At 41.7% G+C, this 144,179-nt stretch overlaps 1 pseudogene; it reads right to left on the minus strand.

Annotated features, from left to right (window-relative positions):
• Positions 1-6,011: 6,011 nt before the first annotated feature.
• Positions 6,012-113,011, minus strand: LOC144790752 (uncharacterized; annotated as a pseudogene).
• Between the last annotated feature and the right edge of the window lie 31,168 nt (positions 113,012-144,179).

A 144,179-nucleotide genomic window follows, 5' to 3' on the forward strand; every position in this document is an offset into this window, starting at 1 on the left:
GGTCCTGGACCCAGTCCAAACCAGTTCTGGGTGCACTCTGCCAGTGCACAACTTCTTCCTTTGTCAGTGTGGGCCAGTGTCATCAGTCGCACCACAGGAGGTAGAGCCAGCATTGAAGAAGGCAGGCAAAGCCCTATTCATGCTGAGGTCCTACTCCTCCCACCACTACAAATGCAGGTAGGTCTATTCACCCTAGTGCTGACCCACCCAGACTCATGGAGCCACCCCAGCCCCTGTCACTCTCAAACCAGATAGTCAAATCACAAACAGGCAGAGACAACAGAAAGGTTGAACAAGAAAAAGGCCACTTTCTAAAAGTGCTATTTTCGAACACTGAATTTAAAAACCATCCTTCATAAAAGCTGTGTTATTAAATTCTGAAATCAGGGGTAAAAGATTTAAATTGTCCATCTTACTTCTATGGGAAGATATGCAGGTAAACAAGATAGCCTTTCAATAGAGAAAAACGAAATTGGCATTATTTCACTATTAGAACATGTTACCCACGATGATACATGTCCTACCTTTCACATACACTGCACCCTGCCCAGGGGGGTACCTTGGGCCTACCATAGGGTTGTCCAATGTGTAAGAAAAGGGAAGGGTTAGGCCCGGCAAGTGTGTACACTGACCAGGACAACATGGCAGTTAGCAAACTGCACCCAGGCACTGCGGTGGCAGGCCTGAGACATCTCTTTGAGGCTACTCATGTGAGTGGCACAATCAGTGCTGCAGGCCCACTAGTAGCATTTGAATTACCAGCCCTGCACACGCAGTGCACATTACTAGGGACCTACTGGTAAAACAAACTATACCAATCATGGATAACCAATTACAATAATAATGTATACAGGGAGCACTTGCACTTTGGCACTGATCAGCAGTGGCAAAGTGCCCAAAGCATCTAAACCAGCAAAAACGAAATCCAGCACAGTGTCAACAAAACTCCTTTGGGATGCAGTAAAATTAATACGGTCCAAGAATTCTCCCACTAATCCCCCTCTCCAAAATAATATCTTGTGCGGATTGAGTTACTCACTTTGCCTATATTTACCACACTGTGGAATATCCAATCCAGACCACTCTTCTTCACATCGCATTGCAGATTTCGTCCCCACTTTTGCTAACTTTGGAGGAAGTTGAGTCGACCATCCTGCACAGTAAGGGGTAAAACCCCAGGCCCAGACAGGGTACCAATAGACCTGATGAAATCCATGCCCAAATTGTGGGGCCTACTCATTACGAATACGTTTAACACTTCCCTATCTCTTTCTATCCCTCCTTAGTGGTCTTTTGTGACAATAGTCCCCATATTCAAAAAGGTAGACCGATCGTCGCCCAAGTGTTACCGACCAATTTCGCTCATTGATAGCATGATTAAAATCATTGGCCGAGCCATCTACGACAGTCTGGTGGATTGGGCAGCTGATATACTTTCCCAATTTCAATTTGGGTTTCAACCTAAATTTGGTATGAACGAACAATGGCTGAATCTGGATTTGACAATCTCCAAATATACTAAGGCCAAGTGCACCCCCATATATCTAGCTGTTATGATGTATCCACTGCCTTTGATTTAGTGGACTGAACCAAACTTTGGTTAATGTTGCTGGATGAAGGTGTAGATCCACCCCATGTGAACTTTTTATATTGTCTGCACTTGGACCTTACTGCACGGATCCATTTAACTTTGCTTGGGGAACTTTCTCCTGACTATAGCTTACAGAGTGGGGTGAGACAGGGTTGCATATTGGCACCTATTTTATTCATTGTATATATTAATGGTTTACCAGCTCTAGCCTCTACCCACAGAGACATACCTAGAATTGCAGACTCCCCAGCTCCTGCTCTGTTATACGCGGACAATGCAGTATTGTTGGCCCTAACCCCAAAAGCCCTGAGACATCAGGTGGATTGTTTTGTTTCCTTTATGCATAAACCGAATGTTAATACTAATTATTCTAAGTCGCACATCATGTCCTGCAGCCCAAATGAATCAGTATTAACGGGCATGTTCTGACGTCAGTTGAACATTTTGTTCACCTGGGATTCAATTATAATTCCTCAGGGTCATGGAATCCCAATTGTATTCAGTTTTGTACTAAGTTAAGCAAAATTGCAGGCACAGTAATCTACTTCATCACACCACAAATAAGGGGCACACTGTCTCCACCTTTGAAAGTCTTTAACTCCCAATGTATTAGTGTGGCTACTTACGGAGCGGGAGTTTGGGATTTTAGCAAGTGCGGCTCCATTCAGGCAGAGGAAAACTGCTTTCTCTGAAGGCTTTTAAGCGCACCACTATCCACCTCCACCCTCATCATGCACTTCGAGCTAAACCAGGGTTTTATTGAGGATACAATTCAGATGGTGCCGCTTTTATTATGGGTTGGCATCTGTAATAATGTAAGGACAATATATTCGACTGCAAGACATTGTACAAGGCTTCCTCTATACCATGGCAGAGCTATTTACAAGACACTTTCGGCTCCTTCAGCCTACCCTGGTGGTACTCTGTACCCAGCCACATTCCCAATAATGCCAATTCCGAGGTGAAATCAATATTTAAGGCTCACTGAGCAAATATTAGGTTAATATCTGAGCTTTCTAAACCCTTGGTGTTGCAATACTGCAATCTCCTTTATAATGACGACTCCAGCTGTATTTGGCCCTGAATTGACCAGATGGGAGCGGTTCTTACGTTTTCGCTTCCGAGCTGGTACAATCTACTGGTATCTCTTTTTTAAACATTCTTTTGATTCTGTAGGGAATATGGTCTCCTGTTGTCCCTGCAATAATCTCACTGTACACTATTTGTTGCACTTTATTTTTTTCTGCACTTTGCACAGTATAGCACTACTGCACTTTTTGATTCCCCTATTATGGAGGCTAGTCCTTCGCCGCTGCAGTCCGGCTCTCCTTCACTTACAATCCTTGTGCTCCCCTGAATTTGTTTTCTCCGTTTGTGCCTTCCTGAAAGCAGCGATTAGGACTAGACACACTGTCGATTCCGATCCGGTAAAATGCGCTTCGAATGGTCGTACGGAGAGTTTTTTCCCCGTACGAATCGTATCTGTAGACGTCCCGTACGTACGATGAAGTACGATCCGTACTAGGTGCCGAACTCCGTACGAGTCGTACAGGACTCCGTACGACTCAAATCTCCGTACGAATCTCACTCGGAACCCGCAGTACGCGACATCGCGGCACGTTTTTACGACCCAGCAAGTACGATCCGTGTCGGGTACGCGCCGTACGACCCTTTTCCTACGGGAGCCGAAAACAGTCGTAAACGCAGAGTTCGCGCCGAAACAGGTACGGAAGGACCCCCCCCGGGTATGGCACGTACCCCCCATGATCGCAGGGGTACGCGCCGTACCCCTGTGGTCATGCGGGGTACGTGCCGTACACCCAGCATACATGGGGTATGCACCGTACCCCATGTACAGTGGGTGTACGGCACGTACCCCATGTACGCTGGGTGTACGGCACGTACCCCGCATGACCACAGGGGTACGGCGCGTACCCCTGCGATCATGGGGGGTACGCGCCGTACGGTGTGTAGGTGATCGTGCACTTTTCCGTACGAATCGACGTGTACCGTACGAATCGCGTCCGGGTCGGCCGATCGGGATCGGAATCGTCCGGTCGTACGGCATCTGTACGAGTCGTACGGAAACGGCTCCGGATACGATTCGTACGGACGGGGATTTTACCGGATCGGAATCGACCCACATGTTGGGATAGCCCGACAGAACTTTAGGCGCAGTGCGGTTCAGTGTACTAAACTTGGTAGAAGCATAGGGCTTATTTAACGGGGGATAGGAGGAGCATATGGCGGACCCTATCTTAGGTCTTTGCCCTCTCTTTATCCCCCGTCTTGGTGCTTAAATTGCAGCTTCTATCCTCTATTTTGTATTAGTGTTCTGCAATTTATTTCTGTTTTCGCATCCTAGGTTCCCTTTTTAGATTTCCGATGTCTGATGAATTTTCTGATATATCACTTTTGAAATTCTGAATGCCCCCTGTGCATCTTGCCAAACACCTTCCTAACTTTTTGCTTATTTTAATTCTGATTGTGTGTTCATAGCTGCATGCAATATTCCTTCGTAATTTTAGGGTCATGCTGCTCGGCTTGCTTGGATATCTGATGTATTAACTGATGGGTTTGTCTTGTAATTTAACAGTTTTTAACACTTTTAAAATATTCTTCATTGTACAATGATTTTAATCTTCTATGTGTGTTTATAGTTATGTGCAATATTTTTTATGCACCTTTATGGTCTACTGTTCTTTATACCGAATAAATGATTGAGTGATTGATAAAAGTATCTATAGCTATAAAGGCATGTGAGGTCTGCCAACATTAACAATTAACAACAACCACTAATTATCTATCCAAACTGTCCCTTTCCTGATCAAAATGTAAACCTCTAGTGTGCAAGTTATCTAGAAGGAAATATCTAATAACAACGTGATGACATCTGGTAATTTGAAAGCAAGGAAGCGCAGGGAGGAAAAGAGAAAAAGATGAAAAGAAGTATGCATAAAAGGAATTAGTTACTGCACCCTTTACACTTGCCCCACTGTGCTTTAACTCCAAGGTCACCTAGCTTTAGAGATTCAATCTAAGCATAATGGTTCGGCCCAGTATGACTTGACATGTTTAATCATCTGTTTGGTGACTTTCCAAGTGTCTCGTCTAATATGTAGCTTCAGAAGGGATGGCACTGTTTTGACAGTGGGGTAAGCTCCCTCTTTTCACCCAAGAGGTCTTGACCCCATCTCCGATTCCTCAGGATTGTAGTGGAGAGTCACGGGTACTGTAATTTTCCTGTGCTGATCACTCCACTCAAGGTTTTGTGAGGAAGCAACAGAGTTTAACCTCAATAGGTCATATCCAATGCCAGTCTTAGTCAGTCTCATCACTTAAGTATCTTATTGTTATCTCCTGTCATCTGTCACCTCTGTAACTCACTCCATTTTTACTTGATGCTGCATATTCCTAAGAACTATCTAGAAAGAAGCCTAGCACTGAGGGAAACTTTGATTCAAGATTCACCAGACACTTTGAAGTGTGTGGGCCCATGCTTGCATTTTCAAAACAGGTCATATGCCCATTAGGCATTCTAGTAATTATTTCAGGGGAAAATAGCGGTGTTTTTGTGTGTTAAGACATACATTTCTTGGAATACTGAAATACTCTTCAAACATAGCCCCAAATCCCCTTTCCCTTATTCCAAGTCCTAACCTCATTCCATCCCTTCCACTATTGGTGCGTGGGCATAGCCCTTTGGTGAAGAGCACTGAACTAACCTGCAATAAAAATATATGAAATGACCGTGTCCAGATTTTTTTTACTCTTCCAATGTATTCTATGTGGAGTCACTGAAGTGTGTCCAGGGAGGGTCTAACACTGAAAAAGCTAATTTTGACACATTGATTATTTTATGGTTTAATTGATTGTTGTATGGGTGACAGCTTAAATGACGTCTTGCTTACTTAATTACTTATGCCTACTACCCCTCCTGGGATGTAGATCATCAACCAGGACTCTCCAGCCATCTTTGCCCTGGGGCTTTTCTTTTTATCTAACTGCTAGTGTAACCCATCTTCTTGCAGCCAGCCTCGAGGCCTCAGCACCAGGTATTTCTTGGCCTTCCTTTTTTCCTTTCACCTTGAGGGATAAGAGTTAGGGCATGCCTGTTGGTGTTTGATGCAGGCTTGCAGAGGGTGTGACCCATTCAGCTCCAGCATCTTCTTCCTGATTTCTTCATGAGCAGGGAGTTGGAAAGTCTGCTGCCATAGTTGCTGCTGACGATGACTGGCCAAGGGAGTTGGAGGACTTTCTTCAGACAGGTGTTGATAAAGGTCTGGAACTTGTTGATGGTGGTCACTGTTGTCCCCCAAATTTCTACTTCATATAAAAGGACTGAATTCCTTATCTTTGTTTGTAGCGTTAGGTCCTTGGAGCTCCAGATCTTCTTCAGCTGAATGAAGGCAGCCCTTGCTTAGCTGATTCTTGCCTTGACATTGGCATATGTGCCTCCTTGCTTGTCTATGACACTGCCCAGGTAGATGAATGCTTTAACCTCTTCCAGTGCATCACCTGCAAAATTGACTGCTGTTGTGCTGGTCTTGTTAGCCTTACAAATCTTGGTTTTTCCCTGTGGATGTTGAGGCTGAGTTGTGCTGATGTGGCTGCCACATTGTCAGTCTTCCCATGCATCTGCAGATGGGTGTGAGAGGTTAGGGTCAGGTTTGTCTGCAAAGCCCAGACCGTCAAGCTGCACCCAAAGTGTCCACTGGATCCCAGTTTTGCTCCTTGCTGTGGATGTCTTCATGATCCAGTCAATGGCAAGCAGGAAGGGAAAAGACAAAAGCAAACAATCCTGGTGGACTCCCATCCTCACTTGCAAGGTTTCCATGAGTTGTACTCCATGGACTATCTTGTGGGACATTCCCACATAAGAGTTCCTGAAGATTCTTATGAGTTTGTCTGGCACACCGTAGTGGCAGAGAAGTTTCCAAAAGGTCTCTATGTCCACACTGTTGAATGCCTTCTCATAGTTGATGAAGTTGATATAGAGAGGTGAGTTCCATTCCATCGACTGCTCAAAGATGATGCACAGTGTTGCAATCTGGTCTGTTTAGGACCTAACTTTGCAGAAGTCAGCTTGCTGGACTCACAACTGAGCGTCAACATATTCTTTTATACTATTAGGGATGACTCTGTTGAACACTTTACTTGGGGTTGAAAAAAGAGTTATCGCCCTGTAGTTTGCACAGCTTCTTAGGTCATCTTTCTAGGGTACCTTGAAGAGATATCTCTTCTTCCTATCTGATGGCGCCAATTCCAGATCCTTCCAAACATGGAGTAGAGCATTTTTACTGATGTTTATGCCTGGATTGTTTGTGCAAGGCCAGAGTCATTGAGCCCATTGAGGCCCTCAGAATGGCTTAGCACTATTGTACTTGCCAAGAAGGCTAAGGGCAATATATGAATGTATGTCTACTTGAGGGACTTGAACAATTGCATATGGGTAGATTGTCACCCCCTTCCCCTCATCAGCGAGATGATAATGAGTGTAAGAGGGGCAAAATGTTACTCCACGTTAGATTTGTCCAGCACATACCACCAGATACATCTGCATGCCAAGTCCAAGCACCTAACATCATTTATTACACCTGAAGGAACGTGTCAATTCATACGCATGCCCTTTTGATTGCCATCTGCTTCTACAGTGTTTCAGACGGCCATGCAGGGTGTGCTGAGTGGATTTTCAAACATCTTATGCTTTCAAGATGACATTTTTTGAGGGGAAGTGACAAGAGAGAACGTGTTGCCAAATTGGAGGAGGTATTGTTGAAGTTGGAGCAAGCATGACTAACAATTGCTTTGGAAAAATGCAAATTTGAGGCAAGCGTAGTAGAGAACCTAGGACATACACTATCTTGTGATGATATTTAACCGAAAGAGAAATTAGTTAAGGCAATGGAAATGGCGCCTGCCCCACAAGACAAGGGGCACTTGAGGTCCTTTTTAGGATTATCAAAATGTTATTCCAAGTTTGTTAGAAACTTTGCTGAAAAGGTACATGTTCTGCAAGCAGGTTGTTAAGAAATCTATTAGTGAAGCACTGATGTTAAAACCTTTCAACCATAACAACAAAACCATAGTAGTCACTGATGCCAGTGTGTACGGGTTGGATGATGTGTCAATGCAGGAGGGTAAGGGGTGTGAAAGAGCGATGACATTTGCATCCCATATGTTAAAAGGAGCTGAGTCCACTTACTCCACAATTGAGAAACAACTCTCGGCATGTTGGTGGGGTGTACAATACTTTTGGACATATGTTTGGGGAAACCAGTTTGAATCACGAGCTGACCAGAAACCATAAATTGGCTTGTTAATCACAAAGGGTGCTGGCAAGGTGACACCTTGTGTAGCCTAGTGGTTGTATAGACTGCAAGAATTCACATTCACAATATGCTATGTATGAGGTAGCAAAAACATCAGTGCAGATTGTTTGTCAAGGCTACCATGGACGAGAGTTTTGAAAATTAGGTATGGGTGGTGGTGGAAGTAAGTGAAACAAGCAAGGGAGATATATGGGAGGATGAATGGAAACAAAAGTTGTTGGAAGACCAGCCTGTGAAATTGATTCTGAAATGACAGAGAGGTTTAGGATTAGGTAACGATGAAAGAGAAAATCTGAGTGAATACTTACCTGTATGGGGTGAGCTTTCAGTATTGAATGCGATTGTTAGGAGGAGAGAAAACACAAGGAGATGATGGATGGAGCACTAAAACGTTTCATCAGACACTCACCCCCAGTCACAGATCTGGGTTGAATCCATCATTGTTCTTTAGCTCACTTTGCCACTGGATTCAAGCTATCCTGGCTGATGAGGGATGTTACACTGAAACCGGTCCCAGGGTGCCTGGTTCCGGTCCTGGGAAGACCTGGCTTAGCAGTTCGGGCTGGATTGTTCACATGAGGAACAGGGTCAAGACTGATTTGCATATGGCTGGGTCTAAAGTGGGGTGGTGAAGTGAGCTAAAGAACAATGATGGATTCAAACCAGATTCCTTACTGAGGGTGAGTGTCTGAAAATTTCAGCGCTCCATCCATCATCTCCTTTTGTTTGCTTTGTTAGGAGGAGAGACAGACTACTGTTTCCAGAAGGATTGCATCGCCGATTGTTTAAATTATTGCACGAAGGTCATGAGGGAATTTCTGCCATGAAACCATGGAACCATGAAACACAGGGCACGTATCGATTTTGGTGACCGGGAAAGAATGGAAATGTCGATAGATTTGTGATGGATTGTATAAATGTACCTGCAGTGAAAAGTCACATATTGTCGCAAAAACTCACATTGCCACTACTGCTTTTACCAAGCAAGCCTGGGAAAAGTTAGCCATTGATATTTGTGGGCAGTTTGATAGCTTAGGATAAGAAAATAGATATGCTATGGTATTAATAGATTCATTTTCTAAGTGGCCGAAGGTGGCATTCATGGGAGAGATCAATGAAAATCCTGTAATTTCTTTCTGTGAAGAGATTTTCAGGAGAGATGATTTTCCTGAAATTTTGGTATTGGACTATAGCGCACAATTTATGTCAACGGAATTCACTAATTTTCTAAAGATGGAAGGTATCAAACATTATCGCACCGCTGTGTATCACCCTGGGGAAAATGGTCTAGTGAAAAGGTTCAAGCGAGCATTGAGTGAATGTGTACCATTGGCTTTGTGTACAAGGTTGGAATGCAAAAAATAATTAAAAAATATGTCATGTACTTATAGAACCAAGCCACCATCACCGGTGAAACTTAATTTTTCCTATTGAAATGAAGAGTAGCATGTACTACTGATGTCCCTCTGTGGATGGAAAGTACAGTTAAGGATAAAGTGGATCTGGAGTCATTGGTAAAGAAGGTCAGTGACTACCAGGATACCTATGTACAAATACATAATTCAATGGGGACAAAGTCATGGGGATAGAACACGTAGAGAAAGTCAAGGGAAGGGTTATTCCAGGTGGTCTTGTTCCAAAAAAGATCAGTGATGTGGGGAGGGGATAAAGTATTATTGGAGGGAAAATGGTGGAATGCAAGGAAGTTGGTCAAGTGCCATGTGGTTGAACCTGAGATGCGGAATGGGGACAGTCTAAATAAGGGTGACATGAGGAGTGATGATAGTCAAATTAAGAGTGGAAGTAGATTGATTCCCAATTCTAATGACAGTTGAACTAAGAGTAGAACTCATTTGATTCCCAGTCAGGGCGTGACCAAGAGTTTTTCTCCACAACTCAGAATATCTGGAAGATTTTGTATGTACCTAATATTGTTTTTTAAAAACAGTGCCGCAGCGGCCCCTCACTTGCACTTAAAATTACAACCATACTCGCCGCTATTTTGCGGATCCGATTTAGGGTAGGTGTGGGAGCGCCATATTGGGATAGCTCTTTGAAGCCAGACGCCGCCATCTTGGTGCAGGTCTCGGCGCTTGGACCTACAGGCAGCGCCGGCCTACTTAAGGCGGAACCAGAAGCGGGGGCAGCCTGGAAAAGGTGTCCTCAGGCAGAGTGGCTGCATAGCGCTGCTGCTGCAGGATAGTCGCGCGTTCTGCGAGCGCTTCTGCTCTATTTTAAAATCTCATGTTCTGTATTTATTTTGCATCCTTAGTTGGTTTTACCCTGTTTTTTTAAAAACAGTGCCGCAGCGGCCCCTCACTTGCACTTAAAATACAACCATACTCGCCGCTATTTTGCGGATCCGATTTAGGGTAGGTGTGGGAGCGCCATATTGGGACAGCTCTTTGGAGCCAGACGCCGCCATCTTGGTGCGGGTCTCGGCGCTTGGACCTACAGGCAGTGCCGGCCTACTTAAGGCGGAACCAGAAGCGGGGGCAGCCTGGAAAAGGTGTCCTCAGGCAGAGTGGCTGCATAGCGCTGCTGCTGCAGGATAGTCGCGCGTTCTGCGAGCGCTTCTGCTCTATTTTAAAATCTCCTGTTCTGTATTTATTTTGCATCCTTAGTTGGTTTTACCCTGTTTTTTAAAAACAGTGTCGCAGCGGCCCCTCACTTGCACTTAAAATTACAACCATACTCGCCGCTATTTTGCGGATCCGATTTAGGGTAGGTGTGGGAGCGCCATATTGGGACAGCTCTTTGAAGCCAGACGCCGCCATCTTGGTGCGGGTCTCGGCGCTTGGACCTACAGGCAGCGCCGGCCTACTTAAAGCTCCACTTTCTTCAACGCGCAGCGGTGACGTGCAGGGGATGCGCCTTACCTGCGCCTGAGTCGCGCCAGAGTCCTACCCGTCTGCGCTCGCCAGCGTCTCGGTGGCGGACGGGGCAGGACGGCTGACTTCTTATTTTTGTCTGTCGCACTTTTGGGCTGTTCTGTAAGTATGATTACTTATACTTCGGCAGATCTTCTTACCCTACGCCTCCCCCAAGGCCTTTGCCATCATATTTTTCCTGGCGGCCGGGCTCTTAGAAAAGGCTGCTCGGAGTGTGGTTGGCGTTTTCCGGACCCCAATGGACCCCTGCAGGCTAATATATCTGCTCACTTTCAGTGTCTTCTTCTTAATACCAGGTCTCTGAACTGTCATTCCCTTAATATCTGGAACCTGCTGCAGAATTCTAATATATCATGCTTATTCCTTACAGAGACCTGGCTGGGCGACTGCTCTGCCCCTGACCTGGCTAATGCCATCCTTCCGGATTATAACATCTTCAGGAGGGATAGAGTATCGGGCAGAGGAGGAGGAGTAGCACTTATTGTGAACAAAAACATTCCCTGCTCGACCTTTCCGGTAGAGAATATTCAGGGATGTGAAGCCCTTGGTTTTACCCTTCACCTCTCTCCCCTTCAGGCTTGTACCGGGATTCTTTTGTATAGAACGCCGGGACCCACTGGGCCTTTTTTTGACGAACTACAAGTAGCACTCTCAGTTCCATGCCTTAGATCAGAACACTGTATCCTACTTGGGGATCTTAATGTCCATATGGATAACAAACTTGACACTGATGCCATGAAACTCGGTGATATTACGGCTCCGCTAGGGTTGGTACCGTTTATACAAGGACCAACCCACAACAAGGGACATACCCTGGATCAGGTTTTTTCAATGAAACCTATCAGCGTATTTCCCTCACAGCCTGTACTATGGTCTGACCATTTTTTAATTACCTTTTCTTTACTCATCACCGCCCTTACACGGGTGAGACCTTCAACAGATGCCACGCGGACTTCGTGGCCTTTTCATTTGCTCTCGGTGGATATGCTATCTGAGGCTCTCATTAGTTTTCCATGTCCTCTTCTGGGCCACTTGGAGGAGAACCTTGTTCTCTTCCAAAAATGGCTTATGGCCAGATTTGAGACCTAAATCCCCGAGAAGAAGGTTAAATCAGGTGAGAGAAGAGCGTCGGCCCCGTGGTTTACTCCCCAGTTGAGGATGCTACGTCAGGACTGTAAGAAGGCTGAGAGAGCTTGGAGGCGGGTCTATGACCCATCAGAAAGACTGAAATTTAGAGCAGTAACCAGAGCTTACCATAAGTCGATCTGGGAAGCAAAAAAGACCTATCTAGAGCGACGAATTGATGAGGCTGAGAATACCTGCAAAGAGATTTTTAAAGTGGTCCAGGATTTTACATCTTCTGCCATGTGTACCCCTATTCATACACATTCAGAACCCTGGATAAAACAACTAGCCACCTTCTTTGTTAATAAAATTACAACCATTCAGGCCTCCCTTTCTTATTCTTGTCCACAGTTGGATCTGAGCCTTCCATCCTCTTTATCCTCTCCGGTGGGGCAGGGCCCTTTTCTTTTTGAATTTCCCCCTATGTGCCTCAATACATCTTTGGATCTTCTGTCAGGCTTGAAATCTGGCTCACCATTAGACCTGTGCCCGGCTAAATATCTGGGAAAAGTGGCACCAGCCTTAAATGCTCTGCTGAACCCTCTTCTGAATTCCTCCCTGTCTACAGGTGTGGTTCCGCAGGCATGGAAGCGCGCCAGGGTCATACCACTGCTCACAAAACCTGCCCTAGATCCCCTCCTTCATGCTAACTACAGGCCAATCTCCCTCCTCCCTGCATTGGCGAAAGTGACCGAGAGATATGTGCATAGGTCGATTTCCAGTTTCTTCGAAGGAAACGAACTTTTGCACGCATCACAATCTGGTTTCCGTGCTAATTTTAGCACGGAGACGGCCTTACTCGAGGTCACTGATGCCATCAGGGAGGTGCTCGACTCTGGGGGAAAGGCCATGTTAGTTATGCTTGATTTGTCGGCGGCTTTCGACACCGTTCCTCACAAGGGCCTCCTTTTAAGACTCTGGGAATGTGGCCTTCGTGGAACGGTGTGGAACTGGTTCAAATCCTTTCTGGCCGGCCGCCGGCAAATGATCTGGGCGCCCCCTTTCTCCGCTGACATGACACCGCTAGAGGTAGGGGTCCCACAGGGGTCCATTCTTAGCCCCATGCTTTTTAACATCTTTATGGCCCCTCTGGCGGTGGTAGCGGAGTCCTTTGGCGCCCAGATCATATCCTACGCCGATGATACCCAGCTCCTGTTCACATGCGACAGGGGCGGGATGTTTGATGGCATACAGATTAGGGAATGCCTAGGAGCGGTTTTTGAGTGGTTTAGGTGTCATGGCTTGAAGTGCAACTCCGACAAGTCTGAGCTGCTCTTCTTTGGATGCGCCCCCGAGCCAAATTGGAAATCCTGGTGGCCACAGGATATGTTTCCTCTTGACAGTGTGTCCTTCAAGGCCAAGAACCTTGGAGTGATAGTGGACAGCGATCTGTCTTTTGGGCCACATATCTCGTGCCTTTCAGGGAAGTGTTTCGGCATTCTGCGGATGCTGAGAAAGTTCCTTCCTTTGGTGTCACTTCACCATAGGAAAATAATTGTTCAGGCACTGATTGGATCACGATTAGACTACGCAAACGTCCTTTTTTTAGGTCTACCGAAGTATCTTTTGACCCGTTTGCAAGTAGTACAGAACTCGGCAGCCCGAGCCATCTATGGACTCCCGAGAAGAGCAGGTGCCACTGTATTACTTAACACCTTGCACTGGCTACCTACTTCAAAGAGGATCCTTTTCAAAAGCCTGACACTGGCTTTCAAAGCTCTACATGGCGTAGGTCCCAAGTATATTGGGAAACGCCTTTTCTTTTACCAACCCAGCAGGACCCTGAGGTCAACTTGTCTGTCCAAAATGACGGTCCCTGCCATTAGGCGTGCAAGAATGGGAGGCCGGTCTTTTCGCTACCTGGTCCCGCGGGCCTGGAACGAACTACCACTGCCCTTGAGACAGGCTACCAGCCTTCTTGCTTTTAGGAAGGGCTTGAAAACGTGGCTTTTTACTAAATAATCTTTATCTTTTCTTTTCTTAGCCTGCGTTTTAGTTGTTATGTTGCCTTCTACCTGCTGATATTCTTCGCCAAAGCGCCGGGATGCTCCTTGGAGTAGCCGAGCGCTATAGAAGAAAAAATTAACATAACATAACATTACAGTGTGAACCTTGTGTTATTTGCGTGTGTAAATATCAAGCGTAAAGTCGGTTGTATACTTCCAATTTCTCATTGTCTGTTATGTCCAGAAGGCAGTTTGCCAGTGCAGCACCGAGTGGCAGCACCAGCACATACTGGTTTGTGGCACCGTCCAGGAGAATGAGGCACTGGTCTTCAGGCACACTCGCAACTATCCAGAAGTATTTTGGACCTGCATTATCAGTAGGCTTGGCCAGCATCTCAGTCTGCCACTAGATCAGCAGTAAGTCTGCAGGCTGGATTCAACTAAATTCAGACCCAGTCGCTCGTTGACCATATGCCAACTGCAGGGAGGATAAATATCAGTTAATTTCTCCCCTCAAAGGGCTATATAAATAGAAACACTCTAGTGTGCTGTCATCTCAAACTCCCTACAGGATTTAAATTAGTGAGACCCAATTACCAAGAGATATAGAGACACTGCTCTTCATCTCTAATACATCCTTTCCCATTACAATCTCATTTTGAATTTAAGGTGCACATAACTGCTGCATGCTTACTGCTGGTGCTCTAAGCCCTATTCTTCAAAATTGAGAAACATACTTTAATTCCCTAATAATGATTTTTAATATATATTCCAAATAGTTCAACACCACTTTTCTTCCATATAAAGCCAAAACATCTCTTTCATTATTCCAAGAAATACTGGATGTAGTAGGAGGCATTGGTTGAATGTCCACTGAAGCTGTTGATCCAACTCCCCTCTGTTCCCAATTTCCATATTAAAACCTATTGGGTTATGGCCCCAAGATATCTTCGAATAAATTAATTTCTATATTTGCAGGAGTCAATATTTCTAAGGAGCTAAAAAGCACGTAGAACCCAGAGATTTGTGTGTGTGGGTCAATAAAAAATGTCCTGTTGCCGTCTAACAGAATGGCTGGTGATATCTTTTTGTGGAACCACCTGCTTCATTTTGCCATGTATTTGTTTGCAAATGCTCTATGGTGGCCCACATCCCCACCATGCTAATTCTAGCCACTCTTTCATTACTGTACAAAAGGGATCTATAGTAGAAGGAAAGTCTCCAAAAGTATTTAAGGCCCAATCCAGCACCAGATTTTTAACAGCAATTCCTGAACCATTCTAATTGGGTGAATATATATCAAGCTTCCATTAGCCCTTAGACTAACTGTACTGTCACCCAGTGCCCTTGCTCATCAACCTGAATGGGAACCAGTGCTTCAGCAATACTGTTAAATAATGAAGTCAACGACCCAGCCCCGGAAAGATATTGAAACTCACAATGAAGTGGACACTCTGAATGAGTGAATTTCATTATTGTCCAAAATATTGAAACTCCCAATGAAGTCAACACTATGAATGAGTGAATTAAGTTATTGTATGATTAATTAAAACTGTTCTAAACCTAGACATCACACACAAAAACCATAACAAGTATAGTAATAGAAATATTAAAATAGTTGCATTTTAAAACATTATTTATTCAATGAATAAAAGTAGGAGATACAAAAATAATACATGCATTTAAATTATGTGGGCACCCACCTGAACTTATTAAATGGAAACTGTGTTTTGTGCTCTCAACAGATGAGTTGCATGTTCACTATACTGAACAGACCTTGTCATCAATTTTAAGAGGGAGATTAGTCGAGCAATTAACAATGGCTGAGCTAAGAGAGGGGATTTTGGCAAGAAGGAGATTTGTTATTAACAAGTGTCTTTCACTGAGGTGACAAGAACATAAACACAACATATGTGTAAGGTTTCTTTTCAGTTTTCACAGAGCCAACTTTCACCAGTCACCCATTTATAGGATTGCCATCCAAGGTAGACTCCAGAAATGGTATTAACATTAAATCTCAGTGTAAGAAGTCTGTGCATTTGTGTTTGACTGAAGATGTAATTATATCTTCCTGTGGTATGTCGGCAACATAACTATCAAAACTTTATCATGTGAAAGAGGACTAGTATAAAAAGACTACACCTGTAAGATGTAAGTTTCAACTGAGATTATGTTTAGAACTGTGAGCCTCATTAGGATGGCAGGCGGACTCAAGTCTGCCCGCCACCCTATCGGACAACAGGACCAGCCAACATTCACTCGGCGGTCCTGTCAACCAAATCACAATGCGACCACCTCCAAGGCGGTCGAACTGTCCATCTATTGTATTGCGGCTGGTGCTGCGTGCCGCAGCACCCACCGCAGTACAAAAAATGGGCAGAAAACATATCCCTGCACTCGGTGGCAGGCACCATGCGGTGCCTGCTACATGGTGCAGGGATAAGTTGGGGGGCTCCATAGGTGACACCCAACACCCAAAGTCCAGGGGAAAGGGCGCCGACTACGGGCCCTCAAAGTCCCTTTCTGCCAGCATATTCATGGCAGGTTAACCGCCATGAAAAGGCCAGTGGAAAGGGCATTGCAATCCCTACGGCGCTGCCTGGCTGGCACCGCCAACATGGTCAGGACTACAAGCCCCTCCGCCGCACCGGCATATTCAAGGAGCCCGTCGGAGTCCGACTGCCATCAACCTGCCCACCATGATAATATGGTGGGCGGGAAACATTTCTCCCTGCCAACATAAGTGGCCCCTATGTGTTTAAATGTGGTGTAGTTCAGGTTACCTCTGTGTTATACCTCAATAGATGGAGAAGTTGTCTAAATTCAAGTGAAATATGTCTCTTGTAAGCAAACCACTTCTGATTTAATATTATATTACTGTAACTGTATAGCAATCTTTATTTCGGCATTGCGCCATAAAATACAGAAAGCAAGTAAAAACATTACAAGTACAAAATATATATCCGAAAACCGCCAATAAATTAATATTATCCTCCTTCTTCATGTTCATTAAAACAGTAAAATATTAAAAGCCTTTCAAAATTAAAAATTAGATTAAAACATCTTCACATAATTATTGTGCATAATTGTGTTTGGTAACGTGTGGGCATTTACTCTACAATAGGCAGTTTAAAATAACATATCCCTGTGCATATCCTGGACAAACCATATAAATTATGTTTATTATATTACATAATAATTCTCAAATCAGCTTCCACTTGTGCACAGTATTTAGCTTTTTTAGTATTTAGACATTAAATTCTTCAAATGCTTTCTAACCCTTTTGATATTATATCCCCTATTCCCCTCAACTCAGCCTGCCACTACCCTTTGAGCTTCACTTCTGTCTGTGCATTCCTGCATCCCCAAAATCATAGTTTATTGTGATAGTTTATTATGGGACTGTTGTTAATATCTTCTAACTTTCATTAGATATCAAGAAACCTCTCTTTGGTAGCTAGTTAGGCAGTCATATGTGCTATAATTGCTTCACGGCAGAAATCCACTTTTCAAGTACTTTCATTCAGATCAGTTGCCCATTTCCCTTTCTAGTTAATGCAATGGGACGTATGCGTTAAGATTTCAGGTCTTAATAGCGTAATATTTGTTCTGTTGTATTCCTCAGGCACTACACACAAATAAAAAATGTACACCAAAGGTGATTTACACAACAACAGAGTAAACAGTAGCACTTATGCCACAGGGTCTTGGCATGCAAGGACATCTTGAACATCCGTTCAAGTCAAGAACAGCTGATGTCTCAATAATCCGACCACAGAGTGAACTCAGCTTCACTTACTAAGTCAAGGGCATTAACAGTAATGCTTTCGTGGGTAACTATCACTCCTTCTTCCTTAGACATTTATTTAACCATCAGTTAGGCCCTCATTTTTAGGGATTTGGCATAGGGCAGCACAGCAAGTCACCTAGCTTCGCTGCCATACACCAAAGTGGAAGGACGGGAATGTACCCTAATCAAGGAAATACAGTGCATTGCTGTCATTTCCCCCCTGTGCTGGTGTCATTGAGGTAGCCTAGTGCCAATACAGGCACCCTTGCACCATGCTGGAAAGGTGCTTGCTTTGTCGGCAGGATTGTTTTTGTGCAGAAGGGGACAAAAAGCTATTCCAAGAGGCGTTTTCATCTTTCTATGTGTGCTTAAGAATACAGCACACATCGAAAGAGGAAAACACTATGAGAAATAAAGATATTTCCCCTCGTTACGCCTCACCTCAGGAGGTACAAGGATTTGGCACTTCCCCAGGTTAACATGATCTTGTAAATCTGAGACAGTGTCAAAATCCATGGGTGTTGCTTGGGAAAACCCACCGTAACGCCCATGGAACGCCTACCGAGCACAGAGTAAGGCAACGTAACAATTTACAATCCCTTGCCTTACTCCACATCTATGAAGCCATTCAAAGCCATGCATAGTGGCTTTGCATGGCCTCATAGATATGATTTTGTAATCCGTGGTGCTTGTCCCGCTGTGAAATAGAGACAGTCACAGATCTCATCAGAAACTGACAAGCCTGCAACAAGCAAGATTACACACACTGCATTCGAGCAGTAGATTAGTATTCTTAAAAGGTACTCATCCGTTTGGGAAAGAACTGACAAGTCATCTTTGCTAATTGGCACATATATTCCGGACTCATGTCCTTTCTCCTTCTAGTTTGCAACAAGAGCACTCTGTAAAGAGGTTTCCATATATTTAATGACAGTTATTAGAAGGTAATATAAATAATACAGATGTTTTCTACTTGCATGTATCTGGGTATCATAAATTCATCTTCCTAGAAAAGCCTATTTATTTATTTAGACACTGCAATATTTATAAACCGCAGGCTTCAGAACAAGGTTAGAGGAACACTTCACATAGAAATATTTGAACACAGAATCATGACATTAAAGTACTCAATTGCCTTAGAGCAGTCATTTCCTTTGCAAATCTAGCCAGATACAAGTACAATTTTCAGTTTTTGCAGCTGAAGTGTGAAATGGGGAATAACTCGGAAACAGAACTAATTTTGTAAGAGGTATAACTGTATTTTTCAAATGTCCACCCTGTTGGTTACCAGGAGCTAAAGACTGGTTGTAACTGTGGGTGAAATACCCACCCTCTTCCTACCAGAAGGTTTTAAAGTGAAAGGTGAGGCAAGAGCTGCGCAGTTGAACTTAACCGGTCAGTACATTGCAGTACTTTCCTTAAGTATGTAGGATTACACGTAACATAAATCTTAAAACGTCATGTATATAAGGATTCCGGATATCTTGTTAAATGTATGTGCAGCACATGTGGTAGTTGTTGGGTTCTTGCCTATTTTAGAGCATTAAAATATCCAACATTTTATTTGACAATACCAAGTTCTTTCTAACTATGGTGGTTTTGTTTTGTTCAAACGCAAGACGTTATAGTCCTAGGAAGGAAGACAGTTTTTTTTTTAGATAAGCTATGCAAATGTTTGCTTTTCAGGGTTGCACAATTCATACATAATGCATATTTCTGCAAATTGTATGACTCTTCACCATTGCCTCCAAAATATCACCTGTACAAAAGGGGGTGGTGATGGACGGAGTATCAGAACCAATCAAACACTCACACCCAGTCAAACGATCTGGGTTTGATCCATCACCGTTCTTTAGCCCACTCTGCCACCCCAGTTCAGACATGGCTATATGCAAATCAGTCTGACCCTGTGCCTCATGGGAACAGTCCAGCCCGAACTGCCAAGCCATGCCTTCCCTGGACCGGAAACAAGCTTCCGAGGACCGGTTTCTGGCATTCCAGCCGTCTTCAGCCCGGCTTGCTTGAATCCAGTGGAAAAGTGAGCAAAGGACTCACGTCTGAGCATACCCTGCCACACCTATGGCGGCAAAAGCGGTACAAAAGGGGGTGGTGATGGACGGAGCATCAGAACCAATCAAACACTCACACCCAGTCAAAAGATCTGGACGGAGCATCTGGCACAGGGTCAGACTGATTTGCATCTAAACAGGGGTGGCAGAGTGGCTGGAATGCCAGAAACCGGTCCTCGGAAGCTTGTTTCCGGTATATTAATTATTGTTGTGTATTATCTTAGATTGACAATGCTTATATGCTGTTTTATTATTTTCCTGTTCATAATTTTACAATTATTTATTTATTTTGTTTTTTGTTTTTTGGGTAGTGGGGTTTGCTAAAGTTTATTTTTATTATTTGGGTGTTGTGAATCTGACCACTCCAACATAAACACTTTTCACTCAATGTTATAAAGCAGAGTTAAAAAAGTAAATAGGACCTCTTCCCAATCCATGCGTTTTCTTCAAATTAAAATTTATATTAGAATATATAATCTACCCCTTTGGCTTCCAATGTATGCACTTCTTCCAATGTTTGATAGACTGAAGCAAGAATAGTAAATATTTTCCCCTCCCCTATAGTAAATCGTATCACTATGTAAACACTTGCCTTAATATTTGTTGGATTGGAGTTAGAATAGCATATCTTACTCCCCGCAGCATGTAACCCATTTTTTCAATGTTTATTAGATTGTAGGTAAACAAGCAAATGCGTGTACACCATTCAAACATATCCAAAGGTTAATTATTGTTTATTTTATTTTTTAAGTTTTTTTTTCACATATCTTTTTAACATTTTTCTACAGCAATACACTGCCATCCACCTACTGGTTCAGATGAATGCCTACTATCGGTTTCACTGTCAAAAACAGTTGAAAGGAGCGTAATGGTACAATCAATCTCTTAGGATATCATTCCCACAGTACCCACCCTGCAGAAGCGAGTCGCTGCTGTTGTAAGAGGTCAGTGCAATATCATTGCATCCCAGAAACAAGAGAAAAACATAATCCAAGTATTTCAATCTCAAAACCAACTCGAATCTTTGTGCATGCATCTCCAATCCCCACATCTATTCATACTATAGGATGTGACCACCACTAGCACTGAATCTCCCATCTGTCCACTCAGTCGATCTCTGATGCTCTCCACAGCCATTAACATCTCACCACTCTAGGGTCTCCCACGTTAACCCCGTTCCCCAGCACTCACTGTGAGGTCCATGTTGAGCATATCACACCCTGTTCATGGGGGACATTTATCAGTCTTGGTGTCTAGTTTGTCTAAATAATGATCCCAGAGCCCCACATAATCTATGCCCCAATCCCAGAACGTAAAGTAAACAGTCAGTTTTGCCCTACCCCACTTTAGCAAATTGGTGCGCCAGTGCCTCAGAGGTGGTGCCTCCTCAGAATTCCAATGCATGGCTATACAACATTTTCTTAGTATCAAAGCCAAGCTTTGGAACCACATGAGTCCTCTTGTTCTCTAAAGAACGGACCGCATATCCAACAAGCATTGAAGAGGGTCCAGAGGGAGGACACGCAAGGTTGCATCTAAATGACCTCAACACCTGTGACCAAAACTGAGATATTGTCAGGCAGGATGACATCCTATGCATAAAGTCTCTGGTGTTTGCTTTCCAGTGGGGTCATGAGGTCCGTGACTCCAGGTACCTTTTCATTACTCTCCCCAGGGTCAGATAAGCATGATGGATAAAATTAAATTGAACAAATCAAAACCTTGCATTCGTCGAAAACTGTTTAACAGATTGAAAACACTGGTCTCACTCCTTGAAAATATACCACAAAAGGTAGAAAAACTCAGTTACTGCACCACCCAGTATAGTCACAAAACAGTTCCACAACACCAATATTGCCCTCCTCAGATAACCAGCAGTCAGATGGTCATGAAACAAACATTATGTATATGCCATGAAAGGCAAAACATGAATATGAAAAGTTAGTTTGGCATCGAGTCATATGTGAACAATCTCATTGAAAGATAATTTTAAAGTCCATTATTTGTTAAGAAATTCTTTCCTTGAATTTCTTTTTTTCAATGTCGACAGTGTTACATGTAGATTGTGTTTTGCCCCAGACAAGGGCTTCTTCAGGGCCGTAAGTTCAATTAAAAAACAAACATACATACATTGACTTAGACAGATTCCATAAAAAACAGAACTACAAACATCAATAAACATAAAGTGCCAAATTGCATATATATACCATACAAGAGATTTTACCAACAAAGCATACAAACATTGTTTCCAAATAGAACCCAAACAGTGAACACTAATCACCAAAGATATAGTACATTGCTTTAGAACTTCATAGCAGTAACCCATGATAACTGATGTGTTAAGAAAATGTGAGAAAAAAAAGGTGTATTAATATTGTCTCATATACAGAATAAAGGATTACAGTGTACACCATAGCTGTGCTCCCCTCTACTTCATACTCAAAGAGTATCTGGGATCTCTTACCAGGTAAGGTCAAAGTTATGATTGTGGATTGGATTCACAACTCTACAGACATACATGATTTAATCACCAACCCCAGCTGTTGACAGCAACCTCTCAGTAGGCACACATGGCACACATGATGAGTAAATGTGTCCATACTGGTCAGTTTCACAACATTTATGAGTGTAAATCCGAACATACAATCAATATAAATGAATGATGGTGCAAATCTGAACATGCATATGGGTTACTGAGTGATAAGGTAAATGTAAATATATGCGAATCATTTCTGACAAAATATCGAAACCACAAACATTGAGGGACATAAATATTGTGTCAAAAATATTGAACACAAACACATTGTTGTTATACACTTATAATGTAAAGAACAAAAATATTGCAAACAAAAATATCGATATAGACTAATATTGAATCTAAACATAGTAAACATTAAATATAGTAACAAATCACAGTACTATAATGTAAATTAAATGTATTCAAATAAATTAAAATTATATATAAATGTTATACTATCATTAAAATAATAAGTATAATTTATATTACAATGCACTTTTTTAGTAAACTTAAAACAAATAACAAATATATATATATATATTTTATATATGTATATATACATACACAATTAATTACAAACTGTTACAAATAAATTGCAAAAAAATCTAAAAAACATACCAAGTTAATTACACACATAAAAGTAACCAAAATAAAAAATTACATTTTACTAAAAATATATTACATATTACAAACATTAATGAATTAAAATAATGTCATGCTAAATACTGTGAAACATTATAATAATATACATTGAAACAATGCAAACAAAACTATAAAACTGTAGGAATAATACATATACAATTCCACTGAAATCTCTGCAACAGTAGGGAAATCGTTGGACTCAGGAGGGGTCAAATTTACAATTCCCACTCCAGTCTGTGCAACAGAAGAGTAAGTGTTTGGATTTGGAAGGTGTACAATACACTATTCCCACTCCAGTCAGTGCAACAGTTGGGAAAGAGTTAGACTCAAGAGGGGTAAAAGTTACACAATTAATTATCAATTAAACAATTAATATCAATGAATAAACAATAAATTAATTATATTTAATAAATTCCCATCCTATCTCTACGAACAGAGCAATTTGCACCTGATACATAACTTAAAAAACATACTTAATTACACAATTTACATAATTAAGTATCAATTAAATATGTATTAACTAATTAATCATTTTCATAAATATTTTCCTTCACACCTTTACCCTTACAAAAACCACAGCTGACACAAAAAAACGTATAAAAAGAAATAATTACACCATTTACATAATTAATCATCAATTACATATGTAATATTAATTAGAAATGCATTATTAATTACAATTATTTTACTTCCAATGCTATACCCCTATAAACCCCACAACCTGCTATGGCACTAAAAGTACAAATACACTATTAAATTAACTGAAAAAACAACTGAACAAACTTTATTAAAAAACATTAACAATAATTATACAACCAATGTATAACATATCCAATTAAAATATTTACTAAAAGATATCAAAATAATTTAAAACAATATTAATAACACAAATTTTGTAAACGGTATTAAGACACTTTACAAAAGATAACTGTTCACTTTTCAATTACTGATTACTGTATTCATGTGGTAAATTGAAGCTAATGGGTTGAAAGATGTGTCCAGACAATATTAATGTGTGCTTGCATGCCAAAATTGCAAATGTATATTGCCACAGAAATAGGCACAGGTAGAAGGCATACTTTGTTTTCTCTTGCAGTATAATTTCGTACTCAGCTGCTGAATAATTCCAGAGGCCCTATGTATAAAATATCAAAGTGGTGCGAACTTAATAGCATGAGATCTTATGAACATGTCACTAGAAATATTTAGTTTTACCTTTTCTCAATGGGAGCCATTTGCTGTTAAGCCTGCGCTCATCAGAAAGAGATTTCCACAACATTGAGGCATGAGTAGCAGAGATTGATCCCTGCCCTTCACCACCCTGCTCCCTATTTTTGAAGAGAGTAGATGACCATTATAATCTCTGAAAAAATAAATTGTATAATGACATTTAATTCAGAACTATAATCTGTAATATAATGAGCCAGCAATGCAGGCTTGGTGAAAGAGCAGATTGTTGGTGGAAGGTTGATTACCCTCTTGACTGGTAGGGCTTCCCCCCTGTGGTGCTTAGCCCTTTTAAGATGTTATGGATACCTCACGTTTAAACCTTGATAACATTTTTCCATAGAAGAGATCTTTGCCAAATTTGTGTTTTATTTTCCCAACACCCTGGAGATTAAGGTTTTGTAGATTCCCCATGGAGGGAACTGAGAAACTAGCCACAATATACCGACATTTTTTTGTGGTGAAAAAAGGGAAAAAATTGCTGTGTAAGAAAGCATATTCAGTACCCAGGTATAAATCATGTAAAGTTGGAGGAAGGAAACATCAAGCAAGTGTTATAAATATTATTGATTAAGAACCACGACAGTGCTCTATTAGTAATGCTGTGTTATGATATAAGTGAAAAACATAGTACCAGCATTGATTAATATGTGCTAGATCATGTGCATGGGACACCACTTGATGAATGCATCCAGCATCAAAGTTAATGCAATGAAACATGGATAATGGCTGAGAGGAACATCTAATGTCAATGTATTTAGTCTGATTGAAACCAAATACACCAAGGGGAGTCCATGATGGGGTATGTCCACGTTGTGTTTTGGGCCGTTTCCTGTCACAGGCACTAGACTTTTGGGAATGCGGGATGGGTGGAGTTTTGTGGATCCACACAGATTCCAGAACTTTCTACTACAGAAATGTGAGGAAAAATATGTTTTTTTTAACAAAGATTGAGGTTTGCAAGGGACTCTGGGTAACAGAACCTGGTGAGAGACAGACAAGTCACCCCATCCTGGATTACCCTGGGTGACTAGTTTTCAAAAAGTATAGGTTTGCTAGGTGCCGGCAGAACTAGGATTCAAAACCTACAGCTAGGCACTTTGCAAAAAAAGGGTCAGTTTTCACTTTGAAAATGTGGTGTGCCCACGTTGCGTTTTGGGCCGTTTCCTGTCGCGGGCACTAGGCCTACCAACACAACTGAGGTACCATTTTTCTCAGAAGACTTTGAGGAATGCAGGGTAGGTGGAATTTTGTTGATCCATGCAGATTCCAGAACTTTCCTCCACAGAAATATGAGGAAAATATATTTTATGTTTTACATACTTTGAAGTTTGCAAGGGATTCTGGGTAACAGAACCTGGTGAGAGCCAGACACGTCATCCCATCCTGGATTCCCCTGGTTGTCCAGTTTTCAAAAATGTATAGGTTTGCTAGGTTTGCCTAGGTGCCAGCAGAGCTAGGGTTCAAAATCTACGGATAGGCACTTTGCAAAAAAAGGGTCAGTTTTTACTGTGAAAATGTGGTGTGTCCACGTTGCCTTTTAGGCTGTTTACTGTCGCAGGCACTAGGCCTACCCCCACAAGTTAAGTACCATTTTTCTAGGAAGACTTTGGGAAACGCGGGGTGGGTGGAATTTTGTGGAGCCACACAGACTCCAGAACTTTCCACCACAGATATGCGACGGAAATGTGTTTTGTTTTGGACAAAGTTTGAGGTTTGCAAGGGATTCTGGGTAGCAAGACCTGGCGAGAGCCAGACAAATCACCCTATCCTGGTTTCCCCTGGTTGTCTAGTTTTTAAAAATGTATAGGTTTGCTAGGTTTCCCTTGGAACCGGCAGAGCTAGGGTTCAAAATCTACTGCTAGGCACTTTGCAACAAAGTGTCTGCTTTCACTGTAAAAATGAAGTGTGTCCACGTTGCATTGTAGCCGTTTCCTGTAGTGGGCACCCACATAAGTAAGGTACCATTTTTATCGGGACACTCAGGGTATTACAGAATTGTGCAGCAACTGTTATTACCTTTTCACTTTCGATGCATTTCTGCCTTCTAAATGAAAGACAATTTGTAAAAAAAAAATCCCTTTGAAAAATGTCTTATAATTCTCATGCTAGTATGAGTACTCACAATTTGGGAAATGTGTAAATAGCTACTGTTTCTAAAATCTACAATTTCAGAAAAACATAGGTGTCTTTCATCCCGATTTTTCACTGCATATATTTCCCCAAATAATTGCTATATACCTAGTACATAAAAAACCATTGCAAGATGCTGCTCAGTTATTGGCTCTGGGATCATCAGGTTCTTGGTGAACCTACAAATCCTATATATTCCCACAACCATGTAGGTCCAGGGGATGTAACTGTATATTGATTTCAAACATCTGTCATAATTAGAAGAAGTTACAGGTGAAAACTTTGGCATAAATGGCTGTTTTTTTCAACTCATTGTCAATTTTTCCAATTTTCAACTGTTAGTTTCTATAAAGAAACCTTGAAGGATCTACACAAATGACCCATTGATGAGTTCACAATTTTGTCTACTTTTATAAAATGTATAACTCTCCAGGATCCATTATTGCTTTCATACCCATTTCTAGCATTAACTAAAAGTAGGTTAAAAGCACAAAAAAAGCAAAAATAGTCTATGTCCCAGTAAAATGCCGAACCTGTGTAGTGTAAAAAATGTTGGTTTTTCTGACAAAAGTCTGTCAGTCCCTGAAAACTGGGAAAATGTGATTTCAGCCCCACAAACCCTTTGTTGATACCATTTGCAGGGAAATTACCGGATGCTTTCATTTGCAGCATTTTTCCCCATTTAAAAAAATAAAATAAAAGTTTTAGCTGTATGTTGGCTAATTTCTGGGTCCCCTCAAGGGGAATCCACAAACCCTTGGTACCTTTAGAATTCCGATAATGTTGGAAGAAAAGGACGCAAATTTGGGATGGGAATCTTATGTAGTTAAAATGTACAGGGGCCTAAGCGCGAACTACCCCAAATAGCCAAAAAAAACGCTTAGCACGGGGGGGGGGAGGCCTTGCAGCAAAGGGGTTAATGTCAGAGTGTGCAATGTGAGTGTGATGAAAATAAAAAACAGGTCAAGTCTGTGCATTATGGAATGCCATTAGTGGAGCGCAACAGAATGTAAAATGTGAAGAACCCCAATGTGTGTGAACCAGGTACGGGGGGTTGTTGAGATAATAATTACATGTAAATGAGATCAGCGTGATTATGCTGGTTGTGATGAATACTACCATGATACATGAGGTTGTTTAAGTCTTCATAGGAAACATGCCATCTCTAGTTTGTCGTGAGGCTGAAGAGTGTCCAAGTATTTAATCCAAAAAGTCTCCCTTTGTGAGAGAACTCGCAGAACGTTGATCTCAGGATTCCATGTGATGCTCTCTAAAATGGTGAAACACAGTTGAGCTATATTGTGTTGATGGTGCAAATAATGTCCCACAAGACTAGAATTCCTGTTTTGATTTCTGAGTAAAACATTTAGGTTCAGTCATCCCAACCTTCACCTTTCTCTCAGACTTGCCCATGTATATGGCTCCACGCAGGCATTTAATGGCATATATCACTTTCCAACTTGCCATTTGAGGAAGATGTAATTTAACAGACTTTCCTGTTTTAGGATGTGTAATTGTATTCCCAGTAATGACTTTGCTGCAATAAATGTAGTTTTTAAATTTTTGCATGACTTTGTGGTTCATAGGATGAAGGTGTGAGCTGGAAGAGAGAATCTCTTTCAGATTTCTTGAACGCAAATATGCAAAAATCAGTTTATGCTTGAAAAGACCTCTGAAATGTGGTTCCATCTGTAATACATCCCAACAGTTGTTAATAATCCGCTTGATAGCCAATGACTTAGTAGAACATTTTATAACAAAAGCTTCACATTGGGGTTTATCAACATGAGTATGCTGTAGTAATGATTTACAGTCCATGGTAGTTGCGTGTTGCAATACAGTGTTATTAATGTGATCAGAGACGACAGGTCTAAACAGAGGGTCCTTTGTATTCTTGGGAATTAAAGGTGTAAATACTCTTTCAGCAGGAAACACCTCGTGTTTTCGTTAATCCACCCATAATCTAGAGCTTTTTTAAGATCAAAGTGAGAGTTATCATGATTTCTACAGAGGGATCGTTATCCAGAAGGATGTAAGTGTCTTGGACGATGACATGAGCAGCAACTTTGTTTTCATGATATGATCGATTCATGATGACCAAACAACCTCTGCTGGTTGGAACATGAGATTCTGGTCCTGAGCTAATTTCAACAGGATACTTTGTTCTTTATGTGTGATGTTGCAGTTGGTGGTGGATTGGAAATTCAGGAGCTGAAGATCTTTCTAGACTACGGTTTCAAAAGTATACAAAGTTTTGCATGATGTAGGAGCAAGAAACAAACTTTTGGGTTGAAACTCCATTTAGTCTGGTACTTTAGTTGTGTGGTCACTTGGCGGTAAGCTGTGAAGGATATAACATAAGCAAAGTTTCTGCATGAACTTAAACAAGGCTATTTCACATTCTAGAAGAATGGTTTAGTTGGGAGAGACAAAAGAGGTTACTTTATTAAGCAATGCCCACTGAGTGGATGACAAATTGTTAACTGACAACTTCATTTTCACCAACTAGGTTGCTCATGTGGTTCCTCTGCATGTTTCCATGGGTATCGGCATTCCGCAGTAGCATGTTTTAGATATCATTCCAGTTGCTCTAGCTCATGCAAAGGTATGTCCTTATGAGTATTTATCAGTTACTAACTCAGTCATGATTTTAGTCTAAACACAGTTATATATTCATTATGTGTTTTGCTGTCAGAGTCACACTGTTCAACTTACCCCTGCTATCCATTTCTAATCACATCTTGTTTGGTTGTTGCAGTTGCATATTCAGTGAGTATGACAGTTTTTGGCGAATCTCTTGCTGCATGCTGAGTCTCCTAGTTATACACATAGTGTATTATTGTTCATGTGTGGGGATCTTTGAGGGTTGAGCTTGATTATAACCTCATGTATATAACACAAATGATTGGTGTAATCTTCTATTTGCCTTCAACCTGCCTAAGTATACTGACTTTGGATGATCCTTTTAGCAATGATCTACATATTATTATTGCATAACATTGACTTTTGATGCATTCATCATGTGGTGGCCCCCACGAGCATGATCTGATACATAGTATTCAACGCTGGTACTATTGTTTTAACTTCAGTCCTTACACACCATTACTAACTGGCCACTGTTGTGGTTCTTGTTCAATATTATTTAAAACACTGGCTTGATGTTCCCGTCTGACAACGTTACTGGCTTACTCCTGAGTACTGGATCTCCTTTCTTACTAAATATTTATTTTGTCTCTCCTTTAATTTCATGATGATATGCTGTACTTGTACAATTCACATTGAGAACTATATGATGTTGTTTTATTTATCCACAGTTACCCCTGATGAAGGTCAACCGAAACATATTGGGTTCTACAAACAAGAGTGTGCTTATCTACATATTGTTGCATTTTGTTCATTTGAATATGAAGCAACATTTGAATGTCACTTCAATTATAGCAGCATGGTTTAACATTTTGTTTCATGTCATTAATAAACAGTGCATGTTAGCACTTACTTAAGTTGGATCACCTTTGGCTTCACATTTTATTATAATCTTAAAGTATAATGTAATTATATTTGCATAATTTCATGTAACATTTTAGCTTACAGGCTTGTTGTTGGGCTCTTTGGCTCTAGTTAACCTCAAGTTTTCTAGTTATGTACAAAAGGTTTATTTTGACAAGTCAAAATGGCAGTTTAAAACTGCACACACAGGCTCTGCAACAACAGGCCTGAACTATGTAATCAGTGGTGCAGGCCTACTACTAGCATTTAATTTACAGGACAAGGGCATGGTTAGTGCACCGTACTAGGGATTTATAAGTAATAAATATATCAATAGGGTATGAGCCAATATTACTATGTTTAGAGGAGAGAGCACATGCACTTTAGCACTGGTTAGCAGTGGTAAAGTGCTCAGAGTCCTATGGCCAGCAAACATGAGGTCTGAAAAACAGACAAGGAAGGCAAAATGTTGAGAAGAAGACCACCCTAAGGTTGACAGGTCTATCAGATTTCCTGCCCTTGGGACTTGAACATGACCTCTACATCCGAAGTGCGTAATTGAGAGTGCTAGAGATGTGAAGGTCAGGTCCATAACAACCAAGACGTTAACATGTCAGTGGGCAGGTTGAATAATGTGTATAAATTGATATCACACTATAGAAACATTTGGGACTGATGTGGGTAAATTTGTGACTCTGAGGTACACATACCTTTTCTAATTGTACATTTTATCAACTACCCCACTGCACACTGCTACACCCCAAGCTATTTGTTTTATGTCTGTGTGAAACAATAAATAAAGGTTTTTGGACTCATGTAATAAAGTAATTCTTTACCACATTGTTTGCACCAAAGACACATGCACCCAGTCCAAAACAGGCTTACATTTGTTGAAATGTGCCAAGTCAATCATGGCATTTCAATACAAGAACGTTAGTGGTAGCTTCTTTAGTAATAAACGTACATTATGTTATACACTTTATTTTGGATTAAGAATCTTTAAAAACACCCAATAACACAATATAAACACAGGTTAAAACATACAATACAAAACATTTAGCCAACTTTGGCCCACATGTATCAAAGCAAAAACCAGTTGCAAACGGGCAGATTCTCAGAATCTGCCCCTTTGCGACTGGTATTTTTGCATTTGGGATGCATCATCCCAAATGCAAAAATTGCAATTTACGAAATCTCTAAATTGCGATTACTTAAATTGTGATTACATTTAAGGAATCCCAAATTGAGATTCCTTAAATTCAATGCATTAAAGTAAAAAAAAATAGTGATTTTGCTATTAGGGGATGCAAATTACCATGAAGTTGAACTTCATGGTAATTTGCAAAAAAAGTTTCATGTTGCGCACACACATGCCCTTATGGCATGTTTGTGTGCAACATATGTGCACAGATCAATTTCAGGGGTGCAACAGGGTGTCATTTGGACCCCCTTGCACCCTTGAAATTGCATGAGCAATTTGCGAGTACCTACTGGTACTTGCAAATTGCTCATGCAATCTTAAATGTATTCCTATGGGCCTGGAGGCCCATCGGAATGAATGGGATGGCATTCCTTAATTGCCACTCGTAATTTGCGAGTCGCAATTAAGGAATGTGTAGGAATCGCTATTTTTATAGCGATTCCTACATGCATAGACTTCCTTAATTGCGATTCCTTAATAATCGCAATTAAGGAATCGCAAAAGCCTACGTTGATGCATGTGCCCGTTAGTATTCTTAATTTAAGAGTTCATCAAAAACTGAAAACCGTCTATAGCTGAAGCTTTAAAATGATGGGTGCTCATAAAATTCATCCCAACTTGCATCATAATTTTCAAGCAAAAGTGCAATGTGCCAGTATATTACAGCTATGATAAAAGACATACATGATGTTGATGGGCATCCAATCTTGATTAGATTTTTTTTTAAAGTTACATTCCACAATGATGTGATGATGGCATTTGTCCATTCATCCAGTCAGATAAGGTTGTTCCACTGGATTCCACAAAAGAATTCTCTTCCCTTCAATAGTTTTTTGCTAACACACTTTATTGGATTGTAAAATTGACATCAGGCATGAGCATACATTTTCATTATGCAGAAATATGTTATCAATATAAAATAGAACAATGAACACAATTATGAACTCCCCTCATCTCCCCCCACCCTAACTCAATTAGCTTATCTGTGCACATCATGTGCACTGTATTTGTTATCCATATAGCAACCCTGTATTAAGATCATAGTAGTACCACACTTGTTTCTCTTGGCTTTTGCTCTGCTAACTTATCCTATTAGTGTTTGTTTCCTAGACAAATATTATTTGTGCCGTTAATTCACGAGGACACATTACCTTTGGGTTAACTCCCTCCATTTGGTAAAGGTTGCCATATTCGCAGAAAGGTATCTTTGCACCCAAACACTCCACTGCCGTTGATTCCCATATTCACCAGCACCATGTATGGCAAATCGGGCTAGTTCTTTGTTTCCATTGTCTGGTTATCATCTGTCTCACTATAAGTAGTAATTGATATGCTCATTTTCAGTTCCCTTCCCAATCTGGAGGCTGCAATCCTAATATTGTAATATCTGGGCTCTCTGGCATGGTGACTCCCACTATCTCCTTAATAGCCATTATAACATCTTTCCAATATACACCTGTTATGGGGCAAGCCTACCATATTTGAAGGGGGCGTGCCCACCTCTCTGTACCCTCTACAACATCCATCTGTAGTTTGGGGAAACCTTTTATGGGGTTTGTCCAGTGTTAGATGTCATCCGGTCTGTAGTTTTAATGCTGACTTCTCCATGCTGCACAGAAAGACTATTTCTCTCCGTTATACCTCCTACATCTTACTGAGTATCTCTCTGCCTTTTCTGACTGAAGTTTTGAGTCTTTTGGCTAAAATATGATGGAACTGTCTTGAATACTTTTTTTTGCATGGCAGAAGGGCTTTTTTCTTTGTTGATTTGCAGAGCTCGCAGTTGATCCCATATTGTAGTGAGGGACTCTAGGTCTGCCTTAGTGTCTGATCATTTGTGTTTTTCTTCAGCTACTTTCAGATCATTTTCAAGTTGAGTTTGTATTAGTCCGCAGTCATTTTCCGTTGTCTTGATGGAAGAGACCTCCCTTGTGGTTCTCATCACTGCCCCCACAGTGTTACCCACACACATCCATTGTGTTGCCTTTGATTAGCAGCTTATGTCATTCCTCTGCCGTGTCAACACGGTGGGTTCTGCTGCTAGACTGGAATGTCACCCCAGAAGGCCATGCCTATCAAATTAGTGTCCTTTCCCTTTTGGCCACCAATGCCATGACTATCAGCTTAATTCTAATTACTACTTTAAAGGCAACCCAAAATACATTTTAAGAGGTATCTGTTAACTTGTTTTTGTTCACATAGTAATTTTGTTGTGGAGTTTTCTGCTCTATTAGCGGTGTAATAAATTGGATATTCCCCTAATCTCCATGTCCAGTTCACACATTCTTGTATGTAAGAGTCAAGCTCCACTCATATGTGTGTGTCATCATAGACTACAATGATGCCTACATCAGGATCTGCTGCTGAGTGCATCACAGACCTACATGTTATAATCCGAGCTCTACTGGAGTAGGAGTGATGAACGGGTACATAAAAAGTATAATCCCTGTCCTGTGGGTGTGTCACTCGTTATGCTTGAACCAACCTCATTTACTGTATTTGTTCCTGACCTGTTTGGACATTTCTTTGTTCAGCAGACCAATAGGAGCTGACCTGTCACCTGTTCTTTGTAGAACTGTGTTGAAGTTTTTCATTACCATTAGCAGCCTCTCTATCAATCCCAGAAGTTCCATAACTCCATCTCTAGGAAGCAGTCTTGACCTTGAATAAGTGAATATAGGGTAGCTATTGTTTTCATTTCCCTCTTAAATGTAATGGTTATCATCATGTGCATCCATTTATATCACCAAGTGGCTCACGTGCTACCACATCAACAACAGGATAATGACTCCTACTGTTTTGGTGGTGCTTTTAAGTGATTTGTTTTGGAGTGGAAACAACACTGCAGTTACCATTCTTAAACTGCATCTTCTGGTTTTTCTGTAGCTAAGAAAGTGTGAATTTTCTAGCTTTTGGAAGTGGTAATAAGCCCCATCAGATTCAGTGAGAAGACCAGGATACACCTGATAGTGTCACCAGTTGTGTCTGATTCCCCAATCTCCCACAGCCCTTCCCTTTTCCCCTTGTTTAATCAAATTGAAGAAATATGTATATCCCATACTATTTCAACTAGAAAAATAATTTATATTTGCCTGTGGAACATTATATGCAGAGACTCTATTTTCTCTCCTGGTGGACTTCAGTACCTCTTTTTATAGAGATGAGCATCGCTGCAGGTTCCATTTCCCTTTATCCTGTCTTTGAGGGTCCCCAGTCGTTTTCTGTTGCATCAGTGAGGGAGACCCCTTTGTGGTTCTCTCCACTCCCCCGACAGTGTTACCCAAGCACATCCATCTTGTTGCCTTTACTCTGCAGCTTAAGCCATTCCTCTGTCATGTTAACATGGTGGGTGCTGTCACTATACTGGAAAGCCATCCCACAAGAAAAAATCTGCCAAATCATGTTCTCTCTTCATTTAGGGCATTGGTTAGAGGTTTCAATGTTCTCTGTTTCTCCAGAATCTACTGGGAACTGTCGAGTGATCGCATGAGCTTGTTGCCACTGAAGAGAAGTGGTGAGGACTTCATTGTTTCTTTTAGTATGCCTGAAATGAGAACAACTTCACTACTCTGCTTCTGGGCCTGGTGTTGATATCAACACTCAATGCATTCTTTCAATACTTTTCCCTCTTTCATTTGCAATAGGTGGCTGGCCAATGAATGCACATAGGCAGCTATACCAAGGTCTTCCAGACCTTGAATTCTAATCTCTCTATATACCTTATTCTCTGGGCCCTCACATTTAAGATCTAGAGTGTTCACTTGCAATTCCATCAACTTGAGTTTGTGTTTTTTAAGAGGAGTTAATTTGCATACATGGGTTCGGTCAAAGTGGGATCCACCATATCGCTGAACTGGAAGCTACAAACCGTGGGAATTAAAAAGGAAACAGATTAGAAGGCCGAAAAACATTCCATATGAGTCCTCTTGCATACAGGTTTCACATTTCAACTACTCATGTGCTGATTTGATCAATGTCTCCACTCAGTGTTCTAATTGTGTCATTGATACTCTTTTTGGTCACCTACAGCTCCAGTTTCATGTCTGCTTTCCATTCCTCCCTGAGTTCCTGCAGTCCAGTCTTTAAGTCATCTTTTACATCAGCAGGCTTGTCTTTGCTGGCAGCCATGTTGAGCCTTCTCAGCAAAACCCTTCCTAAAATATCCCCAAGTCCCCGGCTTTTAGTGCGTATTCCCCTGCATGCTGGTTTTCATTGTTTCTGAACCATCCAAATATTCACCTCTATTATTCACTGTAGGAATATGTCTATACTGTTTCCACAGCGGGGCCTATAGAGATTCCATACTTCCTGTCGCACTCATATTGCCATGTGTTATTAATGGTGTGAACTTTTGGAATTTTCCACTTCAATTTTGAGTTTGCATTTACAGAGTTGTCTGATGCTGGGTTGTCACCACCCTCAGGTGCATGTCCTGGTTGTACCTGCCCTCACTGGGCTTCAGCACATCATCCATCACTTGACCCCACCTATGTTTTCAGCCTTTTGGTCACATTACCCCAAGGGATTCCTTCATCTTCAATGGGGGCAGATTCCTCTTTCAGTACTATGTCTGTGGCTTGTGGCCTATTATGCACCCAGAAAGTCACTGAAACCCCCACTAAGCAGGGACGCTCAACATCCTGTAATTGTGGGCAAATCACGGAATCTCCCCATGCTTAACAAAAGTGAATGTGTCCATCAGTATTGCAACTGGTGCTCATGTGGAGCGCTCTGATACATTTGGGTCTGGTTTGCCCTACATAAAACTCCCCCACCAAAAAAGTTTGCCACCTTCTAGATTTTTTTTAATGATATATCATGGCCACAGTTATGGTTGGCTACCCTCTCCCTACTTTAATTATTAATGTTGTCTGCATCAGCACAACAATATTAATTTTGTCTGCATCACCACAACGTAGAAACGTTTGGGTTAATTGCTGTATTTGGCTTGTATTGGCATGCCCCTTTCAAACATTGTCTTGCTGGCTTATCCTTCACTTTTTGAACCTACTAGAGCAGATGTATACGTTGTCTTCCATTGGTGAGGGAGTCAGACAGTAGTGTCTCGCAATCTTAGCTGCAAATCTCTTAGAAAGAAAATCTTCAACTGCTATAAAAGTGACACTCGGATGGCGGAAGAACTGCCTGCAGGCTTTCATTGTTTTTAGTTTGTATAAGTGCATGTAGATTCTTAGTAGTTTACCATCCAACTTGTGTGCCATATACCCCTATGTGGCAGACTCACTTATATTAATAGTGCATCCCCACAGTGTTAGTATGCACCCCTCCATGAGCACCTCAGTGCCTGGAGTTTCATCTGCCATCTTCTAGAAAATGAAGGTCACCACTCTACAACATTTTAAATAAATTAGCATTGGCAAAGTGGGCTGAGTGGCCCCAAATGAGTAGGTTTGCAGGGAAGAGTAGAGATTGCATGAATTTTGAGCATTAAGTGAATAGGATCTGTCACTCATATTTAATAGTACATTTTTATGCAGGTTCTGTTCTTCCATCCTGAGGAAAGGCTTGTTATCCTCAGCCTTTCAGTGCCCCAACTTAAGTGCTGCAATGTCCTAAAATAAAATGCATTATTCTTAAGGGTAGGTCTCATTTGGAGAGGGTTGGATGCCAGGTGCCTTCTGAACAGGTGGTAGTTTGTGTGATATCAGACTTCAACTTCAGGCCCAACACTCTAAGTTAATTGAAGACAGGCCCAGGTGAGTTCTGGAGGGATGATCATGGGTGCATGGTGAGATAGACAGTGAAAGCATTAGTATGCAGATGCAAATTTGTGCATGCATGAGGGTGTTAGATGTGCTGGTGCGAGTATTGTTTGTCGAGTGAATGAGTGCAGGAATTAGCATCATGCTTGATTAAGTGTGAGCATGCGCATGTTGAAATAGTGAGTGGACGAAAGACTGCATTTGTGTGAGTGAGTGACTGACTGCATGCATAAATAGGTGTCAAACGTGTGCTGGTGTTAGCGAGAGCTTGATGGGACAATAAACACGTGCATGAGTTTGTTGATGTGAGTCATTGCATGTCTGTTTTTCTGTGAGTAAGTGATAGGTGTGATAATAGAGTGCAACTGGGTGTTCACTGAATCAACGATTGAGCTCAATGGAGTGAGTCCATGAGTTACTGGGCATCCAGGAAATTCTCCCTGCTCAGATCATTCATACCTTCTACTCTTCGCCCACACAGCGCTTTACCAGCTGCTGCTGCTTCCACTTTGCGGTCCTTCTTGTTTCCTGCTGCTCCCTTACTATCTCCTTCCCACATCCAGCTGTACCAATTTTTTTGGCCCTTCAACTTTCAGGCTGCTGCCATGCTCATCTTATTCTTCTTTAATGCTAGAAGCCTGGCAGGTCATATTCATTTCCACTTTTCATGTGACCTGAGTAGGTTAGTGTGATTGAGAGCATAAATGACAGCCTTGAATGGGCTGCAGCAAGTGGGACCTTGTTGAGACTGTGAGTGAGCATATGAGCCTGTTTTAGTATATGTATGAGTGAGCGTGTTTGAGTAAGAGTGTGTGCATCAAAATCGAACTAAAAAAAGCACAAGATGTATTTGTCCAATTTATTATCTAGAAGTTAGCTTATCCATAATTTAGGTTTTTAGCGTTGTTTAATTCATGGATTTTAGTGAGCTAAATAATGCTTTGCAGCACAGTTGCTTTCTAAGATGTGAAAAGGAATAGTATGTCAGTTTCATTAGGTAATGAACAATTTTCTTAATTAGCTTTATTCATTTGATCATGAATACATCAGGAACAGTTTTCAAACATTCTCTGTATTATTCACTTGTTTATACCATGTATTTCATGTTTGCGGCAGGTGATTTTTCAAGGACTTGGAAAGTTCATGATACAGCTTTTTCAGTGTGATGAGTTGTACCTTCTTGAGGACAAAATGTCAGTCAAGGGGTTTTGATGCAGCATTATAGACTATGACAGCCTAGATAGCGTCTCTACACCATGTTGTTGAGCTGATCCATGGCCAGTGATGTCAAACATGTGACCTTGACAGAGGTCAGAGGCAGAACAGCCTGTGGAATCATGCGCATGTTGAAGCAGTGTGTGAATTTAAGAATCCATTGCTGTCTGTGAGTCCATGATTGAGTCTCAATAGTGAGATGGTATGAATGGGTGCTTGAAGAAACAATTAAACAATATGAGCCGGTGGGGCATGAGAGCTTGTGTGATTAGGTATACAATGAATTAATGCATTTGTGTTTATGTAAGTTGGTGAAAACTGGAGGGTTGTTATACCTGTCAGCTTTAGGGTGGTCTTCCCACCAACTGTTTGCCTTCCTCCTCCATTTTTTCTGATCTTGCTTTTGCTCGCATTAGGACTCTGCACACTTTAACACTGCTGTCCAGGGCTAAAGTGCATGTGCTCACTCCTTAAAACACAATAATATTGGCTAATCCCTAATTGGCATGTTTATTTTACTTTTAAGCCCTTTATAATCTGATAGTACATGTACCAGGGCCTGTAAATTAAATGCTACAAATGGGCCTGTAGCCATGATTGTGCCACTCACTTAAGTAGCTTTTTAAACATGCCTCAGTCCTGCCATTGCAGAGCCTGTGTGTGAAGTTTTGAACTGCTATTTCAACCTGGAAAAATAAACCTTTTGCCAGATCCGAACCTTCCTTTTTAATATGTATATGTCACCTCAGGGTAGGCCATAGACAGCCAAGAGGGCAGGGGCAATGTATTTAAAAGTTGGACATATACTTTTGAGTTTTACATATCCTAGTAGGGAAAAACTCTTCATTTTGATTTTCACTATTGCAAGGCCTATCTCGCCCACAGGGTACCATCACAATTGCCTTATTGAATATTATAAGTGCAATTTCCAAATGGGAGGAGTTAATGGGTTCATGTTTGGTGCCAAATTTAACGTCTCAACCTATGGTGAAGTTGGATTTTAAATTACAATTTTGAAAATGCTACTTTAAGAAATTTGGCATTTTCTTGCCGTAGCCATTTGGAGCCTGCAGCCTGTCCCTGGTGACATGACTGGGTGTAGATGGCAGTTGGGGTTTCTGTATTTCACCTAGACAGCCACACACAATAGAGTTAAGGTAGGTCTGAATGGACCATCACTGGCAGAATAGAGGGAGGAGCTGGCCCACCCTCATATCTGGACAGACTATGTCCTGTCTCCACACAAAAGGGTTTAACAACCCTGCACTGTCACTCCAGCCAGCTTGGAGACAGTACAGGAAAGGCAGGGAATTCCTTGCACTTCAAAGGCACTGTCTAGAACCTCCTTGCACCTTCCAGAACCAGGGCACCAATAGACCCCAGACACCACTCCTTCAGCACACTTTTGGACCTGTGGATACTCTGCAAGGAAGAAGGACTGCTGTGCTGCTTCAAGGACTGCCACTCTGTTGGACTGCTGCGCTGTAGGAAATGCTGCCCTTCAGTGCCGACCTGCTGACTTCTTGCCTGGGGAAGAATGACTTGACCTACAACTCCAACTTGAACCCAGGACCCCAGTGTGACTCAAAGGGCTAGTTTTCTGGCATCCTGATCTAAGCCTCAGGTTCATTACTGGCTCCCCACAGCTCCTGGAGCTGTCTTCAGTGAGTTCCTGACCCCCAACAGGTACCTCTCATGCCCTGGACACTTGATGTGGCTCTTGAGCTCTTTAATTCAAGCTTTTGGGTTCTGATGGAGCGAGATAGAAAACAGAATTCTGTTTAAACTCGCAAAGTCACATTTCCCATAACATGAATAATAAAATTAATGATTTGTGATGTGTCGTGCTAATACAACCTAGATTAAACTTTACACATGGGGGGACTAACATGTGTGCTCAAAAACGTGCATAAGTGTTGCATCTTTTTGTTCGTGCAAAATAATAAAATAATTTGCTGTTTTCGTTTTTGTCATTACTAACTGCAGCAAACCTAAAAGAGGCATGTGCTTAATTTGCTTTTCCTTGTCTATGTGGTGTCATTTCTACTATTCTAGGTGCACATAAGTTTCATGGATTCATGAAGACTGGTAGATATAAATGCTGCTTTATTTGTTTACATTTGCTAGGTAACATTAGACTAATCGGGAGGGTTAATTAATTAGTAAACCTAGGGTGGATACAGAATCAACATTATTTCTTACATTAATACTTTTCTTGTGTTTGTTTATTACTAGAAAGCATAAGTTGCCTGCTTTTGGGCCTAGTTTGCTCGAGTTTGCTAAAGCTGAATTTTACTTCTGCAAAAGTCACGAGATGCCCATTCTGAAAAAGTGTTCGTCAAAGCTGCATTCACTAAGCAAATCTGACATGCTGTCATCATTCTGTCGGACGTGGCCAAGGTCGGAAACCGGCGATAAAGGACAATTTTGTAAGCTCTAACTTGGCACACGTGGAAATGAAATGAACGCTGCGAGAACATTAATTTACAATTGTTGCAATCCAAGGAAGCTCCAAGTCACGTTTGGAAAAGACAATGGTCTTTAAGAAATGTGACCTAATGGAAGTTTTGAAATGTGGGTGACATGTCACTTGTCACTCTCAACCAATGGGACATCGTGGATTTATGAAAACTTTCCTTCGCTTAGATTAGCTAGCATAGAAAGGTATAAAAAGTCATGCCCTTAGGGATGGGCTGGCTGCTGTTTTCTGACTTTCCGATGAGGATGAAGTGCTGCTGGACTTTGCGTGGAGCACGTAAGAATCCTCAAAGAACTTTACTTTATTTTCCAATTATTTAGCTTAGCTAGGGACTTAGACTTTAGAAATGCTAAATTATAAAAACCTTACTTAAACTTTGAATTTCTTACTTAAACTGTATTTTTCTCATGAAGCTTTTCAATTATGCTTACTTTAATGCTAATAAAATTACATTTATAAAATTACATTTTGAAATACCATAACTTAGTAAATAAAATTCTTACTTTTGACAAACAAGCTGGTCTTGATTATTCAGAAGTGCAGGTTACTATTAGCTAGATCACATCTCCAATGGTGGTCGTTTAAATAGTTAGGAATTATTATAATGACAATATTCCTTCCGCAGATGTATAAAATTGTATATAGTTTGTAAATAAGGTGTATATAGATTTAATCTGACCACCTGATTCAGTAGGCCCAAATATGTCATGTTTATAAATGGGTCCATAAGTTAGTGTAGAATCTTGTTTATAGGTTATGAAGTTAGGTAGCGTTGTTTATGATATATTTTCTATAGGCCGCTGGATCAATTCTCTGGTAGCAGAAATTGATGGTTGCTAAGGGTAACCAAGGTAATATGTTGGTTGCTAAGGGTTACTAAAGTGTTATGGTATGGAAATAGGATCGATGTTTTAACACATGTTGAGTTTGTTTTTCGTACTATCTGTAAGCTATACCGGTATAGATTGTGTGGCGAGAAATTAGTCACGCAAGTCATCTGTTCTGTTTGCAGTGATATCGCCGAGTATCACAATTGGTATCGCCGTGTACCATAGTGTTGTCGCCGTGCAGCACAGTGTTAGGGCTAGGTGTGAATCTTGTATAGTGAAGGTTTTCTAGGAAATTAGAGCAGCATGAGAATAGGGACAAAGCGCCTTCCATAAAACTCACTGTGATAAGAGTATTAGTTATATCCGAGCTTGAGTGAAGGGCAGAGTAGCGTCGGTGCATGATTATCTATAAACAGGTTGGAGTCCTGTAGGGGTACATGTTTTATATCTATAAACAGGTTAGAGTCCTGTACGGATAACGTCGTTATTTTGCTAACGGTGCATGATTTCTATAAACAGGTGAGAGTCCTGTACGGATTTCATGTGTGTTTGAATTTAGGGAATTTTCCGTGTGAAAGTGCGAGTTTGATTTGTAATTTATGTTCAAGTGGAACTCTTAGAACTGTCACTTCGCGGTGCGTTCAGAGGAAAACGAGTTCATAATTTTACGTGTTAGAAGGGTGGGGTAAGAGTTACTCTACTGACAATTGAGAATTATCCTTAGTGTGAATAGCGCCGACTATTCCGAAGTGTGGATACTTGAATGTACGTAAACTATCCTAAATAGTGAAACAAACAGATGAGTCCTTATTGTCATTGTTTAAGAATTAATTTACACTGAAAAGTGTTCTTAAAATGGCGCTGTGAAAAGATTTTGTGAAGGAGGGGTAAGCGCTAGGAGTGAGAAGCGAGAAACCGCAGCTGCTGTGTACGTCACAGAGCCGCGCTGGGATTGGGTGACCTACGTCACAAGATATACTCTGATTGGTTCATGAGTCTCTGACGAATTGTAAGCTGATTGGTTCTTCAGAAAGACTCCTAATTTATTGGTTGAGCAGAAAAGTGACGTAGCTCAACTGTCATTGGTTTGTTAGTGTGTTTCGCGCACGGATTGGTTGCTTCGCGGAACATCCCGGAAATATTTTACGAACGATTTTGTGAATTAGATTTAACTCTTAACAATGAGTTATCATTTTAAGCATGTTGAGAAAAAGCCAACATTATTTCAGAAGTTTAAAAATTTATTTTCGCCTGACAAGAAAATCGAAACGCGAGGTGGTAAATTACTTCATAAGTATAAAACACCTGCAGCGTACATGGAAGGTGAATATGGATATCATACTGTTTTATGGTTTGATAGCTGGAAACGCTATACAAAGAACGACGGTGTTTTAACTTGGCCTGATGATGGTTCATTTAATGTAAAAGTCTTGAGAAATTTACGAGAGAAAATGAATGCTCTTATTCCAAAACCGAGACCAACTCAATTTGAAGCTTTAGTTGAGTGGGAAGATGAGATGTATCAGTTACAAAGAGAAGCTAGTGGAATTAAAAGACCTTCTAAACCTCCAGCTTGGAGAAGAGATACTCATGAAGACAGGTTGAGAATGTGGAGGCAGGGAAACATGAGTGAAGGATTGTATTTAATACAGGAAATGGTTATGGGTACTCCTGCTGGGAAATCTATAGAAAGTGAATCTGAAGATGCAGTTATGGAAGAAATATACACTACAGCTAGAAATAATCAACCTTTGAGACCTCCTAGATCATGGTCTACTCCGGTGGTTTCTACTGAAACTTCACCGAGTGCACCTCCAATTAATGAAACTCCTAAACTTTATGCAAATAATTGTGAAATTATTGAAACTCCTAGAAGACCAGAATTCGATAATGCTCGAAATGAAGGTAGACATTTTGCAATGACTCCAAGAGCAAGGGAAGCTCCAAAAGACTATGCAAGGGAAACAAGAAATATTGAGACAGCTGATTCTGCTGAATATTTAAAATCTAAGGAAGAATTAATTAGACGAATGACAAAAAGCATGGAAGCTGTGACAGTTCCAGTAACAATTGGTCCTGTTCAGCCTGTATTTGACCAAAGAGAATCAAACAAGACAGGGTTAACTATTCCTTTAAATGCAGAAATTCAAAGGGTTGCTGAAAAATTTTACTCAGACATATCTGAAATAAACTCTTCGAGATCGAGAATGCCAGATTTAACCTTTAATGAGGATTTATCTCCAAAAACACCAATGGGTGCTATTTCAGATGTAGGGAGTCCTGAAGTTAGAGTGACCACTCCGAAACTTGATGTGGCTAAATTAAAAGCAAATATTGAAGAATTAATAATTGGAACAATTGGTCCAGATAGTTTGAATTATTATCGAGATGATGAACTACTGTTCATTTGTAAAAGTATTCAGTGGAAAACTAAAAATAAATATGATCAGTTAGAGGAACTAGCAGCGGAACTTGAAATTGATGTGAGTAAACAAAAGAATTTTGCAAAGCATTACAGACTAGACTTTTCAGAAAGTGATATTGAGAGTTTGAACTCAATGGGAAGAATACTACATATAAAAGATTTGATTGTTTACATCAAAAAGCTGGGAGAACTCAATAAGTGGAGAGTGAAATGGACGAAAAAGAAGGAAGATGAAAGATTGGAAAAATTATCAAAACAATTTCCAATGAGAGAGATTGCAGGTGGAGGATATGTTCATGTCCCTTGGTCGAGACAGGACATACTGTTGTTTACAAATGACTTTCCGAAATTGAGAGAGAAACCAGTAGAGTGGTATAGACAAGTGGATAGGTTTATCAAAGTGTCAAAAGTTCTGTGGATTGATTTAGATGGATTTTTCGACATTGTCGTTCCATCAGATCTTTGGACAGAATGTAAAATATCAATAAGTTGGCCAAAAACAGAACCTGAGCGAATCAAAGAAACAGGTGCTCCAAATCCTCTTGTAATGGATTTTTACGAAAAAGTGATCGTTTGGATGAAAAACAAAATTCCACCCAAAGAAGTTGATTGGGTTAAAATAGAAAGGACAAATCAGGAAACAAAAGAATCAGTTCATTCTTTTTATGAGAGGTTACTGTTAATTTTTAAACAATACAGTGGCTATGAAAAATTAGATGAAAAGGATATGAGTCATTTTGTCTATAGATTCGTTTATGGACTAAAACCTGAAATTGCAGACATGATCAGGAATAGCATTGTAGGATGGCAATCACTTTCTGTGGATGATATTCTGAGAAAAGCTAAGTATTGCAGTGATGAGTTGGAGGTGAGACAAAAGAAGCTCAAAGAGAAAGCCATGTGGGCTCAGGTAAAAGTGGCTGAGCAACAAATTGCCAGCATGGGTAATAAGAACACAAATTTTGTTCAAACTGGAAACACGAACCAAATACAAGGAAAGCTTAAAGGTAATATTTTTCCGAGAAAATTTAGTCCAAAAATTGAGGAGATGAAACAAAGATTACCTTGTTTTAATTGTGGCGAATTTGGACATTGGAGAGACGAGTGTCCTAAACCTCCTAAAAACTTAAAGAATCCCTTATTAAATCCACAGATGCAGAATGGTGTTGACCTGCAGCAACAGCTACAGATGCAACAGGGGTTAAACGAGTTAAACATTCAGCGACAGCAACAGCAACAGGTGAATAACCGTCAGGATCAATTGCCACAACCGCCATTTCCGAATTGTGGGGGAGTTCAAAAATATAATTCAAGTGTGGGATTTCAGGGAAATGAACAGGTAATAAAACCGCAAAAACAGCAAAAACAACAAAGGGTGCAAATGCAAAATGCTTCACAACAATTTTTGTTAACAGAAAGCCAAGACAGTGATTCTGATGATTATTGCTGACGGTGCCCGAGAGAGGAGGAAGAGTGTGTTGTTGGAGCCACTCTTGAGGTTGACCAGTCTGGTCCATTTGTAAACGGGAAAGTTAACGATGTAGACATCACTTTTCTAGTGGACACTGGTGCTACCCGTTCTACTGTTAGATCAGTGGAAATTGAAAACCTACCTCTCTCTGGGGATACCATCCAAGTTGTTGGAGTAAGCAATCAACAAATTAAAACTGATTTAACTGATCCAGTTCCAGTTGAAATTGGAAATTATAGAGACAAACACAGATTTGTGGTTTGTAATAGTAGTCCAGTAAATTTATTAGGCAGAGACATTCTGTGTAAAATGAATTGCAGAATATATTGTTCTCCTGATGGAGTTGAGTTACAAACAATGGAGGAAGATGGTTTGTACAGAATGACAATGATGATGATGGAAGCAGAAGAAACAAAATTGTTTCCTGCATTTGAAAAGAAAGATTTGCCTAAAGAGCTCAAGGAAACAGTGAAATCTGATATATGGGATTTTACTGGGAATGAGATGGGTCTGATGAAAAACGTAGATCCAGTGAAAATTACATTGAAACAGGGAATAGAATTTCCTAACATTCCACAGTATAAAATGAAAGAAGAAACAATTGAAGGTATTATGCCTATAATTGAAAAATTAATCAAACAAGGTGTATTAAAAGAAATGGAGAGTAGTCCTTGTAATTCACCAATTATGGGAGTTAAAAAGTCAAATGGAACATTTAGGATCGTACAAGATTTGAGAAAGGTTAATCAAATCGTTGTTCCATGTTGTCCTGTGGTTCCAAATCCAGCAGTAATTCTGTACCAGATTCCACATGATGCTGAATGGTACACTGTCATTGATCTTTGCAATGCATTCTTTACTGTTCCTTTACATCCAGACAGTTATGAAATCTTTGCTTTCAGATTCCAAGGTAGGACCCTCGGATGGTGTAGAATCCCTCAGGGCTATACAGAGAGTCCTTCAATCTTTAATGAGTTGTTAAAAAGGTCTTTGGAAAACCTGGACTTACCTGGTAGGTCTACGTTGGTGCAGTATATTGACGACTTGTTGATAGCTGCAAAGACAAGAGAAAATTGTGTGACAGACACAATAATACTGTTAAATCGCCTTGCAGAAGAGGGACATAAAGTGTCTCCAGGAAAATTACAGTTTTGCAAGCAAGAAGTAAAATATCTTGGTCACAGAATTGCAAAGGGAAAAAGGCAAGTGACAGTTGAGAGAATTAAAATGATTCAAGCAATGCAACCTCCAAGGACACAAAGGCAAGTCAGAATGTTCTTGGGAATGGTTGGTTACTGTCGACAATGGATAAGTGGATTTTCAGTAATTGCAAAACCACTACAGAGACTGACAAAGTCTGATGTAAAAGATCCGATTATTCTCAATGAAGTTGAGATGGAATCTTTTGAGAACTTGAAAAAGAGCTTATGCCAAGCTCCGGCTTTAGGTATGCCGAATTATGAGAAAGATTTTGAACTGTATTGCAGTGAGAGAGAAGGATGTGCATTATCTGTGTTGATTCAGAGACATGGAAATCTAAAGAAACCTATTGCATACTTCTCTGCAGTACTTGATCACATTGCAAAAGCATTACCAGGTTGCTTGAAAGCAGTTGCAGCTACAAGTGTTAGTCTTGAACAGAGTGAAGGAATCATTATGGGATTTCCTGTGAAAGTTTTTGTGCCTCATTCAGTTGAAATATTGCTGACAAGAGGTAAAACTCAGCATTTGACAAGCAGCAGATTGACAAAGTATGAGAAAATCATACTAGGAGCAGATAATGTTTCGATTTCAAGATGTTTGAATCTGAATCCTTCTACATTACTGCCTGATTCTGAGATCATTGATGACATTGAAATAGAACATGAGTGTTTAGATGTTATGGAATTCTGCACGAAACCAAGACATGACATCAAAGATAGACCTTTATCAGAATCAGAATTTGTCTACTTTGTAGATGGCTCATGTTTGAGATCTGAAGGAGGTGTCTTGAAAGCCTCATATTCAGTCTGTACAGTTGCAGATGTTGAAGAAGCATCATGTCTTGAAGGAGTTCGATCAGCACAAGTGGCTGAATTAATTGCTTTGATTCGTGCTTGTGAAATATCAAAGGATATAAGAGTTACCATCATTACTGATAGTCAATATGGATATGGAGTTGTGCATGATTATGGACAACTCTGGTCTCAGAGAGGCTATATGACATCTGCAGGATCTCCGATTAAAAATGCAGTTTTCATTAGGAGATTAATTGAAGCAATACAATTGCCGAAAGAAATCGCAATTGTCAAGTGTGCAGCGCACACTAAAGGAATTGATTATATCTCAAAAGGCAATGCCTTTGCAGATGAAACGGCAAAATATTGTGCAAGAAAAGGTTGTGCATACAATCGGGAAAAGAGTAAAGAATCTGATTCAAATTCATTAATGCTAACAACGGTTGTAGAAACATGGCATGAGATTAGAGATTTACAAAATGAAGCAGATGATGAGGAAAAAGATCTGTGGTTAAGATCAGATTGTAGACCACGTGATGAAGATGGAGTGTGGGTTTACAAAGATGGCAGAGTGGTCTTACCAAATTGTTTGATTGCTGATATGGCCAGATTATATCATGGTCCGGCACATCTTGGAAGAGATTCTATGATCAGACTTTTCCGAGAGACTTGGTTCAATACTAAATTCAGAACAATTGCAGAATCTTTTTGTCAAAGGTGTTTATCATGCCAACAAATGAATCCAAACAGAAAATCAGTGGTGGGAACAGGAATAATTGGTCGAGAGGGTGGTCCTTTTACCAGATTACAGATGGATTTCATTGAAATGCCCTTACACAATTGCTTAAAATATGTTCTTGTGATTGTTTGTTCATTTTCAAGATGGGTAGAAGCATTTCCTACACGACATTGTGATTCAATTACAGTAGCAAAACTACTGCTCAGAGAAATTATCCCAAGGTACGGTTTTCCAGTCACTATTGAGAGTGATGGAGGAAGCCATTTTGATAACAAACTGATGAAGTTAATTTGTGAAGCTTTGAGCATTGAGCAGAAGATACACTGTGCATACAGACCAGAGGCATCTGGGGTAGTTGAACAGATTAATGGAACAATTAAAAACAGAATTGGAAAAATGTGTCTTGAAACAGGTGTAAAGTGGACAGATGCTCTTCCACTTGTTTTGATGTCATTAAGAAGTACACCAGATAAAAAGACAGGTTTGAGTCCTCATGAAATTTTAATGGGAAGAGTTATGAGGCAAGCTTTTGTACCTGTAGGTAAACTGTTGAGCATAAATGACAGTGCTATTTTGGATTACTGTAAAAGGTTATCTGATATAGTGACTTCTGTGTCTAATCAGGTGGGAACTGAAGCACAATCAAATGAAAAAGTTTTGACACATGACCTGAGGCCTGGTGATTGGGTCAGAACAAAAGTACATCGGAGAAGAAATTGTCTGGCTCCTAGATGGCAGAAACCTAGGCAAATAATTTTGATCACTACTAATGCTGTAAAATGCAAAGGATTGAAACGTTGGATTCATCCTAGTCATACTATTCCAGTACCAACTCCTGAGAGTTCTGATGTTGAAAGTGATACTACAGATGATTCTGATTCTGAAGCAGAAGGTGAAATAAATCCAGATTCTGAAGATCGACAGGAAGGTCGACATCTGGAACCTGTGCCTGTGAATGGTAATTTAACAAGAAAAGACTTGGAAATTATTGAAATAGATTCTGAAGGTGAAGAGAATCTGTTAAAAGGAAAGATAACTGAGGATTCAGTTGTTTCTGTTGAAGACAGAGAAGCTGAACAAAAAGAAGTTTCAGACCAGGAGAGTATCGAAAAGCAGAAAACAAGCTCTGAAGTAAGGAACAGAAATACAAAGTCTGGGAAGTTGGAGGTAATTGAAGAAGAGGAAGAAGACGAATTACCAAGTACCAGTGTTGGAAATCAAAGTGGTATTCCTGAAGGAGTAAAACTGCCAAATAGAGAAGTTCCTGAGTCAATTGAAATTTCAGACTACGAAACTGAAGAAAGTGACGTGGATGGTGAAAGTGAAAACAGAAAGAAAAGGACTTGGAAGTCAGAATCAAATGCTTCTGAACCAAAGAAGAAATATGTGAGAAAAGCAGACTACTGGCCTGGTGGAAGATTGAGAGTCAGATTGATCAAGAAACCTAAAGAGCAAGTTGAAGAAGTAAGTAGTCAAAAGAGTCCTGGAAAAGAAGTTGGAGTTGGAAGAAAAATTGAAGTGGTGTCGAGAAAAGGAAAAAGAATAGTAAGACCAAACCAGAAATACAAGTCTCCTGAGTGGACTTATTTAGTAATTCCACCTGTTATTGACATTTATGGTAGTAGTGAAGAAGAAAACGAAATAGAGGAAATTAGTGACAATGATTGAAGTACAGAAATTTTAATTTGGCAAAAGGCTGAAGAAAATTTGTTAGCTGACATAAGGTCGAAGAAAAACTGTTTAGTTGAAGAAATCTTATGTATGACATAAGGTCGAAGAAATCTTGTTTAGGGTTTTAAAAATAAAATTATTTTAAAAGGGGGGTATAAATAAATTAGAGTTTATTTCTTAAGAATTTTAGAATAAATTTTGTTTTTAAAAATTGAGGCAAAAACTAACCAAAAATGCCTTATGTTAAGGAGAACACTTCAAGGTGTTCTGTTTTTAAGAGATGCTGTAAGATGACTCTGGTGTGTCTGCTCATTTTAATTCTGCTCTGGTTAGTTTTAGCTGTGATTATCCCATTAGAGATGAACAGAGAAATACACAAAGTTAACATGACAAATAAAGCTTTGGTTAGTCAAACTAAACATAGTGCATCTGCAAAAGTTATTGATCATCAACCTAACATTCATCAAGATAAATCTATTAGTGATTTTTCAAGTAATACATTCACAAAGCTTTTGAGTGAATATGTCAAGGTAATGGATGCAAAAGACTGCTATGTCTGCGTCAAGTTACCTGCTTCTGTTTCTGAGGGAGTGACATACAATATGCTTCCTCTTACATATGGTGTAACATGTAGTGTGTTAACTAGCTTATTTTATCAGACTGGACGCTTAGAATATTACTATTCAGATTTTGACGAGATTTTTGCGAATATAAAGATTGAGGGTGCTTTAAATAAACATAAGAAAGCCAAACAAATGAGAGAATTTTTCCTTGTTACTAATGAACTCACTTATGAGTATGCTTACAAGAATAATTTAACATGTAAATTAAGTGCAGAGGGAAAGAAATTTTTGAATATGGTTGAGGAGAGGAGAGCAATTTACAAAAGGAATGAATTAGTCAAACAGACTAAGTCAAATTTTTGGCAAAAAGAGGATGAGAAGTTAAATGGCAAAATGCTTGAAAATGTTGCAATTCACATAGACAAACCAGTTAGTGGAAAGCTTTGCATTAGAAGAGATAATACACTTTTTGATAATTATTTTGTAGGTGCAAGTAACTGTGAAGATACTTATCAGATTTTGGGAGGTTGGGGATTCAAAGGTGGAAAAGATCCAATCTTCCCTGGGATTTTTTTTGTTTGTGGTGACAAAGCCTACTACAACCTTCCAGACCATTGGTATGGAACTTGTTATGTGGGAATTGTTTTTCCTAAAGTGTTTCATGTTGACAGAGATTCAGAAGGATTGTTCAAAATTCATAATTATGTAAATAGAGTCAAAAGAGAAACTTTTACAGAAGTTCTGGGAGACATTTTTCAAGCAGTGATACCTTTTGTTGGTATAACCCTAAATGCAGGGAGAATCAGAAAATTGTCCACAATTGTTGACAGATTGTCAACAGACACAGCTGATGGATTCAAATTAGTGAATGTCGAAGTAATTGCAATCAGATCCATGGTGATTCAAGATCGCCTTGCTTTAGACATACTCCTAGCAAAAGAGGGAGGAGTCTGTGGCATTTTACATGTACAACATTGTTGCACATATATACCTGATGAAAGTAAGAATATTGAGATGTACATTAAAAACATTACACAAATGCATTCAGAGATAATTCCTTTAGAAGAAGATGATTTTACAGGGAAACTTTCAAAAAGATTCCAAGCAATTAAAAATTGGTTTCATAATATTGGAAGTTCAATTCTTGGCAAGATTTTGGCACCTTTGATTATAATAGTATTCATTTTTATTTTGACAAAAATAGGTTGTTTGTTGCATAAAAGAAAGAAGCAGTTGAAAGAAAAGAAAAGGATCTATAAACTTAGAAAAGAAGAAGAAAGGGAGATTGAGTTACAGGAGTTACACAGAGAACGTTATGCAAATTCCGAGGATTATGCAGATACAGGTTTTTAGGATTACTGACACAAATGAATTTGAATCATTTTCTCGGAAGTTTAAATTACCAAATTTTGGGTGGTAGTGTGGTGATTTGTTAATCACCAGATGAGGGAGTTGATGGAGCGAGATAGAAAACAGAATTCTGTTTAAACTCGCAAAGTCACATTTCCCATAACATGAATAATAAAATTAATGATTTGTGATGTGTCGTGCTAATACAACCTAGATTAAACTTTACACATGGGGGGACTAACATGTGTGCTCAAAAACGTGCATAAGTGTTGCATCTTTTTGTTCGTGCAAAATAATAAAATAATTTGTTGTTTTCGTTTTTGTCATTACTAACTGCAGCAAACCTAAAAGAGGCATGTGCTTAATTTGCTTTTCCTTGTCTATGTGGTGTCATTTCTACTATTCTAGGTGCACATAAGTTTCATGGATTCATGAAGACTGGTAGATATAAATGCTGCTTTATTTGTTTACATTTGCTAGGTAACATTAGACTAATCAGGAGGGTTAATTAATTAGTAAACCTAGGGTGGATACAGAATCAACATTATTTCTTACATTAATACTTTTCTTGTGTTTGTTTATTACTAGAAAGCATAAGTTGCCTGCTTTTGGGCCTAGTTTGCTCGAGTTTGCTAAAGCTGAATTTTACTTCTGCAAAAGTCACGAGATGCCCATTCTGAAAAAGTGTTCGTCAAAGCTGCATTCACTAAGCAAATCTGACATGCTGTCATCATTCTGTCGGACGTGGCCAAGGTCGGAAACCGGCGATAAAGGACAATTTTGTAAGCTCTAACTTGGCACACGTGGAAATGAAATGAACGCTGCGAGAACATTAATTTACAATTGTTGCAATCCAAGGAAGCTCCAAGTCACGTTTGGAAAAGACAATGGTCTTTAAGAAATGTGACCTAATGGAAGTTTTGAAATGTGGGTGACATGTCACTTGTCACTCTCAACCAATGGGACATCGTGGATTTATGAAAACTTTCCTTCGCTTAGATTAGCTAGCATAGAAAGGTATAAAAAGTCATGCCCTTAGGGATGGGCTGAAGTATATGGAGCGGTCCGATACCGACAAACACAATAAACACTTAATCTTCACACAGTTAAATAAGATCAAAATCAAAAAATGATGCTGGTTAACAGTGTTTTTATTTTCACTGAACCCAGAAGAACCGTATAATGGTTGTACATTCGCTGATATTAAGCACAACATTTTTAGTGCGCCCACACGAGGGAGGGGGAGGAGTGCAGAGGGAGGGGGGGTGTTTCAATTAGTTAACATCACTAATCAAACAAATCCATAAGCACAAATCCACAAGTGAAACCATCATTATCATTGATCCATAAATGAAAGATCAAGACAAACACATGTTAAATAAAACATTCTACATAAAACAGAGACTCCTGTAGTGATTTTTAATATCAATCTTGGGGTGAGGAGTTCGTATAGGTAGAAGATGGTCTACGTTTCGACCCAGAGGTGTAGGATATTGGATCCTTACTCGAGGGTCTTCATCAGGACGTGGGGGGGTGAAGGAAGAGGTGGGGCCGGGTCCTAAGTGTAATATGAAAAAAAGCGCATTATTTTAAACGGTCTCAAAAGAGTCCCGACATACATAGATTAAAAAGCCCGCAGGCCAGTCATATCAAATTACAAAACATGAGGAAGAGGAGTTAGGAAAGTTTAAAAAGGAGGGTAGGTGAACTGAGGGCGGAACAAAGAGGATTACCTGGCAGCGCAGGTAGACAAGGCCACAAGCCTGCTGGGCGTGTTGCGTCTCCAGGCAGGGCCCAGTCCAGATTAATATTGGAGTTGTCTGAAAAAACATATGAGACCAATTCGGTACAGTAGCACCAAACACCTATGGTGGCCTGTGTTAAAGCAGGTAGGGGCAAGGGCGACAAAGGCCTACCTTGTAGTGAATAGGACAACCGTTATGGATGGCCCGGCGGGTGGGGTCCCTCAAGTACGTTTGGGCACTTCCCAAGGCGCTCGTCTGAAAAAACGAGTGGATATCAGGTATCAAAATCAAGAAGGCAAAATGGCACGCATTGTCAGAGAGTTGAGACCGCAGAGCTATGACTCACCCAAAGGGGATTTTTTCAGAAAGGAGCCGTCTCAGCGTGTCTCCGTGAAAGTGACCGGGGCCTCCGTGGCCTGAGCGTCAGAGTGCTTCAGACCGCCATCTGGAAAAACGAAGAAATGAGGAAACGGATTGCTCTACATAGAGGGGTTACAAACGTGGCTGCTTTCAGAGAACTCACCCGTGTTGGGTAAGAGCGGAGCCAGCGTCAGCGCGTGTCAGCCTGGAACCAGGAAGGGTTGCCATGGCTACGCGGATCGATTTAATAAACTCCTGAAGAAAGACTCAGACGCGTTGCTGAGTGACCGGGTAGCGTCCCATTACGAGGAAAGACTGGTACACGGAGATTATTACAGAGGGTGACGGAGTTAAATTGATATATTGATATAGGTTCAATCTGCAGGAAATGACACTCCCGAATGAGCCCCAAATAGACATAGAAATTAGGGGTGAATTAGAGACCACACACAGCAACATGTTGCGCGAAACTGCCAGGCATGGCGGTCTGGCGCGCAGTGTCTCAGAACAGGGTAGATCAACTAGTCAAATAGACATAAACACTATGAGAAAAACTATGAGAAAAATTATATATATGGGGAAAACCCGCATTCAAGGGAAAGGGCATTCGTATGTGTTGATGAACCAAAATATGCACGGACCAACCCAACATGGTAGTCAAGGCGCATATGGGTCAAATGGATATTATACAAGGAATTATATTATACAAAAAGTCCACATATCAACCTTTATATAATCTCTCAATGTGGTCATTGGTATGCAGCACATGTACTCCATGGTCGCGGACCAACCGTACAAGGTAGTCTAGCGGCTAAGAGTCAAACAAGTCAAGCTGGCAAAAATGCGCCTAATTCCCAATGTAGCCCATGATATGCATTGCATGTGACACCAAAGCGTGGACCAACCGAAAAAGGTAGTCAAACGCCTGGATTCAGTAGAAAAAACACTCAGACTGGATTAAAGAGACAAAGGAGTTAGAAAGTCAGATTAATAGTGTGTGTAGGCACCCCTGAGCTTGGGAAAGAGGGACCTAATTCACAGCGTGGCCATTTGTGCGAAACTACTTTCTGATTCATTCAGACCCATGGACACTGAATCAAAGAGACGAATCCATTTAATTTCCCTTACATTAAGGACGGGTTCGATGCTGCCGCCCCTAGGGCCCAGTCGGACCTGTTCCAGAATAGTCCATTTCAGACTTTCAGGGAGGTGGTTGTGTGTGTTGCAGTGATCGACCAGCGGGGCTCCCACCACCTTACATCTCACGCGGCTGCAGTGCTGCAGAAAACGTACCTTCGCACGTTGCTGTGTCTGACCCACATATATCTGGTCGCAGGGGCATATTATGCGAATTCGCCGCAATTGCAGCAGGAAGGAGGACTACATGGATCAATCCTCAATCCTAATGGGCAGACTACTTGAACGTGGATACCCCAGGCGGTTGGTAAAGAAAGCCATGAAGAGAGCATGGTTCAATCCCAGAGAGACCTTACTAGAACCAGGAGACAAACATAACAAGGATGAGGACCGCATGATCTGTGTTACAACTTTTTCCACCAAAAGTAACAGGATAAAACATACCATCAATAAGTATTGGAATCTGATATCTGAGGACCTTAATATGAAGTGCCCTCCTCTCCACGCATTCAAAAAGGCAAGGAACATCCGAGACCATGTGGTGCGCTCTTTCCTATCGAGCCCAGCTGAACCATCCATTACAACCATGTGGAACCTTCCTCCTATTGTGGGACACTATCGATGTGGGTCCTGCAAAGCCTGTCCGTCGACCATCCAGACGAAGATCTTCACCTACAAACAACATCAAGTTTCCCTCAAGTCACACACCAATTGTAACTCCACCAATGTGGTGTATTGCATAATATGCCCCTGCGACCAGATATATGTGGGTCAGACACAGCAACGTGCGAAGGTACGTTTTCTGCAGCACTGCAGCCGCGTGAGATGTAAGGTGGTGGGAGCCCCGCTGGTCGATCACTGCAACACACACAACCACCTCCCTGAAAGTCTGAAATGGACTATTCTGGAACAGGTCCGACTGGGCCCTAGGGGTGGCAGCATCGAACCCGTCCTTAATGTAAGGGAAATTAAATGGATTCGTCTCTTTGATTCAGTGTCCATGGGTCTGAATGAATCAGAAAGTAGTTTCGCACAAATGGCCACGCTGTGAATTAGGTCCCTCTTTCCCAAGCTCAGGGGTGCCTACACACACTATTAATCTGACTTTCTAACTCCTTTGTCTCTTTAATCCAGTCTGAGTGTTTTTTCTACTGAATCCAGGCGTTTGACTACCTTTTTCGGTTGGTCCACGCTTTGGTGTCACATGCAATGCATATCATGGGCTACATTGGGAATTAGGCGCATTTTTGCCAGCTTGACTTGTTTGACTCTTAGCCGCTAGACTACCTTGTACGGTTGGTCCGCGACCATGGAGTACATGTGCTGCATACCAATGACCACATTGAGAGATTATATAAAGGTTGATATGTGGACTTTTTGTATAATATAATTCCTTGTATAATATCCATTTGACCCATATGCGCCTTGACTACCATGTTGGGTTGGTCCGCGCATATTTTGGTTCATCAACACATACGAATGCCCTTTCCCTTGAATGCGGGTTTTCCCCATATATATAATTTTTCTCATAGTTTTTCTCATAGTGTTTATGTCTATTTGACTAGTTGATCTACCCTGTTCTGAGACACTGCGCGCCAGACCGCCATGCCTGGCAGTTTCGCGCAACATGTTGCTGTGTGTGGTCTCTAATTCACCCCTAATTTCTATGTCTATTTGGGGCTCATTCGGGAGTGTCATTTCCTGCAGATTGAACCTATATCAATATATCAATTTAACTCCGTCACCCTCTGTAATAATCTCCGTGTACCAGTCTTTCCTCGTAATGGGACGCTACCCGGTCACTCAGCAACGCGTCTGAGTCTTTCTTCAGGAGTTTATTAAATCGATCCGCGTAGCCATGGCAACCCTTCCTGGTTCCAGGCTGACACGCGCTGACGCTGGCTCCGCTCTTACCCAACACGGGTGAGTTCTCTGAAAGCAGCCGCGTTTGTAACCCCTCTATGTAGAGCAATCCGTTTCCTCATTTCTTCGTTTTTCCAGATGGCGGTCTGAAGCACTCTGACGCTCAGGCCACGGAGGCCCCGGTCACTTTCACGGAGACACGCTGAGACGGCTCCTTTCTGAAAAAATCCCCTTTGGGTGAGTCATAGCTCTGCGGTCTCAACTCTCTGACAATGCGTGCCATTTTGCCTTCTTGATTTTGATACCTGATATCCACTCGTTTTTTCAGACGAGCACCTTGGGAAGTGCCCAAACGTACTTGAGGGACCCCACCCGCCGGGCCATCCATAACGGTTGTCCTATTCACTACAAGGTAGGCCTTTGTCGCCCTTGCCCCTACCTGCTTTAACACAGGCCACCATAGGTGTTTGGTGCTACTGTACCGAATTGGTCTCATATGTTTTTTCAGACAACTCCAATATTAATCTGGACTGGGCCCTGCCTGGAGACGCAACACGCCCAGCAGGCTTGTGGCCTTGTCTACCTGCGCTGCCAGGTAATCCTCTTTGTTCCGCCCTCAGTTCACCTACCCTCCTTTTTAAACTTTCCTAACTCCTCTTCCTCATGTTTTGTAATTTGATATGACTGGCCTGCGGGCTTTTTAATCTATGTATGTCGGGACTCTTTTGAGACCGTTTAAAATAATGCGCTTTTTTTCATATTACACTTAGGACCCGGCCCCACCTCTTCCTTCACCCCCCCACGTCCTGATGAAGACCCTCGAGTAAGGATCCAATATCCTACACCTCTGGGTCGAAACGTAGACCATCTTCTACCTATACGAACTCCTCACCCCAAGATTGATATTAAAAATCACTACAGGAGTCTCTGTTTTATGTAGAATGTTTTATTTAACATGTGTTTGTCTTGATCTTTCATTTATGGATCAATGATAATGATGGTTTCACTTGTGGATTTGTGCTTATGGATTTGTTTGATTAGTGATGTTAACTAATTGAAACACCCCCCCTCCCTCTGCACTCCTCCCCCTCCCTCGTGTGGGCGCACTAAAAATTTTGTGCTTAATATCAGCGAATGTACAACCATTATACGGTTCTTCTGGGTTCAGTGAAAATAAAAACACTGTTAACCAGCATCATTTTTTGATTTTGATCTTATTTTACTGTGTGAAGATTAAGTGTTTATTGTGTTTGTTGGTCTGGGACCGCTCCATATACTTCAATCTATTACCCAGGTCCCACTGACCACATGGGTCGAACCCTTCTGTCTACAACATACTTAGGGATGGGCTGGCTGCTGTTTTCTGACTTTCCGATGAGGGTGAAGTGCTGCTGGACTTTGCGTGGAGCACGTAAGAATCCTCAAAGAACTTTACTTTATTTTCCAATTATTTAGCTTAGCTAGGGACTTAGACTTTAGAAATGCTAAATTATAAAAACCTTACTTAAACTTTGAATTTCTTACTTAAACTGTATTTTTCTCATGAAGCTTTTCAATTATGCTTACTTTAATGCTAATAAAATTACATTTATAAAATTACATTTTGAAATACCATAACTTAGTAAATAAAATTCTTACTTTTGACAAACAAGCTGGTCTTGATTATTCAGAAGTGCAGGTTACTATTAGCTAGATCACATCTCCAATGGTGGTCGTTTAAATAGTTAGGAATTATTATAATGACAATATTCCTTCCGCAGATGTATAAAATTGTATATAGTTTGTAAATAAGGTGTATATAGATTTAATCTGACCACCTGATTCAGTAGGCCCAAATATGTCATGTTTATAAATGGGTCCATAAGTTAGTGTAGAATCTTGTTTATAGGTTATGAAGTTAGGTAGCGTTGTTTATGATATATTTTCTATAGGCCGCTGGATCAGTTCTTCATGACCGCAAATGGGCCTGTTCACACCAGAACTGCGCTGCTCACAATGAAACTCAGAATGAGCTGCTACCAGCCCTTCTCTTCACTCAGTAAGCATGGATCGCCGTGGAGAATCCTCAACGCAAGGTACCATCACACCCATCCCTGACTCCTGGCCTGCTTCTCATGTCACACCTATCCCCGCCAACAATGCTCTCCTTGCCTCCCCGTGATCCTCCATGCGAACAAGACCCAGGGCATAAAACTTCAGGAGGTAAATGTTCAGCTGGATTAATCTGTAACTGTACGCTACCTACGCTCCATCGCGGTCCACTTCAACTCTTGACTTTGACCTGGTCAAGCGCGACTAAATAGTTGCAGTTAGCACTATATGCCTTTTGGCGCTATATTGCAGTTTATACTTTAAAAATCCATACTCTGGTTCTACTGATCAGTTTTTTGTAGTTTTGGTCATGTTTTATTTACTGAATTCTGCTCTATTTTCCAAACTCTGTTGTGGGCTCCTTTTGTGGTGTGTTCTCACTGTGTTACTGTTTGAAGTATTGCACAATACTTACACATTGCCTCTAAGTTAAGCCTGCTTGCAGTGTGCTAAGTTACCAGGGGGTTCCAAGCACAGGTTAATTTGGGGTTTGTTTGTGCCTTAACCTGAGAAGTATTGTGGTTGCTGCTTGACTAGGGCTCACACTCCAGTCAACCAACAACCCAATTTCATTCAAGGGTCTTGACTAATCTGTTCTAAGTGGATGCGACTTTGACTGAGTACATGGATGTGTATTACTGAGAATTAGGGTCATAGCGAACGTGTGAATGATGAGATAGTTGAGTTAATGCATGATTACAAGAGTTCCCCACTTTACCCTTCACTCACCCTGATGCAATGATATTGCCTACTCCTCATCATACTTAATTCGTCTCCCTCTTGCTCCTCCTACATTAAGCCAGTTGTCAGGAAAACACTTTCAGTTCCACTTTTCATGGTTCAAAATGCATCCATGTGAGTGAGTGCATAAGTGAGGGTCATTAGATAGCTGTTCTGTGGGGATGCTTGGTGAGACAGAGTGTTAATACGGATGTGGGTGGATGCGAGTTGTTGGTGCTGTGAATAAGTATATGTGTAAGTTGGTGTGGATCGGTGTACATGATCAAATGCATGTGTTGATATGAATGAATGGATGTGTAACAATGGTAAAATCGTGTTTTAATGTGTTTCATATACAATGCTATCAAAATCCAATCCTGTGCAGAACATGTATCCTTTCTTAATTTTACAAATCGAGTGTATTTATAACAAGCATTGGCAAAAGCAACAAATCTTGTTTAAAACTTAAAATGTAAACACACCTGCTGGCTTTAGAGGCACATTTTCGCACTGGAACTAAATCTAGGTTATTCTTACACATGTTTTCATTTTTCCTTCTTATTTGACCTTGGGGTAGTCAAAATCAATCTATACCCTTGCCTTTGCCCGAGATGCTTCCCTCCTGTTTAGTGTCAAATCCATTGCGCAGCAGCAGACGTGTCATGGCTAGAGGTTTGTGAAATGTACGTTTTGACTATACAGTGTATAGATATTGAAAAACGTTGCACTTTGTGAAGTTTGCAAAATATGCTCCTGCCTAAATCTTTTTTTAAGAGAACATCATTGAATTCCAAGCGTACAGCACCACATGTTTTCACCAGGTGATGTTTAGCAGCATGAAACCATTGCAGTCCTACAGTTATTGCAGCACCACAGGTTTGTTATGAGCTGGCATTCTGCAGCCTTGTGTGATTTCTATGTTACTGCACAACACAATTCTTCATCAGAATCTCTATACAGCAACTACTACAAGGAGGGCTCCTCCACATGGGCGGAGGAACGTCACCCAACTGCTTTCTCACAGTGCAAGAAGCAGAAACATAAAAGGATATTATGAATACCATTTTATGTTTTTGCTTCTTGCACTGCGAGAAAGAGGAAGGATTTGGTTGGGGGTGTGCGGGTGGGCGGTCCTGCTCCAGGCAGGGGAGGAGTGGCTTGCCCACTGTGGTGGGCGCTGACTATTTCGTCGCCCCAGGGCCTACCAAACCAGTCATGGGCACTCTCCTGTTTTCCCCATGTAGCCCGCATGCAGCCTAAATGGTGAAAATGGCCTCCTCATAGACGCCTGTGTGGTCGCCGTCCCAGCCAATCACAACAGTGGCATTGCAGCGTTGTGATTGGCTTAGGGGAGGAGAGGGAGGCTGCCTGCTTCCTGTGAGGAGCAGAGGGAGGAGACGTGGGACCGGAGACGGAGGTAAGTTGTAATTTTTATTTTTTAATTAACCACCCCGCACGACCGCCCGCCTCCCCACCGGCGAGTCATGCCGGCCACAACTGAACTACTGCCCAAAATTATTGTTTACACAAGCTCATTTAAATAATTTTGAACTATAGTTTGGACACTAAACATCAAAGAAGGAATTGAGCTGAGCAATTATTGCATAATGCCCATGTATTGTGCAAAGATCGTTTGTGTCATGGCCACGTCACCTCTTCCTATATATCTTGCGGCTTTGGAAAGACACACGCACTGCTTGTTTTTATGCAGTCTTTGCCCCATTTCATGCATTTTAACCTATCAGGATTTGAAATTTTTCTTCATCGCTTCCATTTTGAAAGTCTGTATTTTCCATGGAAATATACTAATTCAGTGTTTGCTTGTGCATCTTGTTTGTAACAGTAAATAGGAAAATTGGTTTCATCATCAAAAAAAATATTGTGTTCTTTCCAAATTGAATTCGTCCTCTGTTTGCAATGACCGATGGCTTATTGTATATTTCCTCACTGTTTGAAGATTGTTAGTGTTTTTGTTCTATATTCCTATTAGGTATCCTGCAAGGCCCTTTTGAATCGCTCATTATTGTAGGCTTCCACAAATGTAGCATTCTCCTATCAATTGTCTAGGGGCTGGTCTCTCACTTATTCAGCCAGGAACTCAATCATCCATACAACCATTCTACGATTGTCAACCTACCCTCTCATCCTACCACACAACCACACATGTAAACTTGCCGACCGTTAAAGAAGAATTTTCACATTAAAAAGCCAGATATGTTGGTTGTCTTCTGTTTTGGATCCATCCCTGCCTGTTTTGATACTCCTTTGGTTTGATCTAATTGTGCGTTGTTTTTCTTTTGATTGTTGAGGTTTCATTGACGATTGACTATATCCGTTTTAATATAATATGGCGGGGGAAAAACAGCATTACAATGGCGGAGGGCCTCACATCGACCGGTTGGGAGTGTCGGGTCCTCCACCATCGCAATGAGGCCCTTACAAAGCTGTCCCAGTTACAGTTTTTATGGCATACTACTAGGAATGCAATGTCCGTGGCACCTAGGATAAGTGCCAACTCTTTGAGCACAACCTAAAGAAAACGAAAGACGTTTTTATCCAATCTGTTCAATTCCAATGGAAATTAAACCAAAAAGATGCGTAGAATTTCTATCATTCTTTATTTCATGTTGTTTTCACATGAGCATTGTATCTTCAAGAGGTTCAAATTTGTGAATTCCTTCATACATTTCTAGTTTCACAAACTGTATCACATCATAACCTCATCACCCAATGCATTTCTGTTGTGTGCTGCTGGACCTTTTCTTGGGGTCGTGGACCTGGAGGCTGCTGTTGGTGTGGATGTACGGGGGTCCGCTGCCCTTCTCCGTCCTGTGCCTCCTTCTGCTCCGGAGGTTCCCCGGCTGGATCCCGTCTGGACCGACCTCGATGGGTCTCCTTTTCCTCTTTTGCCTCGCATGGCCGTACGAAGATCCTGTGACGGTGCCGCTGGACCGGCTTTCTCCGTATTCTCATCGGAACTTTGCCTGCTTTGCCTGAAGTGGTTACTGTACTTTCTGGATCATCCGGGTCACGATCGCTACAACTTGAGTGTATTTTTGATTCGACTCCCTGTTATTCACCTCCTGTTTTATGTGATCTGGTTCCTGGTGCGCTGGACGATTACAGTTTGCGAAAAACGAGGACAGGGTTGAGCTGATCTTGCCTCTGTGGACTGTTATTTTGTGGTATGGTTGGGTGATCCGTTCATAATTGTATGATTATGTTTGATACGTCTTTACGTTCCTGGAGCTTATCCGTGTGTTTATTATCTTCCCGTGGGCTATGAGTATTTTCGGGCGGGGGGGTGGGAGCTGAAGGGGTTTTGATTATGTGGCTCCTCTCCCGCTGTTTTTCCCTGTTTTCCCTTCCCCCCTTTTTAATCTAAGTGATTCTTTCTTTCTTATATTTCTCTATATTTCGGGTTCTAATTAGGGCGACAGGCACGCTGCCGGGGGGTAGGCCATAGCCTTCTGCAGGGGTGCAGGGTGGGCTGTGCGGGGTGGTGGGGGGGTCTGTTTATTGTATCTTTCCCTATTCCTCTTTTTGGTTCTATGGCTCTTATGTATCCCCTAATTTCGTGGCGCGGTGTCGGCACGTAGCCCCCCGGGGTGTTTGTGCTGGCATGGCCCTTTTGGTATGTCTGCTGTCACGGTTTACTACGCATTCATTTCTCCTGTTGCCACTAGTTCCATGTGCCGAATTAGTATTGGGTGCTTTGTTAGCCGTGGGGGGCGTGCACTGACGCTGCGCCCTCACTTTCCCCCTCCCCCTTTTTTGATGTCCTCTTCCTCCCCTTTTTTCCCTTTCCCCACCCCATTTTCTTTTCCTCCCTTGGGTTGTTGTAACGGAGGGCTTTCAGTTTTGTAAGCGTATTTTTCGCTGTTTTATTATTATGTGCCCTGGTGGTGGTGGGTGGGTGCTGAGCAGCGATTGTGATTGTTCTTGATGTGGGACTCACGTTCTGCCTTTGCCAAAATGTATGGTTCTGTTGGTCTTTTCCTGTATTCGAGACTTCGGCTTGCTCACGGCCCACCACGGCCCTCTGGACTTTACAGATTGTCATTATCCTGTGACACCCTTTTTTCTATTATAAAATTAACCTACTTTTATCCTGTCCGTGATGGCGACTCAAAGACTTGTTGCCTTTGCCTTTCATATGAGCTATTTAGAAATCCTGTTGTCTCTCCTGTATTGCCTCGTATGTCTCTTTATTGTGGTGGCCGGCCCGGTGGGTTGTAGGCCCGTATCTGTGCGCGCCTTCTGTACAATAAAGGTTTTAAAAAATAAAAAAAATAAAAAAAAAAGTTCAAAGACCGTGGATCATATAAACTAACGTGAAAAGCAACGTGCCCAAGAATCAAGAGACGTGTATCAATGTTCACCACGACGTGAACTTCCATGCAAAGTGTGTAGGATACTTGAAAAGTTCAAAGACCTTTGCATGGAAGTTCACGTCGTGGTGAACATTGATACACGTCTCTTGATTTTTGGGCACGTTGCTTTTCACGTTAGTTTATATGATCCACGGTCTTTGAACTTTTTAAGTATCCTATACACTTTGCATGGAAGTTTATGCGACCCTACCACTTTTTCACTTTGCATGACCACAGTATAGAAACCATGTACTTTTTCATAGATATAGGGAACCATAGCACCTTAAGAAATACGCTCATATTATGTACATCTGCAGCATTTATATGTATGAAATGATTGTCTTGGCGGATCATACATAGATTTTTTCTGACATTATTTTACAGAAAACCCCTGATGAAGGACTTACAGCCTGATTCATCATTCTCCCGTTTTGCGAGCCCCTAATAGCGATTCATAAGGAATCGCTATTAAGGACTTGCAAAACGGGATTCATGTAGGAATTGCAAAAAATATTGCGATTCCTACATGTTCCTTATTTGCGATTAGCAAATTGCTAATCGCAAATAAGGAATAACTCCCCATGCATTCCTAGCATGGGGAGTTATTCCTTATTTGCGATTAGCAATTAGCTAATCGCAAATAAGGATGCGATTTCAAGGGTGCAGGGGTGTCCAAAGGACACCCTGTAGCACCCCTGAAATGTTATCTACATTGGTGTTGCGCACACACATGTCCAAAGGACATGTGTGTGTGTAACATGCAACTTACAAAAATGCATTTAAATGCATTTTTTTAAGTTTTTGCTATTTACCACGAGGTCTGACCTCTCGGTAAATAGCGGCCCAAAATTGCAATTTCGCAATTTTAAAATGATTCATGAATTGCATTTAAGGAATCTCAAATAGAGATTCCTTAAATGCAATTCTTCGCAAATGTGCAAATTCTTTAATAGCGAATTTTGCATTTGGGATGATGAATCCCAAATGCAAAAATTGCACTCGCAAAAGGCAAGATTCTGAGAATCTTGCCCTTTGCGAGTGCAATTTAGCTTGATGAATCAGGCTGATAGTCCGAAATGCATTGGGTGATGAGGTTATGATGTGATACAGTTTGTGAAACTAGAAATGGATGAAGGAATTCACAAATTTGAACCTCTTGAAGATACAATGCTCATGTGAAAACAACATGAAATAAAGAATGATAGAAATTCTACGCATCTTTTTGGTTTAATTTCCATTGGAATTGAACAGATTGGATAAAAACGTCTTTCGTTTTCTTTAGGTGGTGCTCAAAGAGTTGGCACTTATCCTAGGTGCCACGGACATTGCATTGATTACCACACCTTCTAGTCGGGGTGATATCTTTGATGTACACCACAACTTTGCTTACCTCAGAATCAAACATGGAGTGCGTAACCCATAACTCAAAGTGAATACTACTAGGAATGTCATGCTATTTCCTTAATGGCAAGCTGTATTTAGGGTAAAAGTGCATATTAGCTCTAGGCTGCCACCTATCAAGATACACTTTGTTTTCACGCTGTGAGGAAACTTCTTTCATTTCACCCTATAATGATTGCTGGTGTTCTGTTCCTCTTCTCAGTCCAGAAGGAAACTACTGCATGCCTGTGCTGGAGACAATCTCAGATGATTACGATGGTGTACAAGGAAGGGAGAGGAGTTTGTGAATGGCAAAAAACTCACAGGGAAAAAAATGTACCTTGATCCTCCCACTCTCACCGCTTGCTGGGATTTTACTACTATGCCAAATGTGGCATACAATTCCATAGTAATAGCCACAGGTAAACTCACAAAGCATACTTTTGTGAAAACCAGACCAGAGTAAAAGGGTCCAATTTCGACATTAAACATAGTGTAGTGTTACTGCAGTAAATAGCTTTGATAATCAGACCTTAAACACACCATAAAATACAGGTGAAGTTCAAACCAAATTTCAATAGCATATCTTTCAAGTAATTTGAAATGCTGTTCTGAAACAATTTATTTTTCTGGTGTGAGTAAACTTGCTATGTACAGCTTCAAAGAATGAGCCAACTGGCTTGTCTCACTCTCTGCACTTCCTAAGGACTTTTCTTGGAATTTACTACTCCCTCTAATAACCTTGGTTAAGCATTTTAGTTTGAAATGTTTAAGCAGCATCTTAAAAACAATTATAACAAATTGATATAATATACAGAATTGGTTTAATGAACATAACATCCAAACATATTATTAAGAAATACGGGGGGATATTTACAAATAAGTGGCGGAGTGAGGCGTTAGCCGTCATGGCTTAACGGCTCACTCCGCCACTTCAGAAACGCAAGGCTGCACCATAATTACAAGGAGCCTTGCGTTTACCCCTGTGCTGGCGCTACACTTAGCAGTGTAGCGCTAACCTAGGCACCCTTGCACTATAGTGCAAGGGTTTCTGCGTGCAGGGGACGATTGTTTATGTGTAGTAAGGTGTCCCTTCCTCAACATAAACAATCTTTAAATGCCATTTTGTCACTTCTATGTGTGCTGCTTAATGCAGCACACATGGAAGTTACAAAATGTCATTTTTTTTAAGGATTGTTTATGTGCAGGAAGGGTCACCTTCATACACATAAACAATCCAAGGCATTTTACTTTTTCCATGTGTGCTGCACAAGGCAGCACACATGAATAAAGCAAAAACGAGGAGAAATAAAGCATTTCTCCTCGTTTCGCCAAGTTAAGACCAGGTGTTCCCTAGTCTTAATTTTAACGCTGCCTCCTATTTACGCTGCCATTGTAAATAGGGGGCAGCGTCAAAATCAACCACTGCCCACCCTTTTAACGCTAATCATAGCGTGAAAGGGGGCCTTATTTACAAGGCAGTATTAATCCACATTAAGTGGCTTAATGCTGCCTTGTAAATAAGGCAAAGCACCTGTCGCCATGGAAATGTCACAAAAAGTGACGTTCCAGTGGCAACAGGGGCTTGTAAGAATGCCCCTTGGTGTCACCTTAAGTTTTTGTGATAATTTATGTGTGGGTTTCCAGCCAAAGGATTTATATAAAGTGTTTTCACAGTTGTATATATTTCTCCTTATCTGTGCATATAGTATTTTATAAATCTTCATTTTAAAGAATAAAAAAGCAAAAAGATATTCGGAGAATACTCCAAAGCAGCTGAGACTTTCTTGCTCTTTTGAACGGGTCTTGGATCTCCTCATTGGCTTTCTTATCTTAAATGTGTACTTTTGGTGTACTTAATCTCATATATAATGCTTGGAGAGTTCTGATATCAAAACGTACGTGCAATTAAAAAAAAAATCACTAGTCGTCTGTTGCTAGAGGCAGGTCGGTAAGGCACAGGGCCTCTAAAGGCATCACCGTCGCACAGCCAACTCACAGCTCTCATCTGCCTTCTCTATCAAACTGAAACTGAGAAGAGAGGTAACCACATTAGGCGTGTTTTCCGTTTGGGTTCTTTTTCCCTTAGACTGCCAAGGTGATTTCATTTTCCCTGAAATGATCTAATCAATGTGTGAAAATGTGGAAGAGATCAGGACCATGATGGTTATGTGTGACAAAAGCTGAAGCAAAATGGTTTGCTAACAAGTATGTGAATAATATATGAACACATCTTTAAATCAGACATAATACATAACTTACTGTTGTTTGCTACTGATGGAAACAAGCATTATTTATAACTGCATTTCTATGTTAGAATTAAAGTTCTATGCATGCATAGTTTTCATATTTTTCACATCAGACAAATGTGTTGCAAATATATTTTTACTTTTTCATGGTATTCATTTAATATAAATGAGGTTGTTTACTTTCATTACTTCCTATATTTATTAGAGTCCATAATGACTGAGTTTCATAATGTGTCTAACATTGGTGCGTGAATAAAGTTTGTCACTCTATTCAATGGCCTTCTGCTCAAACCAAATATAATAATAGGGCCATCTTTCTAGATAGGTAGACACGAATTAGCCTGATACAGACTAAAGGTGATAAAGTGGAAAGATATTTCATGGTGAGTGGTTGGATACTCCACAGAGAGCTTACAATACCGATGGTCTACGCCCCTAACACAGGAAAGGATAGATTCATACAAGAGTTTCTGCAAATCCCAGCAGTGGTACTGGGCAGCTGGGATGTCACAAGGAGGCCTCTGGAAGATTGGTGTGTCTCTCTAGCTGAAACATGAGGCCAGTGCTATGGCAGGCAGGCATTAGAAGTTTGGAAGGGGTGGGTAAGCTCTGACGATTCCCTTCGATACTCAGGAAAACTAAGTACAACCCCCCACCTGAATATCCTTCTCAAGAGAGAAACACCCTGCCCAAGACCTAAGGCCCTTTTGTCCCCTTATCTGTAAGGAATACAGAAAATACCCCAGAAGAGCCATTCACATACATATGATCCAGGACACTGGCAGAAAGGCACATTTGGTTTGGGCAGAAAAGTGCCAACTTTCCAGTGACATTTTCAGAATAATACCTTAAAAGCCAACTTTACGATTCAACACAATTATAAATTACAATTCATTTAAGTTGAAGAAGCATTTTTGCTATCTGTTCCCAAACTGAGGTTATCACTTAAGTATAGTAAGGTAACCCAGTGTTTATAGAATGGGAGAGACAACCTTATAACAGTGAAAAATGACTTTAGGAGTTTTTCACTGTAAGGACATGGTAAACTTAAATTCACATGCAGTCATTTTTTATACCTCGCACTGTGCCCTGTGAGCATTTAGAGACTACACTAGGGGTGACTTAAGTATTAAAAAGAAAGGTTTAGGTCTGGCAAATGTTTTGCATTTCCGGACTGAAAAAGCATTTTAAAACTAAACGACAGGCTGCTGTGGCTGCCTGGGCCATGTTTTACAGTGCTACTTTAGTGTACGGTACAAGGAGTGCTACAGCCCACTAGTACTGTTTAATTTACAGGCCTTGGGCTGAATGTAGTACCATTTCCTAGGGACAATTGTGTCTGTGCCAATTGTACCATGCTCAAGGGAGAGAGGACAAGCACCTTACCACTGGTTAGCAGGGGCAGAGTGCACGGTCCTATTGCCAACAAAAATGAGTTCAGTAAAAGCAGGGCAGTGAAGGCTCAAAACCCTGGGGGAATACCACTCCCATGATCTCAGGTCTGGCAATGTGCAAGCTAGGTGTGGACTGAGATTTGTCTTGGTACATACCTAGCTCTGGCAGGCTCACTTAACCCATTATCTATGATTGACATGAATGGTTATACGAATAAAGTCTTTTTACTTCTGAGAGGCACTAGCATGGCTACCTTAATCCTGTCCTCCTATTCCCCAAACCATTGAACTGCTGGCAACTTAAATAAGACAGGAGATGGGAATCAAGAGCATACACTTTGGGCCAGGCATGCACAACATGTTTTTACTGGCATTAACTCTTCCCTCCACTTCTACTTCTCTTCAAATTCAAATGTCACTTCTGCAAAATGTAGAGGGACTGGCAGGTTTTAAAGTTAAACTTAGCAAATCTGAGATTCTTACTTTAGCCCTTGAACTGATGAAGGTGAACACACTGTAAGTAGCAACTCCCTTCTTGTGGGTAAACAAATTGATCAGATACTTGCGCCTAAAGTTGATAGCCTGATCAAGGCAAAGTTCCAGAAGTTTATGTCAGCGTGTAAATGATCAAAGAATCACTTTTATCTCAAGGTTGGTGCACATTAATGCCATCAAAAGGAATCTTCTTTACTTATTTCATTCCCTACCAACCTCCATTCACACAGTTTGTTTTAAAGAACTTGAACAACTTCTTCTCTCCATTACATGGCAGAGGGTGCCTCCATTTAGGCGGAATAATTAAGATGCTCACAGACAGGGGCAGTCAGAGGGCGACATGACTTTAACCTATCCTATCAGGTGGGCAACCTCAGGGTGTTGAATGATTGAGCTGTACAAGAAACAAGGCCCCATATGGAGTGAATACTGGTGCAGAATACATTGCGCTATATACCCTTGAAGTATAAAATAGACCAGCCTGAATAGGTACCACAGCATTCGCACAGGCACAGTCTCAAACCGCTTTGGCCGCCATTAATGGGTGGCAGGGTATGCTCAGACATGAGTCCCTTGCTCAGCTTGCCACTGGATTCAAGCAAGCCGGGCTGAAGACGGCTGTAATGCCAGAAACCGGTCCTCGGAAGCTTGTTTCCGGTCCAGGGAAAGCATGGCTTGGCAGTTCGGGCTGGACTGTTCCCATGAGGCACAGGGTCAGACTGATTTGCATATAGCCATGTCTGAACTGGGATGGCAGAGTGGGCTAAAGAACGGTGATAGACTAAACCCAGATCTTTTGACTGGGTGTGAGTGTTTGATTGGTTCAGATGCTCCGTCCATCACCACCCCCTTTTGTACCGCTTTGGCCGCCATAAGTGTGGCAGGGTATGCTCAGACGTGAGTCCCTTGTTCACTTTGCCACTGGATTCAAGCAAGCCGGGCTGAAGACGGCTGTAATGCCAGAAACCGGTCCTCGGAAGCTTGTTTCCGGTCCAGGGAAGGCATGGCTTGGCAGTTCGGGCTGGACTGTTCCCATGGGGCACAGGGTCAGACTGATTTGCATATAGCCATGTCTGACCTGGGATGGCAGAGTGGGCTAAAGAACGGTGATGGATCAAACCCAGATCTTTTGACTGGGTGTGAGTGTTTGATTGGTTCAGATGCTCCGTCCATCACCACCCCCTTTTGTACCGCTTTGGCCGCCATAAGTGTGGCAGGGTATGCTCAGACGTGAGTCCCTTGCTCACTTTGCCACTGGATTCAAGCAAGCCGGGCTGAAGACGGCTGTAATGCCAGAAACCGGTCCTCGGAAGCTTGTTTCCGGTCCAGGGAAGGCATGGCTTGGCAGTTCAGGCTGGACTGTTCCCATGAGGCACAGGGTCAGACTGATTTGCATATAGCCATGTCTGAACTGGGGTGGCAGAGTGGGCTAAAGAACGGTGATGGATCAAACCCAGATCTTTTGACTGGGTGTGAGTGTTTGATTGGTTCAGATGCGCCGTCCATCACCACCCCCTTTTTATAACGCTTTGGCCACCATAAGTGTGGCAGGGTATGCTCAGACGTGAGTCCCTTGCTCACTTTGCCACTGGATTCAAGCAAGCCGGGCTAAAGACGGCTGTAATGCCGGAAACCGGTCCTCGGAAGCTTGTTTCCGGTCCAGGGAAGGCATGGCTTGGCAGTTCGGGCTGGACTGTTCCCATGAGGCGCAGGGTCAGACTGATTTGCATATAGCCATGTCTGAACTGGGATGGCAGAGTGGGCTAAAGAACGGTGATGGATCAAACCCAGATCTTTTGACTGGGTGTGAGTGTTTGATTGGTTCAGATGCTCCATCCATCACCACCCCCTTTTGTACCGCTTTGGCCGCCATAAGTGTGGGAGGGTATGCTCAGACGTGAGTCCCTTGGTCGCTTTGCCACTGGATTCAAGCAAGCCGGGCTGAAGACAGCTGTAATGCCAGAAACCGGTCCTCGGAAGCTTGTTTCCGGTCCAGGGAAGGCATGGCTTGGCAGTTTAGGCTGGACTGTTCCCATGAGGCACAGGATCAGACTGATTTGCATATAGCCATGTCTGAACTGAGGTGGCAGAGTGAGCTAAAGAACGGTGATGGATTAAACCCAGATCTTTTGACTGGGTGTGAGTGTTTGATTGGTTCAGATGCTCCGTCCATCACCACCCCCTTTTGTACCGCTTTGGCCGCCATAAGTGTGGCAGGGTATGCTCAGACGTGAGTCCCTTGCTCACTTTGCCACTGGATTCAAGCAAGCCGGGCTGAAGACGGCTGTAATGCCAGAAACCGGTTCTCGGAAGCTTGTTTCCGGTCCAGGGAAGGCATGGCTTGGCAGTTCGGGCTGGACTGTTCCCATGAGGCACAGGGTCAGACTGATTTGCATATAGCCATGTCTGAACTGGGGTGGCAGAGTGGGCTAAAGAACGGTGATGGATCAAACCCAGATCTTTTGACTGGGTGTGAGTGTTTGATTGGTTCAGATGCGCCGTCCATCACCACCCCCTTTTTATACCGCTTTGGCCGCCATAAGTGTGGCAGGGTATGCTCAGACTTGAGTCCCTTGCTCACTTTGCCACTGGATTCAAGCAAGCCGGGCTGAAGACGGCTGTAATGCCGGAAACCGGTCCTCGGAAGCTTGTTTCCGGTCCAGGGAAGGCATGGCTTGGCAGTTCGGGCTGGACTGTTCCCATGAGGCACAGGGTCAGACTGATTTGCATATAGCCATGTCTGAACTGGGATGGCAGAGTGGGCTAAAGAACGGTCATGGATCAAACCCAGATCTTTTGACTGGGTGTGAGTGTTTGATTGGTTCAGATGCTCCATCCATCACCACCCCCTTTTGTGCCGCTTTGGCCGCCATAAGTGTGGGAGGGTATGCTCAGACGTGAGTCCCTTGCTCACTTTGCCACTGGATTCAAGCAAGCCGGGCTGAAGACGGCTGTAATGCCAGAAACCGGTTCTCGGAAGCTTGTTTCCGGTCCAGGGAAGGCATGGCTTGGCAGTTCGGGCTGGACTGTTCTCATGAGGCACAGGGTCAGACTGATTTGCATATAGCCATGTCTGAACTGGGGTGGCAGAGTGGGCTAAAGAACGGTGATGGATTAAACCCAGATCTTTTGACTGGGTGTGAGTGTTTGATTGGTTCAGATGCTCCGTCCATCACCACCCCCTTTTGTACCGCCTTCTAAAATGTGGCGTACTGTTCCCAGCTGGGGGCTTGCGGTGTATGGTGGACTCCTGTACTTTCAATAAAATATCCAAGTAAGCAATCTTGTGTGAACTAATGATGGCCATACATTTTAAGATGAAAGGATTATTATTCAACTTGCTCACATATTCATTTGCCATTTCCCTAGGGCCATTCCACAAAATAAACAAATCATCTATGTGCCTGGGACCAAATTAAAACACAAGGCAAAATCTCTTGTCAATCCCTGCCACAGGCCACCTGCTCCTCCCACCAGCCCATAACCAGATTCACAAAGATTGGGGCAAAGCAGGTGCCCATTGCAGTACCAACCTTTTGTCTGCAAAAGGTTCCATCATATACAAGGATATTTTCCTGGAGCCAGAACATGATTATGTTTACTAACATCATACTATGGCCTTCTCTTCAAAAAATATTCATATCCTTTGATCTCAAAGCTGTGATCTATACTGTTATACAATTAGACCACATCTAGTGTGATCATCAAGTATGAGTCTGGCCACTCTATATCAAAGACTTTTGATAAAAAGTCCCCACTATTCCTACAATAAGAAAGCAAGGCAACCACAGAAGGAAACAGAAAGAAATCTATATAAATCACAGTGTTGTCAAGAAAACCTTAGTTTGAGAACACTATTGGTCTTCCCGGGGGATTTCTGCTGTTTTCATGTACTTGATCTGGTTTGAGATTTATATAGCGCACGATTGCCCTAAGGCATCTAGACGCTGTGTTACTTTAGGAAGTACATAAAGCTTTGGTATTTTGGGGGGATCCTTTCTTAAAAAAGTGTATTCATCAAAATCAAGAATTCCCCTTTCATGCCAGTCTGTTAAAAATTCTGTATATTTTAATACCGAGTCTCTTTAAATATCAACAGTTATTATTTCATAGCAATCCTCCTGGGACAGCTGACTGACTGACTGTCTGAGTTACTTTTAAAGCGCTTGCTTGTCGAGGCGCCTTGGCACTAGGGTGACTTGTTGCAGTTGCACAGGCTTGCCGAGGTTAGTCCTGAGGCAAGAGCCAGGTCTTGACCAATTTCCTAAACAGTAGCCTACCAGACTGCAGTCTAATAGTAGTAGAAAGCATGTTCCATAGTTTGGCTGCTAGGTGGGAGAGGCTTTCGTCTCCCCATCTGACATTTACTATTTTAGGAACCAGTACTAGTCCTGTGTTGTCTGACCTAAGATTCCGTCATGGAGAGTACCAGGAAAATAATTTCTGAATATCTGTGGCTCCCCCTCCGTATAGTGCCTTATGCACAAAACAGAGAGCTTTAAATTCTACTTGCTGTAGGACTGGAAGCCAGTGAAGCTGCCTTATACTGGCAGACGTGAATTGGTGATTAGGAATATCAAGTAGAACTCGTGCTGCCGCATTGTGCAGTTTGGCCTTTGTCAATGCCCAGGAATAAAGCATTTCCATAGTCGATTTTTGAGAGGACAAGGGCTCCTATTACTGTTTTCCTGAGATTTAGTGGAATAAACGGAAAAGAAATTGCTAAATATTCAATGTAAAGAAACAGGAGGAGGTTAAATGATTAATATGTTTTGAAAACTTTAATTCATTGTCAAATATAACTCTGAGGTTTCTAGCCTTGATGGTTCCCTGCCTTGGATGGCCACCACAATTGGCTCCATACAGAAGGATCCAGCCCAAGCTCAATAACCTCAGTCTTTTCAGTATTAAGCTTAAGAAAGACTGAATTTATCCATGCCATAACGGAGTTGAGACAATTACGAAAGCTGACTGCTGTGGCGTCCACCCTCTGTGTGACCGATGCTACTGTCTGGGTATTGTCTGCATATGATATAAGCATTAGACCATGATCTTTGATTAATCTGTCTCCTATCTTCTACTTCATACATACTGGCATCAAGAAGAAAAACATTACCCCCTTCATAGAGCGCTTGATAACAAAAGATGTGTCCTTTATAAATGATTTTCCTTGTGAACTGGATAAATTGTCTGGCTATTTGGCCCAAGTTTGTTTAATCTTGTTCAGTTCCCTGATTATGATTTTATGGAACACATTTAAATTGTCATGCAGCAGGGTCAGAATCAATTTTGATTCAGTTTTAAAACCACTGCCACTTGGTGTTTCCTAGTTTATACCTAGGTTGCCCAATGCCTCATTAATTTCCATGGTAGTGCCTCCAAACTAATTTTCACTATACAGGAATTCCAACGCAATGAGCCCTTCCACCTGCCCAATCTGTAAATCACACTGCAGTAAATCAATTTGCTGCAAGTAAGATTTTTTTTTCTCAACTTATGTATCTTACTAAATCTTGATTTAGGTATGAATAAATATAAATCAATCTGCATCTGAGCATAATTAAACCCTGCACTGGGACAAAAAGATAAACCTAATTCCAATAAGGAGGTCTCATCTTTGGAAAGAGCGCATTGGGACAAATTAAGAACAGTCAATTTGAGGGCTATGTCATGCTTGTTGCCCTGACATGTTGTTTGTCCTTTTCATTTAGTTTCGCCTCCCTCACCCTCCGATCCTGCACCTCTGCTTGGGTCTTTTCCTATTCGGTTGCCCCTTCCTCTCTCTCTCTCTAGGGTGAGGGATCTTTTCTCAGCTGATCCGTCTGTCTTAGTAGCCGATATTCGTTATGAAAACCTGACATCTCATATATATATGTATATATATATATATAAGGACGGACAAAGAAGGATTGAACGAAGACATTCAATGGATGTCTTTATAAAAACGTTGCAATATATTTCCTTCATTTCTGATACATTGTCCATCATGATGACTTTAGATAAGCCTCATAATATTTTGGGATCCATAACCAAGGTATTTACAAGAGGGCTCTGAGACATGCACCCTTGGAGGGCTTGAAACTACCTAACGATCCATTTCTGTTGAGTCAAGTTCCTCAATAGGAGAATTCAACTCACTGAGTGACTCAAATATGTTCAAATCGCTATTTGAAATATTTTTCCAAACCCCCCGTTTTTGCATTTGACCAGATCGCTGTGGGGTGAGATTTCTTTCATTTAAACCCTGGTTTTTTAATGTTTGCGTCTCTCCCAATAGGCAAATAAAACGATTGGGGTTTAGCTCGAGAATATCAGATCCTAGAACTACTAGCCGTGCAAAAAACTACAGCTCCCATGATTCCTTGTCGCACCGGGATGACGTCATGTCGCCATCCGGAGGAACCAGGGAAGCTGTGAGAGGTAAATAGCGGCGATTCCTGCCCGTCCGGTACCTACCACAGACAGCCCAGAAGGACGTCTGGAGTACCGACGGGCAGGTGAGTGACTGGCAAACAGGGTGATCGCACAGCCAGTGTAGCGTCTTTGTGTAGGTGCGGCGTTTGCTGGCAATCGAACGACGGAGCACGCTTGCAAATTTGGTCCAATAACTTTTACCAGATTGAAGTCGGGCGGTGCTCCAACAACAGCTAATACAGTCTTTAAGCTTTTATAATTTGGACAAGGTTTTCCTCGTAAGTGCAGATTAAGTTATGAGATATCCTGAGAGGTTTGCCCTCGTGTGCGGGTGCTTCCTCCTGACGTTCTACCTGTGTCTTTATCTATGTACTATCTCCCACAGAGCAGGGCTCCTTGCGACCTGCGCTGATGCCGGGTGAGGTGAGGCGTCACTCTCCTTAATAAAAGGTGAGTGTAAGTGACCAGAAGTCATGCAGCTCTTACATAAAATCGCAAAAGCGGACTTGTGATATGTGGCATAGACACTACTAGAAGGGTGTAAACCTCAGCTATGTGACAAGTCTGTGGTGTGTATTTACAAAGAAGAGAATTAAATAGCTTAATGTTTTTTTCTCTCTTTCTTTTGCATATTGGTGTGTGTGTTCATTTTCTGAAACTCGGAATTTCAACAATCCAGGAGAATAAAAGGTGATATTGTTTACACTTTATTTTGCTTTATTAATTCCACTACAAGCAGTAGAAAGAATAGGTCCTGAAGAAGCAGTAGGTGACCTCTGGGCCCAAGGTAAACACTGCAGAAACATGTCGACCAAAAGAACTGTCAAGGTAGTTATTTGTTGATGCTACCTCTCTTCCACTGTTTTTAATATTGGGAAGGGAAGGTCCCTATTAAACTGTTTTCCTTCCTTTACCCTATTTTAATGGCACCACCACCGTTTGTATCTAATTAATTTGTTTAATTTTGCGTTTTTGCACTGCTTGTGAGCAACCCTTGCCACCTAACCCTTAACAATGTTAATCATTGGGGTATGAAATACCAATAGAGCACTATTGTGCGCGCTCGCACACTGAGTTACTTCCAGCGAGCCTCAAGATGTTTGTCCCAAATGATGAAGGGCGGTACAGGTCGGTTGCCTGATGAGAACACTATCAGTAGGTCTGAGAGTGCCCAGTGAATGACTCCTGCTAGTAAATCTTTCACACCTTTATGCACTTATTTCCTATCCTTTCTGAGATTTTGACCAGATACTACTCTGTTGTTGGTAAAAGTTAAGGTAGAGGGCTGTAGTATCTTGGTCGTTAATATTCCCTCAGACCCCCCCTTTCTGTATGTAGTATATATATATATATCCTGCTCCTGGGTCTGCCACACAATGAAGGAGCACTCGAACAGCTGAGAAAGGTTTGACCCTTAACCTTTATTGTTCGGTATGAACTGCATACGTTCGTATGCTGGATCTACAGAAACTCCGTCTCGCCTGACGCGTTCCAAATACATTCTGCCTCAGAGGCTTTTAACGAAGTTTGCGTGCGACACTCCCACACGCTACCTGATTGGGCCATGCCACGCCCCAAGCATTATGGGAGTTGAAGTCTTTACTGTTCCTCTATGGACGCACTTTCTTTACTGCCACTCTGTATGAGCCCAAAGCTCTGGATGAGCCCCCACTTGCGCCGCAGTTCTCATCCAGCTCATCTGTTTCCACATATGAGGTAGGTAACATCCCATCTCGTGACCCCCATATTAGACAGGGTGGTGCTCCCTCGCGGCTAGGCTGCCACTATTAGATACTGCTCCTGGGTCTGCCACACAATGAAGGAGCACTCGAACAGCTGAGAAAGGTTTGACCCTTAACCTTTATTGTTCGGTATGAACTGCACACGTTCGTAGGCTGGATCTGCAGAAACTCCGTCTCGCCTGATGCGTTTCAAATACATTGTTCCTCAGAGGCTTTTAACGACGTTTGCGTGCGACACTCCCAAACGCTACCTGATTGGGCCATGCCACGCCCCAAGCATTGTGGGAGTTGAAGTCTTTACTGTTCCTCTATGGACGCACTTTCTTTACTGCCACTCTGTATGAGCCCAAAGCTCTGGATGAGCCCCCACTTGCGCCGCAGTTCTCATCCAGCTCAGCTGTTTCCACATATGTGGTAGGTAACATCCCATCTCCTGACCCCCGTATTAGACAGGGTGGTGCTCCCTCGCGGCTAGGCTGCCGCTATTACATTGCTCCTGGGTCTGCCACACAATGAAAGAGCACTCGAACAGCTGAGAAAGGTTTGACCCTTAACCTTTATTGTTCGGTATGAACTGCACACGTTCGTAGGCTGGATCTGCAGAAACTCCGTCTCGCCTGACGCGTTTCAAATACATTCTTCCTGAGAGGCTTTTAACGAAGTTTGCGTGCGACACTCCCACACTCTACCTGATTGGGCCATGCCACCCCCAAGCATTGTGGGAGTTGAAGTCTTTACTGTTCCTCTATGGACGCACTTTCTTTACTGCCACTCTGTATGAGCCCAAAGCTCTGGATGAGCCCCCACTTGCGCCGCAGTTCTCATCCAGTTCAGCTGTTTCCACATATGAGGTAGGTAACATCCCATCTCATGACCCCCGTATTAGACAGGGTGGTGCTCCCTCGCGGCTAGGCTGCCGCTATTACATCCTCCTCCTGGGTCTGCCACACAATGAAGGAGCACTCGAACAGCTGAGAAAGGTTTGACCCTCAACCTTTATTGTTCGGTATGAACTGCACACGTTCGTAGGCTGGTTCTGCAGAAACTCCGTCTCGCCTGACGCGTTTTAAATACATTTTTCCTCAGAGGCTTTTAACGAAGTTTGCGTGCGACACTCCCACACGCTACCTGATTGGGTCATGCCACGCCCCAAGCATTGTGGGAGTTGAAGTTTTTAGTGTTCCTCTATGGACGCCCTTTCTTTACTGCCACTCTGTATGAGCCCCCACTTGCGCCGCAGTTCTCATCCAGATCAGCTGTTTCCACATATTAGCCCACGAAAAAAGGGTTCATAAAATTATTTTTTTCTCCATGTTAGGTCTTTGGGCATTTTTTTTTTTAGCACAACTACAGCTCAAACTACACCAAATTTGGCAGAAAGGTCCAGAAAATGTGCTTTTTGTGAATTGATGTAAATCCATTGAGTAGCTTTTCAGATATTTAACTTAAACAATATAGATATCTGGGGACTGGAGTCCTTGCAGTGGATTTGCTGATCCTATTAAAATTTGATTGGGTGCCAAAACTTAAACCAGGAAGTGTTGGTAGCAATCTTGGAGCTTGGCATGAAGCTGAGTCCCAAATACAAAGTAAAAAAGAATGAAAAGGGGGCAGGATGTGAGTACCCTGGCCCCAGATATGGTGGGAGATCTGTCAGGGACCCTGCCAGGGGTGTGAAGCATTAAAAAAAAAATTACCCTTTACTTGCAGGTGTGTCAGGCACTGGTGGTGGGTGCATTATGTCCACTTGCCTCCTTAGAGCATCAGGACTAAAGTGGACTTCTACCCCCAGGCATCAGGGTGCTAGTAGGCACGTTTGCAGAGTGGTAGGGAAAGGGAGCATGGCCTCTGATGACGTCTCAGCAATCCAGCTGTGTGGGTCCTACTGGAGGTAATAGGAGGGCTAGTAGACCCCCTAAAACTCTCAAGAGCCAAGGGCACTTCATTCCCCTCTAGTAGTGCACCAGGAGTCGTGATTGCAGAGTGGTGGAGAAAATGGGCATGACCACCAAAACCCTCTCAGCAAGCCTACTGTGTGGGACTTGCAGGAGGTAACAGAAGGGGTAGTTGGCCTTCAAGGACCCTAAATAGCCATGGGGGGCTCATCCCCCACTAGTAGTACGCCGGGAGGCTTGTATGCAGAGTGGTAGAAAAAGGGGCTATGGCCTCCTTTCAGGTCTCAGTAATCTGGTGGTGTAGGCATAACTGGAGTTAACAGGAGAGGTAGCTGGCCCCCAAGGAAGTCCTTGGGGGGCAACTACCCCTCCTATTATCTCCAGTAAGTCCCACACAGCGGGATTGAGAAGAGATCTCCGAAGGCTACGCCCCCTTTCTCCACCACTCTGCAAACGTGGCTTGTGGTGCAATACTGGTTAGGGGATGAAGTCCACTTCACTCATGAGGGCCCTTGGAGGCGAAGAAGCCCTCCTGGTACCTCCTGTAAGTCCTACACAGCGGGGTTCCTGAGCGTTGGTCAGAGGCCCAGCCCCCTTTCTCACCACTCTGTAAACATGACTACTAGTTAAAAAACCATTGAAATTCACTGAAAACCAAAGGTTACAGTGATGCTATAGTTAGGAAATAGCATTTACAAAACCTTAGAAATTCACAGAAAAAAAGTACGTTACAGGGAAGTTATAGTTAGCAAAAAAAATTACAAACCTCAGAAATTCACTGAAAAAAACAAAGGTTACAGGGATATTATATTTAGGGTCAGATTTCACTCGTACAAAATCAGTGAAATTCCTGAGCTAACTGTAACTTAAGGCCCTGCAATGCACAGCTTATGACCTCACATATGAAATCATTTATGACATGGTCAGTGACATCACTGATGACATCTCAAATTACATCACTGATGACATAATCCACAGAACCACTCACACACCTATTCATACCCCCATGCAACCTCTTGTACTCCCACTCACATACTCGTACAACCACTGACGTACCCATTCACAGACCTATACCAATACTCACACACCTACTCCCTCTTCCATAGAACCACTCACACATCCACTCACTTATTAGAATAGCCACTCACACAACCATTTACTCACCCATACAGCCACTTATACAACCAGTTACTCACCCATCCAGCCACTCACATAAACAAACACTCAACCGTACAGCTACTTGCACACCCACATATTTACCTACAAAGTCACACACCCACTCCCTCTCCTAATTAGCCTCTCAACACTGCCACTCACAAACCCCTACAAGCCCTCATACACCCACTCACACAATCACTTACATACCCATTCTCACATCCATACAATTACACACACATTCCTGTACCCACCCATACAGCCATTCTCACAGACACTCACTGTCCAATAGTCACTCACACACAAAGTCACTTAACGAAACACTCACTCAAACAGCGATTACCCCATACAGCCACTTACAAACCCAGTCACTCACTCATACAGGCATTCAGCCACCCACTCACTCAACTACACAGTCACTACACTCCCACTTACCCACAGGTAGAGTCACTTATACCATCACTCACCTACCCATACAACCACTAACATACCCACTCACTCACCAATACAGCCACTCACACAGCATGTTACTCAGCTACTCACATAACCATGTATACACCCCTACAGCCCTACACCCCTACAGCCACTCACACAACCATAAGCACAAGGATAAATACAGCCACACATCCACTCACATGATCAATATTAAAATTAGAATCATTCATTAATAGTACACCTAGTATAATACTTTAACTTTTGTAGTACAATATTATATATGCTTAACAATCATAAACTCTTACAAAATACTTACATTCACTAGAGGGTGTCATCAGTGATGTCATCAGTGATGTCACTGACCAAGAGTTATGTAATATGTGAGGTCATAAGCAGTGCATCGTGGGGCGTAAGTTATAGTTTTGCTCAGGTATTTTGTATGAGTTAAATCTGCCCTAACTATAACATCCCTGTAACCTTCGTTTTTTTCAGTGAATTTCTAAGGTTTAATATATATATATATATATATATATATATATATATATATATATATATATATATATATATATATATATATATATATATATATATATATATATATATATATATATATATATATATATATATATATATATAAATATGCATTACAGGGGATTGAGCAAGAGAGGGATGAAAGCCATTTTAAACCCCTGTCTACTTTCATCCCCCAGTCACCTTGGGATGCCATTGACGCCTTTTCAGAGGCTAGAACTATGGAACTTGTGAAACAGAGGAAAAACACCAACACTGAACAAAGCAACATCACAGAACACCAGAAAAAAGCCTTACAGGAGCTCACCAGCGACAAGAAAATCATCATCAAACCCTCGGATAAGGGGGGGAATGTCGTTTTATTGACTAGAGATTATTATCATGGTGAAGCTATGAGGCAACTCTCTGATGCAAAGTATTACATGATTACCACCAGGAATGCTTATGACTCTAGCATCAGAGAGTATGATGACTTGGGGCCCGATTCACAGAACTAACTTAAGACAAAATCCTAAACTTACTACTTTTGGTATTCACAGAAGTTAGGATTTTGTCTTAAGTTTGTCTTAAGACAGACTTAAGACAGACTTAAGACAAAATCCTAACTTAAGTTTGTCTTAAGTCTGTCTTAAGTCTGTCTTAAGACAAACTTAAGACAAAATCCTAACTTCTGTGAATACCAAAAGTAGTAAGTTTAGGATTTAGTCTTAAGTTAGTTCTGTGAATCGGGCCCATGGTTCTGAAATGGTACAATTGCTCTATGCTGGGAAAAGATGAACATATTTTTCTGCGGAGCAATAACCCTATAATACCGACTTTTTATCATCTACCCAAGTTTCATAAAAACAGTGTCACTCCACCAGGCCGTCCCATTGTGGCTTCTATTGATGCGCTGACAGAAAATATGTCCAAATTTGTGGATAATTATATCTTTCCCCTTGTCTTAGACCTGAAGTCATATATCCAAGATACCAAAGACTTTCTGAGTAAAGTGTCCACAATGGAGTGGAAACCAGACTATCTATTTCTGGTGATGGATATCACCAGCCTCTACACTATCATTGATCATAATCATGGACTGGCCGCCATTGAATACTACTTGGGCAAACGCCCAATTCGCTTTGCCCAACATAACATCATGCTAATTGAGTTTGTGCATTTTTGCCTAACTCATAACATTTTCTTGTTTGAGGACAGATTCTACAGGCAAATCTCTGGGGCAGTGATGGGCACCTGCTTCGCCCCCAGCTATGCAAATTTATTCGTGGGCTGGTGGGAGGAGCGGATGCCCAGGAGCTGGAAGGAAGGCCAGGAGAGCGGTAAGGTGGTATACTGGTACCGCTACATTGATGACTTGTTCATCGTGTGGCAGGGTACCAGGGACACGACAGAGAGGTACATCGACTCTCTGAATGATAACATCTACAATTTGCACCTATCGGGGACAATTAGCGGGGTGGCAGCCAACTATTTGGACCTCCGGGTGTACATTGAAAATGGCCATGTCCATACCGCACTATATCGCAAGGAAACAGCGGGTAATTCTATCCTCTTTGTGAATAGTGAACATCCACCGAAACTCAGAGGAGTATACCCTATGGGGAACTCTTGAGAATAAAGAGGAACAGTACTCAAGATCGGGAATTCGAGGCGGCTGCCTCGGATTGCCTAGACCGCTTCCGAATGAGAGGGTATGAGGATCCACTCCTAAAAAGTGCACTAAACAAAGTCAAAAAGATCTCAAGGGAGGATCTACTAAAAAAGAAACAGAAAGGGTTGAATACCACCATAAAGGACACTTTTATGATGATAACTCCTTACTCCTCAGGCGCTAATAAACTGAAATCAATAATGGTCGAAAACTGGCATATTCTGCTGACAGATGAGGTGTTGAAAGAGGATCTACCACCACATCCCCTAGTGACCTTTAGAAAGGCTAGGTCGTTGGGAGACAAGTTGGCGCACAGCCACTTGGAAGCTCCCATTATACAACCTAATACCCTGAGGGAAATTAGTGGTTTCTTTCCCTGTGGAAAATGCAAGGTGTGTGCCAACAGCCGTAGGGTGTTACAATATGACATCCCGGATGCTGGCAGAACTAACAAAATCCGTAAGTTTATCACGTGTAGTACTGTCTATGCAGTGTACTGTCTAATATGCCTGTGCGGCCTACGCTACATCGGCAGCACTATTAACCAGTTGAAGCTGAGAGTGCTGGAGCACCTAAGGGCAATTGATAAAGTAGATCCCTCGTACCCAGTGGCCCAGCACTTTGCGGAATACCACAATAAAGATAGAAGCAAACTGAGATTCTTTGGGTTAGATCATGTCCCGCAAAACCCACGAGGTGGAGACAGACTTAGGAGGCTGCGACGCCTCGAATCGAGATATATAATTGATCTGTCCACTAAGTATCCTAAAGGCATGAATGGTGGGGAGGAATTGACAGTGCATCTTGGAAAATAGAAAGGAGAAAAATACTGACTAGCGTTTTGAATCTGAATATGCGCTTTTTCCTTGCATTATGATGAGTATATGAGATCCGTGACAACAGTTTTAATTTTCGCAAAGTTCTTTGCATGTATTCATTTGGTTTCTCTGGTGTCTTGATGGACCGAATATTGATCATGCGTTATTACCTTTCAGGATTTATTTACTATATAAGTATGATGACATCTTTATGAATTTTAACATATATGTTTGTAACTATGAATTGCTCATCAGGTGGGTTGAATCTCACCACCCATTACAGGAGACTTGGTAGTTTCTGCCACCCATTGGCTATATCGCCTTTATAATGATTTGTTTGACATGTAACAACTTTTTCTTCTCTTGTGTAGTCCTTCCAACACACCATCTGTAGATAATGACTGTTTGTTGTACATCTGTATAGGGACATTAGCCGATCCACGGCGGTATTGTTTAAAGCCCCACGTTTTTGGTCATGTAAATATGAGAATTTACGTTGAAATCATGTACTATCCTTCATTAATGGAAACATGTTTAAAGATGGCACTCGTGTAGGCGTCTGTGGGGCTAGTCCCTTGTTGATGTCCACCTTACTCTACCTGGTGTGTATTTAAATCAGTATCATCAGGTCTCGGTAACAACACTGACGAAGGCTATCGCCGAAACGTTTGTTTGCTAATATAATAAAGCACTGTGAATCTGTACTTGCCGGAAGGCTGTTTCCTTCCATATTTGTGAGGGATCTTTTGAGCGCTATATATATATATATATATATATATATATATATATATATATATATATATATATATATATATATATATATATATATGCTGCTCAAGGTTTCCACCAAGTTGAATATAGAAACCACGCACTCCGGGGGTAGTTCTTAAGTATTTATTTCAAGTTTTGCAACAGACGCATTTCGGCGCTCCGCCTTCCTCAAAACCTGCAGGGGATTGAGTGTGAATATATATATATATATATATGTATTCACTGAAAAAACCATAGGTTTCAGGAGTTATATAGTTAGGAATTAGTTTTTAAAAAACCTTTGAAATTCACTCAAAAAACTATAAGTTTTAGTGGTGTTATAGTTAGCTGGACATTTTACTCATACAACACCAATGAAATTGCTCCTATATAGTTAGTTGTACTAACTATATTTCGCGCACCTGCAATCCACTGCTGATGATTTCACATATTAGATCATTCATGACATGGTCAGTGACATCACTGATGACATCTCAAATGACATCACTGATGACATCACTGATGACATCATCCAGTGAATGTGGTTTGCTTCGTTATTTAAATATGCATTATATATATAGCAATTTACATTGAAGAATGAGTGGATATATATAAATAAATATTTCGATGGAGGATTTAGTAGCAGTGTAATTGACTGTTTACTTGACCAATTTATAATGTCTCACTAAATATAGTGGATAGTGACTAAACTGTGTGAATATCTGTATCACTTTGTCAGTTGTTGTGTAAACTGATTCTACAGTTGGTTACTAGCTATGTGAAAGTCTATATTAGTTATTGATTAGTGAACTGAGTATTTGTATGGGAGTGTGAAAGTGTGTGTGGTTCGGTGGGGGGGGTGTGACTGTCCAAAGATGTGTGAATAGTTGATTCAGTAGATATATGAAGTTAAAACTACATGTTCTAACAGTTTGGGTGAGGGAATCTCTTTATGGGTGTGGTGATGAGCAAATATATTTCTCAAAGGTTCAGGTCCAACAAACTAGAAAAATACAAGGCAGTGTATGTGTCAGTTGTTGTATATAAATAAGTATACATAAGACACAATGATTGTGTGAGTGACTGTATGGATAACTGTATACCTGTAATAATGATTTTATAATTCACTAAGTATGACTTACTATCTAAATGAATAGAAGAAGTGGTGTTTGTATAAGTGTTTTGCTAAGTAAATATGTAAGTATGATCCATTGTTTGCATAAGTGAGTAGGATGACTTCATATGTGAATAGGATGAGTGCTGTTGTTTAATGCCGATATAGATGTATAAGTATTTTTGATAGTGTTCTATTGTTCATTGACAGCATGTATGAGTGAATCCATAGGTAAGTGATTAGATGTGTGTATACATCTATGAATCACTGAGTGGATTTTTAGATACTTGTATTGCTGTGACAATGGATTTAAATATGATACTCTGTATTTTACAAACAGTGATGAAAAATTGTAATAGTGAATGAAAAGGTGTAGGTGATTGTCACGTGGATGATGTCATCAGTGATGTCATCAGTGATGTCATTTGAGATGTCATCAGTGATGTCACTGACCATGTCATGAATGATCTAATATGTGACATCATCAGCAGTGGATTGCGGGTGCGCGAAATATAGTTAGTACAACTAACTATATAGGAGCAATTTCATTGGTTTTGTATGAGTAAAATTTCCAGCTAACTATAACACCACTAAAACTTATAGTTTTTTGAGGGAATTTCAAAGGTTTTTTAAATGCTAATTCCTAACTATATAAGGCCTGAACCCTATGGTTTTTTTCAGTGTTTTTAAAAAAGAATTGATTGGTTAACTGGCTTATTAAGTGTACCTCAGTGAATACATATATTAGCGAGTAATGTTTAAATATTTAAATATATGCATGAGTGATGTAATATGTGACGTCATCAGCAGTGCATTGCAGACGTGCAAGTTATAGTGAGTCCAACTAACTATAACGTGGGAATTTCAATGGTTTTATGCGAGTAAAATTTCCAGCTAACTATAATTGGTGTGAAACCTATGGTTTTTTCAGTGAATTTCAAAGGTTTTTTAAATGCTAATTCCTAACTATAACTGGTGTGTAACCTTTTGGTTTTTTCAGTGAATATATATATATATAACATTTCTATGGCAAAATGAAACCCCTCATTTTGTTCCTTTTCAAATTAAATGTATTAAGTGTTACCACTTTATTCCAATCAAGATGACTTCAGGTGTGCCACACTTTTGTCATAAGTAAGACTGTTAGCGCTCTAGTTGTTCTTTAGAACACTCTGGGACATTCTGTCATTGGGCTATAGTTGGGCAACATCTGGCTGATATTTGGGCTACATTTGTTTTTTTTTGTCTCTGGTGGCCATCTTTGGGCTACATTGGGCTACATTTGGGCTCTAACATATATATAGCCCAATGTAGCCCAATATATATTTTTTCAAAGTTAATTTTCGTAAAAACCACTGGAGCACATATCTTGAGACATAGCAAAGACACATCGGGCTACCAGTCCCTACAATTTTGCCAAGTTTGGTGGAAAACCATTCAGCCGTTCGGGCTAAAAGTGAGTCCAACCGCCCTATGGAAATTAACATGGGGAAAACACGTTGTGGGACCCCCTTTTATCTCGGCCCCCGCTTGACGAATCCCCCCCGAACTTTCAGGGACAGAGCGGAGCGCCGCGAGGCAAAGTTAAGGAAATTTTCAGGAAGATTCCTCATCCGGCGCCAAAGTTATTCCCAATAGAATGTTGCGATTTCCCTATGGAAAACAATCCTAACTATATATGCCTACTGGCTATATATATATATATATAGTAACTCAAAAATGCCAAAGGTTACAGGGACATTATAGTTAGGCTCAGATTTCACTCGTACCAATACATAGAAATTCAGCAGTTATAGTTACATGAGGTAACTAGAAGTTACACCCCCCATAATGCACTGCTTATGACCGCTCATATTACATCACTCAAGGACGAAGGTTCATTTTCCTTTTACGTCTTATCTTGGACTCCATTGCGAATGAGCAAACGTAAGGCACAGGTATCTCATCTCATACAACTACCGCGATATATACCATGTTAGCTAAAGCAGTGTTGGTGATCTCAGATCAAATCATATTGGTTGAACATAGACTTTCCATGGATGTGGCCCATCACAAACATATTACATCTGACACAGCTCCTAATTCTTCCAGCCTAATCTGTCCCACTCTACCACGCACATACAGTTCTCCTTTAAATGCTGATGAATGCGATGACCCTATACCACACATTGCCTCTTCATGTTTAGATTCCTCTAAAACGTCTGACAGTAACCAACCTGCTGAAAAAGTCACAGAGAATTTGTGAACATAATTTAATTCAGCACTGCTCCAAATCCCATAGTGCGACTCAGGTGACTCAAATAGAGGAAATTATGACTGATAGCATACAAAGTACTCTGATCTCAAACTTACTTCAATACTTGATTAACAACTTTGCCCAATTATTAGGCGGCTAGAATCAATTGAGAAATCTCTAGCTAACTATTGTAACTCAAATAATGTAACCAAGGACAGGCCCACTGGATCCTCTAACTCATATCCACCCCAACCTATCCATCCCAATTGCAAACAAGGCTGACCAGTGGTACAGCCTCAATAAATAAGTCACAAAGGAACCCTCTTCTAATGAGGAATCACTGTCCAGAAATAATTTGGTCCCACAAGCAGCTATCTCTACTATCATCAATCCCACTAGAGAGATACCACCCCTAAAACAAAATCATCCTGATCCTTCTGGTGAAGGTAGTGCAGTGCTCAACCCTATGAAAAACTCACTGAGACTCCCTCCAGCTGCTTGCACATTTGTTTTGATATTTTTTGGTTTACCACCATTAAAGACGGGTTCAGTTGAGACCCGGTCTCAGTTAAAAATAAAAACTGTACACTGGTTGAATAAATATAAGCAGTTTGAGTTTGGAACTGGGGATGAAATGATCATGATAAGGAGAGTTAGTTGCACAAAGAACGAAGGGTAGCCGGTGGCTGACCGTACGGCGCTCACCTTACCAAAAGAGCCACTAATAACAAGGTCTCGAAATTCTTCATTGCTACCGTCACTAGGTAGAGAATGTGCCTAGGACTGGGGCACCTGTTGGGACCCTGGGACAGAGTAAACAGAGCAAAGAGGCAGCGATGGAGCAGAGGTGAGCAAGGGGTGGAAGTGACCACCACCTAATCAACGCACAATGACAATCTCTGAGTATACCCCTTCCCTCCATCCTGACAGCGGAGTCCGAGCACTATGTCCAATGGCCGGTGCAGCTATTGAGGAGATAGGCCTTGGTTCACCCCCTGATGTCACCTACCCAGCTGGACGTTGGGCACAGTGTTTCTCCCTGTCTCCCTGTCTCGTCCATCCCCCCCATCGTATTTCTGTAACTCTGCTTTTTCCTTGTCTCCTACCTATCTGTTCCCATTTTGCACTGTTTTGTTCTTTGTCTACTTCCCTTGCTCCTATCCCCTCTCACCTGAATCTTTCCCCTTGCCCGCTACACCGCCTAACCCCCTGTCCTTTTGTGCCCTTTGACTAAGCACTCCTTCTCCCCTTGTTGGGGAAAGATCCAATATATATACTCTGGAGTATCAGTGAACCCACTGAGAGAGTCCACAGCCTCAAGGGAGCCACTCACAGTTGGGGTATGGTATGGCACCCCTTGCCAAAGCACTCCCTCTCCCCTTATTGGGGAAGGATCCAGTATGTAGGCCTTGGAGTCTCAGAGACCCCTCTGAGAGAGTCCACTGCGTTTAGGGAGCCTCTCGCAACAGAGATGGGGAAATGATACCAAATCCCCTGGGATCACAGCTTACTGGACTTTGGACACAGCTTTGACTCGTGTACCAGTGTGTGCCCCTGTCACCGTCCCCCTCCTCTTTCCATGCTGTGTCTCTCACCCTCCCCTCCTCTTTCCCTCACCATTCTCTGTCTACTTCCCCTGCTCTTACCCCCCTCCCTGAATCTCTCCCCTTGCCTGCTTTTTCCCTTACGTATATGTCCTTTTTGTTTCTCTCGACCTTACTTGTAACTATGTTGCCAGGCTCTAATAACTGTGTAACCTTTGTAACAATGTAACCTGCAATTATGGTCTGATACTCATGTAAAGCGCTCTGATATCTCCGGGTCTAGCCAGCGCTATATAAAACCTTTTAAATAAATAAAAATAAGATGGGTGGTACAAGGGTGTAAGGAGATTCCAGGTGATTGTATTGTGATAAATTTCAGAGCTCCAATCTATGTGCACAATCTTTTAAAATTTGGTGAGCCACTGCTACACACTAGATCGCACATAGTGGCAGTTCCCATCAGCTATTTTTAAAAGCCGGCAACTTTATAAAATGTTTGCAATCCCCTTATTAGGATGCCGCCATTAGTGAATTGTAACAATAGATTTGAAGTTCTTAGCACACTGCAAGACATAGAATGACTCCCAGGGGCTACTGCCCCTGTACACCTCATGCCTAATTTTGTAAATAAACCCATCCATATACCTACTGCGCAGACTAGCCTGGATAATAGGCTGTGCATTATAAGTTGGAATGTTGCAGGAATCAGTTCTAAGATATTTGTCCCAGAATGGCTCTCTTTCAATAATAAATACGATATAATCATGTTACAGGAGACATGGGAGGTGCAACCCACTGTATTAGATGGGGACCAGTGCTATAATATTCCTGCTATTAGTTTCCGTTCTGGTTGTGCATCAAGTGGATTGTCTGTATGGCTGAATAATACCCTGGGTGATCATATGGGGGTCTTGGAGACAGCTAGCACTAGCTTTCAAGTGCTGTGCTGGAAAACTCATTTCAATTTCGATTTGGTTAATATTTGTAATAACGATTTTAATAATGTTCCTAACCCAATGTTTTTAGAATTAACTAATTTTCTTACTAAGCTGTCTTAATGTACACTTTTCAAATGACAGAAATACGATGGGGAATATATGGAGATGGGTTAGGTCTTAGAAGTCAGGAGCTGGGGTTAATAGTGGAATCCTATTGCCTACTAGATATTATGGCAATTGCAGGGAAAGATGTAATTGCACCTCCCACTTATAAAGGAAGAGGGTCTCCCTCTATGATTGGTTTCATATTTATTACTCAGAGCCTTGAACAAATTCTGCTCCATGGATCGGTAGTTGAATCTACCTTTAGTGATCACAATCCACTAGAGGTTGTCTTCCTAATGGCCCAAAGGAAAGGATATGAGTGACAGATAGGGGCTTGCAATCTTCAACCAACAAAAGGTAACTTAAAACTGGTTTGGAGTATGCGCGATCCAGCCCACACCCTGGAGAAAATTGTGAAAGAGTATAGGAGGTAATTGGAAATGTGTCTATCGAATAGGATAGTGCCATTAACATACTAGATGCCTTTAAGGAACTCTATCTTGGTATAAAAAACACGCTCCTTAGATATATACGCCCATCGAATAAGTTACACAGCCGATTTGCCCATGTACAGTAGCCAACCAAGAACTAAGAAGGCTCTCTCTAGAGAAGAACCCTAGAAATTATGTACTAGTCACTGCCCTGAGAAAACATTATAAGACTGTTACAGCCAAGCGCTGACAACAGGTCATCATGGACCAATGGGAGACATTAGCACAGGCAGCTAACACGAACGATAGTAAGCACTTTTGGGCCACAGTTTCTGGTATGACTTGTAAAAACCTGACAGTTTCCCCAATTTCTTACCACATCACTAGAGAATCTTGGGAAGATCATTTTAGCAAGGTCTATGTTTCCTCTCTTAACACACACCATTTTACTGTAGACAATAGTAAGCTAATAGAAGTTAGAATCAAGGTAGCGGAGGTAGAAGAGGCCCTATCCCAAAGCACGGGCGCTATAGTGCTGGGCCCCGATGGAGTACCAATTGATTTACTAAAACTCAATGCTAAACTTTGGGCTCCAATTTTAACAAATGTATTTAGTCAATTACCTCATACAGATATACTCTTGGTGCACCTCTATTATTGTCCCCATATTCAAGAAAGGCAATCAAGAGATCCCAGTTGCAATAGGACAATATCGTCAATTGACACAACTGTAACAGTTCTGGGTCGTGTTATTTACAACAGGGCCAGGAGTGGGCCTAAACAAAGTCAATTTGTTATCCTTCCCAATATTGATTCAGAAGTAAGGTAGGGACAAATGAGCAATGTGCCAACTAAGTACACAGTAGTGAAGCGTGTGCCTTTACACATGGCATTTATGGATTTAAGCGCCGCTTTTAACTGTGTGAACCGGTTGAAACTATGGCATATGTTGATACTCAAGGGTTTGGGTGTCCCCCTTGTTCAGTTTCTTGCATTTCCTCATAGGGGTAGGAAAGCGAAAGTCAGAATAAACAGTAATAGGAATGTATTCAAGGGTACTGAGATTGGTAGGGGAGTTAGACAGGGGTGCGTGTTAGCCCCTCTCCTGTTTATACTAAATATGAATGATCTCTACTCATCCCTATCTCCTATAACCAGTGATGTTCCATCTGTTAAAGGGAGACCCCTTCCTACACTTTTATATGTGATGATGCAGTTTAAATGGCCCGGACCCCCAGGGCATTGTGTGTTTTAGTGTTGGCATTCATTGATTTTATATCTAATATAGACCTCTGTACAAATTTAGAAAAATCTCATGTTCTGGCATGTGAGCCACATTGTATTCATTTGTCTTCTATACAAGTCGGAAATAACTCCTTAATAAGTGTTAAGAGCTTCCCTTACCTAGGAGTTATATTTTCATCTTCTGGAGCTTGGTCACCTAATATTGCACACCGTAGAATGCTATTTTCGAAAGCAGTTGGATCCATGCTTTCTCTCCCTCAACCTCGCGGCAGGGGCAGTTGAAAGCAATACTACAAATATATAAGTCTCAATGTGTTCCAATTGCTATGTCCAGGGCTCCTATACCCAGGGGGCTGGCCCAGAGAGTGGGGCTGGGGGCTTGCTGTTAAATGGATGGTACGAGAAGTGTTTTGAATGGAATACCCGGGAGAAGTGTGCCTGCTTTTATCTGCTTTCTTGCCTGTGAAAACAGATGAAAACTCTGCTCCCAGCAAGCAGAGCAGTTTTCCTGCTCTGGCCCGCTGGGAGCAGCGCTTCTGTTTGCTCTCCCTTGGCCGGAGCTGTCAAAGCTCCCACCAAGTGAAAGCAAACTGCTGTCTCCTCACGGTGGGTGCCTAGGGAGATAGGGAGCTCACACTGGGGGGTAGCAGTCGTCAGGGCCATTAATGACTCCAGGATGGGGGTAGCACAGCCCCACTTCTTTTCAAATTCACAGCTTTGTTGCGAGGAGGTGATGGTCCCCAGGGCTCCTAAGAGCCACAGGAGAGTATGCGTGTGTACATCAGCTAAGGGAAGGGGCTGCACACTCTCACCCCTAAATGATCTAATAAGCCCCAGTGTTTAGAGTTGCCAGGGCCTGTGTAAGGCTTGGAAGAGGGGACAGAAGTCCCCTTCCTTTTTTTATCAAATCGTTCCCAGAGTGCGGGTGCTCTTCGTCCTGTGTAGGCATCAAGGAGGAGGGTCATGCCCCCTCCTCCAAATGACCAAATCAGCCCCAGGGGATGGGGTCCATGGGTCCTGTATAAGGCTCAGGGAGGAGGGGCCTTAAAAACAAAATCCCGCCAACCACCCAACCCTGGCCACCCTGGGTTAAACTTATGAAAAAGACGGACACCCAGCATTTTTTGTTTCTTTACACCACAGATCCATGGATCGTTTGCAGATCAGTGGTGCCAAGAAAAAAAAATATGTTTTTGGCCCAGGGAAAGTGGGAGGTCCATCTTTGTCTCTTCTTCCTGGCCGAGAAGGGATGGGTATCCCTACCTTACCCCCTATATGTTTTTTTACCTATTTTTTCAGGACAAGAGACTGAGCCCCAGAGTCCTAAAATGTCTGTCGCCACATTTTTGTTGTTAATGTGGTGGCAGCTAATCAGATCTTATCTCTAGATCTGTCAGCTCCGCTGATCCTCTGTGGCGTGGTATATACATAAAGATTTGAACCTTAATTTCTCAAAAACTACTGCATGCATTTAAACAAAATTACATAAAGCATGCTTTCTGGGCCAAGATCTAGCTTTCTTCCAAACTTGGTGTAATTCTTTGCAGCCATTTTGGCAGTAGCTGTGTTTCATTTTGGGAAAATGCATTTTGGGACCACCCCTTTTTCTCACCATCGCTTGACGAACCACCCTGAAGGTTTCCTGAAAGGAGCTGAGGGGAATGACATTTTCTGAAACTTTTGTGAAGATTTGTCATTTCTTGCCAAAGTTATTAGCAAACCAAAAAGTCAATTTCCTATAGAAACATGGTCCTAACTATAACTACCCAGTGGCAACTGCATGATAGAAATACTTGCTTTTGCCAAATCTTTTTTCTGTGTTTTTATGTGTGGGTTGCGTTAGAGCCCTATCCAATCTAAACCACATCATTATCACATGATATATTTTATGTGCTTCAAGCCCAAATAACAAGTTGCAGGTCACATTCAATTGCTCTATGAAATTAATTAAAGCAGGGTAACAAAGATATTGCCTCTCAGTTTGCTGACAGACACAAGGATGATGCACAATGACATCTGTATTGGAGCACAACAAAATGAGACCACTATAAAGAATAAATGGTGCTCCTTTAGAAGTGCACAATAATTATCCTTAAGACACAATGTTTCTTTGATGGTGAGCCCAAAACCTGCCGGACAAGAAAACATATTTGGCAGAACATCCAAACAAGGTGAAGCTGTTGGAGCGCATCCCAGAATTATGCATTACTTGAAAGAATGAAGGTTTGATGAGAACAGACTCTCATGGACAGAAATGATCAGACACAGCAAGTCTACTTTAAACACAGCAGATGACTGATGAGCAAGGAGGTATTGTATTAATGCAGCAATTTGAAGAACTCTGATAGACAAACAGATGACATAGTACTGACAGGATAGAACTTTAAAAAGTTAGACAAAGATGCTTAATCATTAACAGCATGTTAGAGAACAGACATCACCATACTGAGAGCATAGCATATATTTGTAACACCCTAATTCCTCCCCATTGTGAATGAGGTTTACAACCACAAGATATTTTAGATTCAATAGATAACACTTGAAGCAGCACTAGTTTTTGAGGACATTGCTTTGAATACTGAATAGAAAAAGACTAGTAATCATTTTTCAAATTGCTTTGCTAATACTGAACCTCTTTGCCTGTCAGTCATCAGCTGTGTTTTAGGTAGACCTGCTGTGCTTGATCGTTTCTGTTCATGATTGTCTTTTCCCATCAAACTATCTTTCATTCAAGGAATGCATAATTCTGGGAGGCATTCCAACAGCTGCCCTAGCAACTCACACAGTTCCACTGTGTGTCACACGATTTGGGCTCCATTCACATGGTCAGCTGGGGAAGAGACTAAATCACATGTGACAGGGGAAACGAGCTGAAAACACTGTAAACAGTAGATTTCCAGCTTGTTTTCAAAGGTAGTAAGCAGTTGATGTCTATTTCAAGGTGGGAAAACACCCCAGGACATCAGCGACAGCCTCAACGACCGCTTGGTGTTTTATTGTGAGGGGGTGGGGGGCTTGGAGAGGGACAGAATGACTCTTAGGTAGCTCTGGAATGATGTCCCGCCCCCTCTTCACACAATGAAACTCATTTGTAAGTTGGCAAGAATGAAACAACCCTCATCTTGTTTGGATGTCCTGCCAAATATGTTTTTCTTGTTCAGCGGGTTTCTGGCTCACCAGCAAAGAAACATTGTGTCTTTAAGGTAATTAGTGTAAACTTCTAAAGAAAGGAGCACAATTTGTTCTTTGTAGCAATCTAATTTTGTCTTGCTCCAAATTCAGATGTCATTGTGCATCATCCAGGTATTTGTCAGCAAAGTGAGAGGTAATCTCTTTGTTACAATGCTTTAATTCATTTAATAAAGGTCCGCAATTGAATGAAACTTGCAGCTTGTTATTTTTTAAGATACACTCATTCAATGCGGCACAGTTTATACACATGGCTAGAAGAGCGGCAACACTGATAAAGTGTTCTAAATATTTATGGTTGTGCTGCATGTGCCTTATAATCCATCCTTGGTTGGCTAGATTAACACTTTAAACAAAACAAAATTAACTATCTATCTAAAACGCAGTGACCATCACTAAAGAACTGCACATGTAGCGCTACTAAGTACCAGAAACTTTGAAACTGTTAACTGGTCACCTTCCAGCGGTTAAATGCTGAGTTCTGCCTCTGGAGGTGAGTATTTTGTCCTGATGGTTCCACTATCATAAATTGATCAACACAGGATAAAGCTTTTGTCCACCAGGACATAAACCTCATGCTCTCTGTGACTCATCCCAAACCTTTCTGACCACTATGAAAGCCTAATCATCCTTCTCATACTTCCCCCTTCTTTTTTAGTCATGTCACTCAACTGCCAGGCACACAACAACTACTTACAAAGCAATTTACTGTTTCTCCTTTCAAATCTATGCCATCATGCTCTCCCTATTCTAAACTTTACTTAGCATACAAAAAATCAAGAACACAGACTTAACACAGCTAATGAACAAAAACAAAAAAAGAGAAGAAAAAAATATATAACTAATTTACTAACTATTAACCTCTAATTTTGGGTTCTTGAGTAGCGTGCTACTCACTGCAAAGTGCTTTAACGCATCATCAGGGGTAGTAATCGCTATATAAATGTCATTTGCAATTAAAATTACAATTTAAATATTGCCTTGTTTCACCAATTATTCACAATCACATTTCCATCGCTGCTGTGAAAGTTACATCTATTTAAAAGAGCACTTGCAGTTCGGAAGAATAACAAATATTTTGAATGACTTTTTATGTTCTGCTATCTTGAATGTTGGATTACCTTCTAGTTAGGCATGCACAGAATAAATATAATGGTCCCTTGAGAGAAGGCAGCAGGCCTTTTTTATCTATGCACCCATAATCTGGAACAACATCCCCCATATTCATCAGGACTGATCCAACTCTCTTCCAAATTAGAAAAAAGTTGATGCTGAACCTCCTCAAAGAACATAATGTGGTTATCATAGACTTCTGCTCATAGAACACGCTTACCTCTGTTATCACTCATTGACTATGTGCTTCCCTATGTTCCTGAGCAGCTCTCCAGTGCTTTTTGACAAGGTTCATACTATAAAAACACACCAAACAGCATGCCATTGGTTTGATGCATACTTAGTTCAAAAAGCGATGGCCAATTGGTAACCAACTAAATGGAGATAGGTGATTTCATTGTGCCTCATAGTCATGACGAAATGTAGGAAAGTAATCTGTTTGTTGAGCCAGTTCAAGAATTCTTTGGCAAAGTCCTCGCTGTCTTCCCATATGAGGAAGGCATTTTTGATGGAATGACGTCAAAGTTTATTGTGATGCTAGTATGGGTTATTGGTTTTTAGAGCCATGGTTTTTCAAAACTGGGCACAAACAGATTTGATAGACTTGGAATGAAAGATGTGCCCAAATAAGTCCTGTTAATTTCTTTCAGACCTGGCCTTCATATAGTCCAAAAAGCACCAGGTCAGCAAAATCCATTATAAATGATATCAGGGCTATATGTGGCTACTCTGTGTGTCTGAAAATACTTTTAATGGATTTCAAGAGTGGCTGACTGTGGAATGCTTGTGTATAATGACCCCACATTCAGATTAATATGTTTGAGGGTCATAAGGTAGAGCCTTTAAAAGCATGAGGATGTCTCTGGTGTCCCGCAGACATATAGGTATTTTCCACACATCTGTTCACAGGAAAACATCATATAATGGCTCTAAAATGGACCCAGTCCCCAACACGATTAGTCTACCAGGAGGAGGGACCTTGCCTTTTTATGTCTGGGCAGAATGCAGAAATACTGGATTTCAGTATTATGCACATTGGGTTTTAATTTGAAAGTTATTTAGCATGCAATTTTACATTCCTTCAGTGGCTTTAATTTTATTATTATTTAATTCTCCCACGATTTCTGGTACAATGGTTTTGTAGCTTTTGGTGTCAGTTAACAATCTCAAGAATGCTTGGTGATATTCCATCTAGAGTATGACAATTACACCTTCTTGTTCACTGGTTTGATCACCACGTTGTTTCTCTAACTAAAATAGCAAACCAGAAGATCAGCTATGAAGGGACTAATCTTTATGTGAAAGTTGAGTTTTACACCCATACCCAACCTGTGACTATCAAAGGGCATTAGAATAGGCACCCACCCGACTTATGGGCATACATCTGTGGAATGCACTGCAATCAGGAATCTTTCAAGTTTGGCAGCATTAAAGAAAAAAACTGAAAACTTGCCTTTTTTAGGAGCAAGTGCATTTCTACCTCTAAGTGGCTGAGGCTTTCCAAACCCATGATGCACAGAGACCCATTGAATGCAGAATGATCTCCAGTAAGATCTTGAATAATATACAAAATGATTCCCCACCATCACAGATATCTATAAAGCAAGCCTCTGAAAAGAGATTAATTTAGTAGTGATCTGCCACATCAGCTGCATCAGCGCCATGAAGTGGCTTCTTCTGTCAGAAGTCAGCAATAAACTATACAAATTATTTAACAATTAATCAATTAACTAATTAAAGTATAACGGAAAAAGACAAAAATGGTTGCAGAAACACAAACTGAAAAGGCATGCAAACTATTGGAAGTTAATTACATTTCTCTCCAGAGCGGGAACAAAGGCCACCCCACACAAAGGGAGCAATTAACAGTACTTTACCCAGCTCCTGGGGGGGAAAGGGTTGATGTGAAATGATCTGCATTACTTATGAAATGATCTGCATCAATCAGTCAATTGTCACACTGTACCAGGGATGGGCCTGCCCAAGGCCATTTATTAAAAGAGGGAGTCTACACAATTGGAGCCAACACAAGAGGGTGCTCTCTTTGAAATTATGATGTACAAGACCCTGGCAGTGATGTAAGTGATGGGCGGAGCTGAGACCACGGGAGCAGATGTGACTAGTGACTCCTGGATTATGTAATTTGAAGTGTCCCTGCATGCTGTGCAGGAGTTGGGACTGGGGTGGAGAGATGATATGCACAAGAGGAGACTCTCTCTTGGCTGGTGATTTTTCTGCGCTTCACTGCTAGATACTGGGACCGCCATGCACAATCAGGAGGAAGTATCCCCTGATGCCCAGAATGAACTAAGGACTCTGCCCAGTTGATTCCAGGACCAGTGGGTCTCCCTAAGGGCCAGTGAGGCTGGCTGTCTTGCACAACCTGAGGACCAGTTGGCGGAAAGCCCTGGACTTTTGCACCCAAAAACCAAAACCAGGAGGAAATCTGGCACTTGGAGTCAGGAGAACCAGCTCGCTGTAGACTTCCCCACTTTGGAGGTGAGGAGGTCTGCTGCAACTGCGCCTGGTGGTGGGGGCTCTCCACCAGGAGTACAATGAGCCCAGGTTTGTCACAATTGGAACAGCAGGCCTGAATTATGACATTGTAAAGTTGGCGACCTTTGACCATTTACCAGCGATGAAGCGCATGGAGCTCCACTGCTGTTTCATTCTTTACCTCCGGTGTGGGCCAGCTTCCGGGGGTCAGCGCAGAATTCGATATTCAATAAGCATTGCAGGGTGGGGGCGAACATGGAGCCCCCTCCTCAGATTTTCCCTTGACCTGGGGACCCCTTCCCCGGCTATTCTGATTGGAAAAGGCAACTGGGACATCATCCCCGGCCCTCCGAAGTACAGGAGATTAGAGGGGAGCGCCGTTGTGTCCCCCAGTCATGATGGGCCTGCCCTACTCCCCATGTCCATGTCTAGGGGGAGCACGTGACCTCTTCACACAACGGGATCCCTGACTGCCAGAGCGGGCAGGGGAGAAGAACAGCTATGCTCCCGCAGGCAGCGAAGGAGATGCTGGCCACCCCTCATAAAGAAAAATAACAGAAAGAAAAAGCTACGAGGCTCAGCAGGAGAGCCAAAACTTAAAAATTCACTGCTCCCAGAGAAGCACCCCATAATGCCCTGTGGGGCTTTGTTGTTCAGGTATTTTGCAGCATGTGGTGAACCCTAAAATGGGGAGTGAGCACAGCTACATTACAAATAACAGCATGGGGGGCTGCAGGAGCACAGCAGCTCCCTCCCAAGAAATTGTTAGCAGAGTACAGACCCTACGCTTGCAGGATAGTGAATTGCGTAGCATTTAGCAGTGTTTGTGTATTAGATTAACTTTTAACTGGACAATCATTTATTTAGTGTTAAATATTGTATGCCAGTGAATGGTGATTACTAGCCCATACCACTTCACCTGAGTAGGCCTTAGACTAATCTGGGTGCTTGGTTCCCAGAAAGGACAATTGTGGACTTATTACTTGTGCAGGCTGCACAACTAACTAATCAATTTCCTACACAATCCTTGGCAGGGAGAACTAGAAAAGTCACAACATAGACCTGTGCTTAATGCTCTGGTAGCTTGGCACAAAAACAGTCAGGGTTAAGTTAGAGCAAATGTGTAAAGTATTTATGCAGCACTCAAATAGTAATAAAGGGAAAATGCAACACAAGAAAAATCCCAAACTAATTCAGAAATTTAGAGCAAAATGGAATAAATAAAAAACACCATATTGAAATAAATGCAATAGGTAGAACCAGAAATATGAATTGTAAATTTTGTATGTGAAAATAGTGCCAAAAAGCACAAATCACCACACGTGGGTATCTGGTCGCGCAGGACTAGAGCAACGTCATAAGTTCAGGCCAACACGATTGAGTTCGGGTCAGATATAGGGATTATATCTGTCCCAGTCAAGAGTTTACCTATTCAGAGTCAAAGTACACAAAAGGGGCCTCAGCTGGTGCTTCGCATTTGCAGTGGCCCGGAGGATGTCGAAGTTGGGGCGAGGGGCGGTCACTTGAGCTTTACGTTGGTGGGAGACAAGGGTAGTCACTGTTTAGCATGAAAAGCATGGAGTATTACATTGGCGGGAGAAGCAGTGACTGTTGCGGACATGAAAAATGTGCTCACAGTCACAAAGAGCCCCAAATTTCTAGAATTGTACCAGGTGCTTTTTTTTAATCATGAGAAGACCAGTCTCACTCCAGCAGAAGCCAGCAACAGGGCTCAGGCACATCCTGCAAGTGCTGTTCAACTGGGCATTTGCAGGAATGGCCTCTGGAAGCCTCTTGTTTCCCTGTAGCTCAAACAAGAGTTCAGCCAACTGACCCATGGTATTACTCTTGGGGATTTTGTGTTCAAGGCAAGCAGGTCGAGTTATCCTTCTTCAGACAACAGGGACATACTTCTTCTGAATCTTCTACAAGTCCAAGAGAGTTCTGCTAAAAAAAGGTTCTGACTGTGTCACATTTATACCCAGTGCCAGCCTTTGTGTGGGGGCAATCCCTAGCTACCTTCCAAACGGGCTTTGGTCAGTTTCTCCCCCTCCCCTGCGCTTGGCTCAAAACTGTCTATGGTGACAAAGGCAAGGTCAAGCCTGATGTCAGGTGTCTTTATGTGTGCTGCAGGCAGGGACCTTGAAGTAAAATTAGCACAGGGCACAACTATTCCCCAGCCATCCTGTCAGGAAGTTGTACGCCCTCTACTCCCATGCCCCTTTTTTCACCATGTCTGCAATGAATACCCAACACACCTCAGGAGAGCCATTCACAGTCATGTGACCCTGGACATTGGCAGAAAGGCACATTTGGTTTGGGCAGAAAACTATTGACATTTTAAAGTGGCATATTTAGAATAGTAACTTAAAATCTGGCATTGCCATTAAAGAGGATTTTAAGTTGCTATTCAAATGAGTGTAAGAAACATTATTCTATTTTTAAACTGAAGTAATCACTTATTGAATGTAATAAGGTAACACTGTGTTAGTCTATGGGAATGATAGCCTTTCAACACAAAACAATGACTGTATTGGGGTATCCACTGTCAGAACATGTTAAACATAAGTACACATATCCCACCTTTGAAATGCCTTCCGCTCTGCCCAATAAGGCATTTAGGGCCTACCGTAGGGGTGACTTACAAGTATTAAAAAGGAAGGTTTAGGTCTAGCAGAGTTTATTTTACCAGGTTGAAAATGGGAGTTTAAAACTGCACTACAGGCTGCTGTGGCTGGACTGATACAGGTTTTACAGTGCTACTTTAGTGGATGGCACAAGGAGCGCTGCCCACTAGGAGCATTTAATTTACACACTCAGGGTGCATGCAGTAACATATACTATGGACTAACAAGTAATATAAATGTGCCAATTGGGCTTACACCAATTTGACCACATTTAAGGGAGAGCACAATCACTTTACCATTGGTTGGCAGGGGTAAAGTACACAGAGACCTAAACCAGCAAAAATGAGTTCAGCATAAATAGGGGAGTGAAATAAAAATGTTTGGGGAATACCACACCAAGGATGTCAGGTCTAACCGGGATCAAGTCAGATGGTCAATACTTTGTGTAGTAAAGGAAACAACGTTTATATCCAGGAGTAGTATGGTTTTTATTTCTGTGTTGGGAAAAAATCGAGGACGCAGGCTATTCAGAATCAGCAAGTGTGATCACTGTGTGCACTGCCAGCACCTATTGCTGATTTGTAAAAAGGCATAGCCGTATTTGTGCACTCCACCCTTCCCTTCCATTCAAGGTCCTCTGACACACAGCCTCTGCGTTGTCAGCAGGTAGACTGAGTGTTGTGGTGAAAAGTTTGGATTATGTTTATAATTTTATAATGTTACATTTCCAGCAATAGATTATTTCTGTCATGCTTTAATATACACGTCACATTAGATTGCATTTCAACATATATGTCTATACATTTATGGTTGGGCTGATCTGTTTTATGACTCTTACTTTCCCTTACCCACCTTTTAAATGTTGTATGTGATAATCAAAATTCGCCTCTACATATTTTATAATCTCAGCAAAAAGAAATACATTTGAAATTATTGGGTGTTAAAATGTGAATTTCAGAATTATACAGACAGCATATGACCAAAGACACTAAGGCCGTGAATCAAGTTTGCCTCAATAAAAGTGAAATTTATCTCACCTGATAAATAATGCTACTGTGGGGTTTGTTATTAATCGGGTGCAATAAATAGCACTAATCACAGGTTTTTGGGCATTAAAATGGGGACTTTGGCGCTTAAGGCACCAAAATCTTAATGATACAGTGGAAACGTACAGTTTTCCTCCATTACTTTCCGGCAGGTTTGACAGGCCAAAATTCTAAGAAAGGTGAAATATTTACAGTGCTTAATTTGAGTTGGTGGTTTCTGGTGCTCAGCACCGGCACTTAATCAGCCACTCTGGCAATTTTCATGAGCACCAGTTAAGGACACATCAATTTATGGTAGGCATGGGGAAATTAAATAATTTGCCCAGAATCACAGGATATTGAGCTGGCACCAAGATTCAAACCTGGTTCCGCAGCTCCGAAGTTGACAGCTCTGGCCATCACACCACATCTTCGTCCCACCTTCATGGTTAGTTGTTGGTTCTATTTCAGGCGGTGCTAACAGGAGAAATGGGCTAGTGCAAGCTGTCTCCTGATGACAGCTCCTGCAGTTACGTTTTTACAAATTAACCACTGAATATTTGATTCATCTGGATATTGCCAGATGCGGTAAATTCCACCTAACTCATAATTCCGAACCCTTTGCAAACAGGGACTTACCCAGCGGTCAGAGATTTTCAACAAACTCATCACAGGGCTTGGGAAATGTCTTCCTTGTTTCTGCTTTGTAGGTATCAGTGGCGGCTCCTCCGCTAAGGCGAATGAGTGTCACGCCACTGCCATAAAGCAGTAAAATGAAGGACAAAATAAAATGATAAAAACGTTATGTTATCATTATTTTATCTTGTCCTCCTCCTGCGGCAGCTTGTGTGAGAGGGCAGGGCGGGGCTGCAGAGTAGGGAAGGAGTGGTAGAACACTCCTAAGTGCTCAATAACTGTTTGGTCGGCCCTCTAGGGCTGCCCAAAACAATCATGCACACTTTCAGTGTTCTCCATGCCGGCTGCATTACAGCCTGCTTAGAGAACATGCCCACCCCTCCAGCCTCTGGATGACCGCCATGTCACTGCACTCAGACCAATCACAATGCTGCATTGCAGGGTTGTGATTGGCTGCAGGGAGCGTTGGAGCCCTGGTGACTCCTGCGTCCTGTTCCTCCCAGGAAGAGGCGGCGGCGGCCGGCCGGTCAGCCGGCCAGCCAGGAGTAAAGTTATTTTTTTTTGTAAACCCGACCCTCCCCACCCCATAACACTGCTGCTTTCAGGCAGCAGCTGTGTCTGATAGATTTACCAATGATATTACAGTATAAAGAATTTCAGAGTATTCGATTAGATTCGAATTATAACGTTTTTTGGTTTCGAAAGCAAAATCACAAAACAGTAGAAAGGCCAAAACAGATATTGTCTAAACAGTATTTACAACTTGGAGCCTGTGGAATCCTCGAGGGTTGCATATATGATTTCAATTCTCCCAGACATTCCTAAATGAACCTGAATCTTCACAATATGCAGTAAATATATCAATTTAATACGTCCATGTGTTTGCCTTGTGCATCGACAGATGAAATATGCGTTCCACTCCTACAATATAGTCATTAAGGTATGAGCAGTACTTTGATTTAATAGAAGAACTGAAAATAGCCTCTGATTCCCCAGACTCGCTACAATTATTGTACAAAGAAAGTATCTGCTTTATTAAACAGAGAAAAGATTGCTGAGACAGGCAACTTTTTTGCTGTAATAGGCAGATCGTTATTGCTAAAACCAGAACGCTCTGAATATCTCAACATGCAGGATGAAAATAGATCATAATAAAGTTTCCAATTTAAACGAATCGTATAATAGCATCTCCAAATGGTGCAAATGCGTCTGTACTAAGAGCTTAAATTAGTGAAATATAAAATGTCAGCATGAGAGAAGCAAAGCAATGAGGATGGAAAGGAGTCATCACTTTTTATATTCCCATAGAGTACAGCAAGAAACAAATAAAATAAAAAGGCATCATAAATACATTCACAATCAAGATTTTTGACGTCTGGATCAAACATGGATTCTACTAGGTAGACTGGCAGCCCTGCAATTTAAACATATGAGTAGTAGCAGTGCTGGAAAGTAGGGGGATACCGCTTGATTCTGGTTCCATCATCTATTTCTGGTTTGGATCTGGGATCTGTCCCACGCTGGGAAACATGTTAAATTTGTCTTGGTGTCATTTTCCGACTCCTGGACACAATTTAGCAGTGCCGCACAATGTCCACATTCCGTCCAGAGCAGCAAGGTGCAGACAGTGAGGGAGGTTTCTGATTTGAGTTAGCAGCTGAGTCCAATACAAAGGCCTGATTTAAAGGACCATCAGCTCTCCTTTTTTTCATGAATCATCCTGGCTGGGATCCGCCTGGTGCCTAACACCTAGATGCTAATGCAATGGAATAAAACATAGGCACTCAGCTTGACAAGTCCTTAAGAGAAACTATATCGAGATAGGTTTTTAACCTTGTTTAACTACCTATGTGTGATATGTGCTTGCACTATGAGAATGGAAGATGTATCTCTCTGTAGGACTAACGGCACAAATAGTGATTTAGATGGCACGTACCAGGGGCGGACTTAGGCATGTGCAAGCTGTGCACCTGCACAGGGCCACCAAACCCCAGTGGCCTGCACGCCAATATATATCCTTAATATAATAATCCTCTGGGGATGGATACATATTTGCGTGGCGGCCCCCGGCAGGGATTTGGCGGCCTCTGGCTCTATTCCACTTCCTAGCACCCTGACCGCCCCCCCCTTCTTAGCTCCGGGGGGCTCTGCCCCACCTGGACCCCCTCTTCCAGGGCCCCATATCTACGCTGCCTGCCCAGGGCCACCATGAGCCTAGAGCCGCCCCTGCATGTACTAATGTTTTATTTCATTCTTTTATAGCACTCTTCATCACAGTATAGGAGTGCTTTACGTCACACACAGAGGCACAATAAATCATGCAAGTATGTAAATCAATACACAGAAAATGCTACATAATAGAATGATGGTTATAAGGAGTAGGAATTATATATGACCCATACTTGTGGACATTAATGCTGGACCATCACGCTGCACCCTCACAAGTTTGGCGGTCCTGGGAGTGCCCAACTCGCAATTAGGCCCTAAGTGTCTCAAGGGCTCTCATATTATTGACCTTTGTCATGGTCTCATTGTACTGAGCTGTGTACCCACTGATCTAAACCTCTGGGGAGATGGATTATAAGGTCTAAGGTAAAGTGGGGTAAATGTTCTCCAGGCCGCTGATCATTTTTTTTGGTTTATTGATGGTCACAATTTAAAAGGAGAGGAGTAGGGAAGGTTTGAGGAAATGGTAAGCCTGGTCCACTAAGAATGGAGTTTTGGTCATCAAGGGCCATTTTTCATAATAAGAAGGCCCAGAATATAGCATGTGGCCATGCCTAATCGAGGTTATTCTTAGATAACAGATGAGGATAGAAGTAAAAGCATGGTATGAAGTCACCTTTTAACCTGTGTACCCCAAGATTTATGTTTCCTTTTGGGCCTCTTAATTCTAGACCTTTGCTATTGCATGAGATCCCTTGAAATCCCACTTTCTGTAAACCCTACGCTAAAATGTGTTTGAGCTGTAAACTATGGGGCCTCTTCTAAACAAAGTTCAGTTGCTGTGAAGCTACGGTAAGGGTCTCTATGTAGAATGCATATAAAGATGTAAGCACACCTGTGAACAAGCGCTGGCTGAGCAAGGAAGACTAATTGTCTTATATAGCCTGGCATTTGTGTACAAATTGGACTGTGGCATATTTGATCTATACAAGATGCACATGATTTTTAATGAAGACCAGAACAGACTGCATATTCTATATTTTGTATAATGAAACATGTGTAAAATGTTTCACAGTACAGCCCTCTACATCTGTTAATTATTGTTGGATTTGACATCCTTGCTGTGGTTTTCCTCTAACTTTCTGCCTTCAAGCCTCCTGGCCTGAGGACTCTGCACACTTTACCACTGCTAACCAGTGTTAAAGGGCTTGTGGTCTCTCATGGAAACATGCTAACATTAGCTTACACACAGTTGTTAGTTTATGTGTAAGACCCTAGTAAAGTGGTACTGCATGTGTCCAGGACCTGTATATGACATGCTACTAATGGGCCTGTAGCACTCATTGTGCCATCCACATATGTAGCCTTCTAAAAAACATGTGTCAGGCCAGCAATCTCAGCTTGTTTGTGCAGTTTTAAACTGCCATTTTAGCCTGGAAAAACCTTGTTATAGTCCTAAACCTTCCTTTTTAATACATACATGACACCTGCAGGGTAGCCTCTAAACAGTCCAAAGAGCATGGTGCAATCTATTTAAAAATTTGGACACAAATTCTTAACTTTTACATGTCCTGGTAGTGAAAAACTCTTAAAATCATTATTCAGTGCTGCAAGGCCTACTACTCCTAGAGGATACATCTGGGTTACCTTATTATGTTTAATAAGTAACAACTTTCAATTGGGAGCAGATCGGAATGCCAAGTTTGGTATCCAAAAAACTGGCATTTAAAACCTCCTTTATCTCCAAAGTCAGATATTAAATCATAATTTCGTAAATGCCACTTGTTGAAAGTTTGTGAACACGGAAGGCTTGGGTCCATGCTCTATCTCGACTAGACCCACTCCTAAATACTAGAAAAGAAACAGCAACAGCGGACCCTCGATGCCGCACCTCACACCAGTTCCTACGTGCAGAATTGCTGTGCAACCAACCCCTACGCCAGCCGTTGATTGGCTTTGCTGTGCTCCAGATCAAGAGATTATTATACCAAATGGGGGTGCGCAGCTCACAAAGTCCAGTAGATCAGAGTAGATGAAAAAGTAACTTCTTTATTAGAAATGTATTCACTTTAAAAACATCCCATACAAGTCATCAGCCAACGCGTTTCGCTCCCACACGAGGAGCTTCCTCAGGGCTGAGAACAGAGACAAAAATAGAAAAATAAATAACGAACAAATACAAAGATAAAACATGTGAGACAAAAAAGAAAAAAGCCGGCACAAGAGCATACAACACAACCCAAAATGAATGCAAATTCACAAAATCATAAACACCATATTATATCACATATATACAAAATATTACTACATGGACTATAAAAACAACACACAGCATTGGTAATACTAGACCAAAGCAACACAACCTACACATATAAAGAGTTAAAACCAACCTGAAGGCTGTAGTTTGCAAATATACAAACATCAATATGGACAGTATTAGTAACCTAGTATCTAGAAAAAAAAATTCACCTTGTCTGAATGGCCATTTAAACAGGGTATGATTCAATTTTGAGTACACAAACTAAAAGTCAAAACTCAAGAGGGCATAAAAGGAATATATAATAGTAAGAAAGATTCAGGAAGCGCTTGCTATCGGAGAGGATACGGGTGGCAAGCTGTACTCAAATGATCGTCTTTGCGCAGATGCTTAGCAGAAACAATATAAATTGATGTGGTCCTAATCATATCATATTTCGATGAGATAATCCAGAGCTCGTTGTTCCGAAGTGTACCCGATGCTGTGTCCAAACTGCTAGTAAGTTTCACTTAGGCTCCAAATGGATCTTGTGAGACAAAAAGCGTGTAACGCAATCAATGGTGACTCGCACATATCAAAACATAACCCACTAATATATCAACAGACTATTAGTCACACCCTTGCGGTTAGTTGATGCACGGGGTGAATTTGAAAACCGGAAATTATTACAGCATGTCAGAGAATCAAACTGGGGCACTTTTTTTTTTTTTTCACTTCAAACATGCATATGCTCAGCAAACAATCCCCATATTTCGATACCAATTTAACCTTTCTTCACCCCTTTAACAGAATATAGACTAAACTCAAGATTGAATAAAGTATACATCTTTGTCCTCTAACGTTCAAAAGATGGAGCTGCAGGTTGGAGCCAATCTGCTGCAATACACAACCTTGCTCCAGTCAAAGCAATGAAAATCAAATATGGATGTTTGAATAAGGGGGCACCCTTCCCTAATTGCGGCCCCAAACCCTAAAGCATAATTGAGAAAGTTATACCAATCGGTATCCCAATAATTCTACTTAAAAACTGTTCTATATTGACAATGACATTTGCCAGATGACCACAACAACAAAAAAATATGCAGCATATCGGCGTTATCCCCCCCACATCGAAAACATTTTCCATTTTGTCCTGTTCTCCATTTAGACATACGTGCCGGCATGTAATACAAATTAAAAAACGTCTTGTAGCATTGCACCCAAAAATTGGCAGAAAGTAATGATTCCCTTGACATTGAGATAGCATCTTTCAAGAATAAATTATCCACCCCCAAAGCTACAGACCATTTACCATCATGTTTCTCTAAATCATCTTTTCTATGTGATAGCAATATCTGATACAACTCCCCAATTTTTCCTTGTGTTTGAATGGCCATTACAACTATATTTGGAGACAATGTAATTCTTTTCCATAAAATGAAATCACGAATTTGCAAATATTTGAAAAATTGTGACTTAGACAAATTATACAATTGAGACATATCAGCCAAGAATATCAAATAACCATCCGTATCAGCAAAGTCTCCCAGTTGAACAATGCCTCTGACCCGCGACGCCACAGCAACACCATCCCAAAAACAGAAGGTAAAAGTTTTATAGCATTAGTAGGGGAATACCAAGATAATTTCTCCATTTGACATAGCTTGCGTATTTTTTTCCAAACATTGAAGACCGATATTAAGACCTTAAACTTTCTCCTTTTAAAATAACTTCCATCTATTTCTTTAAATAAACATTGTCATGCCTCTGGTCCTAACAACATCTGAAAAATTGAAGGAGCCTCTGCCTCATTACCTATGTCTTCTCCAGTCAGCAGTATCTGCATATTTAACAAAAAACATGTGTAAAAGTACAAAGAAAATCAGGAATTGCTAATCCCCCACGTTCAATTGGAAGAGTAAAAAAATCGCATAGCCCTTCTCGGTTTACCAGGTGCCCACACAAATTTAGAGCAAATAGACTGTAAATGTTCTAGTTGGGATGTGGTAAATTCTAGTGGTACCGCTCTAAACAAATATAATACCTTGGCTAAAACATTCATCTTAATAACGTTGCTTTTAACACTTAATGTGAGGTGAAGTCATGACCATTTATCTAATGAATCCTGAATATTACGTACTAACATAGCCCAATTGGCATCTACTATTTCCTGCATAGTTGATCGAATTTTAATACCCAAGTAAGTCACTTCTTTTTCACTTTGAACATCATCCAAAATAACCGTTTCTGAGACTAACACTTGTGTTTTTGCTGCATTTAATTTGTAACCTGATACTTGACCAAAAATTGTGGCAAGCTGCTTTATCTCTTGAAGTGCCGAGTAGGGATCAGAAGTGACTATTGCAACATCATCTGCATATGCAAATACGGAATATGGGGTATTATGTACCATAAAGGGTTTAATCAGGGCATTATTACCCGATTGTTGAATGAATGGATTGATATATAATGCGAACAATAATGGTGAGCAGGGGCACCCTTGTCGAGTGCCCCTAGTAATGTTTACTGTCTCTGATGATAATCCCATAGCGGCGATTTTAGCGACCGGTGAAGTGTACAAAACCTGGAGGGCAGTGAGAAAACGTTGACCAAAACCCAGATGCCGCATTATTTCCCACAGGTATGCCCACTCCACACGGTCAAACGCCTTTTCTGCGTCCAATAGAATTAAACCCAAATCCGGCTTTTCAACATGGGCGATATCATACAGTGTCACTACCTTATTAATGTGCGAAGTTGTGTCGCAACCTATAATAAACCCATGTTGAGTCCGCGATATCGGAGAACTGATAACTTTAGACATATGAGTGGCCAATATCTTAGAATACATTTTGCTATCACAGTTCAATAATGATATTGGCCGTTATGAGCCCACCAGCTCAGGGTCTTTACCCTTTTTATTGAACACTACTATGGTAGCCTCTGCCCAAGATTTAGGGGCATATCCCTCCTGTGCAGCCCTAAATGTATTTAACATGTCAATTTTAATTAAGTTAAAAAAAGCTTAAAAATCTCTGTTGTCAATCTAGCGGGCCCAGCAGCCTTTCCCATAGCTAAGCCATTGACCACGATTTCTAACTCTTCCATTGAAATAGGCTCATCCAACAATGCCATATCGCTGGAATCTAGATGTGTCATAGCCCCATTAAATACATTAAATGAGATTACTGTCATCTTGTTCTTGTTGGGTATACAAATCTGAATAAAATTGATGCAAAATGGATAAGATCCCTTTAGGTTCCCGACAAACTACCCAGCCTTATCTTTCAAAGCCTAAATCCGCCCCATAGATTCCTTCCTACGTAGCCGCCATGCTAAACAGCGGCCCACGGCTTCCCCATATTCATGCATTTGTTTTTTATTTTCCAAGTATTTACGAGCATTTTCAATGTTCCAGATCCCTTGTATTTTAGCCTTAACCTGTTCTGTGGCTTCTTCTAACTCTCGGACATTAGTTGCCCTTGATCTAGCCCCCTGAATTAAATTACCCCCAGCTTTTTTAAGCATTGCATACAACTCCTGTATCTCTACCTTTTTCGTCCGATTTTGTTGAAAGACAAAGCTTAGCCCTTCACCTCTGAAGCATGCCTTAAATGAGTCCCTTACTGTAGCACAATGAACCGAATCTCTATTATTAGTAAAAAAAACACTCACTAATTCACCTAGACATATGTTCTTTAAATTCTCATTTAGGCAAAGTTTTCGATCAAATGAAAATGAACTCATAGGCAAATGTTGAGTAACAGCAGTTAATGTCAATCTAATCGGAGAATGATCAGATGTAATCCTTGGCAAAATCTGAATTGCAACACCCCCCATTAACGAAGCAAATAGAAAAAAATAATCAAGATGTGCAGTTTTTTGTGAGGATAAGAATAATAGGCAAACCCCGGGTCTGTCAGGTATATATTACTCCATACGTCAGTCAAACCATGATCATTTAAAAGATTATACAGGGCTTTAAACACCCGTGGTTTCCGCCCATGATAGCCCCGTGGTCCTTTCTGCAAATCTGAAATTCTTAGATTGATATTCATGTCCCCACATAGAATCAAGGGTGCCCCCATAGAGCTAATTCGATATTTAACTCTTCAAAAGTGGAAGCATCGTCCAAATTGTATCCGTATATAACACAAACTGTATATTTAGTTCCACCAAAGCTACATTCTGCGATAGCCCATCTACCACCTTTATCCGCTAAACAACGACCCATTGTAACACTATTATCCCTAGCTAGTATTGCCACTCCTCTAATCATAAAGGATTGCTGTGAAGCCACTACCAGTGTATATCCCAGAGTTTCTAAAACTGCCCTTTGTTTCCAAGGTATGTGCGTCTCTTGAAGACAGACCACATCAGGCTGAATATTACATATTTCTGCTGTAACACAATTTCTCTTACTCCAATTGTTTAATCCAGAGACATTCAAAGTACATATCTTTAAACCCTTAGCTACCATAATGATAATCAATTAACATTTTTTTCAATAATGTCTTATAATACAAAAAAGCACTATACATTTCCCAATGTTTCTGAGCATGCCAAAAATTCTCTTTATTTATTTCTCGAATAGCTGTGGAATTTTTACCCTTTTTTCCCCACCCGAGTGACCCACCCCCTTCACCCACTCCTCCCCCAAATGATCCCTCCCCCTCTTTAGCAGACCCCTCATTGTTAAAAAAACGTGTGCGATCTTTATAGACTACTTTCAATTTTGCTGGATTCAACAAATAAGACTGAGATCCTTTGGCCTGAAATCGAGCAATCAATTCACGCAGCTGCCACAGAAGCTCAACTGTAAATTGGCAAAAATCAGGTTGTACAAAAAATTCAATATCACCCCCAGATCTTTTTTATAAGGAGCTGAAAAACCTCTTCATGTGCAAGAAAGCTATTGAGTGAGATGAGAAAAGCCCTAGGTTTTTCATTTAACAACTCGGTACCAGAGGGAGTTCGTCTAATAAAGGGGAAGCGATGAGCCCTTTCAATTTCACGGTTCCAGTCCCATTTAGAGAGTTCCGGAAAGGCCTTTTTAAATAGTTCCACAGTGTAACGTCGAGGATCCTGTCCCTCCTTCCCCTCTGGAATCTGAAGAATGTGTAAATTATTCCTCTGTGCCCGATTTTCGATATCTGCCAGTTTCCAAGCTGTATCATCCCTAACTGCTTTAAAAGAGGCAGTCACAATTTTTTGCTGGGCTAGATCGTCCTCCAAATTAGAAATTCGGGCTTCAGCCTCATTGAATCGAGAGATAAAGTCTGCATGAGACTTCGACATCCTCCAAACTGAATTCTGTAGCTTTCTGCAGATATTTTGCACTCTCTGGCTCTCTTCCCTCGTTTCGGTATAATGAGACATTATAGACTGATAAATTAATGAAAGGGAGATATGTTCTTCTGCAAGTTGGTGTGGTTGTATTTGACCAGCGAAATCTACACTACCCCCCCATCAACCACTGTCAGCTCTAACTTCTTGCGTACTGTGTCCTCAACTTCCCTTCACTTTGCTCTCCCAGCTCTTCCAGCAATAAACTACTATGGTCACTGCCTTTATTAACACTCATTTGTGCCGCATACTGACGCACAAGATCTTGACAAGACGACATTGAATGGTCGGATACAGAATATTAGTCCCCTGACTCAGCATCATGCATCTGTAGCTGACCCTCAGTTGCACTAGGCACCACAGCCTCTGCGTTAACAATAGAGATTATGTCACCATTCCGTTCTCCCATCACATAATCACCACAAGGTCCTGAGGCATTTATATCACTAACATGCATATCTGCGCCATTTTCTCCAGCCTCTAACAAAGTCCCAGTGGCTCCCTGAGTAGGTGTTTCACTCTGTGCCACTGCCTCTGCCTCTGTCGCCTTGCTCACATTCGCACTGTCGAAAAGGTGCTTATCCATTTGGTACGGACCAGTAGACACAGCAGACACAACATTTATCGGTAGAGAGGCTGAAGGGGGGGCTGTTGTTTTTCCCGTTGCTTTTCCTTATTTACCGAGAATATTGCCGGTATTTTCTTTGCCTCTGTTACCTCCTTTCCCTTGGTAGCAGTGCAATCAAAAGCAATATCATTCTCTGCCGCCGCCTCCGCCAATACATTTAAAGCGACACCAGCTCTCACCTCCGAACCGGCAGCACCGGCAGTCCTAGCTCCTGCATTAGCTCCCGTAGTCACCATGATTCCGGTGCCTCCCACGTCCTGAGCAGCGTCTCGCACATTATCTTGTGCGCGAGGTCTGCCACGTTCTCCCTTAGGGGGCATAATTCATGTTTCAAGTGCCCACTGACACCGACAGACTTTTCCGCCGACAAACAAACTTTTCCGCCAACAGACCGAGCAGAAGATTTCCAGTGCATTTAAACTGGCAGCGCTTTCTTCAATGCTTCCTTGGTGCTCAGACGTCTAGTTGGCCAGGTCCGCCCATGCACAAAGCCGTATCAAAGAGGCCGGGTCTGTGGAAACTGCCGGGGTCGCCGATGCTCACCGTACAAACAACCTCACAGAGAAGGTAGGAGTATCAAAGAACTTCTTGAAACAGAAAAATCAATAGAACTATATTTCGCAAATCCAAGGTCACATTACTGAAACATTGTATCAGAAAAAGTTGCAGAGTCGCGAGCTGTCAAGAACGCTCGACCTACACGTCCGCTGCAGCGTGCGCCATCTTGCCTCTGACCACCATCCAAACTGGGGCACTTTGAATGCACCTGTTAAAGGATGTGGAACATCCACTTCACTTATTATCGACCAAAGGAAATAAGTCAGATTGTGGTCGAATCAACAGTCACTGTGTCGCTAGAGAGTCGTGAAAAACAATAAATGCCAATGTTCAGAAAAATTACTCAAACTTAATAGAAATTGAACAAGTAAACGTTCTGCACTGATCTAGGTCATTATAGAATTCAATACAACACCTGCTTTCAGGTTAGCACCGCCACAAGGTAGAAAACCACAATACGTTGAAGATCAAAAAAAGTGTGTCACGTCGATGGATCATCTGTTGATGCAGCTGAAATCGGCCAGAATCTGGAGTGGGAGATGGTCAAAAAGTGCACAGAACGTATTAAAAGGGGAACTCTCTAAGTGTGCACAGATACAGGTTGAGAACAATAATCGACTGCTTCATAACGGAGAAACTAGGCGGATGGACACCTATTGGAATCACACCTGTAATAGTAACCCAAGCGGTCCGAAGTGGAAAATTCAAGCATTTCATAATAACGAGTAGTGAATGGAAAGAGTACAAAAGGAACCAGTATCTGCAATTGCAAAAATTAAACAAATTAATGAAAATTAAAATGACAGAATCAAAAAAGTCAATTTATCGTTATGTACACCATGGAGGAAAAAAACAGCAAGGCCCTATAATCGCCAAGGAGCGTGTAACAGTCCTCAGAGTAAAGGGGACATTATGTTAGGATAGTGAATGCGTAAGATAATGCCCCATAAATATACTCCTTCATGCTGCTCCAGGAGGGGTTAAACTAGAGGTAGATATATAGACACGTCTCATACCTGTAGCTGGCTCATCAGGTGAATCCCACACGGCAGCTGTCAATCATTACTATCACATGTATTGCATCGCGGCAAAATAAGTTGAGGTATCGGTAGATGAAATAATCCTGTCACACATTGAAAAAGCAACAATTAAGGTCAATAAGTCAAGATACTCTTAATTATGATAAGTAAAAATACAATTGATTTAAAAAAGGAGGCTAATTCGGCTAAAGAACCATTTAGCAACAAGCTAAAACGTCATGTAAAGACTACATTTCCCACAATCCACCAATAGCAAGAATAGTGGATTCATCAATCAATCCAATTATAGCCAGTGTCCCGCATTACCGAACCACCAATCAAAACCAAGAGACCCAGCGTGGTTTCGGTCTGCAAGGTGTTTAGGCCATAAGTTGCATGAAATGTAAAACTACCGTATTGTGATCTACAAATTACCCATAAAGTAGCCAACCCTATCTATCAATGTCACATTGCCAAACTTTTTAGGGGGCCGAGCCATTAGCAGTACCCTAAGATGAAAGCGACACCCACATCAACCATCCCAAACCTGAGTACTGCATGCGGTGAAGAGAGGCTCCGTGAAGCGTGCCCTTTTCCCAGATACATCTGGGTTACCTTATTACGTTTAATAAGTAACAACTTTCAATTGGGAGCAGATCGGAATGCCAAGTTTGGGATCCAAAAAATTCGCATTTAAAACCTCCTTTAATTGCAAAGCCAGATTTTAAAACATAATTCCGTGAATGCCACTTGTTGAAAGTTTGTGAACATGGAAGGCTTGGGTCTATGCTCTATCTGGACTAGACCACTCTTAACCGCATGCGCGCTAGCGGGTTTTCCCGCTGCGCGCTGCATTTTTAAAAAACCCGCATTACGTGACAAAGCCAGCTCGTCATGCGCGTAGCGCAGGTAACGCCCATGACGAGCTGGCTTTGTCATGGCGCTGAAGGGGTTAAATACTAACAAGCACAGTGTCCAGATAGACCGTTTCTTAATTAATCATACAAGACTTCAGTGCTTTGTTTTAAAGCCTGCGTATTTTTTATTTTACTTCTTTTTGTACTTTCTTCAAATAAGATTCAACCATTATTCTCGTGTCATCTTGTTGGGCCACGCATATTTTTCAAAGCACTATTAAACATTCAAAAAATTAACCAGTAATGTAACACCACAAAATGCAAAACAAAATTCACAAGCACATTACATAGAACATTACAGTGACCAATCGGTGATTTTCAAATACACCTGACTTGCTCATGGGATAAACAGCATGGCGAGCAAAATAAGAAGGAGTTGGGATGTTACCCCCACAATTGCCAATGGTTAGATATAGTGCATGCATTCCTCCCATCACCTTTTGTGTGTTTGATATTAGGCATTGTAATCAGCTGACTCAAAATACTCTCAATGTATCTTGTCTGAAAGCTCAGTCATTTAAGTTTCTATATGATCTATATTATACATAATACAGACTTTCTAGAAAGGGCCTCATGGAGACTTCTAATTACGTTCAATGTAGTGGGCCAGAAGCTGACACAACTAATTTTTTTACTATTTGCCCAAGCTTCCTATCATGCCATATTTAATCAACTCAATAATCTGCTGCAGATAGATATTAGCTTTGAAATTAAGGTAATTATGCATGGCCATTCACCTATCATACCCTCATATCTGGCAGGGATATATTTTTTTTCCAGCACAGTGGCAGGAATAGGCATAGCTGGGCATTGCTACTAAGAAAACCTCAAGATTATAACAGATGCTAGCAGGAGTTTATCTTCTCTTGCTGCCTGAATTGTGCTACTATTCAAAGTAATCCTAGCATAAATAAATAAATCCGGTATTTGTAAAGAATAAATAATCACCCCTAAGGGTCTCAGGAGCTGGGGGTCGTCTGGGAGATTAAGTGAGCTATTGCCGAGAGTCACATGATGCTGAACTGCTGCCAGGGATCGAACCGTGAGCCCAGCGTTCCGGAGTCCCCCGCTCTGGCAGCAGCGCCACACCAGGCCCTTGCAAGTATCTTTAATCAATGACAGAGACATTGAATCCCAGAGTCTGCTGATCCTACTCAACATAATCAAGGAAGCTGGAAAACATACTGCGGTTATGCCTGAGCCAAACCAAATTTCTGGACTTGTGAATGTTTTTGCCAAATCTTTTCAGAAATATGCTAATGATGGAATAATCTTCCAGTTGAATAGCTTTATTAGCCATTTTGATAATACAAAAAGACATCAGCAATGTACAGAAAAGAAAGAAATTCAAATTCAGCAGTTTAACAAAGAAATTTGCTGATATCTAGAAGAAAAGAGTAAAAGCAGTTTGTGGGGTTTATATAAGGTGAAAGCAAGGGAAAAAAGGAAGAACAGAAGAGAAGAAGAGGGAGAGAGGCTATTGATACTATGATTTAAGGAATAAAACAGAGAGAAAATATATTAGATTAAATACTGTAAGCGAGTAAATATAAATTGTCTAATAAATAAATGTGTATCTTAGCTTAACATGGTAAATAATGAAGAACAGAGGTAAAAACATTCAAGGCGGTTTAAAGTTTTCTGAGGTTATATGAGGAGTATTAAGTAAAACAATTCGGTCAAGATATGTGGTTAGAGGCAACCAAAAGAGATCCCTATGCATGACTGGTTTGCAAAAGGAGGCGAAGGCAATATCAAGTCTATGAAAGTGACAGAGGGTATTGCACCAGTGTTGTGTGGAAAATTTGTGAGAGGTTTCCAGTTAAAGGAGATATGTTGAAAGGTCAAAGCAAGCATTAGGTCAATAAGACCATGTTCATGTGGAGCAAGATCTAAAGAGTCAGAAAGGCTTCCAGCAAAGAGGAGAGGTATAGAATAAGGAATCAAAATTGTAAGCAACCGAGAAATGTAAGACCAACCTGCCCCCCAAAATTGAGAGACTGAGGGACAGAGAAAGAAAGGGTGAAGGAGGTCAGCATTAGAAGAACCACAAGTCCAACAGTTAGAATCAGCAAAAGAAGAAACGCGTGATTGGGAAACAGGGGTGAGATAGAGTCTGTGGTAAAGGAAAAACATAGATTGGGTAAGAGAAGCAGAGCGTGATATTTTTAAAGATCTAGACCAGAGTTTATCCCAAAAAATAATAGTCCATTCACATCCCAGATTCGGTTCCCAAGAAAGTTCCAATTTAGATTTAGCGCCATCTGGATTGGGAGCTGAAAAGAATTTGTAAATAAGGGAACCTTTGAGGAGAGTAAGAAGTATTTTGAGAAGAGGATCTTGGATATCAGATGCAGATGAAAGGCGAAGGGAATAGAATATATCAAGACCAATTGCCATAAGAGTGGTACACTTCTGTAAAAAGGAGCGAGGACAATGAAAATAGGATTGAAACTGGGGAAAGGAGTAAGGTGAAATTCCATTAAAAAAGTTGATTTACCCATAAAATACCCCTTAATCTCCATGCATTCGAGCAAATGGGTCTATTGTTGAGGAGGATAAGCGAATTGTGCCAAAAAGGAGAATTTAGGATAGATTCGTGGAAAATGGTAGTGGGTTGAACTAACGGTTTCATGCTGGAATAATCATAAGCCTAAGCATCTTGGCGTAAAATGGACTGTTGAATGTTAGTAAATAATAGCCACTATTTAAATCTAGTATTGATAAACTATAAAGCAACAGTTATTGCTTAGCAAACGTGTGAATCGCTTGCTTACAATACTCACCAAAAGTCGCTCAATAATAGAATTCAAAGGTAAGTGATCTCATTCCTTCCTCGGTAATCAGGAGCCGTGACCACAAAGCGGCTCTATATACTCCTTGATTTTTAAACATTAAGGGGCATATTTATAAAAGGCTGGCATTGTGTTTGCACCATGCAATGTGGTACATGCACGAGGCAAACCTCTAAGACAGAATTATTTGGCTTCAGAAATCTGAAGTAGCACAATGCAGTGTAAATCACTGTGTTGCGCTACTCTGCCCTGGGTAAGCATTCCATGGGCATTGCATGGGTGTTCCAACACAACTCCCATGGATGTTGATGCAGTCCCAGATTTACAAGAACCTGTAAACCTGGGAATGTGTCAAAATCTTACACCTCCCCAGGAGAGGCAACACAAGGGTAAATTCCTTTATTTCTCATTGTTTCTTCCTCTTTCTATGTGTGCTGCATTCACACACAGCACACATAGAAAGAGGAATATACCTCCCAGGATTATGTTTGTGCAGGAAGGTGCCCTTTACTGCACAAAAACAATCCTGCATGCAACACATAGTGCAAGGGTGCCTGTGTTGGCCCTGGGTAGCCAAAACAGCTCCAGCAAAGGGGAAAAAGCAAGACTGCGCAATATTCTTTTAAATACGGTGCATTCCTGCCCTTTCCTTGTAATGCAGCGCAGCACAGCAAGGTGACTTGCTGCATTCAGTTGCTTACTTTGCCATGAATGTATGACGTTACAACGCATACATTTACAACGCATGCCTTTACAACACAGTTTTTACATTGCAACATCCTTTACAACGTACTCCATTACATCGCATGATACTAAATCGCATTTTTAGAAACTACCTTTACAACACATTCCAAAACATCGCATTATACCTTTACAACGCATACCATTACAACGCATACCATTACATTGCATTTAAGGTAAGTATTGGATAGCATAGGGGTAAAAAGTACTATTCTAACTCCAAGGGGTGCAACAGTAGGATAGGTGTTGGATAGTGTAGGGGTAAAAATTACTATTCTAACTACAGGGGGTGCAACAGTAGGGTACGTTTTGGATAGTGTAGTGGTACTATGCGTTGTAATGGTAAGCGCTGTAATGGTATGCGTTGTAATGCCTGCGTTGTAGTGACATGCTTTGTAAAGGATGTTGCGATGAAATAACTGTGATGTAAGTGGTGTGCGATGTAATGGTTGCGTTGTAAAGGATGTTTCCCCTTTCCCATAAATATGGGCCTAAATTAGTAATAGCATCCTAGTGTATATTGTTTCATCTTTCAGGATTGTGACACATAAGGACCTGAAAACGTACTAAAAGCTCGACATTATAGACATCATAAACATGCTGATTCTTCTTCAAACTGTTATGGGTAATGTAGTCGATTCGATTCGATTAGCTTTATTCGATTTCAAAGAAGAAAATCATAAAAGCGACACCAATACAGAAAGATACATCAACACATTAATACATTTCACTTCATAAAAAGATTAAATGAGCTTAAAAATAAATTAAATTAAATAAGATGAATCAGCTAATCAGTATACAAAAACAATCAAAATACAAAATCAGGGTACCGAATGCCGCATGCACAAGTTAAAAAACAGAAGAAAACTGGCCACACAATACGAGACCCCTTATTGCCATCAGGAAATTTACTATTATCCGACATTATGATGGGACATATAGTGTTCTGGGGTAAAAGTCGCTTAGAGACCAAACTGATATGGGACCATCCCCTATTTGTGGCTGCCGGGATTGGAGGTATGGTGCGACATATTTGTGTTTGAACTTCACAAGTACCAAATCACCCGCAATGTTTTTTGTGAGAGGACCCAACCAGCCCACCCTTCGGACACTTAGTATAGTCCCGTCTAAATAAGAGGGCAGGGGTCTATTTTTGGTGAGCCAATACACAACCTTATTCTTTAGGTCCTGCTGTCTCTCGAGTTTTCCCTTGGGAAGTTCAGGTATTCCTGAGAGAACACTCACAATGGGAACTGCCTCAGGTGGCAAGTGTAAGTGGTTAGTTTTGTGGGGAAAAGTGTCTTGACTAGACTTGTCTTTACTCCGCCCCGCCCTAAGGTGCGAAAATTGTGATGGCCTCGCGGCTTTAGCGTTTTTTGGGGTATTTATATCTTTCATATGTCGGGCGAGTGGTGGTATACTGGGGGGCGTGCTTAGTGTCGTAGAAATTGGCGTATCTCTAGGGACTAGATGCTGTGATAGGACGGGTCCTGCCATAGATTTAGTAACTGGAGAATTGGTAACAAGTGAGTTGACTTTTATAGCTTTTATAGCTTCCTCTACACCCCTAAGCCTGTCCTCTAGGCTAGTAATTTTATCAGTCAACGGAGTTATGATTGATTTCATCATGGTTTCAAGCTCCAACAATGGGAAGGCCTGTGTAGGTATTCTCACATTAGAAAATGAGGAAGTTGGAGCTTTTTCTGGGACCAGGGGGATGTAAGAAGATTTGCATAATAGATTAAGTTCATCCAGTAGTGATATTACCGGGGCTATATTAGCTGACTGAGGCGAAGAACCCAAAGCGAAAGAGCTATCTAAAAGCGGGGATCGTTCTATTCTATCGATATCATTTGCAATGGGCGGTATAACGCGCTTAAAGTACATGTCCATTGTTCCCTTAAGCAGATCACCCTGGGAGGTGAGATTTATAAGGTCCGCTTTGCCAGGCATATCGTTGAAGCTATCTCCAATGAGGAAGTATTGTGCAATATCAAGAGCCCAGAGAGGAGCCCCTTAATGTGTCCAGAAACAAGTCAATGGGTAACAGTACCTTTGAATCAGTAACTGAAGGGGGGGTCACCCGACCCGGCCTCCTCTGGCCTCTGACGGCCGCAGACGGCCCCGCCCTTGTCCCGGGCTTCTCCCGGCGCCGACCCGCGCGCGATCCCGCGACGCGGGGTCTGGTGTCCTTAAGTTGCGCCTCCTTGGGCGGAAATCCGCTATTGCGCCGCTAGGGCGTCTGGGAGATGAAGTCTTTTGGCCCCTCGCGGCCGGCGGTACTGATTTGCGGCGTCCGTGGGCAGGTGAGCAGAAAGATTGGCCCCCTGTGCATATGGACGCTGACAGCAAAGTATGCCCCCGAGTGTTTGCTGGGCCCCCCGCTTCACCGGGTCTGGTGTCCTTAAGTTGCGCCTCCTTGGGCGGAAATCCGCTATTGCGCCGCTAGGGCATCTGGGAGATGAAGTCTTTTGGCCCCTCGCAGCCGGCGGTACTGATTTGCGGCGTCCGTGGGCAGGTGAGCAGAAAGATTGGCCCCCTGTGCATATGGACGCTGACAGCAAAGTATGCCCCCGAGTGTTTGCTGGGCCCCCCGCTTCACCGGGTCTGGTGTCCTTAAGTTGCGCCTCCTTGGGCGGAAATCCGCTATTGCGTAATGTAGTCTAATGCTTTAACTTTTAAAAGAATCCTGAAAAAGGAGAATAAGATTCAGAGTCAAAACTGCCTGAAAATCCACACTCGGATTAACCCAGTGGTAGTCAAATGTATAGGAGAGAAAGACAGACTTTTACTCATTGATGATTATTGCTATGACCTTAACCCCTTCACCGCGGCGTGAATTTTTCAGCAGTGCGGGGGAGGGGCGGGGGCGTGGCGCTGCGGTACTCATCAAGGCTCCCGGCCATTATAAATCATGGTAGGTGTGTGCTCATGACGGCCGGGAGCTGTCAGAACTCCACCCACTGATTAATTCGCCTACACAGGCGGGGAATTAATTGCGCGTGGGAGGAGCCACACTGTACTGACGGGGTCCCTGACGTCATGAGCACACGCCTACCGTGACTCATGACGTCCGGGAGCTCTCATGAGCACTGAAGCAGTTAATCACTTATAATTTATGTGTATGTCCAAAGGTAATACCATTTTGGAAAATGCCTTTCAGAGTTAATGTTAATATAGAAAAGTAAATAACGATATCATAGGTAAAGGGAGAATAATGTTAGCTTTGCTGATTGTGTTTAACAAGTGCACTTCAAGACTGGAGAGGCAGATTTACAAGGGAAGTGTGCCACCGAATCAACATTTTTTATGACGTTCCAGTAGCACAATGCCCTGCACCCTATTTACCAAGTGGTGCTAAGCCACTTTGCGTGGCTTAATGCCACTTTGTAAATATGGTACAGTTTTACACAGTTTTCTGCATGAAAGGGGAGTGCAATGGGTGTTGTTGTGGGCATTTCACCATGAAACCTATTGTGTCTGTTTGACGCTGCCCCAGATTTACAAGGATCTGTACATCTGAGGCAGCGCTAAAAACTAATGCCATGCAAAGGCTGGCGTTAGATTGGCAGAAAGAGGAGAAATACTTTTATTTCTCCTCATTTTGGTTTTTCTGCTTCACACATAGAAAGAGCAAAATGCCTTTAAGGATTGTTTATGTGCAGCAAGCAACACCTTCTGGCATATAAAGTTGTCGGACCCATCTGGTGGAATAGACTCCCTCTCGATCTCAGACAATGCCCAGAACACTTAAAGTTCAGGAAAAAGCTTAAAACATTCTTATTTCAGACATAGTCTGTGCGCCTTTGGATGACCAATGAATTAAATTCCATCTTGTTGCTACTGCTTCTTTCTGTTCTCTTTTTTTCTTCTGTGCGCAGAGATACTCTACTAGAGTCGATTCTAGCGCATTATAAATCCATAAATAAAAAATAAATAAAATAAACAATCATTCCCTGCAACACAGACACACTTGCACAATAGTGCAATTGTGTCTCTGTTAGCGCCAGGCAGCTATTTTTAGCACCAGTGCAAGCGAAAATACAGGAGTGCGCCGTGTTCTTGTAAATGCGATGCATCCCTGCATTTTTTTAAATGATGAAACGCGGCGCTGCAAAATTTGCCGCAGTGCTGGGCTGCGTCATTTCCTTGTAGATATGCCTGATGGTGTCTTGCTCACACTGAGCCCTAGAGGAACAGAAGTGTAATTACATTGGTCTCTTAGGCATGACTAGACAATGAAAAGCGTGGTTGGCACCTTCCAGAAATGTGAGATTACAAAGGTTTACCATACCAGCAGCTGCACACATTAATGAATTCCCTTCACGCCACTGTGCATAGATCACCACCGGCAGAAGTAGTCCTCAGGTGCATTTCACAGCTTTTATGCAATCTGCTAATGAAATCTCTAAAGCCAAAACATTGGGAAATATGCCTCACAGGCAAAAAGCACTAAACCTTTTGTGCTGCTCGTGGATCATAATACATTTGTTTTAAAAGAGAAGAGCATTTCTGTGTCAACAATGTCACGCTGGAAAATGTAAGAACCATTACACCTTTCAGACATAAAAAAAATTGCATCTCTCAATTGCAAGAATGAATGGCTAGTCTTTCAAGAACTGATGTCGTTAAAAAGCTATCATAGAAGGGTGTGCTTGCATTCATTTTCGATCCCAATTAGGGCACACGTGGGCACATTAAATAAAATCACTGGTAGTCAAATAAATCGTTAAGCCAACAATGCATAATGAGAGCCTAAAAATAAAATGCAAATGGTCATATTATCCAATTTTCCATCGATGAAGACAAAGTAAATCACTTTCGCATTTTTTCTACTTGCATTATATTCAATAGAGCAGAGAAACTTTGTACACACTTTTGGATTAGGTACTAATCTTGTTGAGCATGATATGGGTAAGTTACCCTTATTCTTGGTCATGATTTACACCTGTGTAACTAACTAATAAAATATTCAATTTCACACATCCCGAATACATTGCATTCATGTTGAAAAAAACAGGTGTGAGTGTACAAACACCATTGATGAAACCGTCTTTCTTGAAACCCTCTTGGAATTAATTGGTGCACATATGGGAACAACAATCATGTTCAGTGGCGTGGTAAAGGTGTCATGGTCACTAGTGCAAGCAAGGTAATGATCCTCCCTGCTCCCAGTTAAGTAGTAAACGATAGTCATAAGTGGGGTGCAGTCATGTCCCATGAGCCACTGCAGCACTAATGATAGTTGCTCTTCTCAGTATGACTGGGCTTAGAAAGTTTAAAATGTGTCTTCTAACTTCACATTTACTTTCTACACATCACAAAAGAAAACCAATTGAACAGATGCACTTTCAGCACACGGTCTGACAGGTGTAACATAAAAGGGCAGAATGCATGGTACTGGCTTTAGAGAGCTTTGTATATCAAACCTAAGTTCAAGATTGATACGCTTATAAAAGTGTCAGTGTGTATTTGATATTGGGTGCAAACGTTGTGAGTCTGGACTGGGGCCCTGCAGCTATTTGAAAAGAGATTTAAAAAGTTTGCATGAAAAGAGTAAAATGTAATTTGCTTTTTGAAGAATGTGAGATTAGAGGCTAATAATTAAATTAATTAAATTGGCATCCTTATCTTGATCCAGGAGTGCAGCCCAAGTATACAAAAAGAATTTAGCATGACTGAGTAACCACACTCCAAATTTAGAGATTTCTGCTACCCCACTGGGCATCTCCCACATTGGTAGGAACCCTGTCAATGTATTGAAAGTGTGCAGTTTGGTTCTGTCAACGTGACGCAGCTATATGGCACAGTTTTAATTTTTTTTTTTTTTTTAAATGAAATGTCAAGGCGGGATTTTCTTTAATAAAATAAAAAAGAAACAATGACCAACTTTCCATGAATGCTTTCTCTCATTGCATGGGGGGATAATTGAATTGTTTTTATTTTCAAATACCACTATGTTTTGGATGGTGGTAAGCAAAGTGAAAACTTAGATTTTGTTCACCCACTCTAAACAGGGTAGGGGGGTCAAATGGCAAACCTCTGATGCCCCTTACTACATTGGCCCATCAGAGGTGTATGTCAGCAGCAGAAACTGAGTAGTCTCCGTCACTAACATACTAAAGGTCCGCACAACTCTAAATGAGGCAGGCAGACCTAAGTATGGCAGAAAGGGTACCCTTTCTGTAGTTCTCTAAATCATGTGCTAAATCATCAGGATATGCTGTAATAATCACAAGCAATTTCAAAATCAATCCAATTTACCACACTTTGGAAAGTCCATTAAGGTAATGGGGTGACCCAAAAGGTACTGGACCTGGGTATCTTGCGATATAAAAAATTGGTCCAAGACCTCTATATTTTATAATGACTCAATTAATCAGTTGCTTTTTGGAATCCAAAAAGTTAGGAGCATGTCATTCAAGATCTGCTCTATTCAAATAAATGTTTCTCATTTTTCATAACAACAAGTTGTAGAAACAAGGGCAGCAGCAACACAAAATATCTAGCCTTGAGAAATATTTAATAAACCAAGGTCCACATATTAATCATTTCATACATTGATTTCAATTATATGAAAAATTACCCCAATGGAGTGTGCAAATAGAAAAAGAAGTAGAAAAAGTGTGTGCAATTTAAGAGAGAAAGGAATTCACAGAAAAATATTGTGACAAATTTATATTAATTGATGATTGACTAAACAGCAGGCGACAAATCAATTGACCATGCTGTTCAACCTGGCCAAGATGAAACACCATTTCTTTACAAATATTAATATTAATAAATGTTCATGACTCCTCAGTGTCAAAAATATCCGCACATCAATATATAGGAATACAAAAAAGAGGTCCAGGTTTTTATAATTAGATACGTCGACGTTTTGACTCGTCTTTAAGGCCTGACGGTTATTTGAGCCTGAGCCATGCGAGTCTTCTTCAGGACGAAAGAAATAGAAGGGTAACTTGGAATCATACATGACCCCTTCCACAGCGATGGGGGTGGTGCTTATTCCCACATACCCAGGGATTATTCTTTAATCCAATACATCACTCCGTGAGGAGTTGATAGTAGAAGTGGAATGGCGAGCAATAGCGAGAAACACGGAGAGGCACTTAGCTCAATCAGGACTCAATCTTCAAAAAACGAGGTTCTGTGTAATCTGAAGGGACCACTGTTTCTGACTCGGGGACACTTTTTTAATGTAGACTCCTGTATTTTCAATTCGGGTAGGTCTCCTCCTCACTCTGTAAACACTAACCGAAAATATGGACCATCTGTCCCAAATGTTAATTCTAATATCAGCGTTGAGCTCTGCAAAAATGTTCTCAATATTGGTATAAGCCCATGTCTGGAAGCCTCAAATACCTATTGGTTAGGTCTCCATGTTTATAAATGTGGACAATCTGTCCCACCCGAATGCTCCGGTATCTTTTAGTTAACTCAAGCGTCTCGGTGTCGGCCGACATTTTGAGGCCAGAACAATGAGAAGCGACAACTCAGAATGACGGAAAGAAGATAGAGAAACCAACCCTCTCTAGCTCATCTCTCCCTCCTCTTAACAGAATGCCTAAAAAACAAAAAGCACATATACAATGAAAATTCAGCTATCTTCAGAGCCCAACTAGACCATTCCAGAAACCGCCCCAAAGTCCTCTTCAAGACCATCAAAAATCAAACATCTTCCATTCCCCAGAAACCTACAGAAGCCTGTGCTAAACAATGTGAAGAGTTCGCAGACAAGATAACAACCATTGAACTCTCTTAGACTCCCTCCCCACTGCTCCTACTTACATAGACCCACCATCCAACGTTGACCCTGTGCATACACTCTCACTCAATGATGTTGATCTCTACAACTACAACACCTCAAAACATCAGATCCACAGCATAAACGCCCTCCAGCCAAAAAACAATGCTAACTGATCCGTATTTGCAACCATATCTGAAAAGGGTGTCAGGGAAAAACTATATCCTTAAATCTGGCCTCCCACCTATCTAACCCACTCCCTTCCTCCTTTATAAAAATACTCAGTCACATCATTGTTCCAACCTGAATGAATACCATCAACTCTTCCTTATCCTGGGGCTCCATGCCGTCCTCCCTTAAACTTGGCCAAATCACCCCCCTCATTAAGAAGCCTGACACCGACCCTGATGACTTCAATTACTAAAGACCCATCACCAACCTCCCTCAACCTGCTAAAACCATCAGGAAATGTGTCCTTTACCAATTAAAAAACCACATTGAGAAATTCAGTTTACACAACACATTCCTATCTGGATTCAGGAAAGGCTGCAGTACAGAGACGGCAATCCTAAACATCACGGACGACCTACACAGATCCCTCGATTAGGGGGATGACTGCCTCCTCATATTCCTGGACCTCTCAGCAGCCTTTGATACCGTCAAGCACAAAACTCTTCTAAACAACCTTGCACAACGGGCAGGCATCAGCTGCACCGTCCTATGATGGCTCTCATCATACCTGAATGAAAGTTCTAACCTAACCAAAATAAACAAGTTCATCTCGTCAGTGGCAACAGTCATCCAAGGATTCCCCGAAGGATCAATCCTATCCCCAACCCTCTTCAACCTGTACATAGACCCTCTTCTACAGATCCTGAAACAAACCAGAATTGCCTACCATCTCTATGCAAAGGGCACCCAAATCTATATCAAAATCGCCTCACTTAAGGACATCCAACAGCTCAACAACACTCTCTCTCTGATAAACACCTGGCTCAATAACAAACCACCTAAAATTAAACCCTAAAAAACCTAAATGCATCCTCATCCTCCCTACAAACAATCCCAACTCCATCCACCCCTGGCTCGACAGTCTAGCTGCTCTAAACTGTAAACTATCTACTACCAACTCCGTCAAGTCACCTGGGATTACTCTAGAAAAAAGCCTGAATATGAAAGAATAATCAAAGCTTCTGTAAAAAGTGCCTTCTACACCTAAAAATACATTAAAACAATGAAACCATGTATCCCTTCTGAGGTCCGTAATCCAAACCCTTGTCCTAACCAAGCTCGACGACATCAAAGCAACCAATCCTGGCACTCCAAAAACCCACCTTCTGCCAATGAAGTCCACTCTCAAAGCAGGGGCTAGCCTGATCTCTGTAGAGAGATGATTCGAACACATCACTCCCATCCTAAAGAAACTCAACAGGTTACTAGTTTAAGTGAGAAGTATATTAAAAACAGCCTGTATAACACGCAAAGCTCTCTACTCTGGAAACCCTACTCATCTCGCTAAAAACTCCGTAAGCAGGCCAAAAAAGACTTCCACGAAGCTCCAACACACTTCTCTCCATCCCCCCAAATTCAAGAAAAATAAATCCCTTACCTGATCCTTCTCTGGAACTCCCCGAGAATCTTTAATGTTCTTCCTAAAGAACTGCATGACATCCAATCCTACATTCACTTAAAAAAAACTGCCTCTTCTCAAAAAATCCTACACTAAACCAATCCTACCTTCACTTCAAGAAAAACCTAAAATTCTCTTTTCTCAACAAATTCCCACACTAATCCGCCCCCACTACCTTGCTTGTCCACCTAGTACCCCATCCTATTAACACATTGATCACTCTGACCTTGATCCCAACCCCTTCTGGTTACCCCTCCACCTCACACAATATATTTTGTTAACTTTTGCTCCCACCTGTATCCACCTCCTGCAATTGAACCCTGTGTACATGCTTTCTGCCCTATATGGTATGATATTTCTCTCACACTTCTGCTTCGTCTACCATAAATGATGTAAGTGATGCACTTGTAACTCTTGTGAAGTCTTGTCTTATGGTTATAGTTCCTGTAATCGATATACTTATAACTCTTGCAAAGCCATATCCTATGATTATAGCGCCTGTAATCGATCTATATATAATTCTTGTAAAGCGCTCTGATGCCCATGGGTCTAGTTTGTGATATAATGTAGTGTGTTTATCTAGGTACCTGAATCGATATTCCTATTCTTTGCCCTTGTCCGGTTATAAATCGATAATATCCCTACAACGGCATAGAAACCCTTTTCATAATTCAGTCATAGCGCATGCTGTCACATTAAGCAAGCCTACTCCTCCAGCCCCCTAGAAAGCACACCGAGTTCTTAAACAAATCCAAGCCTCCAGCAACCTGGGAAATCCCCGCTGCTTTGTTTTGATTTAGTCCAAGAACTCCTGTAAAACACTGTAAGAACGACCAGTTCTTAGTGACATCTTTATTGACGTCTTATGTCCAGCCTTACGTCAAACCCGGCACCTTTCAGGTATAAATATACCAAAGTTGCCTTAAGCAAACACACGGTGGTAATCCTGGAGCAGAGCAGCTATCTTCTTCCGAAGAGCCCAGCTGATGCCAGAGCCCACGGACGCTGCCCCTCCTCCCTGACGCGCTGAGAAAGACGCTGTCTTTTCTCCTGTCGAGAAATTCAGCTCCGGCGTTTCCAGTCTACCTTTGCGGGTGACTGGGATACCGAGTCCTGAGAGAGAGATACCAGACCTCCTGCCTTCTAATACCCAGGTACTGAACTGACTAAACCCTTACAGAGAATTCTTGAGTCAGATTCTTGGCAAAACAAACTTAACTTAAACTGCTACTTACTTACTCCTTCCCACGTATTAGGCTTAGGTCAGGTACACCTGGGTAGGCGTAGTTAGAAGCACCAGTTGAGTACGATTAGTCAATGTATATATGTATGTATCTATTTTATCCATTTTAAAGTATCATATGGCTAAGAAACCATATCAATGCTTTTACAGTATCATTTCATAATCCTGCTTTTACTGTATGCACTTTACTTAACTATAAGTATTGCAATTGTAGCAATTCATTTCTCTTGTATGAGGAAAGAGACTGCTCAATAAATAACACCTTTTATTGAAAACGCCTGTTCCTCTTTTTCTCTGCAATCTGGTGAAACTAAGTACGTACCTTTGACTGAGTGAAATAGCTGTCTTTTGTTTTCACACGACTCTAGAGATATACTCTTATTCAGGGAGAGCAAAGTTGTCATGTTTTATGGTTGTCAGAAACTAAATCCCTTCTTGTCTATCCAGGGAGGTTAAACTCCTCCTCGTCTATTCGAGAAAATTTCTAGTGAACTCTGAGCTAGCTGGCAAAAAACTTAAGTCTAATATAGTCAGTAGAGACCTAGATAACCTCAGTCCTACGTCTACACTACTGAAGATATTATTCCAATGCGCAGAGCCTATTGGGACTATAGGAACTACACTACAATAAAAACTCAAATAAATAACAAAATAAATAAAAACAATTCCCTGGTATGAGCCACATCTTTTTAACTTATGGTTCACACTCTACCTACCTAAAAAATGGAGAAATAAACATTGACAAAAATAAGTCTCTCTATTTCTTCACTCACAAGCTAGTAGTAACTGAAGTTCTAGAGTTTAAGATATGTTTTGACACCTATCTGGTTTCTCAACATACTTCCTAGCTATTGTCAATAAACAATTCAAACATACATTCATCTCTTATCAAGAGACCTGAAGAACCATATAACCCCTGATAGGGTCACAGGTGTAAGTAAAGCTAGCAATAGAGACAGGACCCCAGGACCAAATGGCCCACCAACAGCATTTTTTAAAAGAGAACCAAGAGAATGGTACAAAGCCCATGTACTCTATTCAGTTATTCTCTTTGTAATGATGTTCCTGCATCATGGCTCAAGCTTCTAAACAATATACAGAAGGGCTCGAAGTCAAATTCAAAAAGTTATTGACTCATTTGCTTTTTTGATTTGAAGTCAAAATTCTTTTCATCACTGCTTTTGCAAACATTTTCTGCTTAGGCCACTAAATTGAACATTCTACCTTGAATTTAGACAGCCTTTATGCCAGACAGCAGGATACTCAGCAATAATATAGCATTATGACTCATGATTTTCCCAATCTGTCCTACTGCGATTCTGCAACTCTTGTAAGTACAACTACTGCACTTGACTTCCTAGGTAGCAAGTGTACATGCTTCTCAGAGAGGTAGTGTTAGCAACCAAGGATTGGCAAAAATAGGGTATTAAACCTGACACCCCAAATTATAGATTGGGTCCTTGAAATCCAGGTGGCGCTTGACAGGTCAAATGGCGCTAGGACAATAGTACAGGTCATAAATATCATCAACTGTCAGGTTCCATATTTTCAGTCAATGATAAGAAGTTGTTGACATTTCAAAACCTTTATTTATCTTCAAAGTGTTAGTATGGTTTGGTCATCTGTATTTCACTTTGTCCAGATTACAGGAAGGTCAAATAAAACATTGATTAGTGACAGCATAATTCATACAGGGTGTTCCATAAAGGAGATTTACCACTAAACCAGCTAAAAGAGCCCAACCTACCCTAATTAGAGAACCCATGAAGAGTTCCTTCTGGAAAAAAGAGCAAGATATTGGGAACATAAATAAAGTCTTGAACTTCCCATGAATGGTCATTCTGGAAACTCAGCCAAGTTCCCCAGAGTTGCAGTAGGAACCATTGATAAAAATCAGTGATAGAGGAATGATCAGTGCAGTAGCATTGATCAAGAAAAAGTCAGGATAAAGGAAAATTAAGTCCCTTCCAGCAGTATCTTCCAGCAACGAGGGGCAAGGAATGACGGTTAGGATGGCTAAAGGATATACTCTCTCAAAAAAGAGATGAAAGAGGGGCTCAGTAATGACAAGGTTCTCATGAAGAAGTCTCCCATCTCTCTCCCAAGGCACACTCAAATATAGTATAAAAGGCACAATAATGTACCGAAAATTAGTGGGTGCATGATGCGCTCAGCCAATGGAGACCACTCATCCAATGGTGGCATTGGCATCCGTTGCTTCTCCTCCCAATTCCCACAGTAAACATTCACATCGGCACACAGTAAATTCAATGTTGCAAACATGGAGGAAAGTTCTCATGAGAACCTTCTCACCTAAGCTATTAGCTGTGTTCGATGTTCCATTGTGAATACAAAGGGCTAGTCAAATGTAATGAAACAAATTTATCGACAATGTCTTGGTTAAGCATACATAAAATATATCTAAATTATTCTTTATTCTAACAATCTATTCATTATAAATCCACAGAAAAGTTAATTGTTAAAGCAGGGTGATCTAATATGGTGTAATGAAGCAAAAGAGCATAATCTTGAAGTGAGCACATTCTTTAGTACGATACTGGTGCTAGGCAAAATTCTAAATAAATGTCTATCTAGCTGTGAGAAAAAGTCTAACGAAAATATGGGTTGGGCCTAGGTACAGAAGCACATTGGGAATGACAGCCTACTACATTTTTACTCATGCTATTTTTTCCTATACGTTTAAAGCAAGCTCATTTTCCTATGTGTTGTTTTTCTATGCAAAATTATTCCTGCAGAGGTTTAAATGCATTCAAAAGGGTAAATTCTAATACAGTGTGCTAGTCAAAATTTGATTTTAAAATGCATTTCTCACAATCTCTCCATTCTGATGAATTTCAAATCATCACACAATGTTGTTTCACATGCAAACTCTATTTAGAAAGCACTTTCATCCTAGATGTATCTCATCTGTTTCTTTTAACCCCCTCCTAAATAAAATACATGTCCCTCTTGTACGTTTTCCTCTGAAAATATTCCTGTTGTTAGCACATGAAATATTTACAACTCAGTAGTAGTATGTAAAAGAATATTAGGCAAAGCCCTACTATTACTATTTGTCAATAAAGTCAGTTTCATGAAACCATTCCCAGCCTTTGTAAACCAATCTATGATGCTCAGTCCTTTCCTAAAATTCTCATATAAACGTGGTGTTTCCAATTGATGTAATTCGAATTCTACACCTGAAATGCTCTTTGCATCAGTTTATATTTCCTTGCTTTCATCAGGTATGTATGCACAGCAGTGGACTCATTTCAGCATGTGGCAGACTCCTCCCTCTTTTGCAAGTAATATATCTAAAACAAGACGGCCTGGCAAAACCATGGACCTTATAGCAATTAGTTCAGTGTTAATTAAAAGTAAATCTCCACAAGTGCTGGTTGCCAACTTTCTGATCTTTTCATCGTTCATGATGACTCCAACAGGTGGTATCCCTGCTCCAAATATATCTCCTACCAAACTGGTTCCTTTCCCTGTACTATGCTTCTGTTTGTGTGGTGGTGTGAGAGTTAATGCATCTAAGCCTGTATATGGTACAACTTTGACATTAGTATGCTTAAATAACAAGCCCCTACAGGAAGTAAGAAATTAGCATTTTGTCCACAAATATAGCAAATCCCTGGAATTGCATTTTTGTCTCACTGTAATATTTGCCATGCCCCTCCTATCAGTTCAAATGTGTGTTTACAACTACTGCTCCCTGCATGTCTTGTCCTTTTTTGTGTTCTCCTTTTGTAAAAGCAAACCTTTTTCTTGTCTCGGCTGTCTAGTCTGAGTTTAGTGTAAACCATCCATCTTCTGAATTCTTTTTCTACCTTCTTCTATACGTTTTCTAAGATGTCTCCCTTTTGGTAGCTTTGTCATGTTCATGTATCTTTCCTCTAAAGCCTATATGTATGCCTTTTCTACAGGTCATATTAAGCAAATTAAATTGGTTTGTAAGCCTTTACACTTTCTGCAGGTGTATGCAGGAAGAAATAATACCAAGCTTTGTCCCTCATTTTTGCTTGAGGGGGTGTATATTCTTGCTTTCTATTAAAGACACTCTAGACAATACTAAATCATTCTTCGAATAAAAGTATACAAAATGTCGACATCTGTAAACTAGTGAAAGCAAAATACTACAAGATACTGCGTAGGACAAAGGAACTGTTATAGTATTTAACTTCCTCAGAGGCAGAAGTAGGTACATGTACACAGACATAGCAGTCTTTAGCATCCATAGCATTAATGTATTCTGACTAGCCTAGAATATATATTAGTAGAGTAATTGTCTTTCTTGTGATTCACAAATGTTTTAGTCAATAAACTAGCCCTAACATTGTATGAGCGTGTGTAAGGGACATTCGTGTTGTGTGGCTCTGAATCAGTCGTTAGGTAAAACCCTATTAGTACTATTGTAATCATTATAACTATTATTATGAAAACCACTCCCATGATAATTTACACCAATTTCAAATGCAACAATTCATTCTGAGTCAGTATTTGAATAGCTTGCTGTAGAGAATTAGTTATGTTATTTTCACTTCTAACACGCACAGATACTGCAAAAGTATCCTGGCGCGAGCATTGAGAGAATGAAGAGGAGCCTACAGCCAAGATTAGGGAAATAGGTGAGTTTTCAGCTTTTTCTTGAATAGATTCGGGTCATGAATGCACCGGAGCACACAGGGTAGATCGCTCCAGGCCAGAGCGGCCTTCACAGCAACGGAGCTGCCGCCATCCTTTGCAAGCGGAAACACGGGAACTGAGTCAGAAGTTGAGTAGAGGAACGCAGGTCTCTTGCATGGGTGTAGTTGGAAAACTGTTTCCCAAGATAACCTGGCCCTGTGACATACAAAGCATGGTGGGCTATAACTAGGATCTTGAATCTGACCCTCTCAGCCATAGGCAGCCAGTGTAAGGTGCGTAGGTGTTGTCTCACGCTACATCTGGCAGGAATGTTCAAGAGCAGCATGGCCGCCCCGTTCTGTACCATTTGTAATTTATTTAGTAGGTAGCTTGGGGTGCCAGCATATAAAGCTTTGGCGTTATCTAGTAGAGAGAGAATAAGGGCTCAAGTCACTGTCTCCTTAGCTGCCTGAGGGAGAAGGGGAAGAAACTTCCTGAGGATTTTTAAGAAACCGATGCCAGCTTCTTGATCTGGGTCGAGAATCGGAGATTCTCATCGAACCAAACCCCTGGTTCCTAACTGGGTTCCCTGACGAGGCAGGCAATACTGAGTCGGAGGGCCAGAGAATTTCCCTAAACTGAGAAGGAAAGTTTCCAAATAAGAGGATTTCTGATTTCTCCCAGTTGCATTTCAATTCAGCCTCCGCCATCCAATGAAAGACTGCGGTCAGGCAGTGTTTGGCGGCGGAAATAGGGCCTTCATTTTTTTCCCAGGTGAACAAGAGCTAGGAATCATCGGCATAAGCAATTTTCTTCGCCCCCAAGTTCCCTGTCAACTGAACCACAGGAGTAACATAAATATTAAAAAGAAGAGGACTCAGAGAGGAGCCTTGTGGAACACCTGTGATCACTTTCTTCGGTGATGAGGAAAAAGATGGGAGCCACACCTGCTGTGTCCGATCCTCCAAAAGGATTTGAACCAGCCCCAAGCGCTTCCTGATACGCCTACCTCTGCCAGTCGAGAGAGCGGGAATGCGTGAGGAACCATATCGAATTTTGCTGAGAGGTCCAGCAAAACCAAGGCGGCCCTCCCGCTGGCATCCAAACAGTCTCTGATGTGCTTGGAAATTTCCACCAGGGCCGATTCAGTGCTAAATAGGGCCACAAAATCTGACTGGGCAGGGTGGAAAAGGCCTGAACTTTCTACATAGTCGTCAACTGTCTGGTGACCATTTTCTCATAAATTTTGGGCATACTGGGCAAAAAGGAGATCGGTCTATAGCTTGATGGGCACAGGGGATTGAGTGAGGGTTGTTTCAAAAGAGGAAGGATCTTTGGCCTGCTTCCACGCGGCCGGGACAAGAGCTTCTGCAAAGGACATGGTAATAAGTCTATTAACACCTTGCCTGCAGCAGGAATTCCAGCCCTGTGCTGGACATTCCAATCGCGGGTGTGGTTGTGACAGAACCCAGCCGTCATGCTCACAGGCTACCCGTGGCTCATGACGGCTGGGTTCCGTCATGAGCAGTGAAGGGGTTAACGGTATCCGCCATGTCAGCCAGAAGTCTGGCAGCGCACGAGTCCGAGGGGATCCTGATTTCAGACCCCTTAAGATTTTAAGGGAGCTGGGATGATCAAGAGGGGTAAATGCAGCTATAGAGTGACAGGGAGTGGCCGATTGGGATCCTCTGGCCAGGAGGGCACCAGGGTCTTTATTGCAGGAAGTAAAGGACGCCTGTATAGTTCGAATTTTCTCCATGGAAAACATGGAGAGTTCTTCACACCACACGCCAGAGGATGGAATCGTACTTGCTTGTGCTTTGGGGGCCAGGAAACTTTGAACTATAGAAAATATTTCCTTAGAGTTATTCTTGGCTGCATCAATTCTATTCTCATAGTAATAGCTTTTAGCCTGTGCTATAGCCATATAATAGTGTTTTTGCTTATTTTCTCAGCATAAGTTTATCCTCAGGACAGTACCCTTTACGCCAGATTCTCGCTAGTTTCTTACACTCCTGCTTCAGTATACTCAGCTAAGAGTGAACCAGGGTTAGAAGGGGAGTATCTAGGGTGCCTATGCCGAGTAGCTGGGGCTATGAGATCAAAAGTGTTTTAGATCCAGCTTGTGAACCCAGTAAGCCCCTCTGCAAGATCATTTTCAGGAGGGGGTCTGGGGGACCCCAAGGCTTGGCTGAATAGCGACGGGTCAATTTTAGCAAATACAGGCTCACGCTCAGACCGGGACAAAAGGTCACCGTCTGGCAGGAACCCAAGAGAAATATGTCAGAAAATTATCTGCCCAAGGCACTGGAAAGGGAGATTCAACCGCAACAGAAACATTCGTACAGATGGTGTTTAAGGTCTGGGCCCCTGAGTGGTTGGAAGGCCAAACCTTTGGGTGAGCTGAGAAAGGGCCAATTTGTCTGATATTTCAAGAGTGTCTTTCGAAGATGCCCGGTCAAAATGGATATTTAAATTGCCAAGAATGATATAATGGGTAAAATGAAGAGCTCGGTGAACAATAAAGTCTCCCAGAGCTTTAAGAAACGCACTCGCTGGACTCCGAGGTCTACAGATCAAGGATCCCCCAAGTGTAAAATGAGGCAAAACATTGATACTAAAATACAGAGCTTCGCAATCTCCTCCAAGTGTTGATCAGCCTGTTGAAGGGACCACGTATCTCTATATATGATAGCGACCCCTCCTCCCCTCCCATTTAATCTGTCCACTCGAGAGATTTTATAGCTTGTTGGAATTGCCGGTGCAATGGTTGGATTAGAGAACTCATCCAGCCACGTCTCTGTAATAAACAGGAAATCTAGTTTCTTGTCCACCAAAAGATCAAAGGTATCATGATAATTCCTCTTAAGGGAGCGTACATTAATTAGAGCAGCATGCATGGCTCATTCGTGCTTACTCCTTTTATCAGCAGCCCTGACTAAATCGGGTCCTACTGAGCCAGCACTGAATCTAAAGCCACACTAAGAACGAACTGTGTTTTTACATTCCAGTACATCCCAACTGCTGATGAGGGAGTATGGAAGCGGGTGGAGTAAATAAAGTTCTTTACTACTATACAACTGCCTCTCTGCAAAGTGGGACACATGGCAGGCAGCGTGGCTGGCGTTGGATGCTGACGGGCACAGACGGGCTTGCGGCACGCCCGCTGCATGCGCCTGCAGTGGGCGGATCTTCTTTGGAACTGTTAAGTTGCTGTTAAATTTTTCTTCTTCTTAGTAGTACAGTTCCCCAATAGACAATCCTTAACCCTGTTTTGCGTTCTTGAAAAATGTTATCCCTCTTCTTCAGTAACTTTCTTCTCGGATCTAGGTTAGTCTTCTGTAAAACAAGTAACTAAAGCAAAAACCTCTAACTGGCTCAGTTCGCAGTTTTCCTTCGTTGAGCATTGAGTTGATCTATTTTCTTTGAAATTAAGTCCTTCAATTTATACTATTTCTTTTATTTCAGGGAGGTTCAAATAGTTCAGGATTTACGTTGCACAGATCTTTCAAATGTAACATTCAATGACGCATTTGCATAGTAAGACCATTCAGGTGATGAGTATCTTCTGCAAGGTGCTTGAGTCATTTTGCATCTCCTCAGGACTTCAGGATTCAGCTCAAGATCTCCCTCGTCTTCTTTTTCACTTTCCCCATGCACTGTCTCTGGAATCCGTGCTGTTGATGAGCTTCTCCTTAGTCTCTCCTTCCTGAGACTTATAGGCCACTCTGATTGGCGATAGACTCTTTTCTTCAACAGGGTCCTGTCAGTTTTCTTGTGCTGTTTCACAGATGCTTTCAGCGTATGGGTCAGCCTCTGCCTGGCCGTTATCAGAGACTTCAATGCCACTTTGTGTCACTTCAGGCACTTGTACTTGTCTCTTAGTTTGCAAATCTTCACCCCTTTCTTCTTCTTCTGCTTCTCTCAGTATCTGGACAGGTACTGCTGCTGCAGGTCTGGTGGTCTCTCGACTGGTAGGGTGACCACTAAAGCCCTTCTTTCAGGATCCTAGACCAAAGCACTTCTTTTGGATTGTTCACTTTCTTAGTGTGTGAGGCATAAATCCAGTTCAGGATCCCAGCACATTTAACAGCAGAGTTTGTAGTCAGTATGACTTGGAAGGGGCATTTCCATCTCGGTTCAAGACAAGTCTTCCAAACGTTCTTCTTGATCATGACCCATTCACCAGGATTGAGGTTGTTGCACTGTTCTTGGTGAGGTTCTTGTATGGCAGCTGATACCTCATGAGAGACAGAACAAATATGTCAACCATTGTCTTGCAGTAGTCCGATATCATATCATCAGTGAAGATCACAAGGGCACTTGCAAGCACAGCAGGCAGTCTCACAGCCCTTCCATCAATATCTAATGCAAGCAGCGATCATCCTGTCTTTCTGTCTGGTATACTTCAAATGCTCATCCATGTCAAAGGAAAGCATTCGGCCGTTTCTGTGACGTTGAAGCACAAACTATTGCCAACCTAGATTGGATGGTTCCATTCATTTCTGTGACTATGCCTGGTGCTTTTGATCTGCAACTGCGATGTAACTTGTTCAATCTGTAGTGCAGCATATAGCCTGTTCTTCTCATGTTCGATCACTTCATTGTTGAAGTGTGTTTCTCTGTCTCAATCAAGAAGTAGTGGCATCCAGATTCTTGGAATGCCTTCATGTAATACCAGCTTATCTGCAGTCAGACAGTTGTTTCTCCTCGTTGGGTAGGCTTCCACCCATCTCGAGAAAACACAGCCAATCACCAGGATATATCTCAAGCCTTGGTGAACAGGCATCTTGATAAAATCCATCTGCAGTCTGTTAAAGAGACCACTTAATCTCACTAAGTGTGTGCCTCAAACTGTTGCCATGTAACACACCTTCGACAAATCTCTTCAGCAATCATTTGAAACCTGGTATTGTACCAACCTTGTCAAAATGCTCTCGCCATGGCATCTCCTTCTAGATGTGTGTGACCATGATAGTAGCATGTCATTGTGAATAACAAGCTTTCTGACAGCACTGGCCTTCCATATACTGACATCCAAATATCATTCATGTTCTTTATACATCCTGATCCGATCCACACATTCTGTTCTGCTTCAGACACCTTTTTCTGTACCCTTTTCAGCTCCTCCTAAGTGTCCGTGATTTCCATTACCATTGTAAAGGAGCTGTCTTCCTTAAATTCGTATGTGAACATCCCATTAAATGTACAAGCTATCAGTGCAGTGCCTGGCTCCTGAGGTAGTATATATGTTGCCCTTGGCAACATACCCGCTGCCAGATTGATGACCCAGACATTTTGCTACAGCAATTTCACTAAGCAATTGAAGTGCTTCAAGCAGATTTTTAACATTATATCCATTCCTAATAGGAGTACCTGTGGATGTAAGAAACCCTTGCTGCAAACATAATTGTCCAAAGTCATGTACTGCACCAAACCCATACTGGCTGTCAGTAAATATGGTGACTCTCATGTGTGCAGTTAAACTGGAAGCTTAGGTGAGGGCAATTAATACAGCAACTTGTTTGGAGAAAACAGACTGGAGCCAGGAGGGTTCTATCCCATCATGGATGGAGCACATGGCATATTCTGGTCTTAATGTGCCTTCATTTCCTCTCAGGCATGAACCATCCACAAATTAGACATGGATAGGCTCATTTAGTGGTTCATATTTAATATCAGGTCTGGGTTTAATGCAAGTCCCATGACACTTAGGCAATAATTATAGGATTTAAAAATAAATTCACTTTGCTCAGTTACCAGCAGTGGTGATGATGAGTTTAACACGTTACATTGCTCTACAACAACGTTTTCTAGTGAGTAAGTCCCTTTATGGGCAAGAAAATGTCTCTTCATTTTAGTCAACAGTAGCTCCACAGAATGTGAGACCATAACATTTAAAGGATGTCCCACCACTATGTTCTTGCTCTTTTCCAGACTAACACTCACTGTGGCCACCGCTTTAAGACAGCCAGGAAAACCTGCCGCTATAGAATCAAGTGTGGTAGAAACTTAAGCCACGGTTCTCGGACTCCGCCATGAGTCTGTGTCAAAACGGACAATACTCACCCATCTCTGACACTGCAAAACAGAGTAAATTCTTTTGTACAATTAGACATTCCCAGAGCCGGTTTGCGACACAATTTGTCTTTCAATTCTAGAAACACTTTGGTACATTTGTTATATCATGGAAGCAGATCAGACTCATTTTGGTGTGTCAACCTCAGTTGAAATTTTGCCATCAATACAAAGTTGTTATCCACTGTGTACAGTAGCCAACCACCTCCCCAAAACATCCTAACTTTGTGTTCGTGGTCGATTCATCTGTAAGATGGCTTTCACTTTCTGGTGAAACCTTTCTGGCTCCCTTCATGATAATGTGTCTCAGATATTGAACTTCATTTTGAGAGTACAGCAGTTTCCCTGGATACTCTTTGTGCCCATTGTCTGCCAGGTGATTCAAGAATGCAATGGTGTTGCATTTACAAGCATTGCATTTTTCTGATGCTGCTAATAGAGCATCTATGTGTTGAACAAAGGTAGAATCAAATGGGATTTGCAATGTGTTAGACCTGGCTTTTTCAGTGGGTTTATCTTCAGACTATTTAATTTTTGGCCTCCTGTTTTCAACCCTGTTTTGTGTTGGTTTTCCGACCCTGGGCACTTCATCACTGCTGTTCATATGCTCTCTGTGGAAATTGTTAGTATGGATTGATGTTTCCTTGATTGGCTTATTTGACTTACTACTAAGTCCCTAGTACAGTGCACTGTGGTTGCTCAGGGCCTGTAAGTCAAGGGCTGCTAGTGAGCCTGCAGCACTGAGCGCGCCACTCAGACAAGCAGCCTTGTAAAATGATCTCAGGCCTGCCACTGCAGTGTCTGTGTGCAGTCTAGTACTGCCATGTCGACTTGGCAAGTGCACCCACTTGCCAAGCCCTAAACTTCCCTTTTCTTACATGTAAGTCACCCCTAAGGTAGGCCCAAGGTTGCCCTGTGAGCAGGGTGCAGTGTATGTGAAAGGTAGGACATGTACTGGTGTGTGTAACATGTCCTCATAGTGAACTACAGTGAATTTAATTTTTCACTATTGAAAGGCTATCTGTCCCAAAGCTATCTGATTGAGGTGTTTCCTGCCTTTCCTGGATAACAAAGGAATGTGTTGAATAGACCTGAGCTACATTCAGAGTAGGGGAAGGAGATTTCTTTCACACCGAATGGACCTGGTCTGCCTTAGACAATGTTGTCGCCACCTCCTACCAGGACGCTGCAGCAGAGAGGACAAAACTAGTTTTGGCAGGGCAAAGAGCTTCTCTTTCACCAGCGAACAAAGGAATTGATGCTATAAAAAGTGAGGCCCAGACCCCAGACTCTTTGATTACTTCTAGAATTCAAGAGGATCCTTCGATTAGGAGAAGAGCTGGCAAAACTGTAGACGAAGTACTGCCCTTTTTGCTGTGTGCTGTCTAGGGTTGGCCTGCAGCGGCTGTTTCTGCCCAGGAAAGGATAAAGACTTTGCTGTGTGCTGTATCCCCTGCTTGAGGAAGATTTCCAAGGGCTTGAAGTGGAGCTTGCTTCCTGTTTTGAAGTCTCAGGCATACAAAGACTTCACCATCACCTTCCCTGAACTTCCTTGCTGGGAGTTCTAACCTGCCAGCTGGTGCCCATTGCTGAATTGGGCACCTGGGTGCCATCTCTGCAAGAATGCTGGAGCTGCAGTGAGAAACCAATGCATCACCTCCCTGCACAGTAAGAAACCGACGCGTCACCTCCCCTTCAGTAAGGAACCGATGCATCACCTTCCCTGGGCATAAGGAACCAATGCATCACCTTCCCTGCAGCAGTTTTTGTTTATGATTTTGATGCATCCAAAGTAGAATGTTGCATCTATAGTTTGCTATGAACAGACCTGTTTCTACCTTTTAAAAGTCATATTTTGATCACTGTATTGTTGATATTTGTGCTTTTGGTCTTGTTTGGTTTAAATAAAGATTACTTATTTTGCTAAACTGGTGTGGTGTCCATTTGTAGTGTTTTCATTGTATTACTGTATGTGTACACTAATGCTTTACACACTGCCTCTGAGATAAGCCTGTCTGATCATGCCAAGCTACTAAGGGGTGAGTAGGGGTTATTTTAGAAGTGTGTCCCCCTTACCCTGACTAGGAAGAAGGGCCCCTACTTAGACAACTGTGCAAACCATTTCCAACTAGAGAGCCCCATTTCTAACCCAATGATTCTAAATTTCTTTTTAGGATCTGGTTAAAGATTGACAGACTTTCTGTATACCCTTGAGGGATGTGACACCAGGTTATTGTCTTCTGCTGGAATGCTAATGAGAACAAATATTGCCTAGCTTCATGCAAAGGCACTGAAAAGAAAGCCTAGAACAAACCAATGATAGAAAGACATTCTGCAGTTCAGGGAGTTTGGAAAATCATAGTGGCAGAATTTGGTACCAAGATACAATAGGGAAATACGATTTCAATAATTTGTACCATATCTTGGAAAATTTCAAATTTCCCATTGGTCTTCTGTAAATTCCATTATGGGCGAGTTACATGGGCTTCCAATCAACTCTTTCAGTATGCCTTTCTGAAGCATGTCTTCAATCACTGATTTTATTCCTGCAATGGTCTCTTGTGTCAAATGATAGGGTGGAGTTCTGGGGTGAACAGTGTTAAGCTTTAATCTGACTTGGACTGGTTCTAAACCTTTTAAAGTCCAATATCCTACTATCCTACAGTGTGAAGCCCCAGACTTCTATATTGACGGTGCCTCCTAGGTCTTCAGGTAATTCAGAAATTGTCAGTAAAGGGAACATTTCTACCTCGGCATTCTGTCTGATAATTTTAAAATCAACATCATCATCATAGTTCTAAAAGTCTACACCATACTCAGGGGCCGATTATGATGGCGGACGGACCTGAGTCCGTCCGCCACCATAGAGTAGGAGGGACCGTCCGCAGGGGCTGCGGCGGTCCCTCCGTGCAGATTAGGATGTGACCGCCAGGGTGGCGGTCACATCCTCAATCTTTAACATTGCGGTGGGTGCAGCTTCAAGCTGCACCCGCCGCAATGTTAAAAATGCATACATTGCATTTGTATGCAGCAAGCGGCAGACACCGCGCGGTGCCTGCCAATTACTGCATACAAATGCAGGGGGGTACCATAGGTACCCCCCATGTGCACCCCCCACTCCCCCTTCACCCAGGG

Source organism: Lissotriton helveticus, chromosome 11 (assembly GCF_964261635.1).
Source record: "Lissotriton helveticus chromosome 11, aLisHel1.1, whole genome shotgun sequence".
Classification (NCBI taxonomy): Eukaryota; Metazoa; Chordata; class Amphibia; order Caudata; family Salamandridae; genus Lissotriton; species Lissotriton helveticus.